This window comes from Bolinopsis microptera, chromosome 4, assembly GCF_026151205.1.
Source record: "Bolinopsis microptera isolate Bmic1 chromosome 4, MBARI_Bmic_1.0, whole genome shotgun sequence".
NCBI lineage: Eukaryota > Metazoa > Ctenophora > Tentaculata > Lobata > Bolinopsidae > Bolinopsis > Bolinopsis microptera.
In genome coordinates this window covers 13,486,035-13,630,213 of record NC_087075.1, presented here as the reverse complement: position 1 = coordinate 13,630,213, position 144,179 = coordinate 13,486,035, and the positions used below count along the sequence as shown (strand labels likewise).

The following is a 144,179-nucleotide window of genomic DNA, read 5'->3' as shown; positions in this document are numbered from 1 at the left end:
ACTCAATATAGTAAATCATTGAGGCTCGCTAGGTAATACTACTACTACTAGGTTACTAGGTTACTAGGTTACTAGGTTACTAGGTTACTAGGTTACTAGCTTAACATGACCTGTAGAAGTTGTTCAACTCAATACAGTAAATCATTGAGGCTCGCCAGGTAATACTACTACTACTAGGTTACTAAGTTACTAGGTTACTAGGTTACTAGGTTACTAGGTTACTAGGTTACTAGGTTACTAGGTTACTAGGTTACTAGGTTACTAGGTTACTAGGCTACTAGGTTACTAGGTTACTAGGTTACTAGGTTACTAGGTTACTAGATTACTAGGTTACTAGGTTACTAGATTACTAGGTTACTAGGTTACTAGGTTACTAGGTTACTAGGTTACTAGGTTACTAGGTTACTAGGTTACTAGGTTACTAGGTTACTAGGTTACTAGGTTACTAGGTTACTAGGTTACTAGGTTACTAGGTTACTAGGTTACTAGGTTACTAGGTTACTAGGTTACTAGGTTACTAGGTTACTAGGTTACTAGCTTTCTAGGTTACTAGGTTACTAGGTTACTAGGTTACTAGGTTACTAGCTTAACATGACCTGTAGAAGTTGTTCAACTCAATATAGTAAATCATTGAGGCTCGCCAGGTAATACTACTACTACTAGGTTACTAGGTTACTAGGTTACTAGGTTACTAGGTTACTAGGTTACTAGGTTACTAGGTTACTAAGTTACTAGGTTACTAGGTTACTAAGTTACTAGGTTACTAGGTTACTAGGTTACTAGGTTACTAGGTTACTAGGTTACTAGGTAACTAGGTTACTAGGTTACTAGGTTACTAGGTTACTAGGTTACTAAGTTACTAGGTTACTAGGTTACTAGGTTACTAAGTTACTAGGTTACTAGGTTACTAGGTTACTAGGTTACTAAGTTACTAGGTTTCTAGGTTACTAGCTTAACATGACCTGTAGAAGTTGTTCAACTCAATATAGTAAATCATTGAGACTCGCCAGGTAATACTACTACTACTAGGTTACTAGGTTACTAGGTTACTAGGTTACTAAGTTACTAGGTTACTAGGTTACTAGGTTACTAGGTTACTAGGTTACTAGGTTACTAGGTTACTAGGTTACTAGGTTACTAGCTTAACATGACCTGTAGAAGTTGTTCAACTCAATATAGTAAATCATTGAGACTCGCCAGGTAATACTACTACTACTAGGTTACTGGGTTACTAGGTTACTAGGTTACTAGGTTACTAAGTTACTAGGTTACTAGGTTACTAGCTTAACATGACCTGTAGAAGTTGTTCAACTCAATATAGTAAATCATTGAGGCTCGCCAGGTAATACTACTACTACTAGGTTACTAGGTTACTAGGTTACTAAGTTACTAGGTTACTAGGTTACTAGGTTACTAGGTTATTAGGTTACTAGGTTACTAGGTTACTAGGTTACTAGGTTACTAGGTTACTAGCTTAACATGACCTGTAGAAGTTGTTCAACTCAATATAGTAAATCATTGAGGCTCGCCAGGTAATACTACTACTACTAGGTTACTAGGTTACTAGGTTACTAGGTTACTAAGTTACTAGGTTACTAGGTTACTAGGTTACTAAGTTACTAGGTTACTAGGTTACTAGCTTACTAGGTTACTAGGTTACTAGGTTACTAGGTTACTAGGTTACTAGGTTACTAGGTTACTAGGTTACTAAGTTACTAGGTTACTAGGTTACTAGGTTACTAGGTTACTAGGTTACTAGGTTACTAGGTTACTAGGTTACTAGGTTACTAGGTTACTAGGTTACTAGGTAACTAAGTTACTAGGTTACTAGGTTACTAGGTTACTAGGTTACTAAGTTACTAGGTTACTAAGTTACTAGGTTACTAGGTTACTAGGTTACTAGGTTATTAGGTTACTAGGTTACTAGGTTACTTGGTAACTAGGTTACTAGGTTACTAGGTTACTAGGTTACTAGGTTACTAGGTTACTAGGTTACTAGGTTACTAGGTTACTAGGTTACTAGGTTACTAAGTTACTAGGTTACTAGGTTACTAGGTTACTAGGTTACTAGGTTACTAGGTTACTAAGTTACTAAGTTACTAGGTTACTAGGTTACTAGGTTACTAGGTTACTAGGTTACTAGGTTACTAGCTTAACATGACCTGTAGAAGTTGTTCAACTCAATATAGTAAATCATTGAGGCTCGCCAGGTAATACTACTACTACTAGGTTACTAGGTTACTAGGTTACTAGGTTACTAGGTTACTAGGTTACTAGGTTACTAGGTTACTAGGTTACTAGCTTAACATGACCTGTAGAAGTTGTTTAACTCAATATAGTAAATCATTGAGGCTCGCCAGGTAATACTACTACTACTAGGTTACTAGGTTACTAGGTTACTAGGTTACTAGGTTACTAGGTTACTAGGTTACTAGGTTACTAAGTTACTAAGTTACTAGGTTACTAGGTTACTAGGTTACTAGGTTACTAGGTTACTAGGTTACTAGCTTAACATGACCTGTAGAAGTTGTTCAACTCAATATAGTAAATCATTGAGACTCGCCAGGTAATACTACTACTACTAGGTTACTAGGTTACTAGGTTACTAGCTTAACATGACCTGTAGAAGTTGTTCAACTCAATATAGTAAATCATTGAGACTCGCCAGGTAATACTACTACTACTAGGTTACTAGGTTACTAAGTTACTAGGTTACTAGGTTACTAGGTTACTAGGTTACTAGGTTACTAGGTTACTAGGTTACTAGGTTACTAGGTTACTAGGTTACTAGGTTACTAGGTTACTAGGTTACTAGGTTACTAGGTTACTAGGTTACTAGGTTACTAGGTTACTAAGTTACTAGGTTACTAGGTTACTAGGTTACTAGGTTACTAGGTTACTAGGTTACTAGCTTAACATGACCTGTAGAAGTTGTTCAACTCAATATAGTAAATCATTGAGACTCGCCAGGTAATACTACTACTACTAGGTTACTAAGTTACTAAGTTACTAGGTTACTAGGTTACTAGGTTACTAGGTTACTGGGTTACTAGGTTACTAGCTTAACATGACCTGCAGAAGTTGTTCAACTCAATATAGTAAATCATTGAGACTCGCCAGGTAATACTACTAGGTTACTAGGTTACTAGGTTACTAAGTTACTAGGTTACTAGGTTACTAGGTTACTAGGTTACTAGGTTACTAGGTTACTAGGTTACTAGCTTAACATGACCTGCAGAAGTTGTTCAACTCAATATAGTAAATCATTGAGGCTCGCTAGGTAATCAAAAATTTGTTTTTTGTAATAGATCGGCACGTTATTAAATAAAGTTTTACAATCAAACTAACTTTTAATTTATATATGTAAACTAATAATTTATATTATTAAATTAAATTATTATTTATTATTTTTCAGCATGTTATTAACGTTTGGACCGCTGTGCAGTAATCTGTCTATTGAGCTGATATCCAGAAAATCAGTTCTTCACTCCTTTGCATGCCCGAACTGTTCCCAGCTGAATGAGGTATTTGTTTGTCTTTTTAATGTTGAAATGTTCATTTGTAGGTTAAAATTGAATAATCAGTTCAAAAAGGCAATATATTTATTTATCATTGTTTAATATAAAGCATATAGAAAAAAACCAAGATGCGCTTACACTTTATGTTATTTCCTTTAATCATAATTGTATATAATTATGTTTATAAACGTCTGTGAAAAGTGTAAGCACCTAGTTTAAATAATTCTCCCACCTTAAGGCTTAAAGTACTCTTGAATTACTAGTAGTTAGTTGCATTGCTGTTGAAACAACGTATACTGTATTTATGTTTCTGACTTATTTCCGTCAAAAGCTTGAGAATTCTAATTTTAATTTATAAATCTGCCATCATGATCTTCTTAAAAATACATTTCGTCATTTTTTTCAAAGTTATGATGTTGTTTGCTGCTATTTCTATAATAGCTTTTAATACGTCTGAAATTGATAGCTCCTCTATCGTGGTATTCATTGGGTATACCATCGGGCATCGACTATACGATCATGATGCTGACTTAACATTTCAAAATAACAAAATAATAATACATGAGTATGTAATCATGATACATTTTACATTGTATCTTGTACATTGTACATTTGTACATTATACATTGTATGTACATTGTATTTCTCCTCTGCAAACTCTTTGTTTCAATGGTCGAGATCGCAACTACGGAGGTCAAATAAAATTTACACCATGATAGTTTAACCAACTGTTACCGTAATATAAGTATCACGAAATAGCATGAAATCTTCTTTTTTCAAATTTTTATTTTTATTAACTTTTAAATTTTAATCCCAGCTGGATCAGATGGAGGTAGGAATGTCGGGAAAGAAGACTGGTAACACATACTGTGACAAGTGTTCAGCTGCTGTGTCATTGGAGCAGAGTACGAAGGGGGTCGACAGGCGTTATCTCTGTAGCTGTTACCTCTGTGGTGACTCAAACGAGGTAAGGGGTGTGGTATATGTGTGGTTAAAATATAAAAAATATGGGGTGCGGTATTGTGTACTGATGTTCAAATTTATTGATATTGTTTGAATACCTTATCGGACGTTCGAAGGCATTCATTTAAGGCCCCTTCCAGCCATTGCCACCTGCCACCTAATTTGGCAGGTTTTACATTAACCCATTAGGGACGACGAGTTTTAAAGTTTGCCGATTTTGATGCCGTTTAACACACTAGGTCACTTTACAGCAAAAATGAGATATCCAAAAAAGCTAATCTGTATCTCGTTTACTTTAAAAGATACAGCTATGGTCGCATACGACCCACTCGTCCGGGTCGCAAACGACCCATCACGGTTTTTCGGCTTTAACTTCTGAAACAAAGACGTTAGGATAAAATAAAATAAAAAGCATAAGTTAAAAACTTATGGTCAATACTGTGTAACTCTAACTTTAAAAAAATAAAGAATTTGGGTCATTAACGACCCACTCGGCTCACTTGCTTATTACTACATATGTCCATGTAACTTCTTGAATTCAGCCTAAAGCATGACATCATAAGTTCAAAATCGCCTCTCAGCAAGTGATAATCATCATAAACTGCGAAAAATCGGTTAAATGGGTCATTAGCGACCCACTAAGACCACAAAATTGATTAATTAAATATAATGTTGTCAAACTTTTACAAATATTAGTATAAAACATGTTATATCTTGGTCATTACTCCTGTACGTTGATTTAAATTTTAAAATCGATCAACTGGGTCAATAACGACCCACTCGGAAGTTGAACCACGACATTAATTATCTGCAGTATCATGTTGTTCTACCATCAAGAAAGACACTCGTAAGTCTTAATTCCACGCAAACCACGGGTGGCTGACTACTAGCCCTTCTGAGATCTGGAGTCTCACGGTAATCTGCAGATCACGTCACCCAATGACTGACGAATAATGGGCAGAATTGGATTGATAGGTAGGTGAGTTTATCAGCTGTTAGTACACGACCGTAATGTCGTGAGACAGCAAACAACATGCCTATCTTTTCCCGATTCCTAGAACGTCCAAGAAGAACTATACAACTGCTGGATTCAGATTTCAGATAGCTGCATCTACTCTCTTCGCAGCTCCCTTTCTTTACTTCTTAGTGGCCGTTCATATATTACGTAATCACTTATTGGACAATTTTTACGCCCCCCCCCCCCCCCCCACCACATAGCTATTATGTCAAAATTACACAAGCTTAATCATTTGGAAACTCCCCTCCCTCTCGGCCGATTACGTAATACTTGTTTTCGTTTTGAAAGCTGCCTCGTTGTTGCGGGGTTTGTTACCCAAAACGAGGTAGTTGTCTGAGAGATTGCAGGTTGCAGCACCGCCAGCCAAATGGGGGGGGGGGGGGCTTTTTCCTTGTCCTTCTTCACAGAGCTGTAGATGTAGCCATCTGAATGCAGCAGTTGTTTAGTTATTCTCGTACTTTCTAGGAATGAAAAAAACATATTGGCATGTTGGATTAGAATATGCAATTTGACCACTCGTCTTTCAGTATTTACGCAAGGTTACATGATATCTCGTATACTTCGTTCAGGGGATTTTTCTTGAGTGACATGATCTGATCACCGTGGGACCCTGGGTCTCAAGCGGTGGGTTGTAGCAGGTCGTTTACCAAGATTCGAAATTGACGAAAAAGGTAACAGAATCTAATAAGCAACAACAACAGCATGGCTATTACCTAGCAAGTTAGGAACGAGGGCCGATTCCTTTTCTTTTGCGGCACGGCCACGGTCCTTTCGGTACAGATTTCCACGCACCATAGTATTATAGTCAGGATGCAACTCCAGGCATATGCAGTAGTGTTATTCTCGCAGCTCTTTGATGAGTGATGACGGCCCTTCAGTTGGCCCTGGATCTCAGAAGGGCTAGTAGTCAGCCACCCGTGGTTTGCGTGGAATTAAGACCTACGAGTGTCTTTCTTGATGGTGGAACAGCATGATACTGATAATAATTGATGAGGTGGTTCAACTTCCGAGTGGGTCGTTATTGACCCAGTTGATCGATTTTAAAAGTTAAATCAACGTACAGGAGTAATGACCAAGATATAACATGTTTTTATACTAATATTTGTAAAAGTTTGACAACATTATATTTAATTAATCAATTTTGTGGTCCTAGTGGGTCGCTAATGATCCATTTAACCGATTTTTCGCAGTTTATGATGATTATCACTTGCTGAGAGGCGATTTTGAACTTATGATGTCATGCTTTAGGCTGAATTCAAGAAGTTACATGGACATATGTAGTAATAAGCAAGTGAGCCGAGTGGGTCGTTAATGACCCACATTCTTTATTTTTAAAAGGTTAGAGTTACACAGTATTGACCATATGTTTTTAACTTATGCTACAGTTTTTATTTTATCCTAACGTCTTTGTTTCAGAAGTTAAAGCCGAAAAACTGTGATGGGTCGTTTGCGACCCGGACGAGTGGGTCGTATGCGACCGCAGTTAGTAAACAGCGTCTAGCTCTGTTTGTGAACATCTGATTATCACGGGCTTTTCATATGTCTCAAGGAAATCGTTGCCCGCAACTATTTTGTCCTCAACAAAATAAGCCTACATAAAGTTTTAATGTCCCAATCAAGGCAAGAAGTAAAGTGAAATATTTTCCAATTATGACGACTAATTAGCCTAATTATTTAGTTGTTAGTAATTAATTGGGTCTCGACTGGAAAGTCAATAATGTAGCCCAATAAATTTTGAGCATATGTGCGAAAGATTCGTTGCGTTTAGTATTATGGTTTGTCCTCTATAGCCTCTAGAAAAGGTGGGTCGTAAACGACCCTATCGTCCCTAATGGGTTAAGACTGATAATCAATTTGAAGTCTTAAAATGATTCCTGCAAAATTAACCGAAAACCTGCCTATTTATCGTATTCGTGCAGAGATTTATCTCACGTAATTATTTAATCGAGTTGTTGATTTATAGAAAAGCCTGCAAAATTAACACAAAACCTGCCTCACCTTTCACCTACTCTCGGCAGGTTTGCTCTATTTTGGCAGGTTTTCCGTTAAATATAAAGTCGACTGCTGCAGATTTAACGCAAATCCTGCGTAAGTTGAGATAATTTGAATCAACTTGTGGCGTGATTAAACCTATATTGGCAGGGGTTTTGGATAATTTGAGTGTACAATGTGGAATACTGTAATGATCGTATAACCTTATTACTAGGTAGGGTGTAGGACTGAGACTTGGTTTGTGCAAAGCTACAGAAGTACAGAATGCTACATGCCTACATGGCTCTATAGTTTATACTTTTATACATGCAGTCACTAGTCAGTGGCGAAACGACCGCCCGACACTCCGGCAACCCCTGCTATGCGGAAGGGGATGGGGGGGGGTGCAGCTGCGGCCTCTTAGGTACGTTTCGCCACTGCATATTATCCACTGTTACCAACACGGGGTCTATGATAAGTTTGAGTATAAAAGTACAGGGTGGGCCAAAAGTCAGTGTGCAAACGTTGGCCTTAATAGCTCAGTCACTGAGTGCCCAATTGAAATACTTCCTTCTGGTATGACTTAGTACCACCACTGGTTCGAGGAATTTGTCAACTCGAAAAATATTCGCGTTCATTTTTTTCAAATGGAGGTTCATTTTCACATTTTTTTGATAGTTTGGATAATCGGATCAAGCTAAATGTTATTGAATTGTGTTTGGCCATTCGAATTACGTTTGCCCTGAAAGAATGAGAGTTCTATAGCTTCTCAGATGACCGAGATATGAAGCATAACAAGCTTGTTCATTACGTGTGATCAGGTGATTGGTTTACCTAATCACGTGATAAGGTGACCCCGTTAACTACCCCGTTAAACATTATGGGAATTGTTAAGGGTGCCCAATTAAGGTGTCGTGTCACGGTGTCACATAATCACCCAGTCAATTTGTTAACGAGATACACAAAATGCTTGTTAACTTCGTCATTTCTAATCCGTTTTGCCTCATTTTTTCAGATCATATGCAACATTTGATAATCTACCGTCTCTAAAAAAATTAGGCGTTCAGGATTTTCAGAGAAAACAATATAGGTGTTTTAATATTGAATGGGCGTGGTCTAAAATATTCGAATTTTCAAATTTTGACGACGGAATCCTCGAACCAGTAAGTACAGTATGCCATCTGCAAAGCAACAGCTCTCAAATATAAAACTCAGCGGAGGTATAAGACCCAACGTTTGCACACTGACTTTTGGCCCACCCTGTATAAAAACCGATTATTGGAAAATAACTGTTTGCTTAACTTCAGTTCTTAGGTTGCCATTTTTAGATTAGATTGCTATGTTCTTAAGTAGTGAGGACAGCACTTTTTCAGTTGCAGTGCCTCTACCTGTTCATTGTTCACATTGTAAGATTTAGTGAATGAAGTGATTCTGAAAGAATCTTCAATTACAATTAATATAATAGTTCTAAATATGCAGTTATTTTCAGATTATGAGATATTTGATCGGAAATTTGTCACACGTTAAAGTGACACTTAATAAGTTGGACCTTAATCGAAATTCGTATTCACGAATTGGAAATAGCTCGTACTATAATTTATAGGTTGACCTCCCACATATGCTCTAAGTGGGAGGTCAACCTATAACTCAAATTATTGCTATTTACCAATATTAATTGATCACTGATGTGGCACTTTCAGCGGAAAATTAGTAATAGAAAGCGGACAAACCAGTTTTGGTGAAGGATGTATATCTTATACTCTTATAGTAGTTGTACACTGTACAGCAATGCTAAGGTAATGAGGTAATGCTGTAATGGGACTACTGCGGACCCTCTACCGGCCAAACATATTATCTCATTATTGAAGGGTGTAGACTGTAATATAGATGTAAGAACTTGCTAAATTGGGAGGTGACTGTTTTAAAATGATCAGATGCTTGCTTACTAACTTATTAAGAATGAGAGGTGATAGTGATTTACTTTATCTTGACAGGACAGTTAAGTATTTAAGCTTAAGAAACCACGTGGAGCTAAACGGTGCAAGTGATATAATACTTGAAAATTGACCCCCCCCCCCCCGACAATTGACCAAACAAATATATTTATTATACTAACCCTAACAGTAACCCGATTGGGCGACATCTGTCCGACAGCGACATCTGTCCGACAGCCGAATTGGGGATTTCGGACAGATTTCGCTGTCGGACAGGAGTCGTTTTTGGCGACATCTGTCCGAATTTCGGATCATATTGTAATTTCGGTTCACATTCGTATTTCACAAACTCACGGGTAATTTCGTGACGTTGCTCCCATTGTTCGAATGCTGATTTGATCCATTGAGATCTGATCCATCGATACGTGATTGACTATTTAAGGACAGGATTGTGCTAGCCGTACACTAACAAGCTGTCGATCACATCACAGGACACAGCCTACATGAGTACATATAGGATAGCAGCCGTATGGAGATCAGTTATCGCAATCCACAATGGCAACCAATCTTCAGTAAACAGACCCAGATCTGCAGCAAACAGACCCGAGAGATCTGGAAACGCTATCCATTCCTGCAAACTAAATCCTCTCTACCGACAACAGTCCAATGATGCTCTGGGACTCTGGATGGGACGAACAGACTCGTCGATCATTCCTTTGGGGGACTCCTAAGAACGCAGATCATATGGTGGACGCGGAGCATTGCGTAGTCAACGCCCAACGGTACCTTCAAATCCGCACCTAATCTCTTCCATCAGCTCTTCACAGTCCACGGACTCTTCCCTGACGGCTGGCACCTCCCCCTCTTCTAAGGACTCATTCCTGGAAAATCGACGACCCTCTACCGCAACATGTTCGAGGAGATAGACACCTGGGCTTCTGAGGCCTTGGGGCTACCAACCACAATACATTCTCATGGACTACGAGCTCGCCATTCACAACGCAGTTGCTTCATGCCTGCCTGCCTAGGTCGAAAATAAACTAGTAGTACACTATGGCTCAGATCATATCTCAAATTGGCAATGTTACGTATTCTTATTAGTGGTTAAGGGGTTTTCCAAAACTAGTGGTTAAGGGGTTTTCCAAAACTCCAGGGGCTCGTGAAGTGTCTTACACAACCTCTCCGAGCCCAAGATCCGTAGTGCGTGGTGAAGAGCCACACCCTTCTCGAGGTGCCACTGTTAAGCTTAGTAGCCTGTTCTGGGTGATTCCAGTTAAAACAGGTGAACGGTAACAGAACACTGCGGCTCTAGACCAGTACAGGTCGAAAAATATAACCGGGACATCTGTCTCGTTAGGACTGCATGCAGTTCATCGGGTGCGAAGGGCCAGCATCCCTTCCACCTCAAATAACAACGCTTCTGAAACAACACACACATCAAATGGACGGAGTGCTACTTCCAATTCAAGGACGGATGGTTCCAGCATGACGGAGGCTGGGCAAAGCCTACGGGACCCCAGTCGCCTGATGAGAAGAGGGGGTACTCGTCATCCGACCAGATTTATTAGTCAACAGATCATCCATGTTGACCCTGCTTCCAACAAATCCAATCCAGTAAATTATTGCAAACAGTTTTTACGTTTTGGAACATGGAACGTTCTATCTCTTGTCAGCTCATCTACACAGCTCTACCAACTTAGTCAAAACATTGATCAGTACAGATTGGATCTTTTGGGGATCACCGAGACTCACATGCCTGGATCTGGCACCACTCTACTGGACAATGGCAGTCTACTCATCCATTCCGGTAGAATCGACGGGATCAAGAGACAGGGAGTCGGTCTCAGTCTTTCAAAACGAATCAGAAACTCCCTGATATCGTTCACTCCCACATCGGAGCGGGTTTTAACTGCTAGGCTGCATAGTAAGCAAATCAACATCTCTGTTGTTGTGGCCTATGCTCCAACTGAGGGTGCAGAGGAGAGTGAGAAAGATAAGTTTTATAGGACACTCACAGATACATTTGATGGGCTACCTCGTCACGATATCAAGTTACTGCTCGGCGATTTTAATGCAAAAGTAACATCAGGCAGATATGGAAGTGAAGCGGTCATCGGTGGGGAATCACTCCATAGCTCATCAAATGACAACGGGACAAGACTTGTGGATTTCTGTGCGACGAACCAGCTTGTCATCGGGGGAACTCTCTTCGAGCACAAGAAAATTCACAAGGGAACATGGCGGTCCCCCAACGGGCTCACCGTCAATCAGATAGATCATATCTGCATTGGAAAGCGGTTTCGTCAGTCACTTTTTGATGTTAGGGTATGTCGCGGGGCAGACATCGGCTCCGATCATTATCTGGTTCTAGGACTGCTGAAAATCAAACTTCAGTCAGTGACAAAGATCAACGCCAACAGGCCCAATGTGCCTGCCATTGAGCGCCTGAGGGATAGTACTACGGTTACAGAGTACAATGTGGCTCTTCAAAACCGATTTGCAAGTCTGGATAGTGAGGTCAACCTCGAGGATATGTGGCGCAATCTCAGTCAGACCGTCACTGATGTCTCACTGGAGGTACTAGGCAAAAGACCCCGGAAGTCAAAGGAGCAACACCTGTCACGGAATACCAAGGATTTATTGATTCAGCGGGCACAGTTTAAGCGCAAAGACCCAAACTCGGACGCTAACAGGTCAGAGTATTCTAAACTTAATAAGTTAGTCAAGAAAAGCAGCAAGCTAGACGACAATAACTGGGCAGTTAGAGTAGCTACTGATCTTGAGGAAGCAGCGAGCAAAGGTCAGCAGCGTGAGGTATGGGCAAAGATCAAGAAGATCTCTGGTAAGAACAAGAAGCCTCAAGCATCTTGTGTCCGGGACAAGGACGGTAGGAAGATCACGGATCCCCAACAGCAGAGGGATAGGTGGAAGGAGCACTTTACTGAACTTCTGAACCCTCCATTATCAAGTGTCGACCTTGCCGACCTTGATACAGTACCACCCCAACCCCACTTTAATTCTCTCTCTTGTTCGGATGGACCACCCACCAGAGACGAGATTAGTTATTCCCTGACAAAGCTTAAGAACAACAAAAGCCCAGGAGTGGACGGGATAACTAACGAGCAACTGAAGTATGGTGCGAGTGCTCTAGTTGATCAACTAGAGTGTCTATTCAAGAAAGTCTGGGAAGAAGAGACTGTTCCTGAAGATTGGTTAAAGGGTGTAATCATTGTTATTGGGAAGAAAGGAGACACTTCAGTCTGCGGGAACAACAGAGGGATCACCTTAAGGTCTACAGCATCTAAGCTTTTTCAGATGATTCTTCTTAAGCGGTTACATGCTGGTATGGAGTGTCTTCTCAGGGAGAATCAGTGCGGATTTAGACAGAACCGCTCATGTATTGATCAGATTTATTCTCTCCGAACTATTATTCATAAATGTCTTGAGTTTAACATTCCTCTTTACATTAATTTTGTCGATTTCAAGGCAGCGTTCGATTCTATCAGAAGGGACTTTATTTGGTGCAGTATGAGACACTATGGGCTGCCTGAAAAATATGTCAGAATATTTCAGTCATTTTTTGGGGGTACCATGAGTGCCGTGAGGGTTAATGGGGAGCTGACAGACTGGTTTGATGTTAACTCAGGCACAGGTCAGGGTGACATTCAAGCACCTCCTGTCTTTAATTTCTGCCTAAACTTTTCTGCATTTCTGGCTGAGACCAACAAGATCATCAGTCAAGGCGCAGTGCTGCAGAAAGAGACGAAGACGGTCGAGGAAAAGGTCATTTTGGACACCGATTATGCTGATGACATGGCTATTATGGACAACTCAGGGGAAGGCCTACAGGAGTCAACTGATCTATTAGTTCATTACAGCTCCTACGCTGGGCTCAGAATAAATGCAAAGAAGACCCAATGCATGGCTGTAAGCAAGTGCGCCTCCCAGCGACCTTTCATCAAGGATGATTGTATTGAGCTGTCGGTTGAGGGTGAACCCGTCGAGCAGGTTAGCAACTTTGTCTACCTGGGTGCAACTATCAGTGGGGATGGGACAATCAACAGAGACCTGGATGTCCGTATCCAGAAGGCTAATGGCGCCTTTCATCAGCTCTGGAACATTTGGAATAGCAGAACTATAAAGACTCCAACCAAGATCAGGATCTATAGGGCTGCTGTCCTCACCATCTTGTTGTATGGAGCTGAAGTCTGGAACACCACCAAAAAGCAGATGAAACGCTTCGAGGTTTTCCATCAAACCTCCTTGAGAAGGATCCTTAGGATTAAATGGTTCTTTCATGTGACCAACGAAGAAGTTCTTAGGAGGGCTGGCATCAAGTCAGTCGAGACTTTCATCAGTGCTGCCAGGCTACGTTGGTATGGACATGTAGTTAGAATGCCAGACTCTAGACTACCGAGGTTTCTGTTGAACTGGAAGCCAAATTATGGAAAGAGGTCAAGGGGCAGACCCCGTAAGAACTGGAAGTCCTGCGTACTCGAAGATGCTGCTAAGTTTACAGGTGTTGAAAACATCGACAACAACACGACAGAAGCTTTGGCTACCAACCGAGTACAGTGGAGACATATGTTACGCCGCCAACGCGATGTGTGTGATGCAGGCCACTCCAACGACTAGGAGGAGACCTTACCATGTAACATGTATGTATGTATGTAACGTATTCAAATTAACAGTTCAGATCACGTCTCTAATTGGAAATGTGTTGTATTGAAATCAGATCACAATTTCGGACAAATGTCGTTTTTCTGGTACCCTGAGTCGGACAGATGTCGCTGTCGGACAGATGTCGCTGACAGGAGTCGTGTTACCCAGTAACCCTAACCCTGACCCTAACCCTGACCCTGACCCTAACCCTAACCCTAACCCTAACCCTAACCCTAACCCTGACCCTGACCCTAACCCTGACCCTAACCCTGACCCTAACCCTGACCCTAACCCTGACCCTAACCCTGACCCTAACCCTGACCCTAACCCTGACCCTAACCCTGACCCTAACCCTGACCCTAACCCTGACCCTAACCCTGACCCTAACCCTGACCCTAACCCTGACCCTAACCCTGACCCTAACCCTGAATTGACCCCAGTGTAATTACATGGGGGGTCAATTGTCGGGGGTAGATTGCATCAGGGGGTCATTTGTCGGAGGGGGGGGGGGGGGGGGAGGGGGTCAATTGTTGCGGTACCGTACTATATAAGTATATAGCGTACTATACCTCTCATTTGGAGATTCAGTGCCATGGTTGTCAGCTTTTTATCAACTCCGGCCAATTTCTTGACTGCGCTAATCAACTCGGTTTTATTGACTTTTAGTTTTGGTGCCAAATAAGCAAAATTCCAAATAACTTAAGAACTTAAAAGAAAGATAAAAGAAACCTGCCAATTTATAAATTTAACGCTGCCATAATAAGATTATAGCATTATAATCTATTTGGCATGGATTGATAATTTTATAACAAATCCTGCAAAGTTAATGGAAAACCTGCCGATTTAACTTTATCACTGCCGTAATCTATCCGGCAAGGATTGATAATTTTATAAAAAATCCTGCCAAGTTAATGGAAAACCTGCCGATTTAACTTTATCACTGCCGTAATCCATCCGGAAAGGATTGATAATTTTATAGCAAATCCTGCCAAGTTAATAGAAAACCTGCCAAATAACAAATACCTGCGCTGTTGATGCAGGATCACTAGTTAATTAGGCAGGTTTTGACATAAAAAATTAAGAGAAAACCTGCGGATTTAGTGTAATATACTGCTGATCTGGACAGGGTAAATTAGATTACTAGGCAGGAGTGGTAATTTCGCAGTCTTCGCTATTAACTGGGCAGGTTTTAGGTTAAATTCGCAGTGGCAATGGCTGGAAGGGGCCTCATTTAATGTATTTAATTTAACTACCTTGATGAATGCTAGGGCCTCCAACGTCCTATCAATGTCCATTCAAATAAAGTCTGATAAAATGAACTGACAAACAGTTTATTAAAACAGAACATTTCCCCAGTTCAGAAGGAGTGAGTTACGAGTTGCCGGACACAAGCACTACTTCGGTACCTGTAAAGAGTGCCATGAACAGTTCAAGTTCTTCAAGTGGAGCGCTACAAACTTGTTGCGTTATTCTCCCAGCTCAGTTCATAGGGGACACAAGGGTGGGTAATGGGTATAGTCATACATACCTCGATTTACTGCAGCTATTTCCTTCCCCCAAATTAAGAATAAACATGTAAATGTTATGTCAATCAAAACCCCGATATACCGCACTTTTACCTTTCCCCTGCAAACTCCGCGGTAAATCGGGGTTTTGCTGTACGTTTCTAATAAACAAGATGTGATATTCCATCCAGATAAGATGTTCGTCACCGAACAAATCAGAATATTGATGCTTAAATATAAGGCTCATGGCAAAAGCCAAAAAGTCGTAAAATTTACTAACTTCTCATCCCGCAAATCTTTTAATTCGTCATTCTGTAACCTAAATGTAAACTCCTAACTGTAAACTAACGTCCCAGCTCCAAAGCTGGAGAAATCAGTCTCTAATGTGGAGGAAGGTGAGACCAGGGTGAAGCTGGTTGAGGTGACGGAGATCTGTGACTGTTCTGATTGTGAAAGTAGCTCTAGTTCTTCTGCTTCAAAGTAAGGGGGTTTAAGTAGCTCTAGTTCTTCTGCTTCAAAGTAAGGGGGTTTAAGTAGCTCTAGTTCTTCTGCTTCAAAGTAAGGGGGTTTAAGTAGCTCTAGTTCTTCTGCTTCAAAGTAAGGGGGTTTAAGTAGCTCTAGTTCTTCTGCTTCAAAGTAAGGGGGTTTAAGTAGCTCTAGTTCTTCTGCTTCAAAGTAAGGGGGTTTAAGTAGCTCTAGTTCTTCTGCTTCAAAGTAAGGGGGTTTAAGTAGCTCTAGTTCTTCTGCTTCAAAGTAAGGGGGTTTAAGTAGCTCTAGTTCTTCTGCTTCAAAGTAAGGGGGTTTAAGTAGCTCTAGTTCTTCTGCTTCAAAGTAAGGGGGTTTAAGTAGCTCTAGTTCTTCTGCTTCAAAGTAAGGGGGTTTAAGTAGCTCTAGTTCTTCTGCTTCAAAGTAGTTACTGTTAATTATATTTCGTTATTTAAGTGCTAGCTCTAGCTGTTTTGCCTCTAAGCAAGGGAATTGTTGCTTTAGTATTATTAAGGCATTGTTAGGAGCTTTATTTAACTTTAAGAGTCATAATACTTTTACTATACTAGGCAATGGCTGGTTATCAGCTTCTTTCGACACAATATTTGGACAAATCAATTGAAATCAATTGTGATTTTCCTTTCAGGGCCTCAGAATTAAAAAGTTCTGAAAAAGAACCGGAACCAAAAACGGCGGAGAAATGGCGGGAAATGTTTGGAAAAAGCGAAATTGAATCAAGTGACATATTTGAGCACTTCAAAGATTCTCCTCCGGTAGGATTGTTTCCTTCCCTTTCCTAAAATAGTTGACTCTAAAAAGTTGTCCCCAAAATAAAAACACTCATTAATTTAATCTTTATAACTAAACCTACTTATCAATAATCAACAACGTCAGGAGAGGCTAGGAGCTCAAAGACCTATAAACAGCGCGATGGATATCGTCAGCATGATGATGTACCATCTGGATTCCATCTACTCCACAGCCGGGTCTGTTACTGATCTACCAGATTAGTTTAGGTTTGGGAAGGATACAAGATGGAAAACAGATCAGAAATTTGCGATTCAACATGCTAAAACCATGGCCCTAGATTACTAGATAACTGAATAATGGCACAAGATTTTATTGACAACTGTTAATTAAAGATGCGATAACAAATGCTGTGAAATATCTAATGACTGGGTTTGACAATTTGACACATATAAACTTCACTTTTTAACGATTTCAGTATATTACTGATTAAATAATTGGCTTTAAATTTTTTCCAATTTGTAGGACGAATTTTAATACAAACAATTTTTAACGCATTTGACAATTATTGTGATTTTGCTAATTAAATCTTATTCTAATCTTAAAATTGTTCCTTCATTTTTGTTTAAATCAAGAAAAAGGTTTCTGGTGTTTCATATAGAAGTTACTTGAGTGAGTTATGTCCAATTTAAGGATAAGACTGGATCTGGATGCCGCTTTTCCCCTGACTAAATTGTTTATCATTTCTCCCTGCACCGGGGCAATTCTAGAACATTCTCTTATCCTAGGCTTTACAAAAGTTCGGCTCTGTAAATTTAATCCTACGTTACATTAAAACGGCCTAGTGCCTAAATTTAAACGCAGATTATTAGTCGGTCACAAAAACGATACAAATGCTCATGGCAGAAAAAATACCAGAGGTCCCCTAAAATTTTGTGCAGAATGTTTTATTCAAAACCCGGTTTCTTATGCGCATTGACCAGGTCTCATTAAGGTAGGCTTTATGACTACTCGCAAATAATGGGAAAAATCGCGATTCCGCGATTTCCTTTTGTCCCTGGTCTGGAGGGGAGGGGATTTTGGTAGAGCGCTAGTGTAATTACTTCTTCACAGTACACAATAACTACCAGTTAGTGGTGTGCTGAGAGTCAGGAGATTATTGTGGTGAGGGAGGGGTCTAAGATGGCGAAATTTTGCTCAAGTAATATGTGAACGATTATACTCGTGGTTCTGACATTTCTGGTAAGGACAAGTAAGTGGCTCTATGAAGCCAGACTTTTAAAATGTGTGCAGATTAAGAACGTCTTGGAAAAGGATCACTTGGCTAACAAGTAAAGAATACGTGTCAATTGTAATATGTGCTAACCCTAGATAAGGCAATTTAGGCGAATATTATTAAAAACGAATAACTCCAACCAGTATCCCGGGGGACACTATTTTTAGGATTGCGATTACAGATTAATTTCCTGTACTACTCTAAGTCTAACTATAGATTCACGATTACAAATATTTTCATATTTGGATAGAATGTAACATATCAGTAAAAGTCGTGAAGATCAGTCATATCTGCAACCTTCTACGACGTTCACAACTAAAGTTATTTGGCAAACCAGAAAGGTGGTAAAACTAAAAAGTGGGGAAAAAGTGGTGTTTCCGTGAGATACAAAATTGGTGAAAAGTATGATTATGTTCGTAGGGGTCCTAACTACCATAAGGGCCATCTACTTAGGACATCCGGCAATTAGGGAGGGGGTGGTTTTGGAATTTCGGACAAATCCGGACAAGGGGAGGGGGGTGGTTTCTGAAAATCCGGACGTCCGGAAATTTTGGTAGAATTAACGAAAAAGTCCCATTTATTTCAACTCTTTGACACTATTTACTCTGCAAGTTTAGATACCTGTATTTTAAACGGGTACTTAAAGTTAAATGTACTTAAATGTATCTGTAGAACTGTGCTAAAAGTAAACTTGTTCGGCACTAAATGTATTATTTTCTATTTTAAGTAACTAAACATTTTATTAACTATGAATTTGACTTGGTTTTATTTGTACTCTTAAAAGTAGCTGGAACTCTGGACGTCCGGGGGAGGGGTGGTTTTAAAAATTCGGACACACCCGGACAGGGGGAGGGGGTGGTCTGTAAATCTGAGATTTTGGCGGACGTCCTAAGTAGATGGCCCCATATTCCGTTGAGAAATCCTTTTGGACATTCAAATCCAACGTAATGCCACTTTTCCCCTGCCTATTTCAGTAATGAAGTTTATTGACATTTTTTTTGTAAAATATATTTGAACCAAGACATTTAGTTTTTACTTTGTTGGCAAGATGCTGTTTCAGTGAACATTTTTATTTTTACACAAGTGATGGCGCTGTGTCCCTCTAATTTGAATCCTGACATGCAGTCAACTGCAATCTCTACACCATAGTCAATTGGGAATGCTGCTACAGTAAAAAGATTCTCTTATATATGTAAGGCAACTTCGTGCAGGTATTTAAAATCGAAATTAATTGATGAATATTGGAAATTAGGTCATAAGTGATTTATAAACACAGTCAAAGGTGGGCAGGTTCACTAAGATACAGGGTGGGCCAAAAGTCAGTACCCATACGTTGGTCTTTATAGCTCAGTCACTGAGTGCCCAATTTAAATACTTCTTTCTAGTATGACTTAGTACCACCACTGGTTCGAGGAATTTGTCAACTCGAAAAATATTCGCGTTCATTTTTTTCAAATAGAGGTTCATTTTCACATTTATTTGATAGTTTGGATAGTCGGATCAAGCTAAATGTTATTGAATTGCGTTTGGCCATTCGAATTACGTTTGTCCTGAAAGAATTAGAACTGTAGCTTTTCAGATGACCGAGATATGAAGCATAACGAGTTTATTCATTACGTGTGATCAGGTGATTGGTTTACCTAATCACGTGATAAGGTGACCCCGTTAACTACCCCGTTAAACATTATGGGAATTGTTGAGGGTGCCCAATTAAGGTGTCGTGTCACGGTGTCACATAATCACCCAGTCAATTCTGTTAACGAGATACAGAAAATGCTTGATAACTTCGTCATTTCTAATTTGTTTTGCCTCATGTCTTTAGATCATATGCAACATTTGATAATCTACCGTCTCTGAAAAAATTAGGCGTTCAGCAAGTTCAGAGAAAACAATATAGGTGTTTTAATATTGAATGGGCGTGGTCTAAAATATTCGAATTTTCAAATTTTGACGACGGAATCCTCGAACCAGTAAGTACAGTGTGCCATTTGCAATGCAACAGCTCTCAAATATAAAACACGGCGGAGCTATTAAGGCCAACGTATGGGTACTGACTTTTGGCCCACCCTGTATTTATTGTGTTACTTATAAGCCCCCTCCCAGATTGCAACATTGCATTGCCATGTTACGAAAAATTTCTAACCTTAACTAATTCTCATTAATTCATTGGAGCTGATATCCTTTATTTTCTTTCCTGTTCATCTCTGTTCACTCTTCTATCAACATTCGTATAGTCTTTATACAGCATCGTCTTCGTTCCTGGGGTTAGTAATTGATAACTTTAGAGTAGGGTAGATAATCATTTGACATTATTAAGATCTTCTCAATTTTGCCATTCAAAATGGAAAGCACCAGATTTCTGGTCAGTTTCTAAAATTTGCTCGACTAGATTTATGATTCTTTGCACATCTGTAAATAATATTAAGTGTACTCACTGTAATTGTAGTTGCTGATAAATGCAGAAAGTAGGATGAAAAACAAACACAAAGAACTAGTTTGCTTTTCTTTAAGGTTGTTAGAATATATTAGGGCTGGGTAAATTTCAACAGTTCAAAACATATAAACTAATTACAACACTACAACTCTATTACATTTATTGAGAATTATGTAATGTAACGTGATGGAAATATCTTAAGGGGGCATATCCTGTCCAAACCCAGGATGTACTACATGAAGAATTCGTTGTAACTTTGTTTGAAAAGCATTAATATAATTATAAGCCTTATACGTTATTATCACACTTTCGAGCCAAATTTGGCAGGAAAGCAGAATTGATATTACATGCCCCGATGGGGAGCACTGGCTCTCACCCGGGGGCATGAAATATCAATCAGTTGCTCAGAGAGAGCCCGATATTCCCATAGGAACAAGGAGCCCACTCTCAACAACTGTTCTAGTACTGTGAGGTACTGCAATTTTAATAAAGATTTAAATCAACAACCTGAAGTAGTCTATGACCGTAAATGCAATGATCAGATAAACTTTCCAGATTCAGGAAAAATATATATTTATACCTTGTTTTAAAAACATTTCCTTGCGTTTGAGATGTGTTAAGCAAAATACAATTTTTTGTTGTAAAACTCTTTCAAGCTGTTGCTTTTTTACTGCACTTCATAGTTCAAAACCTAATTAGGCTTCGGATGATGAAACAAAGTAAAAACTCCCTGGTTTGTACGAGTTTCAAGCGACTTAAGGTTACTGAAAACGAGATCAAAGTTTACAAGCAGACTTGAACGTTGCACAAAGTTTTGGTACTTGTCAGCGATACAATCAATCAGGCTCATTAATTTCCTTAATCGCTTACTTGAAATTAAAAAGGAAGTGTCAGAACAAACTACAGTCACCCTCACAAAAAGTAGTAAACACAGAAACGATGTTTGATCTATTCGAAGGAAGAAAACACACAAAACAAAGCCAGATTTCAGCCATTTCAGACCTGAATTTTAACCCCCTCTGATCCCTTCTTTGAGCCATATTCCATATAGAAATTGTGCAGAAATTATACTTGGCTTTTCCATACCGGTTTCGCCTAGATTAGCTTGCGAAATTCGTTGCTGATCTATAAACAGACTGATAAAGAGACTTATAGATTCTGTACAATAAAGAGCGAAAATTCTATCCCAGGACCAGTTTTAACTGAATTTTAGTTAGTGCAAATAAATGCAATAAAAACATCCTATAAAATATATTATCTATATAAATATATCAAGGGACGAATGACGTAACTTAATCAGCTAATCTGGTTATAAATCAGTCTGGGCACTGTGGCAAACAGGTCCGATGATTAATGTGCTGCCATTCTTTAGACCAATTCAATATTAGTAACAGTACGGGTGAACTGCCTGGCAATGACCAGGGTGGTTATAAAAGGCTGGTGAAGTGCGTTCTAAAATGGTATTACCAGGCCGATTATCGGGCTATTAAGTCAAGAGTTACTTTCATAAACAATACTAAAGAGTACGGATGTCTGCTCTTGATATTAAAACAATCTAGAGTTGTATTGAAGAGATACATTATATTACGGCTGTTCTGATAATTTCTAGTGAAGCAAATAATGGCAAGATGAATATAAGCAGACTATTATAATACTCGATAAAATTCAATAAAAGTCAATGATTACAAGTTCCAGTGATAAATCATTCTGAAATAACAGACAATCAAGACGGACGATAATATTGTTGATATATGAATTAGGGCGTGTAGTACGAGTACAAAATGAACTGTTGAAAATTTGGACTTATGAATAGACAATCATGGCGCCACAGCCCAATTCAAATATAACAACCAGGAAATACTATCACCTTATCGCAGATTAGTATTACATGATAAGGACTAGGATGTAATCAACACTAAAACAGATGTTCTATACATTATACATCTTCAGTTTTAATGACTCAAAATATATCTAATAGAAATAAAGTATAAGAATCACCTCACATCGATTGATATGCAGGAAATAATTTATGATTAAAATACGCGCTCGTGGTGGAATATTCTAGAATGCAATAAGTACAAGACCCATAGGCGTGAATATATTGATATTCGATGCACTACGTACCAATAGAAAGCAAATTGGGCGCGGCGTACAGCATTCACTGTGTCATAAATGTGGGAACGTGAGATCCTAATTTTACGTATTGTATCTTCGATATCTGAAATACTAACTCATCGAGAGCTATATATAGCTTGGACATTATAAACATAAATAAGTTCGACATGTCTAGTTTGCTTTGGTGAGATTTATAACTAACGTTTGATCAAATTCTGCTTTCCCGGCCAAATTTGGCTCCAAAGAAAGTGTGATAAAACATTAATCACATGCCTTCTCATGCGATATCAACATTTTCAAAACTCGGCAAGCCTCGTGATTGAAAATGTCGATATAGCCCTCGGCAAGCCTCGGGAAATATCGAAACTTTCGCTAACTCGGCAAGCCTCGTGGGCGAAAGTTTTGATATCGCATGAGAAGGCATGTGATAAATGTATAATATTCATTAGATATTGATTGAAAATTGTTTTAAAGATTTCACTGAAAAGAATATTCTTCCACTTCTTCTATCTCACCTTATTATTGCTCATAAGCTCACCAAAGGAAGACCAAGGGTTCACATTTTGTCTTGTCCGCTGAAAAGTTCGTTCCCACTTAGCAAGGGTTTGAAATAAAGTGTTTTACTATGTTATGATAACAATGCATTGAAATGTTGTTAAATATTTGAGTTTGAATTGATTTTGAATTTTATTTTTCCTTGTCAAATGAACCTAAAGTAATCATGTTGTGACTGTTCCCTGTGTTGAGATCTCAGGGCAGGTTACCTTGAAAACTCATCCAGGAGTGTCTGGGGACTGCAAGCTTCTGTCGTCACACCTATCCAATCGGCTAAAACTCGAACGAAAATTAACTTATTTATATATCTAAGTTAGGTTGTAGCATAATCTGAGCTACTTGTCATAACCCTTCAGCTCTAAGATTTTATTAAATTAGTGTCCTATAGTAACCAACTCTTCCCCTTATGTTGTTATTTTACCCCTTCCGTCGATTCCAAGGAGATCTTATCTACCCTGGCCTGGTGTTATGAAGAGTTTCGTTATCCTTTTTTGGTGATGCTATTATAGTTGTTTAGCAGTTTCATTGTTTCAATACCTGGATTTATACACTTGGGTTCATTAAATTGTACAATAAATTCTGTTCCTGAGGTGCAGGTCACTTCACTGCTTCCTTTGTTAAGAGCTTCAGAGTCAGAACAAGTAGTTCTCCACTCTTCTTTCAGTCCAGTGCAGATCACTGCAGATATATCATATTAATATTAAATCACTGTAATCATATTAATTTATTTGTATGACGTTATTTTGACACTTTTCGCATTTCTCTCCCACGATTGTGTTTTCCTGTCCCTACCTGAGCTATTTCAAGCAACCAGTAACATAACTATACTACTAAAATAGCTAGACCGTCGTTTGCTCGGGGGTCCGATTCTTAAATACTGTGTACCATTCTAAAGCACAGTTGATTAAAATCTAAAACATTACAATAATATAAGCTTCCAAGTTATCTTACCACAGGCGGTTTTTTTCAGTGTTTGGTGTCCATCCTCTGTCACATGTCTCACAGCTTGTCATAGTATCATCTCGATATGTTCCTTCTCTACACGGCTCTGAAATTATAACGTTAAAACTGGCAAAAGAGTCTGGAAAATCGTTATATAAGTACAGTACAGATGTGTTACAATAACATTATCTAAACTCTTATAGTCATCAAGGTTCTGTGGATTTGAGCTAATAAAATCTCAATACTATGTGAACAAACCTTTTTGACAAGATGAACTTCCGGTGAATTCATTTCCTTGATTGCAGGTGATGACATCGTCTCCCACTAATGTGAATCCCACATTGCACTTAACTGTGACCTCTGTACCTTGGTTTACAGGCAGAGTACCTGATATAATCTCCAGATGAGCTACAGCGGGCAGGGAGAAACAAGGCGGAAACTTTCTGTAATCATCAGAAGCTGTATCGTCTGCACCTTTATCGTCACCATCGTCCCAAAATGCGATCTTAGCGACATCTTTTGACCAAGCTGTAGCACATCCTGCTGTTTGAAAATTGAAATCAATGACTTTGACTCCATTGCAGTCAATGATTAAGTTAGTGGATGTTTTCGTTAAGGTCCAAATCTTTTCCTTCTGGTTTGGTGCCGTTGTTAGATGTTGCCCTTTTTTGCAGGAGGACGCTTTGTATTTTATGGGGTTTGAAAATGTGATATATATGTATCCTAACTCATTGTAATTCTTCACATGACCAGCATTCTTTGTATACACACACAAGTCAACCATATCACCACTTCCTGTTTCAGAATCTGTCTTGATCTGTAGGGGGTATGCCTCCAGATCATAGTCGATAAACTGATGTCGTTTCACATCTGTCCATTCTGGAGAGCAGACATTTAAGATTAAAACAAGTTCACCAAGGCAGTAAATAAGGTTCACTATCTTTATTCAGTAATACGTTAAATTTTTATGTAAGAAAATGTTTATGAGTAATAGGATTTTGATTGTAACATTTATTCTCTTTATAATATTCACTAACCTGCACAGTAGACTATCCCAAACAGAAGAAACCGTAGCAAGCCTGTCCGGAAAAAGTTTGCACCCATTGCAATGCTGTGTTATTTCTTTGGATAAGAAAACTTCCTTTGTTGAGCTGGATATTTTGGATCACATTTCTTTGCACATTTGTTATAAAAGGTTATAAAAAAACTGTAATAGTATAATAAAGAAGATATAAACAATTTTTGAAATGAAATGCAATAAGTTTTCGATGAAACGAAACAACTCCGATGCCTAAATCAGCTACCTAAGAGTGAATAATATCCCAGCTGATACAATCCCAGAGAATTATGTCCCTCTGAGTCAGTGTTAATGTGCAACCTTATTTCAATGACAATATGGCTTCAAAGTTTGGACTACTTTATCAAAAACGTATGTTAAGACCTTTAAGTACTGAATAAAACTGATAATTATTCGAATTAGCTGTGGCTCGCACTTGCCCATGGTTATTTTTATTTATTTATAACCTAAGACACCGGTATAGTAGTAAATAATTAATGAGGAAAAAACTCACAAGTTACTGGGCCGCGCTCAGCCTATCATTCCGCCGAATCTCTATTAGTATTATGTATATGAACATGATAGCCTGAGGTCCCCACTCCCCAGGTCACTCATTAGCTGAGGCAGGGTGCGCTAATAGACCGCGTGGTTAAGATCTGTAATGTACATGATTAAAGGCGCGTGATTACAATGTCTGCCAGTGTCTTCCTTTTCTGTGCCTCCCGCAGACCAAGGAGAACCTTTCCGTCGTTAACTTACAGTTACGGAACAATAAAGTTCTCATAGTTGTCATAGTCTGGACAAAAAGTTCGACGCATGGAAAGATCTTTGAAAAATTCAACGGACTTTAACTTGGACGGACCTTAAATGTTAAATGAACGGACTTTATTTGAACGGACATTAAAATGAACGCTAGGGCCTCCAGCGTTCAATTAATCATAATGTCCGTCCAAATAAGGTCCGATAAGGTATTCAAAAGAAGCTCAGTGCAGAGGTTCTTAGAAGGACGCAGTACAAAAGCAGGGTTTCCCAGGTCTCGTTGTCTTATTGTCATTATAATTTAGACTCTACCCTTACTCAATATTCATGGTACACGATCTGCCTAAGCACCCAACATGGATCACAAAAGCCTTAAAGCGCTTCGGGTCCTTTGACCGACTGTACCAATAAGAGTGGCGGAGGGTTGGCACCAGCTAGTGGCAGCTTCACAGCTTGCTTACACTCTATCGGCTATCCTACACACTCACAGGGTTCTCTCATGGTCAAATCTGGCTTACGTAATATTACATAGACGATCCTTGAGAAATTTTATGATCACGTATCCAATTCTGCAACATATTAGAGTAAAGAATCTACCGGCTCCAACTTTGACTGAGTCAATACGTCCCTTTGAGTCAGTATAACTATAAGGTTACAACACTATTTTAAGGAAGATATGAATTAATTGGTGGTTTACGGTTTCCTCAGAGTGGTAATCTTTAAAAATTCTGGATTTAAACTTTTATTAAACTGAAAGCAAACGATTTAAAGAACAGCGAAGGTTATAAAATGGGAGAGCCATTGTAAGATGTGTGAGGTTATGATCATTAGATACTTGGCAAATCTTACCATAGCGATGGTGACCTCCAGTTTCGAAACAGTTGTATATTCAACAACGGTTGCTAAGCACCGCATATACCTCAGATAACAGTCCAATAAAAGGGATAAGTAAAATATCAGGAAATTTCTTTAATCAATTCATTACAAGTATCAAAACATTTCGAAGGCTTCTATATGAAGTGGAAATCTTAAAAGTAGATTATACATGAAGGAATTGAAACAAAATCAGATGAATCATTTCAAAGAAATAATATAGTTAACAATAAATAATGTATTTTGATTTAATGTTAGACCCCAAAACAAATCCCTAAACTTATTTTGAGGTCTTCCATCAGAGTATATTAAAATAAAAACCGATACAAATTATCTTCTAAAACATTTGTATTCATGTGTACTTACCAAAGATAGCTAGTGTGTTAGAGCAGATCACTACAGATCCTAACTTCTCCATCTCTACAAAGTAACTGAACACTCCTGTAACCGTTAACTTCTCAGTCTGGTACAAGAGCTTCATATCTTCCTTTCTACAGTCATCACTACAGGTCCCCAAAGTCCGGTCTTCTATCTTCCAGCTTACGTCTTCCCAGGATGTTGCTTTGTTGAGGAGCGCTGTAAGTGTGACAGATCTTTTTACTTTTTTGTAAAGCGGTTTGCAACTCAGCGCTATTCCTGAAATTGAAAGTAGTTTTAAATTAGTCTCCCTTTATATGTTGATTTTAACATTAAAATATTTTTGCAAATCATATCATTACGTAAACTGATCTTTCAACTTAAAATATAGTTTTTAGTTACCTAGATCACATCTGGGCTCTGATTGGAATGTGTATTCGTTGTCTCTATCACAAGTGATAGAAGTGTCTCCAATCAGCTGGTACCAATCATGATCACACTCCACTGAAACTGGTGTTCTGTAGTCCACTGGCAACGTTCTTTCTGTTGATAAACGTTCTATTTCCGGTAATTCTGTGCACGTTTCTGAAATTTAGATAATGATCGGTTTTAAAAAGAATCTTTAACATTTCAGTAATGAAGTTTATTGAATGTATGTAAAATTTAGTTGGTCCAAGACATTTAGTTTATTTTTAAGTTGGACCAATACATTTATAGTTCATAACATCAATATTTCTTACTTCGTTGGCAAAATGATGCCCCAATGAAAACATTATCTTTTAAACAAGTGATGGTGTTGTGTCCCTCTAATGTGAATCCTGCCATGCAGTCAACTGAAATCTTTTCACCGTAGTCAACTGGGAATTTTACTTCAGTAAAGAGATTCTCTATGTCAGGTAACTGTGTACAGGTATCTGAAATTAATTTGAATTATGGATAAGATTTACAAAACTTCAGTCTATGACCTAGCTCAAATGTCGGCAGAGTCACTAAAATAGTCATTGCGTTACTTATTCATCAAGGTTCGTTGGCTTTGAACTAATAAAATCTCGATACAACCAAGACATTTAGTTCTTACTTTGTTGGCAAGATGCTGTTTCAGTGAAAACGTTCTCTTTTACACAAGTGATGGTGTTGTGTCCCTTTAATGTAAATCCTGTCATGCACCGAATTGAAATCTCTACACCATAGTCAACTGGAAATTTTACTCCAGTAAAGAGATTCTCTATGTCAGGTAACTGTGTACAGGTATCTGAAATTAATTTTAATTATGGGTAAGATTTACAAAATGTTCCTATTGGAAAAACACGGTCAGAAATCGGAAAGGTCACTAAAATCTTGAAATAGTCATTATGTTACTTAGTCAACAAGCTTCCGTGGCTGTGGTTTAATAACATCTCAATACTATCTGAACAGACCTTTTTGACAAGATGAACTTCCGGTGAAGTCATTTCCTTGGTTGCAGGTGATCACATGGTCTCCCTCTAGTGTGAATCCCACATTGCACTTAACTGTGATTTCTGTACCTTGGTATACAGGCAGAGTACCTGATATAATCTCCAGATGAGCTACATCAGGCAGGGAGAAACAAATCGGAAACTTTCTGTATTCATCAGAAGCGGTATCATCATCATTGCCTTTACCATCGTCCCAAAATGCGATCTTAGCAACATCTTTCGACCAAACTTCAGCACATCCTGCTGTTTGAAAATTGAAATCAATGACTTTGACTCCATTGCACTCAATAATCAAGTTAGTGGTTGTTTTCGTTAAGGTCCAGATCTTTTCTTTCTGGTTTGTTGCCGTTGTTAGATGTTGTCCGGTGGAGCAGGAGGACACTGTGTAACTTATGGTGTTCGAGAATTTGATGTATATGTAACCGAAATAACCTCCAACACCATCAGCATCCTCAGTATACACAATCAGGTCAACCAGATCACCACTTCCTGTTTCAGAATCTGTCTTGATCTTTAGGGGGTATGCCTCCAGATCATAGTCGATAAACTGATGTCGTTTCACATCTGTCCATTCTGGAGAGCAGACGTTTAAGATTAAAATAAGTTCACTAAGGCAGTTAATACGGTTAACTATCTTCATTCAGTAATACGTTAAATGTTCATATTAAAAATGTTTATCGGCAGTCATAGGATTGTGATTCTAACGTTTATTCTCTTTATAATATTCACTAACCTGCACAGTAGACTATCCCAAGCAGAAGAAACCATAGCAAGCCTGTTCGGACAAAGTTTATCCCCATTGCAATGCTGTGTTATTTCTTTGGATAAGAAAACTTCCTTTACTGAGCTAGATTTTCAAAATTTCAAATTTGCACATTTGTTATAAAAGGTTATACAAAAACTATAATAGTATAATAAACGAAGATATAAACAATTTTTGAGGCATGATAGTAAAGATAGAATATTCGATATTTGATTTGTTCGGACTTTGAGAGATACTTAAAATGAAACGATAAGTTTTCAATGAAACGAAAGAACTGCGATGCCCAAATCAGCTATACCTAAGAGTGAAGAATATCCTAGCTGATACAACTCCAGTGTCCCTCCAAGTCGGTGTTAATGTGCAACTTTATTTCAATGACAATATGGCTTCAAGGTTGGACCATCCTTGCTTTTATGATGTGGTAATTGTAAACTGCAGCTACAGCTACAATGATATGCTGGTGACTATTCAAAAGAGGGTCAGTGCAGGGCAAGGATGGTAAATGCGTTTTGGGGAGACTACGCGTAGATACTACGCATACGTATTTCCCGATGATAAATTACGTATTTCAAATTAAGTTGCAGTAACGCGCGAAGATATATATATATAAATATTACATTACAGTATATGGAATCGTGGCCTAATTGGTTAATACGCTAGCTCCATATCATCAGATAGCGAGTTCGAGACTTGGATAGGATCATTTTTTCCCATACTTTTGGCAATTATGAATAACTAATGAATAACTAAAAATACCTCTGTAATATAACTAGCAAGGTGAAATGAAATCGTCTTCCGGCAGAAAAAATTATTATAGCCGTTTTAAAAATTTATTATAGCCGTTTTTTCTTTCCAGGCTGGATTCCTAGTCACTTTTTAAATTTATGCCACTGGGAAGTCCGTGTTAATCCGGTAACCGGTTTCAAAAGTCAAGCAAGAGAGACTTGTGATCTTAGTCTGCGAATATTGTAATAGATAAAAATGCACTGGAACTGGGTCTCGGTTGAAAGTCTATTCCTCGAGGGAGGCATAACTGCTTTATACCCTTAGAAGCTCTGCTTTGCAGCAGACTGACTGATTGGTTGGTTCAGCATAAGAATAGCAAGTCGCTGCAGCGTTTTCATTCGAGCACCGTAAAGTCTCCAAAACGACTGTCAGTATTGCTATATACCACTGAGCCAGCGACGCACGCGCAAATATCACTAATCTGTAATCACGTATTTCCATAGAGATACGCGCGTATTTTGAAAAATTTTACCATCAAAGAATTTAAGCGCCAAATTTTGCCGTATTTCACGTATTTCTTAGAATTTTTGAATACGGCGTATTTACAGGCGATTTTTGACGTATTTACCATCGATGGTGCAGGGGGTCTTAGAAGGACGCAGTACAAAAGCAGGGTTTCCCAGGTCTCGTTGTCTTATTGTCATTACAATTCAGACTCTAACCCTTACTCAATATTCATGGTTCTTACACGATCTGTTTAAACACCCAACATGGATCACAAAAGCCTGGGTCCTTTGACCGACTGTACCAATTAGAGTGGCGGAGGGTTGGCACCAGCTAGTGACAGCTTGCTTACACCCTATCCTACACACTCACAGGGTTCTCTCATGGTCAAATCTGGCTTACGTAATATTATATGGACGATCCTTAAGAAATTATACGATCACGTATCCAATTCAGCAACATAATAGAGTAAAGAATCTACCGGCTCCAACTTTAACTGAGTCAATACGTCCCTTTGAGTCAGTGTAAGTTTACAACACTATTTTAAGGAAGATATCATTTGGAGGTTTACGGTTTCCTCCAAGTGGCAATCGTAAAATAATTCTGGATTTATACCTTTATTAAACTGAACGCGAACGATTTAAAGAACAGCGAAGTATATAAAATGGGAGAGCCATGCTCACTAGATGTGTCGAATTGTTGTGCTATTTCTATATTACTTCCTCGTAGTGCGGTATTGTTTTACCCATTGTTTTATGGATGATTATGTGATTAAATGGAGTAGTTAAGGATGTTCGTGTGTAGCATTATCAAGGCATGGCAGCTAGGGGACTTGCTTCAAGGTGAGTTGGGAATTAACTGATCATTGTTATATTGTAAGATGTGTGAGGTTACGATCATTAGATACTTAGCGAATCTTACCCTTAGATGGCAAGTACGTACGGTACAGGGCTTTAAGTACGTACGGTACAGCTACTTTTAAAGGTACGCACCGTACAGGCACTGTAAGGTAAATTTTTTTTCAAATTTTAGAATCAACTTCAGTGAATTATTTGTAATTTTTTCCGTTCACCCTTTTGTAAAAAGGCATGATAGTGAAAGGTTACGAATGGACGTTTTTGCAGAAAATAAAACGTGGATTTTGGAGATAGCAGTATGTGGGTTTAAATATGGTGTCATTCCTTCCGTCCGTTACCATGACAACTAGCGCGCAGTGCAGCGCGCGAGTATTGCTTGCGGAGATATGATGTATACAGCTAGCCTGTCAATGAATGCGCGGCGCGAGTGTATTTTAATGTATACTATGCTATGTATAGTATCTAACTAATAATCCCAGAATGTGTGTCTGTCTGTCTGTTTGTAATTTCCGAGCGGCTTAATCAAGAAAACGGTAAGAGTTGCGGGACTGATTTTTTCGGTAAAGTGCCGACAAAACTCTGACGAAGTTAAATGATAAAGGTTTTTTAAATCGGTCGTTGGTAGGTGGTTTAATTGATGGTTTTGTACCACAAATGTTACATAAAATGGCTTGAGCAGAACGGTAAGAGTTACGGGGCTCGCATATATATATGTAGCTGCATAATTAGTGTAATTGAGTTACCCGGGTAAGATTCGCTGTCTATACTATAATCTTATTAGGGGAGGGGGAACTGTTTGGACTGCAGAGAGAGAGTTCATACTTTCATACGACAATGTTATGCGTGTTCACAAATATGATAGGCGGGTGTGGTGTTAAGGGTTAATTTCTATTGATTATTGTTTAAGATACTATTACTATTGTTTAAGATACCATTGGATACGTGAGGGCACTCCGAATAGAATTGCTCACCTAATGCGGGTTCTGACTCAACGGGTAAATGCTCCTACCCTTTTTAACTGCGGCAGTGAAATCCCGGCCGAAGGCCGGGTTACACTAGTTAGGTTATAAGCCCAATTTGTACGTGGCATGCGTAGTATAGTGTACTGATGTGTATCATTATTATTACAGGGTGGGCCAAAAGTCAGTACCCATACGTTGGCCTTAATAGCTCCGCCGTGTTGTATATTTGAGAGCTGTTGCTTTGCAGATGGCATACTGTACTATGTACTAACTAGTTCGAGGATTCCGTCGTCAAAATTTGCAAATTCGAATATTTTAGACCACGCCCATTCAATATTAAAACACCTATATCGTTTTCTCTGAACATGCTGAACGCCTAATTTTTTTTCAGAGACGGTAGATTATCAAATGTTGCATATGATCTGAAAACATGAGGCAAAACGGATTAGAAATGACAAAGTTATCAAGCATTTTCTGTATCTCGTTAACAAAATTGACTGGGTGATTATGTGACACCGTGACACGACACCTTAATTGGGCACCCTTAACAATTCCCATAATGTTTAACGGGGTCCGGGTAGTTAACGGGGTCACCTTATCACGTGATTAGGTAAACCAATCACCTGATCACACGTAATGAATAAACTCGTTATGCAATATGCTTCATATCTCGGTCATCTGAGAAGCTACAGTTCTAATTCTTTCAGAACAAACGTAATTCGAATGGCCAAACACAATTCAATAATATTTAGCTTGATCCGACTATCCAAACTATTAAATAAATGTGAAAATGAACTTCCATTTGAAAAAATGAACGCAAATATTTTTCGAGTTGACAAATTCCTCGAAGCAGTGGTGGTACTAAGTCATACCAGAAGGAAGTATTTAAATTGGGCACTCAGTGACTGAGCTATAAAGGCCAACGTATGGGTACTGACTTTTGGCCCACCCTGTATTATGAAGTGAGCTGATTGGAGCTTATATTTATAGTTATAGTGAACGGAAATCTAGCGTCCGCAAAAACGAAACAACGGGCGCAATTCTTGTTGATTAGTATTATCATCATAATTTTTGAGATAGAAGTCAAAAATAAACACAGTGGTTAAAACAATAAAAGATTTAAGAGGAAAATTTGTGTACCGGATCGCTCTTAACCGGTACTACACTACTACTACTTGTAATTATCGTTAAACTCAAAGCTTCATCCTTTTGTTGCAGTATACGAACACCAGCTTTTCAGCTAGCTCAGGTCGCAACCTTAATCTACGCTTGTCCATAATATACTCGTAATCTCTAAAATTGGTCTCACAAATTGACGAAGAACTTAAAACACTGAATACTATTTGGGCCAACTGTTTAAGCAGAAAAAGTTCTCCTCCAAAATATTTCCAGTATATTGACGGATTAATAAGCTTCATAGGTTCTGATTCTGCATCAGTGTAGGGTTTAACCCCTTCTCTGTCGTAGTTAACGCGGTACGTCTCTAACTGGAGAATCGTCTCAGCAAACAGCAACTTTAGAATTTTGAGTACGCTCTTCAGATCTGTACCTTTCAGCCTATTTTATCAAATACGTACCGTACAGCTAATTTAAAGGTACGTACCGTACGAACTTCACATCTTAGATCTTACCATAGCGATAGTGACCTCCAGTTTCGAAACAGTTGTATATTCAACAAAGGTTGCTAAGCACCGCATACACAGTCCATTAACAGGGATAAGTTAATTGTCAGGAAATTTGTTAAACAGATTCATTTCAAGTATCAAAACATTTCAGATGCTTCTATATGCAGTGGACAATTTTTTAAATAGATTATGCATGAAGGAATTGAAACAAAATCAGATGAGTCATTTTCAAGAAATAATATAGCTAACAATAAATAATGTATTCTGATTTAATGTTAGACCCCAAAACAAATCCCTAAACCTATTTTGAGGTCTTCCATCAAAGTATATTAAAATAAAAACCGATACAAATTATCTTCTAAAACATTTGTATTCATGTGTACTTACCAAAGATAGCAAGTGTGTTAGAGCAGATCACTACAGATCCTAACTTCTCCATCTCTACAAAGTAACTGAACACTCCTGTAACCGTTAACTTCTCAGTCTGGTACAAGAGCTTCAAATCTTCCTTTCTACAGTCATCCCTACAGGTCCCTAGAGTCCGGTCTTCTATCTTCCAGCTTACTTCTTCCCAGGTTGTTGCTTTGTTGAGGAGCACTTTAAGTGTGACAGATCTTTTTACTTTTTTGTAAAGAGGTTTGCAACTCAGCGTTACTCCTGAAATTGAGAGTAGTTTTAAATTAGTTTCCCTTTATATGTTGATTTTAACATTAAAATATTTTTGCAAATCATATTGTTACGTAAACTGATCTTTCAACTTAAAGTATAGTTTTTAGTTACCTAGATCACATCTGGGCTCTGATTGGAATGTGTATTCGTTGTCTTTGTCACAAGTGATAGAAGTGTCTCCAATCAGCTGGTACCAATCATGATCACACTGCACTGAAACTGGTGTTCCGTAGTCCACTGGAAACGTTCTTTTTGTTAATAAACGTTCTATGTCTGGTAACTCTGTGCATGTTTCTGAAATTTAGATAATGATCGGTTTTAAAAAGTATCTTTAACATTTCAGTAATGAAGTTTATTGAATGTATGTAAAATTTAGTTGGTCCAAGACATTTAGTTTATTTTTAAGTTGGACCAGTACATTTATAGTTGATAACTGTAATATTTCTTACTTCGTTGGCAAAATGATGTCCCATTGAAAACATTATCTTTTACACAAGTGATGGTGTTGTGTCCCTCTAATGTGAATCCTGACATGCAGTCAACTGAAATCTCTTCACCATAGTCAACTGCAAATACTGCTACAGTAAAGATATTCTCTATGTCAGGTAACTGTGTGCAGGTATCTGAAATTAATTTTAATTATGGGTAAGATTTACAAAACTTCAGTTTATGACCTAGCTCAAAGGTCGGCAGAGTCACTAAAATAGTCATTGCGTTACTTATTCATCAAGGTTCGTTGGCTTTGGGCTAATAAAATCTCGATACAACCAGCACGAACCTTTTTGACAAGATGAACTTCCGGTGAAGTCATTTCCTTGGTTGCAGGTGATCACATGGTCTCCCTCTAGTGTGAATCCCACATTGCACTTAACCGTCATTTCTGTACCTTGGTATACAGGCAAAGTACCTGATATAATCTCCAGATGAGCTACAGCAGGCAGGGAGAAACAAGTCGGAAACTTTCTGTATTCATCAGAAGCTGTATCATCATCATTGCTTTTACCATCGTCCCAAAATGCGATCTTAGCGACATCTTTTGACCATGCTGTAGCACATCCTGCTGTTTGAAAATTGAAATCAATGACTTTGACTCCATTGCAGTCGATGATCAAGTTAGTGGATGTTTTCGTTAAGGTCCAGATCTTCTCCTTCTCGTTTGGCGCAGTTGTTAGATGTTGCCCGTTGGAGCAGGAGGACACTTTGTAAGTTATGGGGCTCGAGAATGTGATGTATATGTAACCTAAGTTATTGTAATCTCCAACACCACCAGCATTCTCAGTATACACGATCAGATCAACCATATCACCACTTCCTGTTTCAGAATCTGTCTTGATCTGTAGGGGGTATGCCTCCAGATCATAGTCGATAAACTGATGCCGTATCACATCTGTCCATTCTGGAGAGCAGACGTATGAGATTGAAATAAGTTCACCAAGGCAGTAAATACGGTTCACTATCTTCATTCAGTAATACGTTAAAAGTTCATGTAAGAAAATGTTTATGATCAGTAATAGGATTGCGATTGTAACATTTATTCTCTTTATAATATTCACTAACCTGCACAGTAGACTATCCCAAACAGAAGAAACCATAGCAAGCCTGTTCGGACAAAGTTTTCCCCCATTGCAATGCTGTTTTTTTTTCTTTGGATAAGAAAACTTCCTTTACTGATTAGTTAGATATTGGGGGTCAATTTCTTATCTTTACAAATAAACCTTCACATGTTACGAAAAATACTTTAAAAGTTAAAAAAAGCGAATGTTCCTTTCCATCCCCATGAATATATAAAAACTACGATTACTCGTACATGACAACTGACAAGGTCCTTATTCTGAGTGATCTTATTAGATCTCTAAACTTATGAAGCTCTTAGCGGCAAGAATCACGACCAACAGAATGAAAACGGGGATTTCAACTTAAATCAAGAAATTGCTTGATAGAAAATGAATTTAGTTTATATTGCAAAAATTGCAAAAAAAAACTTTAATATAAAATATGAGGACAGCTGGACAGCTGGTGGCAAGTATGAGGTCCGGTAAAGATATAGATCCATGTATGATCTCATGATTGTACCATTAAATTATTGCAGTCGAAATGTCTGCCATAAGTGATTAAGATAGGCACTGGATGTCTGATCTGGGATTTTATCTTAGTAGTAGTACTTAGTGCCGTTAAGACTAAGTACCGTTAATTCTACTGTTAACCGTTAATTCTACTGTTAACCGTTAACGATTTAATGTCCTACTGACGTGTGGAACTGTGTGTACTTCCTAATGCTCTGTTATAGCAGTTGCAATAATGAAATGGAACTGAGCTTCGACAATTCGCCTTGCCGTTTTCGATTCCATTAAATGTTAAAACGTTGGCAACTGCCCAAGGAAATATTGAAATAAACACTTAAACATCTCGGTGCCGTGAAAACTCATATTTCCCTGTACTTTAATAATACTAACACGCTAGTGTGAGGCTCGTACTAAACTTAAACGGTGGAGTTCAGTTTATATCCCCTGGCGATACGAGACTCATATAAATGCTAATACAATGATCCGGGCACTCTTCACTCTCTCAATTGCGAGGATAATAAGCAATATATAAGAGAACAAGACTTTGTATTGTGTCAGGTTCTAATCTAAGACCTCCTGACCCTCTTTTGAATAGTAATAAGCACACCATTGTAGCTACAGACCCTTTAATGAGCAATTGACAGAATTTACCATAACAAGTAGGATTATGATAAATCACTCTACTCTGGTGACTATCACGTGACTAAGCTTAGTTAACTCGATCTAGATGGCTCGGACAGATAATTAAAAACACCAACCCTTTACTCTGACCATAACCCAATCCCTGATTCAAGCATCTGCTGTCGCTGAAACCCTAACCTTAACGAGAAATTTGACTTACTTCCTTATATGGACATGACACGCAATAAAATTTTAAAACAGTTTATCTATTCGTTAATATGATGCTTAATTCGTCTTAAGTTCGTCAAGTATGTCTCTATCATCTCTAAAATGCATAATTAGCTCTTCAAGTTCAACATGCATTTCTCCCACATGCATATATTATGCCATTTATGGCAAACATCAAAGCTACGATTTCATCGCGAAAATAAATGGCCCCTGGCCTTGTACAACGAGGTTTTTTACATCGTTTTAAAAATCTTCATCCCAAAATCCAAGGAGGAATACAGCTGCATTTTATTACAACAAGTGCTAGGGCTGAGTGTCTAAAAGTGAATTTAATGAATAACATGAATAATTCACTGTTAATATAATTATGGGGACCAATCACGGAATAAGGAGCAGAGAAAGAAGGAGACCAGCTGCATGACCAGCCGCAGCCGCATGTGACTTACTTATAACCCTCAAGCAAACACAGGACTGAGATGCATTCATAAAATTAAGAATTATAGGACTCATTACACAACTATAACTATATAAATATAACTGGCACGTCACACGTGCCATCTACCATGAGTCCTATAATTATAGTTAATTTCCTGGATGCTATAAATCATATAAAGCACGTTATCTGTTATCGCTAAAACTGAAACAGTCACCAGCCCGAAGGCACGACTTATTATTACAACCGAGGATAATATAATTATAATAATGCACCTATTATTATTATAAAATATCCACACACGGGCTGTAGCCCGCCAGGTGGACATATAATTATAAACACAAAAGGGGAGTTAGCAACGGGTATGCTAGCCACAATAAAGCAGGAACCCTTTGCACTTTGGCCTTTGCTTGCAATGTTCATCAATAAAGCATTGTTTGAGAGCTGTCAGCATGTAGAGCATTGCTGACTGCGCTTTCACAAAGGCATGAGATATTATTTGCAATTGACCAGAGAGCTCCATAGAAGTAAGGAACCTACTCTAATACCAATTGTTCTACTACTATGTACTAGGAGGTACCGATTTAAATAAAGATTTAGATCAATTACCTGAGGTAGTCTCATGGACATGACCAATAGTGCAATGGACGCAAAATCTTGTAGGGCGGAAACAAATTTAAATTTATAGTTTACGACAAAATCTTTTCTTGCGTTTGAGATAAGTCAATCCTTACATTAATGCAACACAGTATAATGAAGCAACGGTAGATTTATCACGCGCGGTGTTGGGGGCTTATCTCAGCTCCTTCTCAGTAACACGGTGAGTACATTCCAGAAATCATAATATCAGTTGCTCAGTGCTCTCAAAACAGTGCAATTATAGTTTATAATCGCACAGTTTAAAAAAACATAGTCGCGTCGGTGCGTTTATATAAACTAATCGCACTAATTATAACGCCAGAAGCATATATTGCTCTAACCAGAGCCCTCTCGCTTGCAGTAGCGCGCTTGCAGTAGCGCGCGACCGCTGCGCCTTGTATCACGTTGTGACACCCAGTCACCAGGCTTGTCCGCCGCCGCCGAACGCCGCCGCCGCCGGGTGATTTTGCCACGCCGAACGCCGCCGATACACCCCGGCGTACATCGGCGTACGGCGTGCATTTCCTGACTTCAAAATAATTCTGTCTTCATTTGAAGATATCAGAGTTACTGATAGCGATTAGCGGCTAGGGGCAACACACACATGATACACACCTTTAGCTAACTTAACAATATTGATTATCAGAAGAACTGAGCAGATACCTACTCATAAGTTTGACTGCGAAGAAGAAATTTTACAATTCGAACTTTTAAGATTTTGGGCCGATAGGCAAAAAACTTTCCCAATACTCTCAAACATAGTAAGAATAGTGCATTGTATACCTGCCAGTAGTGCGGAAATTGAAAGAACCTGGTCGGCTGCAGGTTTAATTCTTTCTAGTCAGCGATCTAGGATGAATGTTAAGAATTTCAAATATACACTGTTTTGTTCTAAAAACTATGATTTTGTTTCCAACAAAAAAGATTGAGAGATCCATATTCAATTGATTTCAGCAATAATTTATTGTTTATGTATTTTACCTTAAATAAAATAATTGTATCAATTTGTCTCAACTTTTATTTGATAGCAGATAATACCATAACAATATACCAACATCATTTGTTGAAGTTAAGTCTAAATTACCCAAATTAAGTACATGATCATATTCATATTTCATAGACCTCAATTTAGTTGGCCTTGATTTCACGGCTCACGCCGGCGTACGCCGCCGCCGCCGGTGTAATTTTAGTGAAACGCCGCCGCCGTTTCACTAGGTGAAATACAGGGGGAGCGCACTTCGTGCGCGGCGGGTCATACAACGTATTACAAGCTGCGCCTCGTGCAATGAATATATAGTGTAATTGCATTATTGATTATATGCAGTAAGATTATGGTATATAATACACTTACAGTATAATAAACACCATTAAAGATGTGAATCACCAAAGATTTCTCGAAATAAAAACGTTTAGCAAAATAACGTCTAAGCTAGCTGTTATGTAATTGTATGTGGGCCTCGATCCTTTGACGGATGTTACTCGTCTAAATTTCTTCGAAGTAGGCAAGTCCTAAGAAGTAGCGCGCGCCTGGCCAGATCATTAACAATGGTCAACTCGATCCTGTGCATTGCAAAAATGTCGCGCTCACTAAATCGCTCGCCCAAACTTTTTTCATTTAACTGTTAATGCGTATTTTCGCATTGGATAAATTGCAAAATTGGTTTTGCTGTCAGATCAGGAGTGCTGCGCTGGTTCTATATCCTCAGTAGTTAGCTTCAAGCTCAGTTAACGTCTAGCCTTAATAACACCTTATTCAGTTATTCTATACTTCATATTTGACTACACTATTTACTCGATTAAAAGTCTGTGATTCATGATCAAAGGTATAGCATGTTAATTTCGAGTGATTAAAACTTAAAGTTCATCGCCAATGGTCAATTAGTGCTTTCGTTAACAATTTCAGGTTTACTGCCGAGTTTTTGTTGGGTTGACCATTTTGTGGAAATCTACCGGATCAGGATGTCTCCATCCATTCGTGTCCCACTAAAGCTTCATCAAAAACAAGGTACATATACGTACACTTAGAACACCTTCACCATTCAACTCTACTCCAGCTTCTATCAATCACGATTTTTCACTATCACTGTTTCATACATCTTTCAGCAGTGCAACTTCATTATAAGCAGCTGTTTCTGGTTTCGATTGTTAATCATATTTTTGAGGTTTGAAGTGTCGTTTTTTCCATGAATTTGCTGGTATATGTAAAATTAGGTGGCTTACGTAATAATATCGATTGACAGCAATGTAAATAATGTAAATGTTAGTGAACACTCAAATTATTTGTTGTCATTCCTTATTTATGGTTGTTCTTGTCTAAGTGATTTTATGTAGTCGCAATTTATTTAAGCTGACTATCAAAACCTTCCCCGCAGCTTGTTTTAACATAATATCATTTGAAATCATAATTGGACAGTGGTCTCCCAAAGAGAGTGCTCCTTAAAATACCCAAACTCAGACGCCTAACATCACTGCACCAGCAATATGAGTTATCATGTAGAAAGGAAACCAATCTCACTGCTCAATTCCCATTAAATTAAAAGATTTTATATTTAGATCTTCTAAAATCTGGAGCACGTCATAGCGCCAAAACTCAAGCTTCTTGACTACTCCTATAAAGATAGCCTCGCTCAAAGATAAAACATCCGATAACTCGCTACAATTACAAATAATATACTACAAACAATGTATATGGACACGTTCATTTGAGTTTGAGGATATTGGTAAACAAAAATGATAGCATTTTCGACGATAGTGGCTTAATTTTGACATATATTAACCTAGCACGTTCAGAAGTTCTGAACATTATAGCCACGTAACCCATACTCCCATATGCACTGCTCAGATAGAAAATCTATTGTTGTTAGGCACTATAATGGTTCAAATGTCACATCTTGTGTGACTTAGTTAACTGCAGTTGTCTAACTATCATTCCTTGGTCTGAAATATAGTAGATTAGGTCAATCTAACAATTATGATACAACATTGGTTAAAGGGCACGGATCAATGAAACAAGAAATTCAATGAAACAAGAAATTTAATTTTAGCACATTTTTACAGAATAAAAAGATGTAAAACAATTCATAAAATATAATGCCCATTTGGTGTATGACTTTTTGTCCTTGACTGCTAGTTTGGTTTTGGAAGGACAGGTAACTAACGGGGCAAGGAATGCGCGTGCCTCACCGTGCCTGGAAGCTTTTGCACACACCGAAACGATAGTTCAGTTAAGTTTATAGAGACAAGGCTCAGATTAGGACTAGAAGAAAAATTGTAAGCAGACATGAGGGGTTCTGTTTATAGTTGTTATTATAGGTTACAGTCTTGTTGTGACAAAAAGTCTACACTAAAACATTCTTTAGTTTATATTGTGTAGTTCAAGGATATAAAATGCAGCTTCAAGCTTTCAAGGTGGATATTGGAGAGCTGGCGAAAGATTATGGCCTTTGTATCAATGGTTATAATAAGCTATAAATATCTTAAACTATACAGTGCTAATTAAGATTTCTTTAAACTTCATTCTCAAATTAGATTTTAAAAATTCAAAAGTAAATATACAATAATTTTATTAAAACTTTCTCACACCTCACACATACTTTACTCACAGGACAAGACTTGGAAAACAGTAGCCTAGGGTAATTTTATTTGAGATGTGTGTGACCAGCCAGTTATAATGTTTGGGAAATAAGATTTGCGCTGTAAAAATCTTTGACAGTCCAATCAAGCCGGGCGTGATTATGTTGATTCGTTAATAGCGCACGTTTTAGCTTACCTCGCAAGCACATTACACTAGTAGTAAAGTCAGTCATTCTGAATTTTGGGGTTAAATGTTAAAAATTTTGGTTGATCTAGTGTTGTGATTGTCAGGTGGGTCTGCCTGACAGATTAGAAGGCAGGGTTTCCTCGAGGAACATGTGTAACCCTCATGTAAGGATATTGGAGCACGGAATTTCATTATCTTGTAGAGCTCGAGGTAACTGTGGTATGTATAGAGATTTTGTATAGCTAGAATATTATTATGCTTAAATATCGGTTTGGTGTGCTCTTTTATGAAAACTTTTTGGTCAAGTTTCTGCTGTCCTATAGGCCTAGTACGTGCACAAGTCTTAAACTTATCAAGGTATGCCAGCCTGTCACCAAATAGTACTCTGAGACAGTACTTCTGAGCAGTAAATAATGAGCTTATACGTTGTTTCGCTGCCCCACCCCATACAGATATACAGTAGGAAAGATGTGATTCGAACAGGGTATAATATAATTGTTGGTGTAGAAATTCTGGAAGGGAGCAGCGAAGTCTACATAAAGTGGATGTGGAATGATTTAGAGTTCGCTTAAGAGCTTTAATGTGATCTTCCCATGATAATTGATAGGTTCTCGTCAATTATAACACCCAGAAATTTTGCGGATGAAACCTTTTTGATTGGAAAGTTGTCTATAGTTAGTACAACTTCAGGGTGTGATAAAGTCTCTAACTTAGAACCTGCCATGGTGGGTTTGAAGTGTATGTAGCAGCACTTGGACATGTTTATATGTAACTTATATGTAAGACTTTAATGATGACAAAAGCTCATTTACATCGAACGGTTACAAGCCAATATTTAGGTAACTTTGTCACACTCAGAATACCATACCTCTATTCTACTGTGAGGTGTCCTCAAAAACCTTTTAACTCATTATTTGATGGTTGATCTACCAATCATAGCCCTAAAATATTTTGTTTCGAATAGTTAGCTAATACAGGCACTTGGTTATTGGGAAATGAGGTTAATTCTGTCACAATATATGGAATTTTAAATTTTGGGCGAATTATTTATATCTGATTTTGGTTTGAAAGGCGGGAAAACTTTATCATATGATGACAATGTAGTTGATGCAAGTTAAGATCAATTGATGTTTACATTGTCACAAAAAATGAAACGAAATCGTAAATAGGTTAAAAACAATGATTATAGAATGAAATAGTCTCTTATAATAACTCTTATAATAACTGATGCGATGTGACAAAGTAAACATGTCTTGCCCCTATTTTGAAGATCTATATATTCTATGACTCTATTAGAATTCAACATTCTTCCAGAAAAAAATCGGTAGAATATTGTCCAGAACATCAGAGCTCAAGTTTAACAATTTTAGGTTAAATTTGTCAAAGTCACTAAAAATGTGACAAAATTAACTTTTCCTGCCCCAACAATTTCAAGATAGTGTGTAAAAATTAGCATAGGCTGCTTTATTGCCTATATAAATCAATCCAAACTACGAAAAAGATCTGTTAATCTGATGACGATTACCTAAGTCTAATAATAACTGATGTGACAAAGTAAACATGTCTTGCGCCTATTTTGAAGATCTATAACTCTATTGGAATTCAGCATTCTTTCAGAAACGATTGGTAGAATATTGTCTAGAACATCAGAGCTCAAGTTTAACAATTTTAGGTTAAATTTGTCAAAGTCACTAAAAATGTGACAAAATTAACTTTTCCTGCCCCAACAATTTCAAGATAGTGTGTAAAAATTAGTATAGGCTGCTTTATTGCCTATATAAATCAATCCAAACTACGAAAAAGATCTGTTAATCTGATGATGATTACCTAAGTCTAATAATAACTGATGTGACAAAGTAAACATGTCTTGCGCCTATTTTGAAGATCTATAACTCTATTGGAATTCAGCATTCTTTCAGAAACGATTGGTAGAATATTGTCTAGAACATCAGAGCTCAAGTTTAACAATTTTAGGTTAAATTTGTCAAAGTCACTAAAAATGTGACAAAATTAACTTTTCCTGCCCCAACAATTTCAAGATAGTGTGTAAAAATTAGTAAAGGCTGCTTTATTGCCTATATAAATCAATCCAAACTACGAAAAAGATCTGTTAATCTGATGATGATTACCTAAGTCTAATAATAACTGATGTGACAAAGTAAACATGTCTTGCGCCTATTTTGAAGATCTATAACTCTATTGGAATTCAGCATTCTTTCAGAAACGATTGGTAGAATATTGTCTAGAACATCAGAGCTCAAGTTTAACAATTTTAGGTTAAATTTTGTCAAAGACACTGAAAATGTAACAAAATTAACTTTCCCTGCCCCAACAATATCAAGATAGTGTGTTAAAATTGACATATGATGCTTTATTGCCTATATTAATCGATACAAACTACGAACAAGATCTGTTAATCTGATAACGATTACCTAAGTCTAATAATAACTGATGTGACAAAGTAAACATGTCTTGCCCCTATTTTGAAGATCTATAACTCTATTAGAATTCAGCATTCTTTCAGAAACGATTGGTAGAATATTGTCTAGAACATCAGAGCTCAAGTTTAACAATTTTAGGTTAAATTTGTCAAAGTCACTAAAATTGTGACAAAATTAACTTTTCCTGCCCCAACAATATCAAGATAGTGTGTTAAAATTGACATATGATGCTTTATTGCCTATATTAATCGATCCAAACTACGAACAAGATCTGTTAATGTGATGACGATTACCTAACTCTTATAATAATTACTGATGTGACAAAGTAAACATGTCTTGCCCCTATTTTGAAGAGCTATACCTCTATTAGAATACTATGTAACTTTATCATCAATGAACTAGTTATTTTGCCAGCAAGGAGCTAACAGAGTTATAATAATTTTTTGTGACGAAATAACCCTATTTTTGACCATGTTGCGGTAGTTTAATTGTGACACTGTTAACATATTACCACCCGATAATGATTTATGTGACTGGTGCGTGCTACTAGCAGTGTTGTTTGATCCATCTATCAATATTAGCTTGCTCACTGTGACCACGGGTTTTCTAATAGTACATAATATAAGGGGTTTAAGCTGGTATATGATTATTTGTTCAATTTCACACATGTTCAGATATCATCAAGATTATGCGACAAAGTAAACTTGTTTGTGCCTTCTGTGTTTTAATTCCTTACGACTATTATGATATAATAACAATTCCTAGCACTTCCAGGCCATCAAATAAACCTACACTACTCAGCATTGCTTATCAGGGCCAGGGTGCCCTAAACATTCTTCACATGTTTTCCGAAACCGTTTCAGTCACCGGCTACACCACCCAGTCTAAGTACCTTCTCTGTTCTAGCCATACCAGGGTCCTAGCCATACCAGCGTTCCTTACGCTCAGTACTAGCACATAACTGGTAGTCCCATAACGAGCACAATCGCCCCTACTTAACAACACTCGTCGACGCTCCCTGTACTTGTATTTTGGACATTTACTTTACTATCAATTAATTGAGTATTAAATAACAATCAGATTAATAAATAACTAATTACCCACATTTCCAGGTCACCGTCAGTCCGAGTGTCCATTGTGATTGCCTGCACTTCAGGTCTTACCCAGAATTACCGTGCAAACATTTTATTGGCGATTATTCGTGAGTCGAACGTTGAATGGACCGATCTTCCGCTTTCATTCAGGTAAGAAACGGATCTTGCTTCATTAAAGTAATTATGAATAACCTATTTCAGCGTAAAACTAGTTGTTTGATCATTGCATCCTCCTGTAAAATAAACTAAATAACAAAAGTAGATAGATAAAGTGAATATTTAACAAGTTAATACTTTAACACAAAGGTTAATTGATAAAATTAACAATCACCATGTAAACATGCGAGGTCATGAAAGCCCTGAACAACCCCCTCCTTCATGAAGAGCTAGCTAAAGTGTTCAACGAGTCTTTCGAGAAAAACATTCACATTGAAGCAATAGGAGCAGGCATCCTTACACCACTGGCTAAGCCTGGTAAAACTCGCGGCCCAGTTAAGTCGATACGACCATTGACCCTGCTGAATGTTTCTAGAAAGATCCTGTCACTGATAGTGCTAAACAGAATAGAGAGAGCTGTGGACAACTTCACCGGACCGTTCCAAGCTGCCTACAAAGCTGGCAGGAGCTGTGCCGACCTAGTTTGGGCACAGAGCATGCTCATATCTGTAGTAATGAAGAAGGAGTTTGAATGGAACAAAGTGAGTATTGACATGTCAGCTGCCTTCAATGCCATCCGCAGAGGTACAGCAATCAGACTACTAGAAGCTGCAGGATGCTCCAGAGACGACCTGAGGCTTGTACAATACCTCATGGCTAACACCACTCTAGTAGTCAGAGTGTGTTCTACTGACTCAGAGATGTTCTCTTTCAACATAGGAGCCTCCCAAGGAGACAGCACAGCTGGTAAATTGTTTACCCTCAATCTAGCTGGAGCTGTAGTGCACATAAGAGCAGTCCTCCCCTCAAGACCCAACCCTCCGATAGCCGATAACCACATGCTTCTTGAGTCCGGCTATTCAGACGATGTAAAGAAGATTGGTGAAGATATGGAGGAGTTACAGGATATCTTTCAGATCTCCAAGAATATTCTCAGTGAATGGAGTCTCTTTGTCAATGACACAAAGACAAAGTTTACCAGAGTGTATTTAGAAGAAGTTGGTGCCTGCGACGAGTGGGATAATGAGCTAAGAGGAAAAGAGGAGTGGAGAAACGAGACGCTTCTTGGTACTAAGCTTAGATCAGAGCAGGATGTTACTAATAGAATAAATAAAGCTAACACCGCCTTCTGGTCATTTGACAAGCTGTGGTGCCAGGGATCAGAGAGGAGTCAGATAACTGAAAAGAGAAAGATCAAACTCTACGACTCACTAGTAGTATCAGTGCTCCTGTACAACTGCTGCTGCTGGGCCGTACCTCAGCATGTTCTAGAGTCTGTAGATGTTTTTCAGAGGAAGCACCTCAAGCGCATCCTACACATCTATTGGCCTAGCTCAATATCTAACAAGGCCCTCTACGCTCGTACCCAGACCAGGCCCCTTTCCGAGAGAGTGGAAAAGGCACGGTGGACAATACTAGGTCATGTTCTACGCAGTGACAACGACACGCCTGCCTACCAGTCTCTGTTATTTGCTACACTAGGATGTCAAACGCTAAAGGGACAAGTGGGTAGACATAGGACTAATTTGTATGATATTATTGTGAAAAAGGACCTATTTAAGAGACAAATTTATTTGAAAAACGAAGATGATTTTACCAACTTAGTGAACTTAGCAAGAGATAGAGTAGGATGGAGGAGTTTATTTACTTTGAGACATATTGAACGAATGAGTCTTCGTAAGCGTAAATAGGCCAGCACTTTGCTGAGCCTCTTTAGGTGCTCTTTTGTTTATAGATGTTATTATATATGTAAACATGTAAACGAACAATTTATGAATTTGTGAAAAGGTGAAATTGTGAAAATCAGTTCTTTACGTGTCAACTGTCATGTGATACAGTTTCTATGTGAAGCTGAAAAATATTATTTGTATTTTATAGCTGGACAATGACCGTTGCTAATGACCACTGCTAATGTTATGTATATGTTACTATCTTGCTGTTCAAATATGTGTATTGCAATGAACATATATTTTTTCGACGATGTATCAAAACATTTAACATTCAGGCTTTCGGAGATGACAAAGATTGACATGACGGTAACAGCAACTCGGGACGATTTGTCACTGTTGTCAACGACTTCTCGGGCAGAAAAGCGGACGGACTTCGCAGATTCGCTCCCAAAGCGAGCAAAAAAAAGCGAAAAAGTTTCCCGAAAGGAAACTAAATTATGGTTTCGGATCTGACTCTGATTTCGAGAATGATGTATGATTTGGTCGAATTTTATGAATTTAAATCTGATTTTTGTTTTATTTTATTGCATCATTTATTGCTTTATTAATTTTTTCTTTTTTACAAAACAAGTTGTTCTCATTTTAATACAGTATAATGAATGAAACCATCTCCTCTTGATTCCCTGTTCTACGTAACACTTATTATGAGTCTCCGATCGCTTAAAAGAGGAAAAATGTATCTGTTCATTGTTCAAGTAGGTCATTAAAATGGATTAGTTGCTTACCCAAATATTATATTCAGAAAAACAGCAAGCGAGCATTATTGGGATTGTTGTTAAAGCAACCTCAAACAAATTGATAGATTATTAATACACAAATGCTGTATGCTATTGAGAGTACACTTACAGCGAACCACGCTGATAGTATGCTATAATTTCAAATAATACTGGAGATAAGTGTACTGTATTTTCCATTAATACTGGAGATTAGCGTACTGTATTTTCCAATAATACCGGAGATAAGTGTACTGTATTTTCCAATAATACTGGAGATAAGTGTACTGTATTTTCCAGTATTACTGGGGATAAGTGTACTGTATTTTCCAATAATACTAGAGATAAGTGTACTGTATTTTCCAATAATACTGTATTTTTCAATAGTACTGGAGATAATTAGTGAACTGTATTTTCCAATAATACTAGAGATAAGTGTACAGTATTTTCCAATAATACTGGAGATAAGTGTACTGTATTTTCCAATAATACTGGAGATAAGTGTACTGTATTTCCAATAATACTGGAGATAAGTGTACTGTATTTTCCATTAATACTGGGGATAAGTGTACTGTATTTTCCATTAATACTGGAGATAAGTGTATTGTATTTTCCAATAATACTAGAGATAAGTGTACTGTATTTTCCAATAATACTAGAGATAAGTGTACTGTATTTTCCAATAATACTAGAGATAGGTGTACTGTATTTTCCAATAATAATGGAGATTAGCGTACTGTATTTTCCAATAATAGGTACCGGAGATAAGTGTACTGTATTTTCCAATAATACTGGAGATAAGTGTACTGTATTTTCCAATATTACTGGAGATAAGTGTACTGTATTTTCCAATAATACTGGAGATAAGTAAACTGTATTTTCCAATAATATTAGAGATAAGTGTACTGTATTTTCCAATAATACTGGGGATAAGTGTACTGTATTTTCCAATAATACTGGAGATAAATGTACTGTATTTTCCAATAATACTAGAGATAAGTGTACTGTATTTTCCAATAATACTGGAGATAAGTGTACTGTTTTTCCAATAATACTGGGGATAAGTGTACTGTATTTTCCATTAATACTGGAGATAAGTGTACTGTATTTCCAATAATACTGGAGATAAGTGTACTGTATTTTCCAATAATACTGGAGATAAGTGTACTGTATTTTCCAATAATACTAGAGATAAGTGTACTGTATTTTCCAATGATACTGGGGATAAGTGTACTGTATTTTCCAATAATACTGGAGATAAATGTACTGTATTTTCCAATAATACTAGAGATAAGTGTACTGTATTTTCCAATAATACTGGAGATAAGTGTACTGTATTTCCAATAATACTGGAGATAAGTGTACTGTATTTTCCAATAATATTGGGGATAAGTGTACTGTATTTTCCATTAATACTGGAGATAAGTGTACTGTATTTTCCAATAATACTAGAGATAAGTGTACTGTATTTTCCAATAATACTGGAGATAAGTAAACTGTATTTTCCAATAATATTAGAGATAAGTGTACTGCATTTTCCAATAATACTGGGGATAAGTGTACTGTATTTTCCAATAATACTGGAGATAAATGTACTGTATTTTCCAATAATACTAGAGATAAGTGTACTGTATTTTCCAATAATACTGGAGATAAGTGTACTGTTTTTCCAATAATACTGGAGATAAGTGTACTGTATTTCCAATAATACTGGAGATAAGTGTACTGTATTTGTCAATAATACTGGAGATAAGTGTACTGTATTTCCCAATAATACTGGAGATAAGTGTACTGTTTTTCCAATAATACTGGAGATAAGTGTACTGTATTTCCAATAATACTGGAGATAAGTGTACTGTATTTTTCAATAATACTGGAGATAAGTGTACTGTATTTCCCAATAATACTGGAGATAAGTGTACTGTATTTTCCTATAATACTGGGGATAAGTGTACTGTATTTTCCAATAATACTAGAGATAAGTGTACTGTATTTTCCAATAATACTAGAGATAAGTGTACTGTATTTTCCAATAATACTGGAGATAAGTTTACTGTATTTTCCATTAATACTGGAGATAAGTGTACTGTATTTTCCATTAATACTGGAGATAAGTGTACAGTATTTTCCAATAATACTGGAGATAAGTGTACTGTATTTTCCAATAATACTAGAGATAAGTGTACTGTATTTTCCAATGATACTGTGGATAAGTGTACTGTATTTTCCAATAATACTGGAGATAAATGTACTGTATTTTCAAATAATACTGGAGATAAGTGTACTGTATTTCCAATAATACTGGAGATAAGTGTACTGTATTTCCCAATTCCCAATAATACTGGAGATAAGTGTACTGTATTTTCCATTAATACTGGGGATAAGTGTACTGTATTTTCCATTAATACTGGAGATAAGTGTACTGTATTTTCTAATAATATTGGAGATATAAAGTGAATTGTATTTTCCGATGTGGAAAGCATATTTGAAGTCTATTATTTTGCTTTCCCAATTATATATTAGCAATAAGGAAGTGCTACTACTTAAATGACAACGAACCACTCTGACTACTGACAAAAAGAGTTTTGATGTCTGTATAGACTTATCAGGTGGCCTTTTTAATGATCCAGATATGGCAATATCTGGTCTCTGAAAACCACAAATATTGACTTATCCGCGGGCGCGGAACGTTTTGAGTGAACTTTGCTAGTAGGCAGAACATGTGGTTCGCCGGTGCTAAATTATCACAGATAACTAACGCGCATTTAGGAGACGCGCAAAAGTTGAAATTGTTATTACGGTTTGGGCGAGCGATTTAGAAAGAGCCCAAAAATGTACAACTACAAGTACAGTACAAAGGACTAAAAATGAATAATTTATTGCTTAAAATGCCGGTAACTCCTAAAAATCTAAAATATTGAATATTTTAAAGCAATTCTTAAAGGATCGTAATAACCTTAATCAAACGCAATTTTAAGTACCGATTCCAAAATTAAACATTTTTTTTAAATTTTCAAAATTTCACACAAATCACAATGTTGGCAAGCATTACCGTTGCCGTTATATTCACAATACTATTTACCCGGTACCCCGTATACTATTACATCCCCTTTATTGTTTTCCAGGCATTAAGACTCATCGAAAGTATTTGCTCTAAACCAGAGCCCTCTCGCTTGCAGTAGCGCGCGACCGCCGTAGTATATATTCTACTTGTGAAACAAGCGCGTCTGAATAGATTTTGTATTACGTTGTGACGCCCACGGTCCTGACGATACAGGGGGAGCCGCGCATAGGGAAAAACCTTTTCACAATATGCAGTATAGTACTCAATTTGATATATATCTTTTTGGAATGATTATTGAGTTTCGCCTTCATGGTGCCATATTTAATTACGCGCGGCTTTTTTAGCGTAAACGTCGCGTCCTTTAATAACGACGAAATTTATCGATTTTCATTTTATTAATATAATTCCGTCATATCTTTGCGTCCTGAATCGGAATAGGATCATTAAAAAATAAATTATATCTCCACCGAAAGCACACTTTCTGAATTGCGCGCATTGCAGTAACTTCTTTCAAACTTCATGAACATGATCAATCGGGATTCAATATTTATTAATGTGGAATATACTTTCGATGAACAATAACATGCTAAAAACGTGAACGCTACTGTTTAATTTCTTCCCAGCAGACCTTACCGCATGGCGAGATTACTACAGGGTGATTTGTCATACGTTGTATGACCCGCCGCGCACGAAGTGCGCAGCTCCCCCTGTATAGTGAAGCGACAGTGGGGGTCACCACGTGATACAAAGGGTGATCGCCTTTTCACAGCTTGTTGAACTCCGCGCGCGCTCGTTAGTTGCTCTAACCAGAGCCCTCTCGCTTGCAGTAACAAGCGCGTCACGCAGTACGCGTAGACACATGGCTATGCAGTGAAGCTTGTTAGTTCATTGCATTTGCACGTTTCAATTATTCCAAGAATGCAATTGTACCACTTACCACGTGATACGATTCAGCCAATCAGAGAACAAGAATCCGCAAAGTTAAAGCTGCGCAGTTTTATAAGGCCTAAAATATGACTTTTCGCGATAATTCAAAATCTAAGTTGTCCCAAATTTGGCTCCTGGGGAGCTAACTTTAGTTTTACGAGACGGAAATTTTGTTGAAAACCTGAAAATCTCTTTTACTTCCGAAGTTAGGCCCCTAACGGTAAGGTTTCCTGGGTTTGTATGTAAAAAGCAAAATAGTACAATATGAAAAGATTTTTATTTGTGCATTTTAAACGATTCCCCGTTCAATGTTGGTATGAACGCATCAAAATTTAACTTATTAGTGCAATAGCCACGAGAGACAGAAAAAGAATTTATACAATAAAAGGATTGTAGAAGTGGAACAACACAGTGGGACGTTTACACCGATAGTCCTATCAACCACTGGGGGTATGGGAAGGGAAGCTAATAAGTTCTTCAAGAAATTAGCGGATAAACTTTCTAGGAAATCAGGCCAACGATATAGTGAGGCAATGACATTTATTAGGAAGAGAGTAAGATTTGACCTTTTGAGAACAACAGTCATAGCTCTTAGAGGAGAGAGAGGGTTAAAAAGTAGTAGTGCAGTAAAAATAGCAGAATTAGATATAAATTTGGAGCCAGTTCTTTAAACTGGCTTACTTATACTACTTAAAGGGTGTTTATTTAGTTTTCTATTGAATTTATATTGAATTTTTATATAGGGTAATTGTTATATTATGTGTATATTACTGTCCTGAATGTCCAAGCTAACTTATTAGTGCAATTAAATCAAGCAAGTTATGAAACTATTTCATACGAATCAAATTGGATGGGCTAAGAAAACAATTTTTTGTTCAGAAAATTGCAGACAATAACTTTGAGGAGGAAGAAACTTCGGGTAACTTATAAACACATGGCTGACGTCACGCACAGCATAACTAACTCTTCCTATATGTCTGGTTCGAAGGAGCAGACTTTTGCCATCAACATAGCGCACTTGGACTCCAAACAATTTCAAATTGCAGTAATCAAATCTAATTGCAGCGGCACACACTTACTATTTGTAAGCAGTGATTTGTAGAGTTACGTTAATATATTGTAGTATAAACTTTTATTCGGAGAATTTTGTAGAGTTATGTTAATATATTGTAGTATGAACTTTTATTCGGAGAATTTTATATTATAGTATGAATTTGTGGTCAGAGAGTTAGATAGGGAGGATAATAAAGTTAGCAAGTAGCCTAATTGATAAATGAAGTCAGGGACCGGGAGGACAATAGGATATTAGGCGTGATTTATGACGACCTTGGAATCCTTAGAATTGTAGCTTCATCTGATTTGTTCATTTGATTAAAACCAAACTTCGTCGGGACACCGTGACTTGGAACAATGAATCTTTTGTTGGAAGATAAGACCAGCTGCTCAAGGTGGGAAGGGCGCACGTGTGGAGATAGGGTGAAAAAGCACGCACTGAGCACTATAAATAGTAAAAAGCTTGGAGAAGCAAAGATAGCTAGTTTGCCCCTTTCTGAGGGGGGTCATTGATGCCGGACACCTTGGATCCAGGAACCGTTACGGTAGGGTCCTGGAGAGAAGGTTGTCACGGTCCATTATATATAGTGGAGCTGTGCTCCGGTACCTGCCTGGCTTAGATGTAGACGAGGGGGTGGTAGTGTAACCACAACTGGGCTCTGGACGAGCGGGCTAATATACCATGCGTTGAGCTTCGAGTGCTGTAGAGGTCTTGTAAGAGTAGATTAAGGGCGGAATCCCGTTAGGCACGGTCAACAGGGGTTGACCGTGAGGGGGAAGTAGGCAGAATAGGGCGTGATAGAGCCAGACGATGGGGTGGTCTTGTAACCACAGCGGGGCTCTGGAAGAGCGGGCTGATATACTAAGATACTAGGCGTTGTGCTGCAAGGGCTGTAGAAGTTATTTAAGGGTAGCGTAATTTAGAGGTGTATTCCAGTATAGTCGATTTGTAATCCTTTGTTATTATCCGAGTTGTTTCCTATTAGTTATCTTGTTTTCATTGGTCTGCAAACTTAATTAAATACAAATAACTACGAACTCAAAAGCAAGTGTCCACTGCTTACAATGGCGCGAACGGTAGGATCTTATTTTATTATAAGTTAGTGTATTTGTATTTTAATTATGGGGGAATAGGGGGGAGAGGGTATCATTATTAAAGAGGTCGTGATCTAAAAAGATTCTGCAATAAGCAAGGACATGGAAACAGAATTGAGAGAGGAATTAGAAGAAGTAAAGAAGGTAAATGAGAAAATAAGGAAAGAACGCGAGGAACTAAGGACAGAATGCGTGGAGACTGAAGCAGCGAACGCGGAGTTACGGACGCAATATGAGGAGTTGAGACAGCACGGGGCACAGCTAAGGAGGGATGGATTTACAGAAGGTAAATTAGAAGCCATGGAAGAAAATGAGAGAAAGATGAGAGTAAGAGAAGAGAATAGAGCCGCGGCGGGTAAGAATTACCCCTTGATGAAACCACGAATGTTTGAGCTGGGGAGAGACAGTTTTAGAACCTTCCTGAGCGGGTTTAGAATATTTGCTCATGCGGCCAACATTAAGGAGGAGGACTTGGTAGATATGATCATGACTTACTTGGATCCAAAGGCCCAAAGGAGGGTGGAGACTCTAAGGTTGTCCCTAGAAGAAAAGAGGGATGTTGAAGCGAGTTTTGAGAGGATAACCGAGGTGCTGAGCGAGGTTCATTCGAAGGCGGAGTGCAGGAGGAGACTTTATGAAATGAAGCAAAAGGAGGAGGAAACCATTTCGGACTTTGCAGCTAGGGTCACTGAGATGGCAGAGGCTGCCTATGCACCGGAGGAAGAGGCAATTAAGAAGACCATCAGGCTGGATGTATTTACCGCAGGAGTATTGAAGGATGAAATCGGGATAGAATTAATTAAGTCTGAAGTGCAGGATTTTGAGGCAGCGTTAAAGAGGGCGGTTAAATTGGACGGGATTCTAGCAAGTCGTAATCCTAAACCAGTAAGGAATGATGAGGAGCTGTTGTTCCATATTGGGGAGAATGTAGAAGTAGATGAGGGGGTCGTGAACCGTCTGATGGATGAAAGCAGGATGAGAGGGGAAGTAGGCGCGTGTTACACCTGTGGACAGCACGGACATATGGCTAGGGAATGTAGAAAGCCCATCCTTTGTTATGCATGTGGGAGAACGGGACATATTGGAAGAGATTGCCCACAAAGACAGGGCGGCCGAGGAGGTTTTCAAAGAGGGAGAGGGAATATCCGCAGAGGAGGGGGGCAGTCGGGAAGACCAATGGGAATGAAATGCTTCAAGTGTAATCAGAGTGGTCACCTGGCTAATCAGTGTGTGACGTGTTTCAAGTGTGGTCGGGCTGGGCATATAAGTACCCAGTGTAATAATGGGCAAAGTAGACAGGAGGAAGGGCAGGACAGAATCAGAGAAAGGCTGCAGTCATTGAGGGGACGAGGGAACCAGAATACCAGCTCTTACAATAACAGCGCTTTAAACTAATACACGCTTCTGAATATAGTGGACCCTCTCCAAGGAAGGAGACTGTAGCGAGAATCCTTCCTGAATCCTGGGGGGATATGATGGAAAGAGAGGAGTCCAATTCAGAAGCGGTGCAGGAGGAACATAAGAAAAAGGGGGTAGATAAGGAAAAGAGGGGTTCTGATGCAGTAAAACAGCGTGAGGAGAGCCTGAAGAATGAAAAGAGGGAACCCAGCATGACAGAGGGGTTAGCAGAGGGCGATAAGGCGGAGGGGCGCTCGAGTGTAGAATGGGCACTAGTAAATGCAAGTGCTGGGTATCTATATTTACCAATCAAGATAGCGAACCGGGAGGTATTTGCACTGGTGGATAGTGGATCTATGCACAGCATCATATCTAAGAATTTGATGGATAAGTTACAGGGTAATCTGACTGTAAAAGAGACCGGGGTGAAGCTAAAGGCCGCCGGGGGTACGCCTATATACGTGCAAGGAGAGGTGCATGATAAGGTCGGCGTAGGAGGTAGAGAAATGGGGGTAACATTGGTTGTAGCCCATATCCTAGAGGACATAAAAATTGGAAGCGATTTTTTGACGGAGAACGGGGCCACATTAGATTTTCAGAATCTAGTGTTAACCATGAGGGGGAATGAAGTGCCGGTAGTACGTATAAAAAGGGAGAGAGTGCACGCAAGGGAGCAGTTAAATTGATACAGACTAAGGATGTAGAGGGTAAAGGTGTCATTAAGTGCCAGCTTACCGGGGATAATCTTAATTTACCAGGTACATATTGGTACAAACCGAGTGTAGAGGGGAAAGCTAGTAAAGGTGCCTGTCTGGTAAATTTGTGCAAGCCTGAGATTGAAGTAGAAGTAGGAAGTGAGGTGCCTGAATTATCTATAAGATTCCAGGAGGGGGATATACTGGGAGAAATAGTAGAGGTTAATGAAGAATATTGGAGAACTCATGAGGACACTTGGAATTGGCCTAAAGAACTTAGAGTTAAGGAGATCTATGAGAAATTGAAGGTAGAGGAGAATGAGCACGTGACGAAGGAGGAGAAGGAGCAATGTAGAAGATTAATCGAAGAGTATCATGATATCTTTTCTTTATCCACCAAGGAATTGGGGTTAACAGATCTCTATGTGCATAAAATAAAGGTGAAGGATGATAAGGTTATAATCAACAAGAACCGGCCAATTCCCTTGCACATGTTTGACGAAGCTAAGAGGATGGTGACAGAGTTATTGGATCTAGGGGTGTTGGAGCCATCAAACGCAGTACATAGAAGTCCATTAGTGTTAGTAAACAAGCCTAATTCCAATCAGAAACGTTTTTGTCTGGATTATAGAGTGCTCAACTCCTATACAGAGAATAACTTACACCCTATGCCAACTGTAATGGAGACGAGAAATATTTGGGCGGGGTGTAAGTGGTGGAGTGTGTTGGATCTATCGATGGCGTATTTCCAAATACCGTTGCATGAGGACTCCAGAGACTGGACCACTATATGGGTGAACGGGTTAGGAAGTTATAGGTTTACTAGAGTACCAATGGGAGGGAAGACCAGTGGAGCTGCTTTACAGGCTCTGACAGATTTTCTGTTTGGGGATGTAAAGAAATCGGTCGTTAATAACTTTTTGGATGATTTCGTAACGGGAGCTAAGAGTGTGGCAGAAATGTTAGAGAACCTGGAAATGATCTTCGAGCGATTGAGACAAGGCAAGCTCAAAATAAAGTGCGAAAAGTGTAGTGTCCTAAAAAAGGAGGTAATGTTTCTAGGTTGCAGGTTGAATGAACAGGGTTTATGGGCGAATGAGGCTAAAATTCAGTGTTTATTGGACATGGCACCTCCGAAAGATAGAAAAGATGTGCAGAGATTTTGTGGGTTAATGAATTTCTTCAGAGAATTTGTACCTAACATGGCCGAGTCTAGCCCGGGGAGTAACAGATCTATTAAAGAAGGAGGGCGAGTTTAACTTTGATGAGAGGGCGGAGAAGAGTTTTAAGGAGATTAAAGAGGCGTTGACCAAGCCGCCGTGTTTAGTGTGGGCCGACCCAGAGAAGGAGTTTCATTTGTTCACAGACAGTTCGAATAGCTGTTTAGGGTACTGTTTAATGCAATATGATGAGCAGAATAGGTTACATCCAGTATTTTTCGGGTCCAAATGTTTAGGTCAGTCCCAGCTTCTATGGCCTTCATTTTGCAAGGAGTTTTATGCAGCATATGTGGCGATCACTAGGTTGAGATACTATCTGTACGGCAAAAAGTTTACGTTATATACAGATTGTCAGGGAATCACCTTCAGTAAGACAATGAAGAAGTGCACCACAAATGCGGTATTAAGGTGGGCGATAGAGTTAAGTGCATTCACGTTTGACATTGAATTTGTGCCCGGGAGTAAGAATGTGGTTGCCGATACGTTATCCAGATTACCGGCAACTGAGCAGTTAGAGGCCTTACCAAGACGATCCAGGGAGTTGTATGATTACTTCAAAAAAGGGGCAAAAAGGATGCATAAGAAGAAAACAGAGGACAAGGAGGAAACTGGGAGAGGGCCAGGAGAGGTGGACCACCCTAACGAGGGGGAGGATGAGAGCCATGATCTAGTCAACAGGGTAGAAAAGGTGATAAACAATCCGATGTCATCAGTTCATATAGGAGATGAGAAGTTTGTGGAGGCAGCGAAAAATGACAGGGTATTTAGCAAAGTGAAAGAGTGGGTGAGAGGGGAGAACAAGGCAGAAGATCCTATGAAATTGGAACCTGCTCTGAGGAGGTATCATAACAAGCTAGAAAGATTGACCATTAATGAGCAAGGGTTACTGTGTATGACGTATTATAATAACCAGATGAGAGTAACGAAGAAGTTAGTGTGTGTACCAGAAGCGCTCATTGAGTCCATTATGTGTGTATATCATGAGCTAGCAAGTGGGCATTTAGCAGCAGATAAGACGGAGAGTAAGATACGTCAGAAGTTCTATTTCCCGAATATGCAAGAGCAGGTGAGATTGTTCTGCAAAACCTGTGGTCAGTGTTTTAAAACCAATGTGTATTATAAGAAGGGGGAGAAGACGATGTTGAAGCCAGTAGTTTATAAGTACCCGGGACTGTGTGTGGCTATGGATGTAGTGATGGTGAAAAAGGGAGGTAATGAGAGTAAGGTACTGACTATCACAGACAAGTTCACAAAATGGGTAGGGTTTTTTCCTATAAGGGATGAAAAGGCAAAAACTATAGCTAGGATATTTGTAGATAAGTGGGTATGTTATTGGTCGGTCCCAGAAATGCTCATAACAGACAATGCGGTGAGTTTTAAGACAAGTGAAGTAATGAATAATGTATATAGACTACTGGGGATAGAGAAGAAATATTGTTCAAGTTATCATCCCGAGGGGAATGGGGAAGCGGAGAGGAAGAATAAGGTGCTGATTCACATGTTGCAGAAGTTAGTGGACGATTTTCCGTCAAGGTGGAAGAATTTCTTACCTCAGTTGCAGTTGGCCGTAAATTCAGCACAAAATAGGAGCACGGGGTTTTCGGCGTTTAAGTTAATGACAGGGAGAGAGATGAGGGGTTTGGAGAATGTGGTGTTTGATGTGAGGAATACAGAGTATTATCAGAGTGAGGCTCATTTAGCGAATCAAACGTATAAGGAGTTGAGGAGGGTGTTTCAGATTGCCAGTGATAATTTAGATTTGTCACATGCCTTGCAAAAGAAGATGTATGACCGTAATAAGACGCATGTTAATTTGGTAGAGGGAGACAGGGTGCTGCTGCACAGGCCGAAGGACACGTCGAATCCGTATTATAAGTTGAAGTCGCATTGGCAGGGTCCGCACGTTATAATTAAGGTGTTTGATGAGCATAATTACTTAATTAAAGAAGAAAAGGGGGGAAAAGAGCAGGTAGTACACAGAAATCATTTGCGGAAATTGCCAGAAGGAATGAGGGGTAGGTTAGCGGCTGGAGAGGTAGGGACAGAGAGCTTCAAGAGGAGTAAGGAGGATAACATAGTGGAGAAAGAGGGAAGTGATAATGAGGGAGAGGAATGTAGGTCTGAGGAAGAGCCAGAGACGGATGAAGAGTATTTTTATCCATGTAAGAAAAATAGTGGAGACAGAAGAATGGAATGTGGAAGAAGAGAGTGTAAGCAAGCAAGAGGAAGAGGAAGTTGAGAGAACTGTAGATCCAAACATCTTCAGGAAATATGTAGGGGAGGACCGTGGAACAACATACAAACAAAATGTTAATTTCTGGGAGGTTTCGGAACAGGAGGGGGTTAACAGGGGCTGTTCTTCAACATCATCAAGTATGCCAGATTTGGAGCAAGTGCTGAGAGAGCTGTCAAAGGAGGCAAAAGGCAAGTTCAAGAGACCTCGGTACACGGAATTCCGAGAGGTTGGGGAGGAAAACCAAGAGAAGGAGGAGAATAGTAGTGATAAAGAAATAGAAATGAGGGGAGAGGGAAGTGAGAGGAGGGATAATAAGGGAAGTAGATCGGATTCTGGGGATAGATCCGGATCGAAAACTCCTACAGGAAGAGATGGAAGTGAAACACCACCACTATCAGGATTTAGAGAGTTGGAAACCCCTCCGAGAGATCGAGGCGATGTAACGCCGATAGAATTAAGGGGGGAAGGGATAAAGACCCCTCCAGTGAAACCCAATTTTGAGAGGCCTATAGGGGCGAGCACCCCCAAACCATCGGCCCTGGTAGCAGATATGAGGAGGGACGAAGAAGAAAGGAGGGGTAAATGTGAAAATCTGATGGATAGGATGGAAGACATGGACAAGGATTTAGAAAATTTAGGGAAACGGTTGGTCCAGGGGATGGAACAGGGGGAGGTTAGAAGGTCGGAACGAAATAAAAATAAGATAATAAATTACAAGGCCGAAAAAAATCCAGATGGACCATAGGTAAGGTGTGAAAGAATGAAGTTTACTGTTAAGGATTAATAAAATATTACCTTTAGAAAGGATGATGTGGGAAGAGAAGTTATGTTGGGTACTAATAGGGGTGATAGTAATGATGATAACAAACTGGTTGCAGAAGACCGTGCAGGGGAAGGAGAACAGAAGTAAAATAGAGGGGTACACAAAGGAAGAAGGACTGGAGGTGACAGAAGAGAAAGTGGTGACTGAAGAGGTATCAGAAGGGGTGACAGAGGTGGGAGAGAAGGTGGTGACAGAAAGGGGGACGAGAGTGGAGTCGGAAGTGGTGACAGAGGAAAGGGAGCTAATGTGGGGAGAAATTGAGGAAAAGACAGAAAAAGAAAAGGAAGAAGAGGCGCGGACAGTAAAACAGAAGGAGGTAGATAACGCGGCGAAGGAGTGGGACGAATTAGACAGATTAGAAAAGGAGCGGGTGGCTAAGATGGAAGAGGAAGAAAGAAAGAAGAAACAGGAAGATAGAAGGAAGGACTCTTGGAAAACAGAGGAGGCGAGACTACGGGAAACACGGTGCTTTAGATGCAATAGAAAAGGTCACAGGGCGGCTAGTTGTACGGGAGAGAGGCGCTGTCACAATTGTGACAGCGTGGGACACGAGATAAGAGACTGTTTTAGAAGAAGGGAGAGAAGATGGTAGAGATGGAGAGAAGATGACAGAGATGAAGGGGGTAAAAAGAGGAAGTACATTTAAATTATTTAATTAGGTTTTTAACTAAAGAGGGGGAGAATAGAATAAAGGGAGAGGGGAAAGGTTGACAGGGTTTAATATTTTTAAAGGGAAGAGGGGTAAGTTTTATTTTTGAAAAGGAAGAGAGGGGAAAGGTTGACAGGGTATTTGATTAATTTATATATAATTTAGATTAAAGTAGCGTTTAAATTAACCGTTCAAGTCATTTCAGGTGTAGTTATTGCTTCAAGAATATCAAGGGAGGGTAAGAGAAACTTAAAGAATTGGGAGAGGGGGAGATAAGACATGAAGTAAGTTAAGGTTGGAGTAGAAAACAAATGATTGAAATTATTTCTAGATAATGTTATGGTGGATAATGGTTCAGATAATGTCAACAGGAGGGGGAGGTACCCCTCCCCAAGTATGTCAGATAGGACGGGCGGAAATAATATACAAATTACCCTCAAGGTTGAACTGTACGGGAAGTGAGTATGAAGAGTGGAGAGTAAGGTTGGAAAAGAAGAACATCCGAGAATATGAGAGCAAAGCAGAGGGTTTGGTGGTGGTAGAACGAAAGTGTGTCACAGAAGAAAGCTTTTTTGGAGTAAAAACGAACGATAAAACGATGAGTTATGCGAGATTGACGAAGGAGACAGCTGATAAGGTGATAAGTCTACAAGGATGCATTGATGATAAAGGAGAAGTGGTCAAAAATGAGGGTAAGAGATTTTACAATTGTAAATGGGGATGGATGGAAAAGATAACCACGGTGGAAGTTAGTTGTAAACATGTTAAAGGGTCAGTGTATGTGAAGCACGGCCATGAAGCGAGAACAGATTTAACGAGTTTTAGAGGGTGTAAATATAATCAGGGGTATTGCAAGACTGGGGATGAAATGTACTTAAGATGGGAAGTGAGACCGGAAGTGAGAGAAAGTTTCGAGGAAGTGGGAAGTTATGATGCAGTTCAAATTAATGGGCATTTATTAATCGAGGAGTTGGGGTTGGTAATTGAGGTGAAGGGAGGAGTGAATGTCACAAAATGGGTAGATCGAGAATTTAGGGTAACTAAGGAAAGTAGGAAGGATCACGTAGTTAAGGCAGTGAATTCAAATGAAGAATCAATAAACGCACTAAGAGATGAATTAAATAGCAGATTTGAATACCTGGTGGAACTGATCAAATCACCTAAAGCACAGGCAATATATTTATGCAAAGTCTGGAATAGGTTAAGAATGATTGAAACAAGAAATGCGGCCGCTTTTCTTTTGTGGATGGCCGCTCAATTTCCCGATCCGTGATGGAGTATTTGATCATATTCCATACCACCTGTGGACCCCAGTCTTTACTGTTTATAAGCATGCAGATATGGCGGAGTGACAGGCCGAGCGCCGCCCAGTTGATATAATTCCATATTTAATTTGAAAATCGTGTATATTTCTATGTAACCATATGTTTATTGTTTATGCAACCTGACACGGATCTGTGCAAAATAGTAATACTAACTCAAAATAATAATAATATCCTATCAATTAGTCCCTAGCGGGATGCGTACATGATGAAATTAACAATGTACTTGAACATTTCAGCACCGCGCGCCAACAATTGTTTAATTCAGATTTTCGCGCAAAATAACTTTGCGCAGGCAGACACGTGGGCGAAACGTACGCAGACACGCACGCTCGCACGCAGGTACGGTCGCAAAGCTACCATATCCCAAAAAAAACCTCGATCGCTAACCCTTGTCCTTGACTCTTTTGTGCCTTCGGCACTTGAGTCATGGATCGGGAAAAAATGACGGCTATGATAGATCCTACGACGTATATTAGAGAAAAGACGGGCAATAATTTGTTGGTAGGACGAAGAGCAGGGGACTATGTGGTAGCTTACCCATGCGTAGAGGTAACTAAGTTAAAATGGATTAAACAGACGGGAGGGAAATGCTATGACGGTTTACCAGTAAAATTCGAGGTTAATGGATCGGAAACGGAACATAAGGGATTCCTTTTACCAAGGCATAATAAAGTTGAAGTCAGGGGAATAGAGGTAAACTGTCACAAAAAGCAGCCAATAATAACGGAAGTAAAAGGAAAGTTAGAATGGCACTCAGCACAATCTGAGGATACACACAAGGTTAATGTGAGTAACGTGATAGACCTGACTAGTCAAATGGAAGAAGGAGTAGGGGTGATAGATTTTATGCAAGCAGATTGGGTGTATAATGCGGAAGACTTAAGAGATACTGAGATTGACAGGCTAGTAATGGAGGAGAATTCGTTAAATCATGACAGCAAAATAGAGGGATCAGAAGGTGGGGAGGTTAGTTCACTTTGGGAGTTCCTGGGAATATTCAATGGGAAGATATCAACAATGATTAATGCGGTAATAATGTGGATCGAGAGAGTGGCAATAGTGATATTATTATGGAAGGTTTTTAAGAGCTCTTGTAGTTGTTTGAGGAGGAGGAGAGTAAGACGAGGAGGGGCCCCGAGTTACGCTAGCGTGAGAAATAAGGAGAGGGTGAGAGAGAGAGAAGTGTGATTTGAAGGAGAACAATTGAAATAAGGCACTAGTGCAAGAGCAGAGAGAGAGAGAAAGAGAGAGAGAGAGAGAGAGAGAGAGAGAGAGAGAGAGAGAGAGAGAGAGAGAGAGAGAGAAAGAGAGGAGAGAAAGATAAGATAATCAGGGAGGAAGTAATGTGAAGAAGGTAAATTAGTATGCGCATACTATAAGAATTAAAGAGGGAAAGGGAAAAGTGACAAGTTGATATTTGAATTTTCAATAAATGAATTGCTGTGAATGAATAACGAATGTAAAATGGTTAAACATAATAACGACTTTTATCAGGATGATTAAGTGGTATTTTGTGATAATGTTAGCCAGAGTGGCAGGAGCGAATGAGGAGATTTATGTGAATGAGGAACTAGGAATCATACTGATTTCGAAGGGACTATTACTAGCAGATCAGAGGTCAGCGTACATATCGAGTTTTATTCGAGTACCGAACCCATTAGCAGACGTGAATTTATGCAATTTAGGGTGTGGACAAGGGTCCGTTACTTTAGATAAGTATCTAATGGCTGCGGGATGCAAAGTAGGAGCTGGTAAGACGGGATTAGATAAGGTAGCAGATACGGTCATACAGGGAATTGAATATGAGCCAAGAGAAGAGGGAGTATCGGGAGGCAGAGCCTTGGAAAGTTGGTGTCTGCTGGAATGTCTAAGATCGAACAAGTGTAAGGCTTTTGGAGTAAAAGAGGGCAGCTTGTGTTGGTTAAGAAGTCGAGCGCTAACACATTATGAACTGAAGGATCAAGTAGGAAGTGCAGAGGTGGACTTAGCGTGTGTGGTGAAGAACAATAGGACGAAAGTGTGTGAGGAACTGTTGAAAGAGGACAGCATGAATTACTTGATGACCCAAGATAATGAGAGATTTGTGCGAGAGCATTGGGAATCAATCAATCAGTTGATCAAAAATTCAGAAGGAACGATGAGGAGGAAGCGGTCCATAATAGGCACTTTGGCGGGGGCATCTATTGGATTCTTGGCAACAGGATTTTCATTTTTTGAGATGAACAAACTTGGGGATCATGTAGATAAGTTGAGAGCTGAATATAATGATTTCAGGGAAAGACAAGTGAAGTTTGATAAGGATCAAATAGAATTTAATAAGGAGGTGTTGAAGATCTACAAGGGCCTAGAGAGAGAGAGACTCAGAAGGAGATAAGACGATTACATTGTGGGGTAAGTAGTTTGGGGTTCCATATTTTGAATATGAGGAGATTGATGGAGTGGAAGGATTTCTTGTACCAGCTTGTTATATATCCTAGTAATTTATTGTATTATTAACCGATATACTATTCAGGATGACTACCTGGGTTTTGGTTTTGGTTTTGGTTTAGCTTTTAGCTTTTAGTCTTGCGTTTACCTTGTCACAACGATTCATAACAATGGCGACGAGTCTGGTTTCGAACTTACGCTTATCCAAGGAAACTGATTGTGTCAGAGAGTGGCTGGAAATCTTTGAAAACGCTGCTTCTGTGTTCATTTTCGCACACGCAGATAAGTTACCAGATGACGCAAACGAGAAAACTGCTAAAAAAGCAGAACTCATGAGAACACTGTTAACAGTCAATCTGGGGCATGACGCGTTGAAGAAGTTGCGTGCATTTACATTTCCAGCTGAAATTAAAGACACTGACTACGCTACCCTGAGAAAAACTCTTGTTGATCGGTTATCACCCAAAACGAACATTGTAGCTCAACAGCAGAAGTTTATGACTTTAAATCAGATTGCTGGTGAATCCTTATGTACTTTTATGTCACGATTGAAGGAAGCTGCTAATGTTTGTCAGTTCGGTGATTTGTTTGATTTAATGGTGCGTACACGTTTTGTGGCTGGACTATCCTCTGATAGGATACGTGCTGAACTCATATCAGAATCTGCTACCAACGACACGTCTGCCAGCTTGTTCGATAAAGCTCAGACGAAGGAGAACGCTCTGCAAAGTTCAATGTCAGTCACAACACACTATGTTCAAAAACCCGGGAAGTTTCAAAAACCTCAAAACTCTAAGTTCCATCAGAAGGCCGACCTTAGCATTGTTTGTTCACGTTGTACTGTTCGTGGTCATGTTGCGAAAAACTGCAAAGTTCGTTGCAGAAACTGTCGCAAACCCGGACATATCGCGAAGAACTGTCGTTCCGCTAAGAAGCAATCCCATTGTGTTGAAGGGATTGGTGATCATGATGATGGCAACGCTCGCGCTGCTGATTATGGGTACACACATCAAGAGTCGGAGAACACGTTGTACTGCGTGGAGACGGCTGATCCTGTCCAGATTCCAGTACAGACTCCTGTTCCCGATGGTACTCTTCCTGCATCAGTTGTTAGTAATTTATCCAGTTGTATTGATTGTAATCAGAAACCATTTCTTAAAGTTAAGATTAATGATAAGATTTTGAAAATGGAGTTAGATACTGGTTCATCTTTAAGCTGTATAAGTAAGTCTGATTTTGCTAGACTAGGACTAACTGATTGCCAGATTGTTCCATGTTCCCAGAAATTGCGAGTAGCTAATTTTAATTGTGAAAGCATTGACTGCAAGGCCCTTGTAAACGTTGAATTTAGAGGCAAGAAATGGATTTTACCACTATATGTTGTCGATTGTCGGTTTCCCACACTCCTAGGTCGAGAGTGGATCATCCAGATGTTTGGTAAAGACTGGTTGGATCATATGATAGGACTTGTTGATGTTGAGCAATCTTACGCTGTCTCCAAGCTTCAGAGAGATGAATTTGTTAGTGAGATACTCCGCAGTCCTGTGTTCGATCCTGGTGTTGGAACTGTTAAGGGATTCGAAGCTTGTCTACAATTTAAGCCTGATGCAAGAGCAAAGTTTTGCAAGGCAAGGCAGGTCCCATTTGCCATCGTAGACAAGGTTGGGAAAGCCATAGACGAGTTAGTGAAAAATGGACAGCTGATTCCAACAGAGCACTCAGACTGGGCTTCACCCATAGTTCCTGTCATGAAAGCGGATGGTACGATTCGCATATGTGGTGACTACAAGACTACTGTAAATCCTAATCTCGACACAGCTATTTACCCACTTCCTATGATAGAAGATTGCTTGAGTAAGATTGTCGGAGGTAAACTGTTTACTAAGCTGGATATCAGAGCCGCTTATAATAGTTTGAAGTTGAGAGAATGTGACCAAAAGATTGTGACTTTGAACACACACAAAGGATTGTTCAGTCCTACTTCTCTACCATTCGGTATTTCATCTGCCGGACCGATATTTGAACGCAAGATGGATGATACCTTGAGAAAGACGGAGAACACAGCATGGCGTGTTGACGACATCCTAGTAACAGGACCTGATGATGAGAGTCACATGAAGAACGTGAGAACGGTGATTACAGCACTAGAGAATGAAGGCTACAAATGCCGGCTAGACAAGTGTGTTTTCATGGAGCCTAAGGTGACATTTCTAGGCCATGAAATATCTGCTGACGGGATAAGACCGCTGAGTTCGAAAGTTGAAACCATAGTGAGAGCACCGTATCCTACTACTAGAGCGGAGATGATATCATTTCTTGGTGGTGCACAGTACTATTCACGTTTTATTCCCAACATGTCAACAGTTGTTGAACCACTTAACCGTTTAAGACCCGCTGACAGTATTTTCCACTTTGGAGATAAAGAAAAGAGAGCTTTTGATGAGTTAAAAGCGCTGTTATCGTCTGACTTGGTTCTAACAGTCTACAACCCTGAGCTGGAGTTAAAGCTTGACACGGACGCTTCATCCGTTGGTTTAGGAGCTGTTATGTCACATATTGATGAAAATGGGACAGAGCGACCGATCGAGTATATATCTCGAACTCTGACGAAATCTGAGAGAAACTATTCCATGATAGAAAAAGAAGCATTGGCAATAGTTTGGGCGACTAAGAGACTGCACCGTTATCTTTTTGGACGACCGTTTACCCTAGTTACAGACCACAAGCCGCTGGAATCTTTCACCCTAGTCGTGGAATTCCTAGCATGGTGGCAGGTCGTTTACAACGATGGTCATTGTTCCTAAGCGGTTACACTTACAAGATCCAGTTTCGACCCACTGGTAAACATTGTAATGCTGATCTATGTTCCCGTTTTCCACTGCCTTTAGACACATCGGCAGAGACGAGAGAGTTTGATGACGAGTTAACAGAGGAGTTTGAAATGAAACCTCTAGATACTGTTTTCAGCGTGCACTACTTCGGTGATGACAAACCTTTGATTGACGCTGAGTTAATAGCTAGTCACACAAGAAGAGACAAAACACTTGGTCGAGTGTTACAGTTTGTTAAAGACGGCTGGAACGAGAAACCCCCTGTTGATGTCGAGCTGAAACCGTTTTACACACGTCGAAACGAGTTGTCAGTAGACCAGAACTGTATTGTCTGGGGATCTCGAGTTGTTATTCCAGAGAGTATGAGAAAGAGCGTGCTTTCAATGCTTCATGCAACACACATGGGCATTTCACAGACCAAAGCACTAGCGAGAGGCTATGTTTATTGGCCAAACATGGATGCTGAGATCGAGAAAATGGTTAAACTATGTGAACCATGTCAACTAAACCAGAAGAAACCCGCTAGATCTACACCACACCCATGGGCTAAAACTATGGAGGCTTGGGAGCGGATTCATCTAGATTTCTGTGGACCCTTTCTTGGATCTATGTGGCTGATAGTTATCTGTTCGTATTCAAAATGGTTAGAAGTTGTTAGAATGACGAACATTACAAGTAAGAGAGTGATTCAAGAGTTACGAGACATCTTTAGCCGTTGGGGACTACCCAAGATACTAGTATCAGACAATGGATCGAGTTTAACTTCAGAAGAGTTTAAAGTATTCACGAACAATAACCAGATTCGACACGTGCTTATTCCTGCTTACTCACCTGCAAGTAATGGACAAGCAGAAGTTGCAGTCGGACTGTTTAAAAGAGCTATGAAACGGATGATCTTGAAAAACCCTGACGTTATGTGTAACCTGGCTGATTGGCTGCTAAACTACCGCAACACACCACACACCACTACCGGAGTAGAGCCTGCAGTTGCGATGATGAAACGACGGACGAGAAACGCCTTGAGTTTTCTACACCCGAGTTCGAGTAGTAAGTTTTCCAAAGTTGCTTTAAACGATCAGAACACGATTGCTGAATCGAGACTTCGTGATCTGAAGATTGATGACACTATATCGTTCTTTGATGAGAACAAGAAGTGCTGGAGAAACGGTGTTATCGAGGGTAAGGAAGGTACCAAAGTGCTACTGATCAAGACACCTGATGGAGTCTACCGCAAGCATTTGGACCAGGTCATCAAGAGATCTGTTGTGTCAGAACCGTTGCAACAAACACATCCGGATACACCGAGAGTTGAGCTGGAGATAAGAGATGAGCAGAGTTCTACAGCTACTGATGGTGATTTCGAGAAGACAGCTAGCTTACCTGAGAGTACAGAGCCGGAAACTTCGATTATAGTTGGTAATAATCCAAATCTACCCGCTGAGCCTGACCATAAGGCAGCCGTTGAACCTATAATCACTGCACAACCTGTACTTAAACCACGTGAGCTTGCCATAGAAATTAACCGTAGCACTATAAAACCTAATATTGTTAGAGAGCATGAATTGCAACAACCTAATTTGCTTCTGCCAGCAAACTTTGCACGTGATAGTAAACCACCAGACAGGCTAAGTTACCGCAAACTGGGAGGAACATAAAACACGTTTCATTATCACATTTTATGACAGTTGTTTTATTTTGAATGTGTAAATCTAACCACACATTAATCCAGTTAAATTATCCAGATCAAACATAAAGTTATAAATATTCCCTGTCACGTTTAAGTTTTGAAGAATAACACGTTATTTTTTGTTTTAAACGGAATGCGCTAAGTTTTAAATCGTGTAGCGAGCGCAACACGTTTCAACATTTTCACGTGAGTTCACTTCACACTTTTGTAGATTTCATTTTGACCACGTTTTCAAACATTTTAAATTTTGTACGATTGATTTATATCACATTTTTTTACGAATTCAGTTAAATTATTAAATCTATATTGGTTTTAACACTTTTTAGTTGAACGGGATGTTATATATCCTAGTAATTTATTGTATTATTAACCGATATACTATTCAGGATGACTACCTGGGTTTTGGTTTTGGTTTTGGTTTAGCTTTTAGCTTTTAGTCTTGCGTTTACCTTGTCACAACGATTCATAACACAGCTATACAAGGACGTTTTAGGAGGGGCAATGGTAGGTTCGATTTCTACCGTGATCTTCACTAAGGAAAACATGAGGACCGTAATAAAAGAGACAGAGTTGTTGAAGGGGACAATATATGAAGAAAACCCGACACTGGCGTATAGGCTGGGGACCATGTCCATAGTGGAGAAATCGATAAGAGAGGATAGATTTGTGATCCATGTAGTTTTAAAATTGCCCTCCAGCCGTTAACCGTAAGCGACTCAAAGCAGGCCCAAGTAGTCCTAAGATTAGATACGGAAATAAAGTTGTTTGTATATAAGTAAGTGTAAGGGTAACATATATACAGCATGAGAGTAAGCCCTGCCATCTTGAACGGACTAGAACTAAGGTAGTGCAGAATACGTTGGAAACAATCGAATACGAGGTGCCATTGTAAAAGCACTCTAAACGGTGTGTCTAATGTAATACTTTAATTAGAACACCTGGGGGTTAAGATGAGAAACAGAATTATCTCGGAATGGCTATTGTTGAATGTTCAGTTGACATCGGCGAGTTTTATTATGTATTCCGTTCTTGTAGTAGATAAAGTAGCGAGGATTTGCAGAAAAGGTAGATAAGATAGGGTAAAATCGAAGATAGATTGGAGGACACATGGATTGGAGGTCGTATGGAAGCATGGATTGGAGACAGATTGGAGGACACATGGATTAGAGGTCGCATGGAAGTATGGATCGAAAACAGATTGGATGACAGATGGATTGGAAGTCGCATGGAAGCATGGATCGGAGACAGATTGGAGAACACATGGATTGGAGGTCGCATGGAAGTATGGATCGAAGACAGATCGGATGACAGATGAATTGGAATTTGGAGGTCACATATAAGCATGGATCGGAGACAGATTGGAGGACACATGAATTGGAGGTCACATAGAAACATGGATCGGAGACTGATTGGATGACAGATGAATTGGAGGTCACATAGAAGCATGGATCGGAGACAGATTGGAAGAAGGCACATGGCATTGGGAAGAGACATATGAAAACATTGGGAGGAGACACGTGGAGACCTGTGAAGGAGACACGTGAACACATTGGAAGAAGACACATGGAGACATTGGAAAAAGACACATGGAGACATTGGAAGGAGACACGTGAACTCATTGGAAAAAGACACATGGAGAAATAGGAAGAAGACACATGGCATTGGGAAGAGACATATGAAAACATTGGGAGGAGACACGTGGAGACCTGTGAAGGAGACATGTGAACACATTGGAAAAAGACACATGTAGACATTGGAAGAAGACACATGGAGACATTGGGAAGAGACACGTGACACATTAGAAGGAGACACGTGAAACATTAGAAGAAGACACAGATATGGAAAGCTGGAGGGAAGGACAGTACGATAATACAGGGGACTGTACAAAATGTTGGAAAACGAGTGGAAGACGGAGACATGGTGTGAGAAGAAGAGAGAGACGCAGAGAGGTTCATAATTGAGAGGAACACCAGTGAAACAAGAGAGATACACAGTAAAAGAAACAATGGAACGATGTTGAGAGGAGACCCGGAGACTTGGAGACTTACCAGGTTGTAAATACATTCTAGTAGGAGCAGTTGATCCAAAAGGTTTTACGCTATTCTTCCAACCTAAAAACGAAAAAATTTGATAGATGTAGAAGAGTAATGAATTTATAAAGTAAACTTAGACTGGATTGATTAACTATGGGGGATTATCATCCCCCAGGGGCGGTGGAGAAAAGCTGAGCAATACATACCTTGAAATGAAGATAGGGAGCGAATCTAATCATCCGGAGAGGAGCTGCTCACCATATCATTTTGGATAGGAAGACTTGGAGTCGGAGGCCACAAGTGGAGTGGGGAGAAGTACCCGACGCAAAGTACTCCTCAAAAGTGACAGAAGGAGGAGGAGCAGAGGGATCGTCAGAAGAACTGATTTCGTCATGATGTACAGAGTAAGACATAATTAAGACGGATTGAAGGGCGGTAAAAAGATACGAAACATACCTGAAGCGGATGTCAATCACGAGGAGCTGGGGAGCAGGTCACTTCATCAGATTGGAGGAGGGGAGCTGGAGACGGGGAAGGGCGAAGGAGGACTCGGCGAGAGTTAACGGAAACACTCCGTAAAATCAGAGCTAAACGTAAAGGAGGAGGAGAAGAAGAGGTAACTAAAGATACTCTAATGACATCTATGTGCACATCCGACAGGAGAGGAGAAAGTCAAGTGAGCGGGACATTTTATAGAGGATAGAGGGACAATTTGTAGAGGGAGAATTGATTTAATTTAAATCAGGATGGACTTCAAAAATGTTTAATATTTAGTAGGGTTGGGGACACGGCATTAAAATATGATAAACGGAATGATCCGGGCTAGCGTAGTTTAATGTAACGAGCCGTGATTTTGAGTGTTATGTTAAAGTTTAAGGCAAGGTATAATAGGGTTCTAAAAAATATTTATTTTGAAAGAGTTGTGTAAGCAGTGATTTGTAGAGTTACGTTAATATATTGTAGTATAAACTTTTATTCGGAGAATTTTGTAGAGTTACGTTAATATATTGTAGTATGAACTTTTATTCGGAGAATTTTATATTATAGTATGAATTTGTGGTCAGAGAGTTAGATAGGGAGGATAATAAAGTTAGCAAGTAGCCTAATTGATAAATGAAGTCAGGGACCGGGAGGACAATAGGATATTAGGCGTGATTTATGACGACCTTGGAATCCTTAGAATTGTAGCTTCATCTGATTTGTTCATTTGATTAAAACCAAACTTCGTCGGGACACCGTGACTTGGAACAATGAATCTTTTGTTGGAAGATAAGACCAGCTGCTCAAGGTGGGAAGGGCGCACGTGTGGAGATAGGGTGAAAAAGCACGCACTGAGCACTATAAATAGTAAAAAGCTTGGAGAAGCAAAGATAGCTAGTTTGCCCCTTTCTGAGGGGGGTCATTGATGCCGGACACCTTGGATCCAGGAACCGTTACGGTAGGGTCCTGGAGAGAAGGTTGTCACGGTCCATTATATATAGTGGAGCTGTGCTCCGGTACCTGCCTGGCTTAGATGTAGACGAGGGGGTGGTAGTGTAACCACAACTGGGCTCTGGACGAGCGGGCTAATATACCATGCGTTGAGCTTCGAGTGCTGTAGAGGTCTTGTAAGAGTAGATTAAGGGCGGAATCCCGTTAGGCACGGTCAACAGGGGTTGACCGTGAGGGGGAAGTAGGCAGAATAGGGCGTGATAGAGCCAGACGATGGGGTGGTCTTGTAACCACAGCGGGGCTCTGGAAGAGCGGGCTGATATACTAAGATACTAGGCGTTGTGCTGCAAGGGCTGTAGAAGTTATTTAAGGGTAGCGTAATTTAGAGGTGTATTCCAGTATAGTCGATTTGTAATCCTTTGTTATTATCCGAGTTGTTTCCTATTAGTTATCTTGTTTTCATTGGTCTGCAAACTTAATTAAATACAAATAACTACGAACTCAAAAGCAAGTGTCCACTGCTTACATATTACTATCATGATTGTACTATAGACAGAAAATCTTTCAAATCGATTTTGGGCGCTTTTTAACCATTTGTTGTAATGTTTTTAGATAAGTTAAACATCTAAATTTATAAAAATTTTTATCGGAATGAATTAATTGATATTTAATAATTTATTCGGTAGGTTTATCTGATATTGATATTGATTATATTGACATTGTTATTATTGAACGAAGCTAACTCTAGACATAGTTAATACTACTTCTTTTAAGAAAGGGACTTGGAGTATAAACGACCAAGTTTGCATAAATTTCTATCCAACCAAGAACTCAGGAGGCAAAGGTGGGTGCGTAAACTTTTGGTCTGCACTCTCCGATCCTGTATCACCCTGGATTCTTCTCGACGTATCTTTGTAAAAGTTATATACCTTCTAGTCAATCTCTTGCTACTCCAAGTCCCCTAAGATATCTGATCTAAAGTTCGTGCTAGTTATATATATATGAAATATATTTTTGTGTGCTTTAATTGATACTAAATAAAATTGTTGTTTTCTTGAAATTGTTGTTTTCTTGTTGGGCCACCTCATATATCCAAATCCAATTTGCAATTACTTATTTCTTAGTTCATACGACCTTTTTCCTACGGCAATAGTAGGCCAGGGGGAATTTTTTTAAACGTAGATTATGCATTAAGGAGTTGAAATAGATACAAACATATTATTTTCCATTGAATGGACAAAAAATATGAAACCCTTTTATCAGAAGTCTCTTACAACTTCATCCCTGCCCCCATGTGTGCGCGTTGAATTATCTCTTCATTCTGTATGTGCACAAAAATTTATTTCAATCTCTTTGGCTTTGTAGATTTGTATACATTGTTTACATACATTTTCTGTACAACGTGTACAATGCCTCTTCCGCTACAGAATGAACATATGGATATGTTAGAAGATGATATGGTCGTGAATGGCCAGTTCCTTACAGAATATGTGAATCGGATACACATGGCGACTGACAGTATTTTCAAGGTAAGGAGATTAGATGTAAAATCGGAGTTGAACACAACGATGATGTGCGGTTTGATAAGCTGAACCAGAGAAGTGTGCTTAGAGAAAGGTTATCAGAATGGTTAGAGACAGTGTGCTGTATGCTGGACAATTATTGTGGTTCATTGTTACAATCCGCCACAGAAACAGCTGACGACAACAGAATGTTCAGGAAAGAAAAAATAGCGGATGCGACTAAAATCATAGAACTACATTCAAGAGAAGTTGCTCTCTAAGCAAGAAGAAGATATGGCTAAAATCAGTGATTTTTTTGTTGTTTTTGTTGGTTACAATTCTGTCCGTCCAATTTCCTATCCGCTTGTCCTTCTTTTTTCTTCTATCAGTTGTGACGGAATTGTAATGAACAAAATCCATATAATTATTTATGATATGTTTGATTTCTTGTTATTGTACGTCATTCAAGTTTGGTAGACTGCCCCAAACGTTAATGTGGCTCTTGCTATGTGTTGGTTCAGCCGAATTAATTATTATGTAAAAATGTAATCAAGTTTATTTTTCTCTTTTAGTTAGTTGTCATCCGGCCAAACATTAAGCAACTTATATTGCAGTACCATTTATCATTTAGTATATCAAAATATGTCATTGTAATTTTGCATGGCTGAAATGTAACGCTTGATTTATATATATGATAATTAATTGAATTTTCAAAGAAAAAAAAAAGAAAAAAAGTAAGCAATAAATAGTAACACGACCATTTCAGGTAGCTCAATGTCCAGTGCACTTCCTTTAAACCCAAAGCCTTTTTTGAGTGGTCTGACTGGTAAGCCAGTTATGGTCAAATTGAAATGGGGTATGGAATACAAAGTAAGTACTATCGTTTTAAATCTAATTTTTCAGTATTATCTATTTAACAGGATCAGAGAACGACTGTGATTCCGGTACCGGGCCCCAGTTGCAGCCGGAATTGAACTTTTTACCGTGATCAACGTCTGAACTTTCTAGAGAGTAGTTTTTACTTGGTTTTACTAGGTGTTACTTGTTGTTACTAGGTATTACTAGGTGTTACTTGTTGTTACTAGGTGTTACTTAAATACTAGGTGTTACTTGTTGCCACTAGGTGGTACTAGATGTTACTTGTTGTTACTAGGTGTTACTAGGTGTTACTAGGTGGTACTAGGTGTTACTTGTTGTTACTAGGTGTTACTTGTTGTTACTAAGTGTTACTTGTTGTTACTATGTGTTACTTGTTGTTACTAGGTGTTACTAGGTGTCACTTGTTGTTACTAGGTGGTACTAGGTGTTACTTATACTTGTTGTTACTTGTTGTTACTAAGTGTAACTTGTTGTTACTAGGTGTTACTAGATGTTACCAGGTGTTACCAGGTGTTACCAGGTGTTACCAGGTGTTACCAGGTGTTGATAGTCCTCTCCACAGGGTTACTTGATATCAGTTGATAGTTACATGAACCTTAACTTGGCAAACACAGAGGAGTATATTGACGGGGTACTGGCTGGCAACCTAGGGGAAGTCCTTATTAGGTAAACTACTACACATTACTCTACTGCTTACTTCATTACCCCATATCCACAAAGTTGGCAAACTTTTAATTATGTGGATATGGGCACATTACTCTACTGCTTACTTCATTGCTTGCAAATACCTAAATCAATAAGATTTTTAACTAAAATAGGCATAAAATGCAGAATTATAGTGCATTTGAGAACACTTTCCTTTTGTCACATTGTAATAATGCAATATACCACTAACCAGATAATGCCCTATTATTAAGAATAACTGTATCAGGTGTAACAACGTGTTGTACGTGAGAGGTGTAGAAGAGGAAGGAGCAAGCCAGGAGATCATGGCTTGAGAAGTACACTTCATTATATAGTGACATGTAACTACTAGAGGAGTACATCTTGTAACTAAGTGCAATTGTGGTAACTAGGTGGTAACTACTAACTAGTTGGACAATAGACTTGGTTTTGTCAGGCCACGCTTGAGCGAAGAATTTCAGATATGAACATTATCTCTACTTGATAATTCTACCAAGAAAACATTCTTCAGAAAATGACCTTTTTATTTTGCTCGATAGCTTGTATTTTATTTTTATGTTCTTATTTGTCAACTTGATTATTATTATCTATTTAAAAACAAGTTCTTCTTGAGAAATGAGTATCTTGTGTTAAAACTAACAGTAAAAAAAACTAACAAGTAAAAATGTGATTGAAATTACTACAAACTGCAATATTATCTAAGATTAGACATAATTACAAGTTAACTAATATGTACTCTCTGGAAAGGTGAATATAAACAGCATATTATTAACTGCCATGCAGTATTTTAGGATGGTTACTAGGTGTTACTAGGTGTTACTAGGTGTTACTAGGTGTTACTAGCATATTATTAACTGCAGTATTTTAGGATGGTTACTAGGTGTTACTAGGTGTTACTAGCATATTATTAACTGCACTATTTTAGGATGGTTACTAGGTGTTACTAGGTGTTACTAGCATATTATTAACTGCACTATTTTAGGATGGTTTTTATAGTCCACCAACGCTGCGTGAGACACCTTGCCAGTCAAGTTCATCTCCAAATAGAGCGGAATTCCCGACTTCTGCTTCACACCTCCTGTGTCAGATACAATTCCTCACAGCAGGTAATATTCAAATCTAAATCACTAACAATTATTACAATTAAACCCTGATTTACCACAAACCCCAATTTCCCGCATACATTTCATTTCCCCAAATGGGAGTTTAACATAAAATGTAGGGAATGTAAGTGAACAATCAAAACCCCGATTTACTGCCACTTTTTCCCTTCCAGATAGATATTTTTGAATTTTGGAGCTATGTCCTTCCAGAGAGTGAGAGATAAGCACATGACCATCGCACTTTTATTTGATACATACATTGCATCGTAGCAACGTTTGGCCACCTAATATATCAGAACCCGACTAATAATTCCCTACGATATGTTTTGCCTTCGGCAAGGTAGAATCTGAAAGATCTACTATAACTCATTTAGGGTGAGAGGAAAATAGCAGAGAAGAAGCAGAGTTCATCAGATCACAGTGTTTCAGTGTTTGAGCGCCTGAACAAGGAAGATACTAAGGCAGTTACTGTCACCCAGAAAGTGGTAGGTGTTTCAAAATATTAATTCAAAAAGGTAGAATTAAATTATATATTTATAAAGAACAATAAGGTCAGAAACTCTTATCAGTTCTGTTGTATTATTTCAAAACTTTTCACACCAAATTACCTGGTGTTACCCGGTATTTTATATGTGTTACCAGAGGTAACAGAGTTTACTAGGTGTTACTAGGTGTTACTAGGTGTTACTAGGTGTTACCCGGCGTTAATCTGCAGGTAGAAAACGCTAAGACTTCAGTGAACTTGTTCGTGATTATAGGAGGTTGCGGTATAGTGCTTTATCTTGCTTACATGGTCCTGTCTGAATTCTTCTCTAACGTGTCACCTTCATCTGTATTCAAGGTACAGGATAACAGCACTGTATTATTGTTATTACCTACATTACATGTTTAATATAATGGTTATATGTATTATTATTTAAATAATGAGAATGTTTAATTTAGCTAGAAATTATTATAATATTATATTGGGGGGGGGGGGTGTCACGTCCGTCTATGTCCGCTTGTCTCATAGAATCCAAAAAGGACAGGACACAGGCGGACACAGGCGGACATAGGCGGACATAGGCGGACATAGACGGACATAGACGGACATAGACGGACATATACGGACATTAGCGGACATTAATGGACACCTAAATTGCTAAATAAAATGTTCAATTTTTGCTGTTATATAATGGGGATCATGTTTTTTGTCCGGTACCCTATATTTTCAAAACGGACAAAAAATAGAGCGGACAAAAACGGACAAAAATGGAAATAAAATTTAGATGCTTCCTCCTCCTACTCTTCCTCCTCCTCCTCCTGGGTCTTTCTGATCTTCCTCAGTCCTCTTCCTCCTCCCCTCCTCAGTCCTCCTCCTACTCCTCCTCCTCGTCCTCAGTCCTCCTCATCAGTCCTCAACAGTCCTCCTCCTCCTGAGTCCTCCTCCTCCTCCTCAGTCCTCCTCCTAGGTCCTCCTCCTGGGTCCTCCTCCTCCTCTTCATCCTCCTCCTCTTCATCCTCCTCCTCTTCCTCCTCAGTCCTCAGTCCTCCTCCTCATCCTTCTCCTCAGTCCTCCATCCTCCTCCTCAGTCCTCCCCCAGTCCCCCTCCTCCTCCTTCTATTCAGTCCTCCTCCTCCTCCTCAGTCCTCCTCCTTCTCAGTCTTCCTCAGTCCTCCTCCTCCTCTTCCCTCTCAGTCATCCTCCTCAGCCATCCTCCTCAGTCCTCCTCCTCAGTCCTCCTCCTCCTGGGTCCTCCTCCTCCTCTTCATCCTCCCCCTCTTCCTCCTCGGTCCTCAGTCCTCCTCCTCAGTCCTCCTCCTCAGTCCTCCTCCTCATCCTTCTCATCAGTCCTCCTCCTCCTCAGTCCTCTCCCAGTCCCCCTCCTTCTCCTCCTCCTATTCAGTCCTCCTCCTCCTCCTCATCCTCAGTTCTCCTCAGTCCTCCTTCTCATTTCTCCTAAGTCCTCCTCCTGAGTCCTCCTCTTCCTCCTGAGTCCTCCTCCTGAGTCCTCCTCCTCCTCCCTCTCAGTCATCCTCCTCAGTCATCCTCCTCAGCCACTCCTCCTTTGGTGCACAAAACACTGCAGTACGGTTATGTTGAATAATTGTGGTTAATGGGTCATCTATGTGGCCACTATGGTGGTTAAAATACCAGTTTTAGGGTTAACCACCATTTTGAGATATGATATTATGAACTGAGTAGTCATTATATTGAGATCATATCATGGTGCAACTATCACAAAAGTTTTCAAACCTCATGGGGGGCATTTTGTGGTCCTGATGGTGGTTTTAAATTGAAGATGAACGGTGAGCTATAAATATTGCTCTGATTATAGATGTATAGTGGTGGTTGTTCATTTGTGCATGGATGATAATTTTTTATCACAAATGTGCAATTTAATAGTATGGTTGATTTGAGGTGGTTAATATTCGTAAAAAGTGCTAAAAAGATGGTTAAAATGTCAAAATTTGTTGTTAACCACCAATCAAAACATTATTAATGATTTTAGTCAACATTTTATGGTCAACAAAGGACATTTGAAGGGTCTTGATAAAAGTTATCAAGAAATGTTGTCATAAAAGTGGTTAAAAGGGCTATATTACTTGCTAGGCTGTTGAAAAAGGCATCTATTAAAGTGAAAATTAACCACAATATGAACTTCAGATAATGGTTTGCTATCCAAATGAGTGTATATTTGTTTTCAAATGCATAATTGACACCAAGTTCATGCATTCCGATCAATGTGCAGCTAAGGTGGTTAAAATGTCTCGAAAATACCCTATATTTGCACTAATTAACCATTGTTAGAGCACATATTAGCTTTGTAAAGCTATAGCTGGCCATGCTACATTATCTAGATATAACTACCTGCTCATTTATATGACCAGAAACATTGCTGAGTCCTATGTTGCGTCCATCATGGTTAATAAAGGTCTAAAATTGACCAAAATCAGTGTTTTTGGTCGTTTTAACCGCCATACGGACACACATTTTGTTGCATTATCTTTAAAATCACTTATTATCCTTCAGCTATCTCTCATAATCAAATATCAAAACAAAATAAGGCACCAAAAGGTCAGATTGTGCTGAATAATGGTTAATTTGTGATGGCTTCTGTTGACCGAAGGTCCAAAATCAACATGTTTTAACCACATTATGGCCACATCTAAGGTTTTATTGTATTGGGACCATAGCCAAAAGTTTTGGGCACCTGGATGGTGTACTCTGCTTTTGGAATTATGGTGATATCTCAATGCTGTGCCATTCCAGGTGCGCACGCACACACTTTTGGGGTTTTTTTGATATACCACAGTTGGTGGTTAACCGTTTTACATTACACCTTCAATAAAAGTATTGGGCACTCTAGTGGTGACATAATATATAAAGAAATTAAGCATAAACTAAATATGTTGGCCTACAGATGGTTAAGTACTACAGTGGTGTATTTCAAAGTTTCCCCAGATTTGCTGCTATTGCTGCTCCTACTTCTCAGTCCTCCTCAGTCCTCCTCCTGAGTCCTCCTCCTCCTGAGTCATCCTCCTCAGTTCTCCTCCTCCTCCTCCTAGGTCCTACTTCTGGGTCCTCCTCCTCCTCCTCCTGGGTCTTCCTGATCCTCCTCTTCCCTCTCAGTCATCCTCCTCAGTCATCCTCCTCAGCCATCCTCCTCAGCCATCCTCCTCAGCCATCCTCCTCAGCCATCCTCCTCAGTACTCTTCAGTACTCTTCAGTCTTCCTCCTTCTCAGTCCTCCTCAGTCCTCCTCCTGAGTCCTCCTCCTCCTCAGTCATCCTCCTCAGTCCTCCTCCTCCTCCTCCTGGGTCTTCCTGATCCTCCTCAGTCCTCTTCCTCCTCCCCTCCTCAGTCCTCCTCCTACTCCTCCTCCTCGTCCTCAGTCCTCCTCCCCAGTCCTCAACAGTCCTCCTCCTCCCTAGTCCTCCTCCTCCTCCTCCTCCTCCTGGGGCCTTTTCCTGGGTCCCTATATAACTTGATATAATAAGTTAAAGCTATTAATAGCTTTAGTGTGATTAATAAGTCGTTTGTTTTGTACAAAATTATAATACATAGAAGTTGCGAAAAATTCTAAAAAATGTTTGTCCACTAATGTCCACCAATGTCCGCTAATGTCCACCAATGTCCGTCCGAGTCCGCCAATGTCCGTCCGGGTCCGCAAATGTCCGTCTGAGTCCGCCAATGTCCGTCCAAGTCCGCCAATGTCCGTCCGTGTCCGCCAATGTCCGTCCGAGTCCGCCAATGTCCGTCCAAGTCCGCCAATGTCCGTCCGTGTCCGCCAATGTCCGTCCGAGTCCGCCAATGTCCGTCCGTGTCCGCCAATGTCCCAAAAAACACGTCCGTTGTCTCATAGAATCCAAAAAGGACAGGACATAGGCGGACATAGACGGACGTGACACCCCCCCCCCTATATTGTATCAGAAGCATTGTTCATAAAATCTGAACTGATTAAAAAGTCCATAATCTTGGTTGAATGACTTAAATGTACATCTTTGTTGGGTATATTTTAATGTCGAAGCGTGTAATAAATGTTAGAATTTATTTATTTATTTATAATCGTAGACTACCTTTAACATGGTATATACAGATGGCAATGAAGAAGATAATGAAGGACGAGAGAACGTCATTGATATTGGGAGACAAGATAAAGGGGTACGGAGATCCAAATAGCAGAACTAGGAAACGTCTCGAGCATCAGCCGTACATGGTAAGTATAATAAATAATGCTCCCTTCGTCGCTAAATAATGCCCTGTTCAATTCATCAAACAGATCTCCGCTCTATTGTATTCTAAAATCATTTTCTAATTTGGAGAGGGTTTATTAAAAACATACAACGGCTAACATACTTGAAATTTGGTATAATGCATAAATTCGACACCTAGTGAGTGTAGTGACACAATGTGATGAAGAGTTTTTAGCAACTGCTCCTTCATAATATTTTGTGTCATTTCTCAAAAAAGTCACACTTTCTATGGTACACCCTGTATATGTCAAAATACATGTGTAAATCGTCTTCATCTTCTAATTACACTAATTACATCTTCTAATTACACTCTACTTCTTTCAGGTGGCAGATGTTGACTATCTGAGGGTTATATTCCACGTAGAGGGAACCAAGAGATCTGGAGTGGTTTCCTGCGATCTTAAGAAGTCTAAAAACGGATGGAAGACTAGGTAGGCACAATATGAAGCAATATTACATTGTTTATTATCATTTTATCTAATTCTATGGTAATTGTTGGAGTATTGCAATTAAATGTTTAGACGTGAGATTTTGTCGAACGTTCAAAAAGTTTAAGTTTAACTTTTTAAGTGCTCTTTGTTTCCTGGATATATTTTTAAGTGCGGTGAACTCTGGGCTGGATCTTTGCTCTTATTCTATAATCCTTCAGGTACATAATAATAAAACTGGACGGGTTTCCCCCCGGTAAGATAACGATAGAAGATAACAGACACGAGACAGACGCGGAGGATTTACCTGACATTGATTACAGCGATGTAGCCTTCTCCGAGGAGAATGAGTAAATAAGCCTTGGGAGGGGGGCCGGGGATTTGTGATCCTCTAAGACCTCTATTATTAAGTTATTAGAGTTCTGAGAATTTTAGTATTGGAGTTTGTTGCAGTAAATTTCTTTCCTATTTGAACTTAGTGTTAAAATAAGATTTTATGGAAGTTGATTATAACAGAATGATAGAGGTTTATTCTTTATTTTGTAAATATGCATCAATGGGTTAAATTAGTGAAACAATATTATCATACCAAGTCAAATACTTTGTCAAGCTGGAATAAGTATAAAGTTATCTCCTTAAATATTTATTCTTTGTATTCGAAAATAACGATGAGAAACAATGTTTATTTAAAATTTCAATAACTTTAAAGCACAGAAAATCGGATAGCCAACATTTTATTTATGTCCACTGTCCAGTCTGTAAGTTTGTTTTTAAAAGAAGAAATTGGTAAAGTTTTTGTCGCTGAGCTTCTCCTTTTTTTCGGATAAATTTTGATTTTTATAGATGTTCGTTTTGATAACAAGTGTTAGTTTCAATTTGTTTTTATTAAGTTATCGTGATATTCATAAAGAGAGTTGGAAGTATCCAGATGATCGCACAGTAAATCAGATTGACCATGTCTGCATCTCTACCAAGTGGAGTCACTCTGTACTCAAGTAAGAGCCTGCACTGTAGGCTGTAGGGGTGCAGACATTGGCTCCGATAATTATCTGGTTCGGGGTCAATTTAAAATCAAACTTATGGAAGTTCAAAAATGAACGCAACACGTAAGATCTCTCTGGCGATTGAGAATCAGTCAAAGGTTGAAGAATACTGCATCGCTCTTCAAAATTGTTTCAGCTGCTAACCAATGTAGTGGAGGAGAATCTTGATGGAGAGTTGACATTAGTTAGTGATACCATCAAATAAGTATCTATGGAGGTACTGGGTGAGAGCATCTGTCTCAGGTAAATCCTTATTGCCGAACTCAGTATAAGATCGAATAGAAGGCTCCGAGGGACAGCAACAATAGGAGCGAATACTCTCGGGCCAACAAACAGAAGAGCTATAGAAAATATGGCGAGAATTAGGCTCTTAGGGTTGCAGCAAATTTTGGAACTGCTCCTGTCCACGGCCAGCAGAGGGAAGTCTGGCAACGGACAAAGATTTTGTCAGGTAAGAAGAACCGGAAATCAACTGTTGTCAGAGATTAAACTGTGAAGATGATTGCTGATCCCTCTGCTCATCTGCCAAAATCATTATGGCCTGCCTTGTACTATACATGCATTCTTTAATGGAACTGTCAGTTCTGTCAGACACAACGGTCAGAATGTTTGAAGTTCGATTATTTAGACACGATCTATTGTAGAGCTGGCAAGACAAAACTTGCTGAACTTGACACTCTGTACAAAAAGGTAGCCAAAATAGCTCTCAACGTTCCAAAAACAGAGAGCAGCCTTAATGTTTATAGAGACATGAAATGGTTACCACTCCATCTTAGACGACAACTCCATCTGTCAAATTATATGTTTAGAATCATCCATGACAATTGTCCTACAAACTTTATGAACAAATTTAGTTACATATCAGGAGGTAGTAGGAGCGGCGAAAGCTGCAACCTTTATGTCAATAGATCAACATCACATAAAAACTTTCAATACTTGGGGGCAAAATGTTGGAATAATGTTCCAACAGATCTACGAAATCTGCCCGATGTTAAAAGCTTTAGTGATTCGTATAAGAAACAGCTACTATCATCTATAACAGCAGACCCTAATTATACCGTCGACAATTCATATGACAAATTTTACACTGCAATCATAGTCGCCGATAACTAAGTAACTTCTAATTCTTTTAAATCTGAGGCATATATAATTGATGTATCGAAAAGATATTCCCTTTTTTACCACCTTACCATTCTGATTGATTTTGCACATGACTGACATGTTTTAACTGGAGAAGGGGTTCCCACAGTGGTAGTTTTATAAACCACTTTTAATTTATTGACCTATTATACTTAGTGGTAGTTTTATAGACCACATTTAATTTATTAACTTATCATACTTAGTATTTTTTTTTGGTGACTGTATCACCCAGTTTTAACATTTGATAATTGTACAGTTTATTGACGACACATTGACTGAATGTTATTTTATATTCTAATTTATATTCTAGATATTTTATTTATTTTACAACAGACGACAACTTCCTGTTTTTTCTTCTATATTAGTTACTCATATCTCTTGTACAGACTTTTTTACAAGGACATTGACAAATGATACTCACATTAGGCATTCATTATTGCATCTAAATTATTTCACTTGCATTAGGCTTAGAAATTTATTCTCTGGTCAACAGATTTCAAATGTTTGATTAATTTGTAGTATGACAGTAAGGTATATAAGAAGTTATTTAATTTTGCTTGGGCTATTATATTGACTAGGTATTGAGGACTTGAGGTTTAATGATGATATGGAATTTGAATTCTATATAAATTTACGCTATGTGGTTGGGGCATTTTGCATAGTAAATATGGTTACTACTCATATATATCATATTATTTGATTGGTATTCGATTTCTGATTATTTCTCTAGGAATATGATTATTATATCTCAATTTGGCTTTAGGTAGGGTGCCCCGCTAAAAGAACTGGATTCTTCCAGGAAGCATCCCGTGCACAGAGCTTGGTCTACATATATATTAAATTATTAACCATTCATTCTGTATGTGCACGAAAATTCATTTCAATCAGTAAGAATGTTAGAAGTAAGCTCTGGCACGGGTCAAGGAGACATTCAGGGCCCTCGGCCCTCCCATTTTTAATGTCTGCATCAATGTAGCTGCTGAGCAAACAGAAAGAAGCAAAATGGTTTCTCACGGAGCGGTTATTCACAGATCTTTGAGTGCGCTTGGTGACAATATCACTGTGTGTTAGACACAAATTATGACATGACTGTACTAGATAACATGGAGGAAGGTCTTCAAGAAACAACTGACCTTTTGTGTATGTTTGCTGCCCAGGGAGGTCTCATAATTAATGGTAAAAACACTTGAGGCTATGGTAATAAGTAAAGAACCTTTTTAAGTCCCAACGGCCATGCCCAAATTAAGCCACTGTGAACATCACTGTTAGCTGTTGAAGACACAACAATGCAGCATGTTATAGTGACGGTACTATTGACCGTGAGCTGTCTGCTAGGATTCGGAAAACTTCTGAAACATGGGAAAAGAGGGCGTCCAATAAAGAACTGAATTGATTGTTGGAAGATGCTGTAACGTTTTCAGGAAACGCTGATATAGATCTAGAAGGAGCGAGCGAGCTGGCAAGCACTGCAACTGGAGAGAAATGATACGACACAAACGGGAGTTTATTGGTGCAGGCCACTCGAACGATTGAGGAGACCCAATAAAGTACACGTAAGTACAAACCTTGTTAATAAAGTGGTGGTCCCTCCAATTTGTTCAATTGATGGTAAATATTTCCTTATTTATAAGAAATGTTTGTTACAACGACCGATCTTTAAACAGAATGCATGGCTAAACAGTAGGCGGGCGGTTTGTTTTTATCATTTACTTGGCATTAATGGTCATTAGTAGTCACATGATATGAATTATTATTTATTTATTTGGGTCATCAGCTTAAAAAATTTTTAATTTTCGGATCGGAGGTGATTCAAGAGCCCAAACAGCCCTTTCGCCGCACGTGTGCTTCATTTTGGCGCCATTTCCTCCAAAACATCTATTTTACTAGTGAGAGCACGTTTCCTTGATTTTTGTAGTGGATTTGTAGTGCTTTTCACCCCTGTAGTGCTTTTATGTTCCGGGGTAGGTGGGACATGTTTTAGTTTAAAAATGGGTTCTACCTGTCCCAAACCATCATAAAAATCAAGTTTTGACCTCTCAACCCACTCGGGCCACTCCCAGGGGCCACGCCCATCCCAAAATGACCGAAATCCAGCTAAAATCCAGACTTTAAAATCTTTACCCCTGTAGTGCTTTTATGTTCCGGGGTAGGTGGGACATGTTTTAGTTTAAAAATGGGTTCTACCTGTCCCAAACCATCATAAAAATCAAGTTTCGACCTCTCAACCCACTCGGGCCACTCCCAGGGGCCACACCCATCCCAAAATGACCGAAATCGAGCTAAAATCCAGACTTTAAAATCTTTACCCCTGTAGTGCTTTTATGTTCCGGGGTAGGTGGGACATGTTTTAGTTTAAAAATGGGTTCTACCTGTCCCAAACCATCATAAAAATCAAGTTTCGACCTCTCAACCCACTCGGGCCACTCCCAGGGGCCACGCCCATCCCAAAATGACCGAAATCGAGCTAAAATCCAGACTTTAAAATCTTTACCCCTGTAGTGCTTTTATGTTCCGGGGTAGGTGGGACATGTTTTAGTTTAAAAATGGGTTCTACCTGTCCCAAACCATCATAAAAATCAAGTTTCGACCTCTCAACCCACTCGGGCCACTCCCAGGGGCCACGCCCATCCCAAAATGACCGAAATCGAGCTAAAATCCAGACTTTAAAATCTTTACCCCTGTAGTGCTTTTATGTTCCGGGGTAGGTGGGACATGTTTTAGTTTAAAAATGGGTTCTACCTGTCCCAAACCATCATAAAAATCAAGTTTCGACCTCTCAACCCACTCGGGCCACTCCCAGCGGCCACGCCCATCCCAAAATGACCGAAATCCAGCTAAAATCCAGACTTTAAAATCTTTACCCCTGTAGTGCTTTTATGTTCCGGGGTAGGTGGGACATGTATTAGTTTAAAAATGGGTTCTACCTGTCCCAAACCATCATAAAAATCAAGTTTCGACCTCTCAACCCACTCGGGCCACTCCCAGGGGCCACACCCATCCCAAAATGACCGAAATCCAGCTAAAATCCAGACTTTAAAATCTTTACCCCTGTAGTGCTTTTATGTTCCGGGGTAGGTGGGACATGTTTTAGTTTAAAAATGGGTTCTACCTGTCCCAAACCATCATAAAAATCAAGTTTCGACCTCTCAACCCACTCGGGCCACTCCCAGCGGCCACGCCCATCCCAAAATGACCGAAATCCAGCTAAAATCCAGACTTTAAAATCTTTACCCCTGTAGTGCTTTTATGTTCCGGGGTAGGTGGGACATGTATTAGTTTAAAAATGGGTTCTACCTGTCCCAAACCATCATAAAAATCAAGTTTCGACCTCTCAACCCACTCGGGCCACTCCCAGGGGCCACACCCATCCCAAAATGACCGAAATCCAGCTAAAATTCAGACTTTAAAATCTTTACCCCTGTAGTGCTTTTATGTTCCGGGGTAGGTGGGACATGTTTTAGTTTAAAAATGGGTTCTACCTGTCCCAAACCATCATAAAAATCAAGTTTCGACCTCTCAACCCACTCGGGCCACTCCCAGGGGCCACGCCCATCCCAAAATGACCGAAATCCAGCTAAAATCCAGACTTTAAAATCTTTACCCCTGTAGTGCTTTTACGTTTCGGGGTAGGTGGGACATGTTTTTGTTTAAAAATGGGTTCTACCTGTCCCAAACCATCATAAAAATCAAGTTTTGACCTCTCAACCCACTGAGGCCACTCCCAGGGGCCACGCCTTACCCAGAAAAGCTACAGGTAGTGGGGTGGGGCAAAACTAACGTTACATACGTTGAGTCTTATACCACCACTGTGTTTCATATTATGTACCTGCAACTTTGCAGATGGCATGCTGTAACTACTCATTCGAGGATTCCGTCGCCAATGTTCAAAAATTTGAATATTTAGACTACGCCCATATAATATTAAATCACCTATATTTTTCTTTCCGGACATGCTAGACGCCCATTTATTGCAGATTACTGCAGATTATTAATTGTTGCATCTGATCTGAAAAATTAAGGCCAAACGTATTTGAAATGACGAAGTTATCAAGCATTCAATGTATCTCGTTAACAAAATTGATTGGGTGATTATGTGATAGGTCACATTAATTGGGTTCCCTTGCAATTTGACGGGGCCATCTAATCACCTCATCAGGTAATCGAATCACCTGATCACACGTAATGGACAAACTCGTCATGCCTCGTATCTTGGTCATCTGAGAGGCTACAACTCTCATTTTTTCAGATCGAACGTAATTTGAATGGCCAAATACGATCCTATACAACTTGGCTCGATCTGATTATCAAAAGTATCAAATAAATGCATTCATAAACCTTCATTAAATAAAATAGTAAAATGAAAATGAATATTCTTTGATTTAATATATTCCTCGAATGAGTGGTGATAGTAAGTCATACCAAAAAGAATACCCCGGAACAGGGGTGTAGGAAGCGGGGGGGGGGGGCAGGGAAGCCATCCCCCCTCGCCCCTCCCCATGAAATCTGGGCAAGGGGCCAAAAAGGGCCAACAATTTTTGGAAAAAATTGTTTTCCCGAAAATTTTAGTCAAAAATTTTGTAAGACGTATAAGATTTTGGACTCGAGGGTCCCCCTTTGTAATGCGATCTCGGAAGGCAGGCCCCCCTTTGCAATACGAGCTCGGAAGCGGGAGCTCAGCTTTCAGAGGTACGTATCGAGAATGACTCGGACCGAACATTTTCTAAGTCAAAAATTTTCAAAGTTTTCTTGGAAACTACTTTTGTTCATGTTTCCTGCTACCCTGATCATTATGAGATTATGAGCCAAAAATGTTTTTTTCGGTTTTCGAAGTTCGATATAAGATTTTGGACTCGAGGGTCCCCCTTTGTAATGCGATCTCGGAAGGCAGGCCCCCCCCCCCCCCCCCTTTGCAATACGAGCTCGGAAGCGGGAGCTCAGCTTTCAGAGGTACGTATCGAGAATGACTCGGACCGAACATTTTCTAAGTCAAAAATTTTCAAAGTTTTCTTGGAAACTACTTTTGTTCATGTTTCCTGCTACCCTGATCATTATGAGCCAAAAATGTTTTTTTCGGTTTTCGAAGTTCGATATAAGATTTTGGACTCGAGGGTCCCCCTTTGTAATGCGATCTCGGAAGGCAGGCCCCCCCTTTGCAATACGAGCTCGGAAGCAGGAGCTCAGCTTTCAGAGGTACGTATCGAGAATGACTCGGACCGAAAATTTTCTAAGTCAAAAATTTTCAAAGTTTTCTTGGAAACTACTTTTGTTCATGTTTCCTGCTACCCTGATCATTATGAGCCAAAAATAGTTGAGAGGTCGAAACTTGATTTTTATGATGGTTTGGGACAGGTAGAACCCATTTTTAAACTAAAACATGTCCCACCTACCCCGGAACATAAAAGCACTACAGGGGTAAAGATTTTAAAGTCTGGATTTTAGTTGGATTTCGGTCATTTTGGGATGGGCGTGGCCCCTGGGAGTGGCCCGAGTGGGTTGAGAGGTCGAAACTTGATTTTTATGATGGTTTGGGACAGGCAGCACCCATTTTTAATCTAAAACATGTCCCACCTACCCTGGAACATAAAAGCACTACAGGGGTAAAGATTTTAAAGTCTGGATTTTAGATGGATTTCGATCATTTTGGGATGGGCGTGGCCCCTGGGAGTGCCCGAGTGGGTTGAGAGGTCGAAACTTGATTTTTATGATGGTTTGGGACAGGCAGAACCCATTTTTAATCTAAAACATGTTCCACCTACCCCGGAACATAAAAGCACTACAGGGGTAAAGATTTTAAAGTCTGGATTTAGCTGGATTTCGGTCATTTTGGGATGGGCGTGGCCCCTGGGAGTGGCCCGAGTGGGTTGAGAGGTCGAAACTTGATTTTTATGATGGTTTGGGACAGGCAGAACCCATTTTTAGTCTAAAACATGTCCCACCTACCCCGGAACATAAAAGCACTACAGGGGTAAAGATTTTAAAGTCTGGATTTTAGCTGGATTTCGGTCATTTTGGGATGGGCGTGGCCCCTGGGAGTGGCCCGAGTGGGTTGAGAGGTCGAAACTTGATTTTTATGATGGTTTGGGACAGGTAGAACCCATTTTTAAACTAAAACATGTCCCACCTACCCCGGAACATAAAAGCACTACAGGGGTAAAGATTTTAAAGTCTGGATTTTAGCTGGATTTCGGTCATTTTGGGATGGGCGTGGCCCGAGTGGGTTGAGAGGTCGAAACTTGATTTTTATGATGGTTTGGGACAGGCAGAACCCATTTTTAATCTAAAACATATCCCACCTACCCCGGAACATAAAAGCACTACAGGGGTAAAGATTTTAAAGTCTGGATTTTAGCTGGATTTCGGTCATTTTGGGATGGGCGTGGCCCCTGGGAGTGGCCCGAGTGGGTTGAGAGGTCGAAACTTGATTTTTATGATGGTTTGGGACAGGCAGAACCCATTTTTAATCTAAAAAATGTCCCACCTACCTTGGAACATAAAAGCACTACAGGGGTAAAGATTTTAAAGTCTGGATTTAGCTGGATTTCGGTCATATTGGGATGGGTGTGGCCCCTGGGAGTGGCCCGAGTGGGTTGAGAGGTCGAAACTTGATTTTTATGATGGTTTGGGACAAGCAGAACCCATTTTTAATTTAAAACATGTCCCACCTACCCCGGAACATAAAAGCACTACAGGGGTAAAGATTTTAAAGTCTGGATTTTAGCTGGATTTCGGTCATTTTGGGATGGGCGTGGCCCCTGGGAGTGGCCCGAGTGGGTTGAGAGGTCGAAACTTGATTTTTATGATGGTTTGGGACAGGCAGAACCCATTTTTAAACTAAAACATGTCCCACCTACCCCGGAACATAAAAGCACTACAGGGGTAAAGATTTTAAAGTCTGGATTTTAGCTGGATTTCGGTCATTTTGGGATGGGCGTGGCCCCTGGGAATGGCCCGAGTGGGTTGAGAGGTCGAAACTTGATTTTTATGATGGTTTGGGACAGGCAGAACCCATTTTTAATCTAAAACATGTCCCACCTACCCCGGAACATAAAAGCACTACAGGGGTAAAGATTTTAAAGTCTGGATTTTAGCTGGATTTCGGTAATTTTTGGATGAGCGTGGCCCCTGGGAGTGGCCTGAGTGGTTCAAGAGCTTAAAACTTGGGGTTTGTGATGGTTTGGGATATGTACTACCTATTTAAACACCAAAACATGTTTCAATTACTCAGCAACACAAATCACCTTCAGGGCCCAGGGGTAAGATTCTCATTCTGGATTTTTAGGGATTTGTCACAGATTTCAAGCTATTTGGGATGGGCGGCCTGAGTGGGGTGGATGTGTTACTTAGATTTCCATATCTTATAAGTGTCTATAAAAGTTTAAGTACGAGCAGTTTATTGGGACTTCTGACTTCTACGGTAGAAGTAACCGTCGTAGATTCTACAATGATAAATATTGTAAAGTACGTGCGGCGCGCAAAATCCACTACAAAACCTACTACAAATTTCAAGGAAACGTCTTCTGTTACTAGTTTACTTGGTTCTTAAGAATATAGAAAGATGTCACAATGCGCGCACGTACCAACTTATTCTCTGAATTTTGCCATGCAAATTTTGGAATTTGGCCGCCAAATTTTTTTGGAGGCCTAAATCAAAAATCGGCTTCCTAGAATAAGGTGGAAATGCGATTTAGAGTCGATTCCGAAAATTTAATGCAAAAATTTTGAAAACTGATTGAGTTATTTCCCAATTAATGAAATCAATTCCGCGAATGAAGTCTGAAGATACGGGCAATTTTGTTCATTTTTTGGGGTATTTTCGCCTTAGTATCCACATTTAAACAGATATAGTGGGCTAAAGTAGTGGATGTCCTTGCTGTACGGCAAGTTGAACAAGGAACTGAAACTACTAGGTTCCGTACAGGCTCAACTCTACACCCATGTCAATATGTTCATATGCAAGCATCTTGATTATATAAAGCTATAACTTACAGAGAATATGTAGTTTAGGCCTACCTTTTATGTTAAGTTAGTCTTATTCAAAAATATTGATATTTGACCAATTTATGGGACGAAATCTACCAAACTTGGTGCGTATGCCTAAATATGGGCATATGGTTTTTGGCTCATAACTCAGTCATTTTTTGTCCAATCTTGATGAAATTTCATATACGAGTTCAGGAGACCACTAGCTACAAGTAGAGCACCATAAACCTGGGGTTTGGGCATGTTCAGGGTATTTGGCTAAATTGGGCCTAATTTGGACCAAATATGGGCGTGGCTGCCGCCTGCCCCGCGGGCACTGTTTGGCGGTTTGGGTCGACCCCCTCAAAAGTTCGGTCACTGGACACTGGTCCTAGTTTGTTGGTCAACCGCTATCTCGAAATCAAGTTTCACAAAAAAATACCCATTGGTGCACCTTTCCCGAAGTTGCACCGCCGCCTTCGACCGAACTTGGCTACAGTAAAACTCGTCTATCAAATTATAGCTATATCACCTCACTATTCTTCGGGCCGTAAAGGCTCTGACTAGATGTTTACTTTCAGTCGGTTAACAATAATTGTGTTGTGGTGCGTGCAAACCAGGTAAACTTAAATTATTGACGCTTACTCGATTTTTCATGCAACATAAGTATAACAAACTAACTCGTCGATCCTTTGAGCATGAATCTAAAAGTGTATTTTTGTTTATCTGACTGCGGTAAATCGGAGTTTTAATGTACTTTTGCTCGGACTTTGGAGCCGACCTACGTCAGTAAGTAAAGTGTACTTCTTGTTGAGAAAAATTGAAATCCCCAACTGCTCAGAGTACAGTGCTAATGTCCGCGCTGCTGTGCGACACTTTATATTTTACAACAATCAACGGAGACTTTAGAAATAAAAACAGGTTTTTCTACTTGGTTATTCAATAGCAATATAATGGAATACAAAACAAAAACAACAACAAAATCAACTATAAAAAGCAAATAAAATCCGCTGTTGAATGTTCACATGGCTTCTCCCGCTTATTTTGTAAAACTAAAGAATTGTTTTCACGCTAAACCTTATCGGTGATGGCTTAAACTGTTTTGATATTAATGAAACGCCAAAAGGTTGAACCCATGTAAAACTATGAATGCTCTTGGCGTCCCAAGCACTATGATAAACATAATTTGAAAACAAAATCTGAGCTGCTGTAAGTATGAACGCTTCTTCTATTTGCATTCACATTAATTAAATCATCACCAATAAGGTTGTTCCTCAGCTGTACAGTTATTTTTGTTATTCTGGGTATATTTCATTGATCTGATGAAATACTACGTTCTGTTAGGATAAGAGTCTTATTGTCATAACTCATAGCAACCAACCGAGCTTTGATTTATTATTCAGTGCAGCACTTTCGCTCGCTTGTGAAAAATCTGCAGTTTTAGTTCTCACCGGCCTGCTATCACAGTGATTTAACAAATAACTGTCTTAGCAAATATATATGATACTGCCCCCAAAGCTGTGTACCTCAAAATATTAACATCATCCCCGTTTACAAACTGGACATACAAGTAATCTTGGCTGAATCGATCTAAATGCTTGAAATTCCACATACCTGCAGAATTTCGCTGGATTGTACAACTTTCGTCTTGGTAGATTCCAAACACAAGGAAATTTTCCTTCTGGTTGGTAATATACTCAATGATGGAAGTATAGTGTATTGGCTATGCCCCGCTTACTAGTTTAGCTCTTTCTAGTCCCCTGATACACGGCATGTAAACAGGGATTGGCTAGTTAGAGGCGGTCCGTGTAGGCCTTACACTGTGCTTTCCGCAATACTCATAATACAAATTTGGGCCACCTACCCTACTTAAACTACAACTAATGCTTTATGGTATCTAGTGACATTCTATATAGTGAAGTCAATCAGTAATCACTAAACAAAATATTCAATTCGGGAATCCCGACCAAAAAAATCCCGGGATTCCCGAAAATCGGCAAAATTATCGAGATTCCCGAAAATCGGGATTCCCGAAAGCAAATGGTGCTCATCTTTAGGTCCCATTTCGTGTAAAACTTTTAATTTCATGTATATGCCACGACCCAACTAAAACTTTTAATTCAATTTTTTAATTATATTGCAGTCAACGAACATTCTAAAATTTGCAAATATAACACAAATATTTAAAATTCCCGAAAATCGGGAATTGAGAAAATATTCCGGTCGGGAATTCCCGACTGAAAATCGTCGGGAAATCCGGGATTCATGAATCCCGACGTCGGGATTGACTTCACTAATTCAATGTACTTACCATAGTAGCCCCAGCTCTTGCTTGAAGTTGAATTGCTACTTTGGTTTAACTTGTTACTATAATAAATAACCTAGCCCTTGCTTGAATAGCTACTATGGTTACTAGTTACTACAGCTATGGTAACCCATGTTACAGAAAATCTTTACATCTCCAGCTGTTGTAAGTAATACTAAATGATATAGCAACCATTAACCAACCATATCAACGTTGAAACTGTAGCAACATGATAACTATAGCAACATGATAACTATAGCAACATGATAACTATAACAACATGATAACTATATCAACATGATAACTATAGCAACAGGATAACTATAGCAACATGATAACTATAGCAACATGATAACTATAGCAACATGATAACTATAGCAACATGGTGACTATAGCAACATGGTATCTATAGCAACATGGTATCTACAGCAACGTGGTAACTATAGCAACGTGGTAACTAGATATTGTTTTCACCCTGTTTCACATACTCTGGTATTTTAGTTAAGTCCTCATCCTTTTCATCATCAGGCTCCTTCTTACACATCCTCATAATGTGACACACAATGTAAATCACCACCATGGACAACCCCAGGAAGATGTAGATAAAGGGGTATACCCTCCAGAAGAGGTACCTGTCACACTGGCACACTGGCCGGCCGCGGTCATCCTGGGAACAGTAACACGTCTCGTAGATTTCAGACAGGCACTTTACTCTATCCCGCTCTGTCCACTCAACACACTGGGGAAAGCCTGTCTTGTTTCTTGTACACCAGGATAGTGTCTTGGGTTCCGTGTTGTCATCTGCAGGGAGAGATAGCGTTACCTTATATGGTAGTGTTACTGTAGTAACATTACCTTATATGGTAGTGTTACTATAGTAACATAACCTTATTATATGTGGTAGTGTTACTATAGTAACATTACCTTATTATATATGGTAGTGTTACTATAGTAACATTACCTTATTATATATGGTAGTGTTACTATGGACTGTGGTTAATGGTAACACTACCTCACAAGGCAATAATGATACTTGGGAGTTGGGGTTTGCATCGTTATCTAGGGATGTATTTTAATAATACTGGATTTGATCTAAAAACCTTCTGCTGCTCCACAACTATCCTGTAAATATTAGTTATTAGACTGTCACAGTAATTGTAATTGTAAACAGACCGATACTATCAGTCTGTTTACTGCGGAGTCTAAGTGATATGGTTTAAACATGTAAAACAGTAAGAGACATCACAATCTGTTTAAGTTTTGAAGCCAGTAATGGAGGGCGCGTCTCTAGCATTAACCATGGTAACTAGGCGCGATAACGACGGTTACTACGAGGATGTGTCTAGAAAACCATGGTAACTTATATTGTGGGTGTGTCTTACCTGCGCAGTCTATGGTTATATTGAGGTGAGACAGTGTCCCCCAGCACTTGCCCATGCTGTACGTCATGTTATCGCTGCAATATCCTGCCAATAAAACAGGTATTAGCATATTTTATGATTCATAATTGTTTAATGGCCGATTTGCACAGCACATCGGCTAGCGCAACTAGTCTGAACCAGTCTGATAAACAGCATATATGTATGATAACCTGTTCTAGAATCAAGGTAGAATACACCTAGTCGTATTACTACTAATTGGCTTATTTATCATTCAGTCAGCACATTTGAAAATGGATCCTGGATCTTTAAAAGAGAACAGAATATAGAATTGCCGATATGATCTGAAGAATAGGATTATATGATAATATAAATGATTTTTATCTTTAGCCTGCAATTGGAAGCTTTCATCAATCATGTAGAAATAGAATATTGGAACTCATGTTGTGCATTTATGCATGCATGAAAAATGCCGCATAAACATTTACAAGATATCTGATATGGAGAAACTGCAAAACGCTTTTCCCAGCAGCTCACACGTCGATAATGATCAGACCTCACTTCACAACAGTGCCCACATACCACAAGTATTACTGCCTTACAAAACTGGAATAAAAAACCTTTGTAAATTGTCGAAATAATATACATAGATTCAGGTATAATTCGACTCTAGTAGTAGTAATGCAAAAGTTTATTGTCGATTGTAAATAAAAAGGACAATGGCGAGCACTTACCATTACGTAATACTTAGGTGACTTACTTACTAGGTTTAATTTTAATCTTATTATGCTTCCTTGATGATATAAAGCAGAGCAAGTTTATTGTAATAATTGAAAATATATTCACAAGATGTGTAACAGCGTCGGTGGTTGAGTGGTACAATTCTCGCCTGCCACGCGGGAGGCCCGGGTTCGATTCCCGGCCGACGCAGTACTTTTTACTGCAAATTAATAGAACTATTTGTTATCACTATAATTGTTATGACAAAATGTGTTACCAGATGGTTACGATCTGTACCCCTGCATTCTCAACCCTAACATTTGCCTTGATTAATGAGTTTAAGAGTAGAAGAGGTCGATATCAGAATAATTTATTCAACTTATTAATATCCGACAGCGACCTTACTTCTAGTTCTACTTCTATAGATTTAAGCCTAAGAAATGTCGAGGACCTCTTTAAACTTAGATATTTTGCTTTAAAAAGAAACAATTGCCAAGTGGTGAGCACTTACAGTTACTTTGTCGACTTATCTGTTTTGTTTATAAAACTGTGCATGTAAACAACTCATTTATTTATAATATATTTTTGGCAGCTATAAATGGAATAAATACTTAAACTCTTGCACGTGAAACAGTCTTTAACTTTCGTTTTAAAATAACCTCCAACTAAAAGTAATAGAGGTAAGGTAAAACATACTTCTATAGTTTTAATCGGATCAGCACAATTCGGAATATGATTATTAGTATGACGTAGAAATGTCGATTCATCTATTTACCTTTCACATTAAACATTTTCATCGCGGAATTTATTCAGAAAAAAACCGGAAATTTTCTTGAAAGTCACAAACCTGCGTCAGTGAAGTTAAAACCGTGTGCCTCGTTTGAGCATCCTTCTCCGAACATGCTACCAGTCACGGTGAACAGTAACAAAACTCTGAGCTGCTTCTCCATGGCATCCAACCTGCTGTTTTTACTTTTAGGAGTGGGTTACTTAGTTAGCTATCACTTTCGGTATTACATTCGCTTTCGTTTTTCACTTTTACTCTAACATATTTGATATGATGGAATAATTTAAGGCTTCTTAGAAAATATGCTTTTCGAATTAAATTTGGCTGGATAGATCGATCATATAAAAAGTAAAAATGGAGCCGGGAATATCTTTAAAAATACCCCTCTGCACAAAAATTAAAAAGATGAAATACACGCTTTAACTCCTGAAAAAGTAATATTATCTCATTTCTGCAGGTATAAAGGCACAGCTCTATTATAGAGCCACTAACTCACTAGGGTATAAGTTATAACCTCACTAATTATATTGACTTGTTTGAGCTCCCCTAAACCTCTTTACCCATCCTACTATAATTAGGCAACGAAGTCGTCCATTTAACACGATCCTTACTGGGCGGCGCTCATTCTGCCGAATCTTTATTATGTTTATGAACATTATAAGGTGAACACGGTCTCTAGGTAAACACGATCCCCCATACCCTCCCCCTGTTTGCTTCTAGTCAAGGAACAGGGTCCCCCATACCCTCCCCCTGTTAATTTCTAGTCAAGGAACAGGGTCCCGCCATACTGCTGCATATCCAGTCCAAAGGGCAAAAGTCCATTGGGCTAATTGGGCACTCTTAGCGAGATCCAGGACCCTGATTAGTTCCACCCAGTTCTCATAGACCTTTTCCATATCCCTTACCTTACTCTACAGGCACATTACTCACCATTTACCTTACAGGACAATTGAGTTAGCCCCACCCTTATCTTAAGTTACAGAAACGCAAAAGTGAAGAATTAAGTGACCGGAAGATAAAAGACCATCGAACGAAGACATCTACAGAAACTTACACAGGCTTACAGAAGGAACAACCCGGTATGATTTTTTTTTGTAGTATTGGTATCTATTTTTACCTAATGTTACCTTTTTATCCTTTCTAGTTAGTTAGAATTTTGTGAACTTGGCCATCCCGATTACCCTGGTCCCTGCTAAGGGCCGTTCCCCTGTCTCATGCAGGTCTAGTTTATCCATACGGCATATATATATACTAAACTTGTCCCCAGGCTACATCATAGCAAAAATATTAAAGTGTTTTACACTTAACTTGTTTTCCAGGCTAGATCATAGTGTTTTACACTAAACTTTTTTGTAATTCCCTGATCATTTGGCAAGACACTGATCTTTAGTAACGCGTCAGGGTAAAACCGCTAAGGTTCTTTCTCACGAATCTCTTAAAAAAACTTCCTTCTGCAGTTCACACCCTCTGACTGGCTTGCATTTAACTAGTTTGCTTGTTTTCTTGGGTAAATTTGTATTGATCCCGTTTGACGCCACAAGGAAAAGGCCCTTATCAGAAAAGGAATTATTAAACTATACGACTTATAAATAATATTACAATCCGGATGTTATAGTCATAACTAGTTTGCATCACTTTACTTGTTGCAATGTTATTATTACCAATCATATTTCTGTAGCTAAATATAGAATTAGAATATTGGTCAAACGACGGCGTAACAATTACATCTTAACAAATGATTATACAGAATAAAAACAAGACATATGAGAAAAGTAAATTAATGATCGCAGGAAAGCTGCTTTTCTTCCATATCAGACGCACTAAGAAGGAGAGGTTTTTATTTGTGGTAACCATAGTAACACTACCATATAAGGAGAGGTTTGTGGTAACCATAGTAACACTACCATATAAGGAGAGGTTTGTGGTAAACATAGTAACACTACAATATAAGGAGAGGTTTGTGGTAACCATAGTAACACTACAATATAAGGAGAGGTTTGTGGTAACCATAGTAACACTACCATATAAGGAGGTTCGTGGTAACCATAGTAACACTACCATATAAGGAGAGGTTTGTGGTAACCATAGTAACACTACCATATAAGGAGAGGTTTGTGGTAACCATAGTAAGGAGAGGTTTGTGGTAACCATAGTAACACTACAATATAAGGAGAGGTTTGTGGTAACCATAGTAACACTACCATATAAGGAGAGGTTTGTGGTAACCATAGTAACACTACCATTTAAGGAGAGGTTTGTGGTAACCATAGTAACACTACCATATAAGGAGGTTCGTGGTAACCATAGTAACACTACCATATAAGGACACGTGACGTCTGCTGAGGTAGGTCGTGTTAACTTGCAAGGTTATTCCAGGATTTTCAACTGTGAGCTTGAATAGCAAGATGTGAAAAGAAAGAAAGAAAAGTTTCACTCTCGCAACCATCCTAACAGGATACGTACAAAGATAATTGCGAAGATTAATTCTAGCGGATTTCATCACATAGGCTTATTGGGGTATGCAGCAATGAACAGAGAATAAGCAAAGTCATTACTGCTGGCTCTTTGTAAAACTACACACGGTTTACACGGAGATAATGAACAAGAGAGATAATTAGCTGGACAAATAGAAGTGCATTTGAGATCCAATTATTGAAGAATATGCGAAATGCTTGTAAACGACTGTGTGGTAAAAAAATGGCGTACACCAAAGTTTAAATGATTGCACAAAAAGTGTAATGGAAGAGAGATAATGAAAGTGTATGATCATCGATATATCGCTGGTAATTGGTCGGTAAATAATAGAAAACGCAAACAAGCGAACTAAAACGCGCTTTTATGACAACAAATGTGGTTAATCAGCCCGATTGTAAGTTTTGTTTTTGCGAGCACAAAGATGGTCACCATAGAAACACAAAGGATTTCCTGCTCTCCATTACAGCGAACATGGGACTTCCTGAAACCACAAAGAAATTTCCCATAGTTTAGCCAAAAGTAAAGCGTTACAAGGCAACATTAGAGCTCAAGAGAAAGTTGACGATACCAAACAAAACTGGGCGGTTCCGTGGAGAAATATTTTCTGTTCTAAATCAATCCGTTTAAATCCTATATAGAATATTATCTAGACCAGAAATCCCACTTTCCAGACAAAAGTGGTGGTGAGAAGAAATGGTCGGAGAGAGCACAATATCTGCCGTTCTGTTTATGTCTGCTGATCTTCTGACGGACATGAGGAGACATTCTGTTGCTCTGGCAACACAGCACTAAACATCGAGTTAGCATCGCACGAAGAGGTGGTGTACGAGGCAAGCAGCTAAAAAACTAAAGACAAGGCTCAAAATAATAACGATTAAGTTTGATACACTTGTAAATGAGTATGAAGCAACATATCCACTCACAAAATGAAGCTTTCAGGAAACCAAATATAATTGAAATTTCGATCCACGTTGTCAGATAAAAACACGTGATAATATTACACGTGTTATTGGAAGTCACGTGAACAACAAGTCAGCTGTGATTGGTGGAATCGACTAAAAAGTACACGTGCCGCTCTGAACAACTACAAAAGGGCGGGGGAACTAGAGATCTACCTGAAACAGATAGTTTTATGAAGGAGTAGGACTAGAGATTATCTACCTGATCTTCTGTCATTAAAAATGAAACTAAAACCGTGCAAAACGGCGGTGAAATTTCCTATTCTCCTTTGGAATAATCACCCTCCCATGAATCAGACCTAAAAATCCCCCGTCACGTGATGCGTCTCCTTGCTGGAACCAATCGGAAGCGAGCTGAATATCACGTGACGTTAGTAAGCGGGTATTTCCGGTGGCGGGGTGGAATAGCACTTGAAATTACTCTGATGACTACGAGTAGCGCTGAGTAGCTGGTACCGTTTACCTAATCCGGTGGATCCGGTCAATTATTGACAATTTATAATGAGGAGAGGTTCATTCAGCAGCTGCGCAATAAATCTCACATCTTATTGGAAGTGTACAAATTAGATAGTGTAAAATCATGTCCCTCGTGTCAACGTTCTCGGCCCAGGCTTCCCCAAATACTCTTAACTAAACCACTCATTTAATGAGTCTGAACTGAGAAAAAATCCGTAATAATTGTATAGTTTATGAGGACCATGACATAAACTTAGACAAATCGCAAATTACACTCGTGTAGTTGATAAAGTTACCTTAAATGGTATTGTTACTATGGTAACTACGTGCCTACTTAGTAACCTGCTGAGTGTTGATAAAGTTACCTTAAATATTATTGTTACTATGGTAACTGCGAGCCTACTTAGTAACATGCTGAGTGCTGATAACGTTACCTTACATGGTATTGTTACTATGGTAACTACGTGCCTACTTAGTATGCTGCTGAGTGCTGATAACGTTACCTTATATGGTATTGTTACTATGGTAACTACGTGTCTACTTAGTAACCTGCTGAGTGTTGATAACGTTACCTTATATGGTATTGGTACTATGGTAACTACGTGCCTACTTAGTAACCTGCTGAGTGCTGATAACGTTACCTTACATGGTATTGTTACTATGGTAACTACGTGCCTACTTAGTATGCTGCTGAGTGCTGATAACGTTACCTTATATGGTATTGTTACTATGGTAACTACGTGCCTACTTAGTAACCTGCTGAGTGCTGATAACGTTACCTTATATGGTATTGTTACTATGGTAACTACGTGCCTACTTAGTAACCTGCTGAGTGCTGATAACGTTACCTTATATGGTATTGGAACTATGGTAACTACGTGCCTACTTAGTAACCTGCTGAGTGTTGATAACGTTACCTTATATGGTATTGTTACTATGGTAACTGCGTGCCTACTTAGTAACCTGCTGAGTGTTGATAACGTTACCTTATATGGTATTGTTACTATGGTAACTGCGTGCCTACTTAGTAACATGCTGAGTGTTGATAACGTTACCTTATATGGTATTGTTACTATGGTAACTGCGTGCCTACTTAGTAACCTGCTGAGTGCTGATAACGTTACCTTATATGGTATTGTTACTATGGTAACTACGTGCCTACTTAGTAACCTGCTGAGTGCTGATAACGTTACCTTATATGGTATTGTTACTATGGTAACTACGTGCCTACTTAGTAACCTGCTGAGTGTTGATAACGTTACCTTATATGGTATTGTTACTATGGTAACTACGTGCCTACTTAGTAACCTGCTGCGTGCTGATAACGTTACCTTATATGGTATTGTTACTATGGTAACTACGTGCCTACTTAGTAACCTGCTGAGTGTTGATAACGTTACCTTATATGGTATTGTTACTATGGTAACTACGTGCCTACTTAGTAACCTGCTGAGTGTTGATAACGTTACCTTATATGGTATTGTTACTATGGTAACTACGTGCCTACTTAGTAACCTGCTGAGTGTTGATAACGTTACCTTATATGGTATTGTAACTATGGTAACTACGTGCCTACTTAGTAACCTGCTGATCGCCAGAGACAGTTATAATAAGTAGTATTCACTTTCTCCGCCCAAGGGTTCACTGATATGTACTTGGGGGTCATATGGGTTGCATAGTCCCCAGCTTCATGGGCGTGCACTGGGGGACTCCCCCTTTTTGAAATTTGAATCTTTTTGAAAATTGCTTTGTACAATGTAAAGCAAATTATCTTTTAAAAGATGCTCATAAAAAGATTGAATGACACATCAAACACAAAAAATGATTAGTTTCGAACTAATTTATTAAAGCATTAATTAGCATCAGGAAAGCGAGAGGTGTCATCATTATATCAGAATCATGGACACCACGAACTAGTACTAAATAGTTTACATTTGTCGCAACAAACGGGAACATAACAAATTTTCAAAATTTTGCCCCAGATTCATTACAACAATGCGACTAATAAATAATGTTATAAATATAGTACGGGCATTACATATAACCGAGTGTTTATCAACTGTCTTGACTCCCCCTGTCCAGCTCGCCCCTGGAATTGAAAGTTGGTGATGAGACTCCAACCTTAGCAAGTTGTGTGAGCTAATCCCTTACCAAACAAGTGGTTAAGAAACAAATCTTTAAATTGCTGTTACTTTTCAAGCATAGAGCTATGGTGGGTAAATATTGCATGGAACGAATGCTTTTGTGGTATAAACACCCCTGTAAAACGACCAACAGGCCTTCAAGTGAGTACATCGAATCAGTATAAACAAGCTTTGACAGCCATATATTTATACAATATGATACGACTATGAAAGTTAGTACAATTAATGTCTCTCATTATGCATTATGATTCTTTGCCAGACTTTTAATTACGCACATTACAATTTTGTAGGATCCAAGAAAATTATCCCAACTCGGAGAAATAAACTATGTTGTACGGCGCTTAAACAACTTTTACTACAAGAACGGGACGATATGTACTCTAAAACAATGTTATACTTATATATACATGCATCGAGGATCATGTAATATCAGAATAACATTTGGAATATCACATGTTAAATATCACATGTTATCACACGTCATGTACATATTAAAGCAGCACGTACGCGCTTCTTTACAAACTACTGGTGAATAGAATTCCAAAACTAAGAACTAAATTAACTTCATACTCCTTTATATAGTACGGAATAACTGTCCTAAAATGCAACATAATTTGCCCCACGAACCTCCACGCGGTGTGGGGTGGGTGGCTCGAACGGGAGGTGCATGGGTGTTTCTAAGGAAGGGACTAGCCAGCTCTACAACAAAAGATGGGCTCTAATAGCCTCTACTAACCTTAGAACCGCAGCATAAATGCTCTTCCTACAGTCAAATAACACCTTCCGCAGGAAACTAACACGCTCACAGGCTCCCACGTCTCGTGTAACCCCAGGTTTTGGTTTTGGATCGGACACTCAAAACAACGATAGAGGAGCGGCCTACACGCTCACAGGCTACCACGTCTCGTATAACCTAAGATTTGGTTTTGGATCGGACACTCGACAACAACGATAGAGGAGCGGTCTACACGCTCACAGGCTACCACGTCTCGTGTAACCCCAGGATTTACCACGCTCACAGGCTACCACGTCTCGTGTAACCCCAGGACTCTAACACGCTCACAGGCTACCACGTCTGTTTCTAGCCTATGCAAAGGAATGGACTAGCCATCTCTACAACACATGAAACAAATGAAATGCTATAGTAGCCTCTACTAACCTTAGAACTGCAGCATAACCGCTCTTAGTCTTCCCACAGGCAAATAACACCTTTCGCAGGAAACTAACACGCTCACAGGCTCCCACGTCTCGTTTAACCCCAGGTTTTGGTTTTTGGATCGGACACTCAAAACAATGATAGAGGAGCGGTCTACACGCCCACAGGCTCCCACGTCTCGTGTAACCCAGGAATTGGTTTTGGATCGGACACTCAACAACAACGATAGAGGAGCGGTCTACACGCTCACAGGCTCCCACGTCTCGTGTAACCCAGGAATTGGTTTTGGATCGGACACTCAACAACAACGATAGAGGAGCGGCTCCCACGTCTCGTGTAACCCAGGAATTGGTTTTGGATCGGACACTCAACAACAACGATAGAGGCTCCCACGTCTCGTGTAACCCCAGGTTTTGGTTTTTGGATCGGACACTCAAAACAATGATAGAGGAGCGGTCTACACGCCCACAGGCTCCCACGTCTCGTGTAACCCAGGAATTGGTTTTGGATCGGACACTCAACAACAACGATAGAGGAGAGGTCTACACGCCCACAGGCTCCCACGTCTCGTGTAACCCCAGGATTTAACACGCTCACAGGCTACCACGTCTCGTTTAACCCCAGGTTTTGGTTTTTGGATCGGACACTCAAAACAATGATAGAGGAGCGGTCTACACGCCCACAGGCTCCCACGTCTCGTTTAACCCCAGGTTTTGGTTTTTGGATCGGACACTCAAAACAATGATAGAGGAGCGGTCTACACGCCCACAGGCTCCCACGTCTCGTTTAACCCCAGGTTTTGGTTTTTGGATCGGACACTCAAAATAATGATAGAGGAGCGGTCTACACGTCCACAGGCTCCCACGTCTCGTTTAACCCCAGGTTTTGGTTTTTGGATCGGACACTCAAAACAATGATAGAGGAGCGGTCTACACGCCCACAGGCTCCCACGTCTCGTATAACCCCAGGATTAAACACACTCACACTTCACAGGCTACCACGTCTCGTGTAACCCCAGGATTTACCACGCTCACAGGCTATCACGTCTCGTGTAACCCCAGGATTTAACACGCTCACAGGCTACCACGTCTCTTGTAACCCAGGTTTTGGTTCTAGATCGGAAACTCAAAACAAGGATAGAGGAGTGGTCTACAGTGACGTTACAGGAACATTGCATACTCCTACGAGTTGCACGTAGAAGGCCATGACATCCCCTGAAATTCCCTTTCTCTCCGTCCTTAACCCTTCGGGGTTGCACCAGGGGCGGTGGTAACAGATCTTCAAGACTCTCGGAGTCTGTTGTCGATATCTAATTTATCTATGTATAATATATTTATGGTGAATAAATTGGGAGTCTCTCTCTCCAGCAGCAGGAGTTGGAGACATAGGGACGCGTTGTGAAAGCCACCGTAAGGAAGGCTTACAGTCGACGCCGACCAATGAGAAGAAGCAACATTATAACACGTACAAATACTGCATTAATTACAAAGCACAGCTAGTTTTGTGGCACTGACCACCACGAGATCACTGCAGTAAGCCACACATTTCTAACAACTACAAAGAGTTTACTAGGAGTAGCGTTACGGGGCTGGCAGGGAGAAAGGGAAAGGGAGAGGGAGGGAGAGGGAAAGGGAGAGGGAGAGGGAGAGAGGGACACTGCGCTAATAACATGAGCTAATGAGAGAGTTGTTGTAGAGCGAGCGAAATGTGCAAGTGAGTTGTTCATGTTGTAGAGAAAGAGATATAGAGAGAGAGAGAGAGAGAGAGAGAGAGAGAGAGAGAGAGAGAGAGAGAGAGAGAGAGAGAGAGAGAGAGAGAGAGAGAGAGAGAGAGAGAGAGAGAGAGAGAGAGAGAGAGAGAGAGAGAGAGAGAGAGAGAGAGAGAGAGAGAGAGAGAGAGAGAGAGAGAGAGAGAGAGAGAGAGAGAGGGGAGAGTTAAATAGAGAGGGAACTAGTAGGAAATGTATAGTTTACTGATGTCTATGAGAGTGAGAGAAGTGTGGAGTTTATACAGCTAAGTGACATTACATTTATGTATTAGGAGATCAGAGCCTGAGTTTTTTTGAACAATGGTAGGCAAAACTATACAGTTATAAGTATACAGGTGAATACTTTATCGGACCTTATTTGGGCGGACATCAAGAGGACGGACCTTATTTGGGCGGACATCAAGAGGACGGACCTTATTTGGGCGGACATCAAGAAGACGGACCTTATTTGGGCGGACATCAAGAGGACGGACCTTATTTGGGCGGACATCAAGAGGACGGACCTTATTTGGGTGGACACCAAGAGGACGGACCTTATTTGGGCGGACATCAAGAGGACGGACCTTATTTGGGCGGACACCAAGAGGACGGACCTTATTTGGGCGGACATCAAGAGGACGGACCTTATTTGGGCGGACATCAAGAGGACAGACCTTATTTGGGCGGACATCAAGAGGACGGACCTTATTTGGGCGGACATCAAGAGGACGGACCTTATTTGGGCGGACATAATTATGAACAAAACAAGAAATTCCGCCGCATTTTCTTTGTGGGCGGCCGATAAATTTCCCGATCCACAGCGTTTCATATATTTAATACTTGATATAGCTTGTTGCAATTCATTTTTATTTCTCAGACTTAAAATTAATACTATGATCACTCATCCTTCTATGCTTAGTTCAAGATTAATTCCGCAGCCATACTAACTGGCATACCCTCAGGCTTCAGAAGCTGGATAATATAAGGGCCTGCACAGAAGAAGCAGGCCAATATAAGGGTCAGCATAGAAGAAGCAGGCCAATATAAGGGTCAGCACAGAAGAAGCAGGCCAATATAAGGGTCAGCACAGAAGAAGCAGGCCAATATAAGGGCCAGCACAGAAGAAGCAGGCCAATATAAGGGTCAGCACAGAAGAAGCAGGCCAATATAAGGGTCAGCACAGAAGAAGCAGGCCAATATAAGGGTCAGCACAGAAGAAGCAGGCCAATATAAGGGCCAGCACAGAAGAAGCAGGCCAATATAAGGGTCAGCACAGAAGAAGCAGGCCAATATAAGGGTCAGCACAGAAGAAGCAGGCCAATATAAGGGTCAGCACAGAAGAAGCAGGCCAATATAAGGGTCAGCACAGAAGAAGCAGGCCAATATAAGGGTCAGCACAGAAGAAGCAGGCCAATATAAGGGTCAGCACAGAAGAAGCAGGCCAATATAAGGGCCAGCACAGAAGAAGCAGGCCAATATAAGGGCCTGCACAGAAGAAGCAGGCCAATATAAGGGCCAGCACAGAAGAAGCATGCCAATATAAGGGTCAGCACAGAAGAAGCAGACCAATATAAGGGTCAGCACAGAAGAAGCAGGCCAATATAAGGGCCTGCACAGAAGAAGCAGGCCAATATAAGGGTCAGCACAGAAGAAGCAGGCCAATATAAGGGCCAGCACAGAAGAAGCAGGCCAATATAAGGGCCAGCACAGAAGAAGCAGGCCAATATAAGGGCCATCACAGAAGAAGCAGGCCAATATAAGGGCCAGCACAGAAGAAGCAGACCAATATAAGGGCCAGCACAGAAGGAGCAGGCCAATATAAGGGCCAGCACAGAAGAAGCAGGCCAATATAAGGGTCATCACAGAAGAAGCAGGCCAATATAAGGGTCAGCACAGAAGAAGCAGACCAATATAAGGGTCAGCACAGAAGAAGCAGGCCAATATAAGGGTCAGCACAGAAGAAGCAGGCCAATATAAGGGCCAGCACAGAAGAAGCAGGCCAATATAAGGGTCAGCACAGAAGAAGCAGGCCAATATAAGGGCCAGCACAGAAGAAGCAGGCCAATATAAGGGCCAGCACAGAAGAAGCAGGCCAATATAAGGGCCAGCACAGAAGAAGCAGGCCAATATAAGGGCCAGCACAGAAGAAGCAGACCAATATAAGGGCCAGCACAGAAGAAGCAGGCCAATATAAGGGCCAGCACAGAAGAAGCAGGCCAATATAAGGGCCAGCACAGAAGAAGCAGACCAATATAAGGGTCAGCACAGAAGAAGCAGCCCAATATAAGGGTCAGCACAGAAGAAGCAGGCCAATATAAGGGCCAGCACAGAAGAAGCAGGCCAATATAAGGGCCTGCACAGAAGAAGCAGGCCAATATAAGGGCCAGCACAGAAGAAGCATGCCAATATAAGGGTCAGCACAGAAGAAGCAGACCAATATAAGGGTCAGCACAGAAGAAGCAGGCCAATATAAGGGCCTGCACAGAAGAAGCAGGCCAATATAAGGGTCAGCACAGAAGAAGCAGGCCAATATAAGGGCCAGCACAGAAGAAGCAGGCCAATATAAGGGCCAGCACAGAAGAAGCAGGCCAATATAAGGGCCAGCACAGAAGAAGCAGGCCAATATAAGGGCCAGCACAGAAGAAGCAGGCCAATATAAGGGCCAGCACAGAAGAAGCAGGCCAATATAAGGGCCAGCACAGAAGAAGCAGGCCAATATAAGGGCCAGCACAGAAGAAGCAGGCCAATATAAGGGCCAGCACAGAAGAAGCAGGCCAATATAAGGGCCAGCACAGAAGAAGCAGGCCAATATAAGGGCCAGCACAGAAGAAGCAGGCCAATATAAGGGCCAGCACAGAAGAAGCAGGCCAATATAAGGGCCAGCACAGAAGAAGCAGGCCAATATAAGGGCCAGCACAGAAGAAGCAGGCCAATATAAGGGCCAGCACAGAAGAAGCAGGCCAATATAAGGGCCAGCACAGAAGAAGCAGGCCAATATAAGGGCCAGCACAGAAGAAGCAGGCCAATATAAGGGCCAGCACAGAAGAAGCAGGCCAATATAAGGGCCAGCACAGAAGAAGCAGGCCAATATAAGGGCCAGCACAGAAGAAGCAGGCCAATATAAGGGCCAGCACAGAAGAAGCAGGCCAATATAAGGGCCAGCACAGAAGAAGCAGGCCAATATAAGGGCCAGCACAGAAGAAGCAGGCCAATATAAGGGCCAGCACAGAAGAAGCAGGCCAATATAAGGGTCAGCACAGAAGAAGCAGGCCAATATAAGGGTCAGCACAGAAGAAGCAGGCCAATATAAGGGCCAGCACAGAAGAAGCAGGCCAATATAAGGGTCAGCACAGAAGAAGCAGACCAATATAAGGGTCAGCACAGAAGAAGCAGGCCAATATAAGGGTCAGCACAGAAGAAGCAGGCCAATATAAGGGTCAGCACAGAAGAAGCAGACCAATATAAGGGTCAGCACAGAAGAAGCAGGCCAATATAAGGGCCAGCACAGAAGAAGCAGGCCAATATAAGGGCCAGCACAGAAGAAGCAGGCCAATATAAGGGCCAGCACAGAAGAAGCAGGCCAATATAAGGGCCAGCACAGAAGAAGCAGGTCAATATAAGGGCCAGCACAGAAGAAGCAGGCCAATATAAGGGCCAGCACAGAAGAAGCAGGCCAATATAAGGGTCATCACAGAAGAAGCAGGCCAATATAAGGGCCAGCACAGAAGAAGCAGGCCAATATAAGGGTCAGCACAGAAGAAGCAGGCCAATATAAGGGTCAGCACAGAAGAAGCAGGCCAATATAAGGGTCAGCACAGAAGAAGCAGGCCAATATAAGGGCCAGCACAGAAGAAGCAGGTCAATATAAGGGTCAGCACAGAAGAAGCAGGCCAATATAAGGGTCAGCACAGAAGAAGCAGGCCAATATAAGGGCCAGCACAGAAGAAGCAGGCTAATATAAGGGTCAGCACAGAAGAAGCAGGCCAATATAAGGGCCAGCACAGAAGAAGCAGGCCAATATAAGGGCCAGCACAGAAGAAGCAGGCCAATATAAGGGCCAGCACAGAAGAAGCAGGCCAATATAAGGGTCAGCACAGAAGAAGCAGGCCAATATAAGGGTCAGCACAGAAGAAGCAGGCCAATATAAGGGTCAGCACAGAAGAAGCAGGCCAATATAAGGGCCAGCACAGAAGAAGCAGGTCAATATAAGGGTCAGCACAGAAGAAGCAGGCCAATATAAGGGTCAGCACAGAAGAAGCAGGCCAATATAAGGGTCAGCACAGAAGAAGCAGGCCAATATAAGGGTCAGCACAGAAGAAGCAGGCCAATATAAGGGTCAGCACAGAAGAAGCAGGCCAATATAAGGGTCAGCACAGAAGAAGCAGGCCAATATAAGGGTCAGCACAGAAGAAGCAGGCCAATATAAGGGTCAGCACAGAAGAAGCAGGCCAATATAAGGGCCTGCACAGAAGAAGCAGGCCAATATAAGGGCCAGCACAAAAGAAGCAGGCCAATATAAGGGCCAGCATAGAAGAAGCAGGCCAATATAAGGGTCATCACAGAAGAAGCAGGCCAATATAAGGGTCAGCACAGAAGAAGCAGGCCAATATAAGGGCCTGCACAGAAGAAGCAGGCCAATATAAGGGCCAGCACAAAAGAAGCAGGCCAATATAAGGGCCAGCATAGAAGAAGCAGGCCAATATAAGGGTCATCACAGAAGAAGCAGGCCAATATAAGGGTCAGCACAGAAGAAGCAGGCCAATATAAGGGTCAGCACAGAAGAAGCAGGCCAATATAAGGGTCAGCACAGAAGAAGCAGGCCAATATAAGGGCCAGCACAGAAGAAGCAGGTCAATATAAGGGTCAGCACAGAAGAAGCAGGCCAATATAAGGGTCAGCACAGAAGAAGCAGGCCAATATAAGGGTCAGCACAGAAGAAGCAGGCCAATATAAGGGTCAGCACAGAAGAAGCAGGCCAATATAAGGGTCAGCACAGAAGAAGCAGGCCAATATAAGGGTCAGCACAGAAGAAGCAGGCCAATATAAGGGTCAGCACAGAAGAAGCAGGCCAATATAAGGGTCAGCACAGAAGAAGCAGGCCAATATAAGGGTCAGCACAGAAGAAGCAGACCAATATAAGGGTCAGCACAGAAGAAGCAGGCCAATATAAGGGCCAGCACAGAAAAAGCAGACCAATATAAGGGTCAGCACAGAAGAAGCAGGCCAATATAAGGGTCAGCACAGAAGAAGCAGACCAATATAAGGGCCTGCACAGAAGAAGCAGGCTAATATAAGGGTCAGCACAGAAGAAGCAGGCCAATATAAGGGTCAGCACAGAAGAAGCAGGCCAATATAAGGGCCAGCACAGAAGAAGCAGGCTAATATAAGGGTCAGCACAGAAGAAGCAGGCCAATATAAGGGCCAGCACAGAAGAAGCAGGCTAATATAAGGGTCAGCACAGAAGAAGCAGGCCAATATAAGGGCCAGCACAGAAGAAGCAGGCCAATATAAGGGCCAGCACAGAACTACAGAAGAAGCAGGCCAATATAAGGGTCAGCACAGAACTAACGAAGAAGCAGGCCAATATAAGGGTCAGCACAGAAGAAGCAGGCCAATATAAGGGTCAGCACAGAAGAAGCAGGCCAATATAAGGGTCAGCACAGAAGAAGCAGGCCAATATAAGGGTCAGCACAGAAGAAGCAGGCCAATATAAGGGTCAGCACAGAAGAAGCAGGCCAATATAAGGGTCAGCACAGAAAAAGCAGGCCAATATAAGGGTCAGCACAGAAGAAGTAGGCCAATACAAGGGTCAGCACAGAAGTAGCAGGCCAATATAAGGGTCAGCACAGAAAAAGCAGACCAATATAAGGGTCAGCACAGAAGAAGCAGGCCAATATAAGGGTCAGCACAGAAGAAGCAGGCCAATATAAGGGCCTGCACAGAAGAAGCAGGCCAATATAAGGGCCTGCACAGAAGAAGCAGGCCAATATAAGGGCCAGCACAAAAGAAGCAGGCCAATATAAGGGCCAGCACAGAAGAAGCAGGCCAATATAAGGGTCATCACAGAAGAAGCAGGCCAATATAAGGGTCAGCACAGAAGAAGCAGGCCAATATAAGGGTCAGCACAGAAGAAGCAGGCCAATATAAGGGTCAGCACAGAAGAAGCAGGTCAATATAAGGGTCAGCAGAGAAGAAGCAGGCCAATATAAGGGTCAGCACAGAAGAAGCAGGCCAATATAAGGGTCAGCACAGAAGAAGCAGGCCAATATAAGGGTCAGCACAGAAGAAGCAGGCCAATATAAGGGTCAGCACAGAAGAAGCAGGCCAATATAAGGGTCAGCACAGAAGAAGCAGGCCAATATAAGGGTCAGCACAGAAGAAGTAGGCCAATACAAGGGTCAGCACAGAAGTAGCAGGCCAATATAAGTGTCAGCACAGAAAAAGCAGACCAATATAAGGGTCAGCACAGAAGAAGCAGGCCAATATAAGGGTCAGCACAGAAGAAGCAGACCAATATAAGGGCCTGCACAGAAGAAGCAGGCTAATATAAGGGTCAGCACAGAAGAAGCAGGCCAATATAAGGGCCAGCACAGAAGAAGCAGGCCAATATAAGGGCCAGCACAGAAGAAGCAGGCCAATATAAGGGCCAGCACAGAAGAAGCAGGTCAATATAAGGGCCTGCACAAAAGAAGCAGGCCAATATAAGGGCCAGCACAGAAGAAGCAGGCCAATATAAGGGTCATCACAGAAGAAGCAGACCAATATAAGGGTCAGCACAGAAGAAGCAGACCAATATAAGGGTCAGCACAGAAGAAGCAGGCCAATATAAGGGTCAGCACAGAAGAAGCAGACCAATATAAGGGTCAGCACAGAAGAAGCAGGCCAATATAAGGGCCAGCACAGAAGAAGCAGGCCAATATAAGGACCAGCACAGAAGAAGCAGGCCAATATAAGGGCCAGCACAGAAGAAGCAGGCCAATATAAGGGCCAGCACAGAAGAAGCAGGTCAATATAAGGGCCAGCACAAAAGAAGCAGGCCAATATAAGGGCCAGCACAGAAGAAGCAGGCCAATATAAGGGTCATCACAGAAGAAGCAGGCCAATATAAGGGTCAGCACAGAAGAAGCAGGCCAATATAAGGGTTAGCACAGAAGAAGCAGACCAATATAAGGGTCAGCACAGAAGAAGCAGGCCAATATATAGGTCAGCACAGAAGAAGCAGGCCAATATAAGGGTCAGCACAGAAGAAGCAGACCAATATAAGGGTCAGCACAGAAGAAGCAGGCCAATATAAGGGTCAGCACAGAAGAAGCAGGCCAATATAAGGGTCAGCACAGACAAGCAGGCCAATATAAGGGCCTGCACAGAAGAAGCAGGCCAATATAAGGGCCTGCACAGAAGAAGCAGGCCAATATAAGGGTCAGCACAGAAGAAGCAGGCCAATATAAGGGTCAGCACAGAAGAAGCAGGCCAATATAAGGTCCTGCACAGAAGAAGCAGGCCAATATAAGGGTCAGCACAGAAGAAGCAGGCCAATATAAGGGCCAGCACAGAAGAAGCAGGTCAATATAAGGGTCAGCACAGAAGAAGCAGGCCAATATAAGGGTCAGCACAGAAGAAGCAGGCCAATATAAGGGTCAGCACAGAAGAAGCAGGCCAATATAAGGGTCAGCACAGAAGAAGCAGGCCAATATAAGGGTCAGCACAGAAGAAGCAGGCCAATATAAGGGTCAGCACAGAAGAAGCAGGCCAATATAAGGGTCAGCACAGAAGAAGTAGGCCAATACAAGGGTCAGCACAGAAGTAGCAGGCCAATATAAGGGTCAGCACAGAAGAAACAGGCCAATATAAGGGTCATCACAGAAGAAGCAGGCCAATATAAGGGTCAGCACAGAGAAGCAGACCAATATAAGGGTCAGCACAGAATAAGCAGACCAATATAAGGGTCAGCACAGAAGAAGCAGGCCAATATAAGGGTAAGCACAGAAGAAGCAGACCAATATAAGGGTCAGCACAGAAGAAGCAGGCCAATATAAGGGCCAGCACAGAAGAAGCAGGCCAATATAAGGGCCAGCACAGAAGAAGCAGGCCAATATAAGGGCCAGCACAGAAGAAGCAGGCCAATATAAGGGTCAGCACAGAAGAAGCAGGCCAATATAAGGGTCAGCACAGAAGAAGCAGGCCAATATAAGGGTCAGCACAGAAGAAGCAGGCCAATATAAGGGCCAGCACAGAAGAAGCAGGTCAATATAAGGGTCAGCACAGAAGAAGCAGGCCAATATAAGGGCCTGCACAGAAGAAGCAGGCCAATATAAGGGTCAGCACAGAAGAAGTAGGCCAATACAAGGGTCAGCACAGAAGTAGCAGGCCAATATAAGGGTCAGCACAGAAGAAGCAGACCAATATAAGGGTCAGCACAGAAGAAGCAGGCCAATATAAGGGTCAGCATAGAAGAAGCAGGCCAATATAAGGGTCAGCACAGAAGAAGCAGGCCAATATAAGGGTCAGCACAGAAGAAGCAGGCCAATATAAGGGCAAGCACAGAACTACAGAAGAAGCAGGCCAATATAAGGGTCAGCACAGAAGAAGCAGGCCAATATAAGGGCCTGCACAGAAGAAGCAGGCCAATATAAGGGCCAGCACAAAAGAAGCAGGCCAATATAAGGGCCAGCATAGAAGAAGCAGGCCAATATAAGGGTCATCACAGAAGAAGCAGGCCAATATAAGGGTCAGCACAGAAGAAGCAGGCCAATATAAGGGTCAGCACAGAAGAAGCAGGCCAATATAAGGGTCAGCACAGAAGAAGCAGGCCAATATAAGGGCCAGCACAGAAGAAGCAGGTCAATATAAGGGTCAGCACAGAAGAAGCAGGCCAATATAAGGGTCAGCACAGAAGAAGCAGGCCAATATAAGGGTCAGCACAGAAGAAGCAGGCCAATATAAGGGTCAGCACAGAAGAAGCAGGCCAATATAAGGGTCAGCACAGAAGAAGCAGGCCAATATAAGGGCCAGCACAGAAGAAGCAGGTCAATATAAGGGTCAGCACAGAAGAAGCAGGCCAATATAAGGGCCTGCACAGAAGAAGCAGGCCAATATAAGGGTCAGCACAGAAGAAGAAGGCCAATACAAGGGTCAGCATAGAAGAAGCAGGCCAATATAAGGGTCAGCACAGAAGAAGCAGGCCAATATAAGGGTCAGCACAGAAGAAGCAGGCCAATATAAGGGCAAGCACAGAACTACAGAAGAAGCAGGCCAATATAAGGGTCAGCACAGAAGAAGCAGGCCAATATAAGGGCCTGCACAGAAGAAGCAGGCCAATATAAGGGCCAGCACAAAAGAAGCAGGCCAATATAAGGGCCAGCATAGAAGAAGCAGGCCAATATAAGGGTCATCACAGAAGAAGCAGGCCAATATAAGGGTCAGCACAGAAGAAGCAGGCCAATATAAGGGTCAGCACAGAAGAAGCAGGCCAATATAAGGGTCAGCACAGAAGAAGCAGGCCAATATAAGGGCCAGCACAGAAGAAGCAGGTCAATATAAGGGTCAGCACAGAAGAAGCAGGCCAATATAAGGGTCAGCACAGAAGAAGCAGGCCAATATAAGGGTCAGCACAGAAGAAGCAGGCCAATATAAGGGTCAGCACAGAAGAAGCAGGCCAATATAAGGGTCAGCACAGAAGAAGCAGGCCAATATAAGGGTCAGCACAGAAGAAGCAGGCCAATATAAGGGTCAGCACAGAAGAAGCAGGCCAATATAAGGGTCAGCACAGAAGAAGCAGGCCAATATAAGGGTCAGCACAGAAGAAGCAGGCCAATATAAGGGTCAGCACAGAAGAAGCAGGCCAATATAAGGGTCAGCACAGAAGAAGCAGGCCAATATAAGGGTCAGCACAGAAGAAGCAGACCAATATAAGGGTCAGCACAGAAGAAGCAGGCCAATATAAGGGCCAGCACAGAAAAAGCAGACCAATATAAGGGTCAGCACAGAAGAAGCAGGCCAATATAAGGGTCAGCACAGAAGAAGCAGACCAATATAAGGGCCTGCACAGAAGAAGCAGGCTAATATAAGGGTCAGCACAGAAGAAGCAGGCCAATATAAGGGTCAGCACAGAAGAAGCAGGCCAATATAAGGGCCAGCACAGAAGAAGCAGGCTAATATAAGGGTCAGCACAGAAGAAGCAGGCCAATATAAGGGCCAGCACAGAAGAAGCAGGCTAATATAAGGGTCAGCACAGAAGAAGCAGGCCAATATAAGGGCCAGCACAGAAGAAGCAGGCCAATATAAGGGCCAGCACAGAACTACAGAAGAAGCAGGCCAATATAAGGGTCAGCACAGAACTAACGAAGAAGCAGGCCAATATAAGGGTCAGCACAGAAGAAGCAGGCCAATATAAGGGTCAGCACAGAAGAAGCAGGCCAATATAAGGGTCAGCACAGAAGAAGCAGGCCAATATAAGGGTCAGCACAGAAGAAGCAGGCCAATATAAGGGTCAGCACAGAAGAAGCAGGCCAATATAAGGGTCAGCACAGAAGAAGCAGGCCAATATAAGGGTCAGCACAGAAGAAGTAGGCCAATACAAGGGTCAGCACAGAAGTAGCAGGCCAATATAAGGGTCAGCACAGAAAAAGCAGACCAATATAAGGGTCAGCACAGAAGAAGCAGGCCAATATAAGGGTCAGCACAGAAGAAGCAGGCCAATATAAGGGCCTGCACAGAAGAAGCAGGCCAATATAAGGGCCAGCACAAAAGAAGCAGGCCAATATAAGGGCCAGCACAGAAGAAGCAGGCCAATATAAGGGTCATCACAGAAGAAGCAGGCCAATATAAGGGTCAGCACAGAAGAAGCAGGCCAATATAAGGGTCAGCACAGAAGAAGCAGGCCAATATAAGGGTCAGCACAGAAGAAGCAGGTCAATATAAGGGTCAGCAGAGAAGAAGCAGGCCAATATAAGGGTCAGCACAGAAGAAGCAGGCCAATATAAGGGTCAGCACAGAAGAAGCAGGCCAATATAAGGGTCAGCACAGAAGAAGCAGGCCAATATAAGGGTCAGCACAGAAGAAGCAGGCCAATATAAGGGTCAGCACAGAAGAAGCAGGCCAATATAAGGGTCAGCACAGAAGAAGTAGGCCAATATAAGGGTCAGCACAGAAGAAGCAGGCCAATATAAGGGTCAGCACAGAAGAAGCAGACCAATATAAGGGCCTGCACAGAAGAAGCAGGCTAATATAAGGGTCAGCACAGAAGAAGCAGGCCAATATAAGGGCCAGCACAGAAGAAGCAGGCCAATATAAGGGCCAGCACAGAACTACAGAAGAAGCAGGCCAATATAAGGGTCAGCACAGAACTAACGAAGAAGCAGGCCAATATAAGGGTCAGCACAGAAGAAGCAGGCCAATATAAGGGTCAGCACAGAAGAAGCAGGCCAATATAAGGGTCAGCACAGAAGAAGCAGACCAATATAAGGGTCAGCACAGAAGAAGCAGGCCAATATATAGGTCAGCACAGAAGAAGCAGGCCAATATATAGGTCAGCACAGAAGAAGCAGGCCAATATAAGGGTCAGCACAGAAGAAGCAGGCCAATATAAGGGCCAGCACAGAAGAAGCAGGCCAATATAAGGGTCAGCACAGAAGAAGCAGGCCAATATAAGGGCCTGCACAGAAGAAGCAGGCCAATATAAGGGCCTGCACAGAAGAAGCAGGCCAATATAAGGGCCAGCACAGAACTAAAGAAGAAGCAGGCCAATATAAGGGTCAGCACAGAAGAAGCAGGCCAATATATAGGTCAGCACAGAAGAAGCAGGCCAATATAAGGGTCAGCACAGAAGAAGCAGGCCAATATAAGGGCGAGCACAGAAGAAGCAGGCCAATATAAGGGTCAGCACAGAAGAAGCAGACCAATATAAGGGTCAGCACAGAAGAAGCAGACCAATATAAGGGTCAGCACAGAAGAAGCAGGCCAATATAAGGGTCAGCACAGAAGAAGCAGGCCAATATAAGGGTCAGGACAGAAGAAGCAGGCCAATATAAGGGTCAGCACAGAAGAAGCAGACCAATATAAGGGTCAGCACAGAAGAAGCAGACCAATATAAGGGCCAGCACAGAAGAAGCAGGCCAATATAAGGGTCAGCACAGAAGAAGCAGGCCAATATAAGGGTCAGCACAGAAGAAGCAGGCCAATATAAGGGTCAGCACAGAAGAAGCAGGCCAATATAAGGGTCAGCACAGAAGAAGCAGGCCAATATAAGGGTCAGCACAGAAGAAGCAGGCCAATATAAGGGTCAGCACAGAAGAAGCAGGCCAATATAAGGGTCAGCACAGAAGAAGCAGGCCAATATAAGGGTCAGCACAGAATAAGCAGGCCAATATAAGGGTCAGCACAGAAGAAGCAGGCCAATATAAGGGTCAGCACAGAAGAAGCAGGCCAATATAAGGGTCAGCACAGAAGAAGCAGGCCAATATAAGGGTCAGCACAGAAGAAGCAGGCCAATATAAGGGTCAGCACAGAAGAAGCAGGCCAATATAAGGGCCAGCACAAAAGAAGCAGGCCAATATAAGGGTCAGCACAGAAGAAGCAGACCAATATAAGGGTCAGCACAGAAGAAGCAGGCCAATATATAGGTCAGCACAGAAGAAGCAGGCCAATATATAGGTCAGCACAGAAGAAGCAGGCCAATATAAGGGTCAGCACAGAAGAAGCAGGCCAATATAAGGGCCAGCACAGAAGAAGCAGGCCAATATAAGGGTCAGCACAGAAGAAGCAGGCCAATATAAGGGCCTGCACAGAAGAAGCAGGCCAATATAAGGGCCTGCACAGAAGAAGCAGGCCAATATAAGGGCCAGCACAGAACTAAAGAAGAAGCAGGCCAATATAAGGGTCAGCACAGAAGAAGCAGGCCAATATATAGGTCAGCACAGAAGAAGCAGGCCAATATAAGGGTCAGCACAGAAGAAGCAGGCCAATATAAGGGCGAGCACAGAAGAAGCAGGCCAATATAAGGGTCAGCACAGAAGAAGCAGACCAATATAAGGGTCAGCACAGAAGAAGCAGACCAATATAAGGGTCAGCACAGAAGAAGCAGGCCAATATAAGGGTCAGCACAGAAGAAGCAGGCCAATATAAGGGTCAGGACAGAAGAAGCAGGCCAATATAAGGGTCAGCACAGAAGAAGCAGACCAATATAAGGGTCAGCACAGAAGAAGCAGACCAATATAAGGGCCAGCACAGAAGAAGCAGGCCAATATAAGGGTCAGCACAGAAGAAGCAGGCCAATATAAGGGTCAGCACAGAAGAAGCAGGCCAATATAAGGGTCAGCACAGAAGAAGCAGGCCAATATAAGGGTCAGCACAGAAGAAGCAGGCCAATATAAGGGTCAGCACAGAAGAAGCAGGCCAATATAAGGGTCAGCACAGAAGAAGCAGGCCAATATAAGGGTCAGCACAGAAGAAGCAGGCCAATATAAGGGTCAGCACAGAATAAGCAGGCCAATATAAGGGTCAGCACAGAAGAAGCAGGCCAATATAAGGGTCAGCACAGAAGAAGCAGGCCAATATAAGGGTCAGCACAGAAGAAGCAGGCCAATATAAGGGTCAGCACAGAAGAAGCAGGCCAATATAAGGGTCAGCACAGAAGAAGCAGGCCAATATAAGGGCCAGCACAAAAGAAGCAGGCCAATATAAGGGTCAGCACAGAAGAAGCAGACCAATATAAGGGTCAGCACAGAAGAAGCAGGCCAATATAAGGGTCAGCACAGAAGGTGCAGACCAATATAAGGGTCAGCACAGAAGAAGCAGGCCAATATAAGGGTCAGCACAGAAGAAGCAGACCAATATAAGGGCCTGCACAGAAGAAGCAGGCCAATATAAGGGTCAGCACAGAAGAAGCAGGCCAATATAAGGGCCAGCACAGAAGAAGCAGGCCAATATAAGGGCCAGCACAGAACTACAGAAGAAGCAGGCCAATATAAGGGTCAGCACAGAACTAACGAAGAAGCAGGCCAATATAAGGGTCAGCACAGAAGAAGCAGGCCAATATAAGGGTCAGCACAGAAGAAGCAGGCCAATATAAGGGTCAGCACAGAAGAAGCAGACCAATATAAGGGTCAGCACAGAAGAAGCAGACCAATATAAGGGTCAGCACAGAAGAAGCAGGCCAATATATTGGTCAGCACAGAAGAAGCAGGCCAATATAAGGGTCAGCACAGAAGAAGCAGGCCAATATAAGGGCCAGCACAGAAGAAGCAGGCCAATATAAGGGACAGCACAGAAGAAGCAGACCAATATAAGGGCCTGCACAGAAGAAGCAGGCCAATATAAGGGCCTGCACAGAAGAAGCAGGCCAATATAAGGGCCAGCACAGAACTAAAGAAGAAGCAGGCCAATATATAGGTCAGCACAGAAGAAGCAGGCCGATATAAGGGTCAGCACAGAAGAAGCAGGCCAATATAAGGGTCAGCACAGAAGAAGCAGGCCAATATAAGGGTCAGCACAGAAGAAGCAGACCAATATAAGGGTCAGCACAGAAGAAGCAGGCCAATATAAGGGTCAGCACAGAAGAAGCAGGCCAATATAAGGGTCAGCACAGAAGAAGCAGGCCAATATAAGGGTCAGCACAGAAGAAGCAGGCCAATATAAGGGTCAGCACAGAAGAAGCAGACCAATATAAGGGTCAGCACAGAAGAAGCAGGCCAATATAAGGGTCAGCACAGAAGAAGCAGGCCAATATAAGGGTCAGCACTGAAGAAGCAGGCCAATATAAGGGTCAGCACAGAAGAAGCAGGCCAATATAAGGGTCAGCACAGAAGAAGCAGACCAATATAAGGGTCAGCACAGAAGAAGCAGGCCAATATAAGGGTCAGCACAGAAGAAGCAGGCCAATATAAGGGCCAGCACAGAAGAAGCAGGCCAATATAAGGGTCAGCACAGAAGAAGCAGGCCAATATAAGGGTCAGCACAGAAGAAGCAGACCAATATAAGGGCCTGCACAGAAGAAGCAGGCCAATATAAGGGTCAGCACAGAAGAAGCAGGCCAATATAAGGGTCAGCACAGAAGAAGCAGGCCAATATAAGGGTCAGCACAGAAGAAGCAGGCCAATATAAGGGTCAGTACAGAAGAAGCAGGCCAATATAAGGGTCAGCACGCTTGTATTTGTAACCTGATACGTAGAGAACAAGATATTCAGGTGTGTTTGCAGGGTAGCCAGGAATAACCATGATAACAAGCAGTCTCTGATAAGAGACAAGGTGTGACTGCTTTCTTTACCTTATCACTTCTTTGGAGCAGCCTGACGCTTTCTTTTATTCTTACTGTTGTTATTATCTGTGTTGTGTTCTTGTGTAAGATCAGGTATGTTACTAAATAATGTAGCGACACTTGTGGTATTACACGTAGCGACACTTGTGATGTTACACTTACATGTAGCGACACTTGTGGTATTACATGTAGCGACACTTGTGATATTACATGTAGCGACACTTGTGATGTTACATGTAGCGACACTTGTGATGTTACACTTACATGTAGCGACACTTGTGATATTACATGTAGCGACACTTGTGATGTTACATGTAGCGACACTTGTGATATTACGTGTAGCGACACTTGTGATATTACATGTAGCGACACTTGTGATATTACATGTAGCGACACTTGTGATGTTACATGTAGCGACACTTGTGATGTTACATGTAGCGACACTTGTGATGTTACATGTAGCGACACTTGTGATGTTACATGTAGCGACACTTATGATGTTACATACTACACTGTCAATGTTTATCTCTAATCCTTACTTTTATACGTTGTCCGCAATATAATTGTAGTCCATCACTATCATTGAGAGTCCCGCTCCGAATCTTCGTATCTGCAATCTGTTAAGTGAACAGAAGTTGTTTAGTGCGAGGGTTTGACTAAAGTTATAGTTATTTCTACTTCACAATCTCCTAATATGAGAGGGAATAACTAGCAATTGAAATTTGTCGGACACTTTCTTTCACTTGTAACTTTTTTAGTTTTACTGTCCAATTAGCTCAAAACTGAATACTATATACTTAATAGACGTCACTTTTAGTAATTCTTTACGTTTATGTCGAGTTATGCCAGTTAAAACGCAGGTACTTAATACTACTTGATGTAGTTCTACTAGTTTGGACAGTTTATTGCTCTTTATCTTATACTTGTTCGATCCAGTGCCGGTCGATTCTATTGAATAATGTCGTTGCTTTCAACTTAATTGTTTACCATCAATCTTCACTTATGATATGTATATTGAAAGCTGCCATATGTCGGTATTACTTTCTATAACGATACTTTTTTAGCCCCAGTGAGGGAGATTGTTGGTGAGAAATGGACAAGTTCGTAGCGCTGAGAGAAAACAACGTCACCTCCCGTAACAGAGAGGTTCTTTAAATATTTTATTGAATTTAATTCAACTTATAGGTCTTAATTATAAGATAGGTCTATTTTTATATTAATATAGGTCTTAATTATTATTCCTGACAAGTTATATCCAGCTTAGTAGTTTTTCGAAATCCGAATGTACGCTTCGGACAAACGAATGACCACGAAAGATATTTAATTAAGTATATTAAGTATATTAAGTATATTAAGTATATTAAGTATATTAAGTATATTAAGTATATTAAGTATATTAAGTATATTAAGTATATTAAGTATATTAAGTATATTAAGTATATTAAGTGCATTAAGTATATTAAGTGTATTAAGTATTAGTGCTTTTCATTCAAAGAAGTAAAACCGAATCTTTTATGTCATGTTTCCAGGGTTTGGACTGGAATTGCCAGCTTAAAGAACTTCCATCGCATTACATTACATAATTTTCTCAATAAATGTAATAGATTTGTAGTGTTGTAATTAGTTTAAAACTTAAGTGTATTAAGTGTATTAAGTGTATTAAGTGTATTAAGTGTATTAAGTATATTAAGTATATTAAGTATATTAAGTATATTAAGTATATTAGTATATTAAGTCAATAATCTAATGGAGGGTTTAACAGGTCTACAACGATGAAGTGTATGAAAATATGGAGAACATAAGTGAAAGATTTACTAACGCGTGGGCTGCAGACTCGGAAATTCCTAGTGACTACGGAACGTGAGTAAAGCTGATTTTACATAACCGATAAATATTAAACAGTTTCCGAGTTATTAACTGATGCAAGATTACTAAAAATAAGTAAAAAGTTATTGATTATTATAGATCAAACGGGAAGCAAAAGATACGGTTGCACAATCCTTACATGAATACATTTGTCTTGTATCAATATTAGAACTCTCCGCAGTCTGGACATGGAACTGGATGCTGATGAGATGATGTTTGAGGCTAGTGAGCCTGAACCTAGTGTTTACGAGCAAATGACATTTGACCCTGATCCTCAACTCTTAGCTAAAGGTAGAGACATATTAATATATTATTTATAATTAGCTTTTGTAAAACCATTCAGCTCGGTTCTTCATGTCTCATAGAGCCAGCACTCATGCTCTCCTCTTGTGGTTCTTCATTTAGTTTGTTCATTTACTTCAAAATAAGTCGTGTTCAGATATTTGTATTTTGTAATGTTCTTCATGAAAAAAAAGCAACCTCATATCTTAACTGAAGGTAGTACAGAAATTGATAAGCAATCGAAAAGTTCCATGAAATCACCGGACGAGTTTGCACTTCCCAGGCACAGACCAAACTCTAAACTGTCATAAGAATTAGTAGAAGAACATCTGCTTACCAGTATATAGGCCCTTATATTCCTATAGCATCAAGCATGTACTTTCTTTCAATCGATCAAATTACGCACACTTCATAATGTGAAGGTTATTCGGAATGGAGTTCTGTCACTTGATTCTTAGCTCTGTTAAATAGATTTCTGAATGTTTTGCTAGTAGTTCTGTCAAGATTATGTTTTCTGTTTGATATGTAAAGTTTTATGATCACGTGATATCTTTACCACAAATAGATTTATATTTTACTTGAAACTAAAATGTTGATATTCAATATTATTTACAATATTGCCGTTTAAAAATTCATCTTTAGTCTTTATCACACAATTGTTCGTAGAATCACCCAGTGGGAAGGTAAAGAGTCGCGAGATGAACACTGGGCGACCCCTCTCTCTAGATCTGTCCGGGAGTCCACCTCCTCTTTATCGTAGTCTTATGAACAGGTAACTGTCCGGGAGCCCACCTCCTCTTTATCGTAGTTTTATGAACAAGTAACTGTCCGGGAGTCCACCTCCTCTTTATCGTAGTCTTATGAACAGGTAACTGTCCGGGAGCCCCCCTCCTCTTTATCGTAGTCTTATGAACAGGTAACTGTCCGGGAGCCCCCCTCCTCTTTATCGTAGTCTTATGAACAGGTAACTGTCCGGGAGCCCACCTCCTCTTTATCGTAGTCTTGTGAACAGGTAACTGTCCGGGAGCCCACCTCCTCTTTATCGTAGTCTTATGAACAGGTAACTGTCCGGGAGCCCCCCTCCTCTTTATCGTAGTCTTATGAACAGGTAACTGTCCGGGAGCCCCCCTCCTCTTTATCGTAGTCTTATGAACAGGTAACTGTCCGGGAGCCCACCTCCTCTTTATCGTAGTCTTATGAACAGGTAACTGTCCGGGAGCCCCCCTCCTCTTTATCTTAGTCTTGTGAACAGGTAACTGTCCGGGAGCCCACCTCCTGTTTATCGTAGTCTTATGAACAGGTAACTAATTGCTCGGTAACTAATTGTTCAGTTTTGTTTATACATTTTCAAGAACGTTATATAGTTATTTAGTCAATCAGAATTTCGTTATTTTTGAGGAGAGTTTTAACCTTGTCCGGAAGCCCAGTAAGGGCAGTTTCTTAACTCTATTTCTTGACCCTTTGACACATTTTATCAGTCCACTTTAGGTTTATCTTTCCTTATCTTTCATTTTAACGGGGGTGTAGAAATTTGTCCATGTTTCAGTATTCATTACCGGCCTTCAGGCCCTGACTTTCCTGCTGTCTTACTGCAGTGCTGGTCGCGTGACCTCGGACACGCTACACGTGATCCCACGTGACCAGTAGCGCGGTGAGCGGGCAGCGGGGATGCGGCAGTTGTGTTTCGAAGAGTTTTAGTTTGGAAGTGATTTTCGGGTGATTTTATTTTTAAGGACTTAAAGTTTTGTGCGACTAATTTAAGTTCGATTATACTTGGTTAATGGTTATTTAAGTCGTTTTCTTTTGTTCCTTTGTTCATCCTGCTCCTAGTAGTAACATTTGCTAAACAAGTGTTGCTATCAGTTGATTTAGCCTATAGCAAGTCAACCGCAGGGCCATTAGAACGTAGCGTAAAGCTAGTTGGGTGGTTAGCCTATCGCTCCCACTCCCAGATATCATTTCACGTTTCTACTAGCCGCTTTCCTCTTTTGACCTCTACTCCTCGGCTGATAGGATAGCTTAGATCGTCTAAACTTTACGTTAGCCTCGTTTTATCAGAGAGCTAACAGGGTAACTGTTATAACTAACTAGGATAATTGTTAGGCAGATTAAGTTATTGGAGGATTAACTCCCCAGAGCAGTTAATGTACATTACAGGTTATCACTATCTGGAGAAAGAAAGTCCCGCAATTCGCCCAGATCTTCTTCTCCCGCTCTTCCAGCCTCCCCTTCTGGTTCAGGTTTGTTCTTGTTACAAGGCCCCATTGTTTTAACTTCCATTGTAAATTTGTATATTTAATATCATATCGACTATCGATCTGAGATTACACAAACACTAACAACATCTTATCATCTTAATCAGAGATAATTATACCAGAGACAGATCAAAACGTCCGGAATCCCCTTTATACTCCCTCTCCTAGTGGAACCCCTTGTGGGTATGTTACCTAGACGCCCCATGCTGTTCCATTAACGTAGAGAGGAACTTTTGGTAGTATTACCATGACACTGTTACCATGGTTACAGTACCATGAGGCTTTTAACTTTAAGGCATAGTTATTAGTTATTGCTCAGTCCGGTAACACGACATCTGTCCGACAGCACTATTTTTTCTCATGTTTTTTGTTTGTTTCAGGAGTCCAGCAGTGTCAAGTTACTTGACAGAGAGACTTCAAGAAGAGGACATATACGATTCTCCCGCTAGTTTCAAAGATAGGGTAACTGCTTTACAGAATCTATTATTTGCTACATGTACCGTTAGATTACTCTAGTGTCACCATTACATGGTAATGTTAGATCATTCCAGTTTTATAATGGTAGTATGGTACTGTTAGATCACTCTAGTGATCACTCTCTTTAATATTTCAGCCCCCAGTGCTACCTCCAAAAAAGAAGAAATCGTTGAGTTTAAAGCTCAGACATAGTGTGAATTTGGAGAGATCTGGTTCCGACAGTTCACTGACTAATACAAGATCTAGGTTTTCTAGCCAGGGTATCGCATCTCCTTCAAGACATCCTAGTGAAAGTATCGCATCTCCTTCTAGACATCCTAGTGAAAGTATCGCATCTCCTTCTAGACATCCTAGTGAAAGTATCGCATCTCCTTCTAGACATCCTAGTGAAAGTATCGCATCTCCTTCAAGACATGACTCCTCTCAAAGCTTTGGGTCAAGAAACTCGAGCCAAGCTGCTGGGTCAAGAAATTCAAGTACTAATGCTGATTCAAGACATTCCAGTCAAAACATGGTAAAAACTTAAAATATTCCAACACTGAAAATCTTATCGGCCCTAATATGGCAAATTGCAAATTTTTTGGGCCGCTCTCAATTTGGGCTGCTCACTATGAGACGCTTACCTTGTTCGATCCTAAATCTATGTACAAATTCTCAGTTTTAATAATACTTAGGTCGAAAGGTCTTTCTTATGTCCGATTGTTTAGTTCCAAGAGCGTTTATTTTTTGTTTAATTCAGCTTAAGAGGACGGTTTATCACCCTTTGATTAAGCCAAATTGAAATTTGTGAACAGCCCTTATTTGAGCAATTTTCCCTTCTCATCATAATTTCGGTACAGTTTAGTGGACTCATATTGGGGCAGAAGATATTGAACATTATTATGATTAAAAGGCACCAGCTCGTTACAATAACTAAAACTTTGTACAACAGGTAATAGGAACTACAGGGGAAGAGTTTGTGGGCTCTCTCATTGAGAAGAGTAAGAAAAGCAACAAACTAGAAAAACGGCTCAGCAGAAAAGGTAACCATTATACTTAACAATATAAATTTAGCTATATCGCTAGTTGTCGCCATCCAGCGCTAGTTGTCGCTGGCTAGCGCCATTTAATGCTGGCCAGCATTAAACTAGCGCAAGCCAGCGCTAGTTGTCGCCATCCAGCGCTAGTTGTCGCGTTTACACTATCGCAAAAGAACCGATGATAGTTCGTCCTTCTCATCATAATATCATGATGACAACTTAAAAATCAATTCAGAAAGTTTTGTGACCGTACTACTGTGATGTTAACAGGTAAAAAGAAAGTGCAGGAGGTGGAAGAAGTTGCAAAGAAAAGGAAAGAGGAGGAGGAGGAAGCAGCCGGCCAGAGATCCTCCACACTATCTATAAAGGTAAGATCACTAAATAGTAAAACTGTACCACATATATTATATAGAACAAATACTGCGGCTGTTTCTGCGCCCTGCTTGGTCAATGATACTGATAGCCTAGCTATCTTTTTTCTATATGATTTCAGAACAATCCTTTGATGGTCATCAGAATAATGATCCGGAATCTCAAAATACATTTAATATAGTACCATGTGATGAAAAATCATGCGTTACATGCTTAAACCGCCTTTCCTTCGACAACTTCTACACCAATTGTACTACAAACTCTACTTTCCTCATCGACTTTAATGCATCATGTCAAACGAAAAATTGCATATATACTTGATAAAATGCTTGCACAAAGATTGTTTATATTCATTTATTGCTTGTTTAATTTGTTGTTGTGCTTAATTTATGATTACTTAGTTACTTGTAGTTGTATCTGAGATTCTGTGATTAAATTTATTTTGTTGATTATAATGTTGCGATTGCATAATTTATTGTTAATATATTATATTTCAGTATTTTATAACGCGATGGAAATATTTTAAGCGGGTAATATCCTGTCCAAACTCAGGATACATAACATGAAGACTTTGTTGTAACTTTGTATGAAAAGCTTTAATTAATACCACATAATATGCTATTTCTTCATTGACAAGAAACACAGAAAGGGTATTCTAAAAGAAGGTTTATCAATATGCTGTAATGACTGTAATGTGTCCTAACAATATGTTTTAATATGTTGCAACATGTTGTAATATGTTGTAATATGTTGTAATATCTTAATATGTTGTAATAACTCGCAGGACGACTGGGACGAGATAGACACCATGATGATGGCACTGCAGTGCGACATTGACCTCACCCAGCAAACCATTAGACGCCCCGCTAAATTAAAATATAACTCTACACGAGGTAAGATGTTACCATAGTTACCACTATCAACTGAGAGGTAAGATGTTGCTATCAACTGAGAGGTAAGATGTTACCATAGTTACCACTATCAACTGAGAGGTAAGATGTTGCTATCAACTGAGAGGTAAGATGTTGCTACCAACTGAGAGGTAAGATGTTGCTATCAACTGAGAGGTAAGATGTTGCTATCAACTGAGAGGTAAGATGTTGCTATCAACTGAGAGGTAAGATGTTGCTACCAACTGAGAGGTTAGATGTTGCTATCAACTGAGAGGTAAGATATTGCTACCAACTGAGAGGTAAGATGTTGCTATCAACTGAGAGGTAATATGTTGCTACCAACTGAGAGGTAAGATGTTGCTATCAACTGAGAGGTAAGATGTTATCAACTGAGAGGTAAGATATTGCTATCAACTGAGAGGTAAGATGTTGCTATCAACTGAGAGGTAAGATGTTGCTATCAACTGAGAGGTAAGATGTTATCAACTGAGAGGTAAGATATTGCTATCAACTGAGAGGTAAGATATTGCTATCAACTGAGAGGTAAGATGTTGCTATCAACTGAGAGATAAGATGTTGCTATCAACTGAGAGGTAAGATATTGCTATTAACTGAGAGGTAAGATGTTGCTTTCAACTGAGAGGTAAGATGTTGCTACCAACTGAGAGGTTAGATGTTGCTATCAACTGAGAGGTAAGATATTGCTACCAACTGAGAGGTAAGATGTTGCTATCAACTGAGAGGTAATATGTTGCTACCAACTGAGAGGTAAGATGTTGCTATCAACTGAGAGGTAAGATGTTGCTATCAACTGAGAGGTAAGATATTGCTATCAACTGAGAGGTAAGATGTTGCTATCAACTGAGAGGTAAGATGTTGCTATCAACTGAGAGGTAATATGTTGCTACCAACTGAGAGGTAAGATGTTGCTATCAACTGAGAGGTAAGATGTTGCTATCAACTGAGAGGTAAGATATTGCTATCAACTGAGAGGTAAGATGTTGCTATCAACTGAGAGGTAAGATGTTGCTATCAACTGAGAGGTAAGATGTTGCTACCAACTGAGAGGTAAGATGTTGCTATCAACTGAGAGGTAAGATGTTGCTATCAACTGAGAGGTAAGATGTTGCTATCAACTGAGAGGTAAGATGTTGCTACCAACTGAGAGGTAAGATGTTGCTATCAACTGAGAGGTAAGATGTTGCTATCAACTGAGAGGTAAGATGTTGCTTTCAACTGAGAGGTAAGATGTTGCTATCAACTGAGAGGTAAGATGTTGCTATCAACTGAGAGGTAAGATGTTGCTACCAACTGAGAGGTAAGATGTTGCTACCAACTGAGAGGTAAGATGTTGCTACCAACTGAGAGGTAAGATATTGCTACCAACTGAGAGGTAAGATGTTGCTATCAACTGAGAGGTAAGATGTTGCTACCAACTGAGAGGTAAGATGTTGCTACCAACTGAGAGGTAAGATGTTGCTACCAACTGAGAGGTAAGATGTTGCTATCAACTGAGAGGTAAGATGTTGCTATCAACTGAGAGGTAAGATGTTGCTATCAACTGAGAGGTAAGATGTTGCTATCAACTGAGAGGTAAGATGTTGCTATCAACTGAGAGGTAAGATTTTGCTATCAACTGAGAGGTAAGATGTTGCTACCAACTGAGAGGTAAGATGTTGCTATCAACTGAGAGGTAATATGTTGCTACCAACTGAGAGGTAAGATGTTGCTATCAACTGAGAGGTAATATGTTGCTACCAACTGAGAGGTAAGATGTGCGGTAGACTCCACGGTTATTACTATTAGAATCCTACCCTTCTGGCTTGCCAAGAGGGATTTTTAGATTCAATTCAATGGATTTAAGCAATTAAAGGATCAGCAACTTCTGACGTAATTTCAATAGTTTCTATTTTTGGTGTTTAACGTAATCCAACAATTCTGCAGTGCAATCACGTATAATAAGAGTTATTCATTCCTGAATACCGCTCAGAATTACATGTTACCATAGTTACCACGATCATGAACACCATATTTAGTCGTGGTTGTCACATGTGAATTTCCAAACTTAGTCGTTATGTTTTATTTTTTGCCTCTCCCACAGTATTGGACGCCAGGAACGAATAACGTAATTTACCATTTCAATAGTAAAACTAAAAGAGCTATACGACAACGCCGTGTGTCAATAGTTAAGCTATAATAGGAGTACAGGATAGCGCCCTGTTTCTTAGGTTTTTAATTGTGGAGACTTATCTCGATCTAGGTTGATCGGCTAAACGTCCAGTGATGTTAAGTTCACCAGGGCTTCTCGGAACTACAAGTTTCCTTTCTTATTTATATCTGACTTTGCTGTGTGGTTGATTTTATCAGCATATTCGGATATGCATACTATCAGGTCCCCACTAAAAGAGCGTGTGAAGCCTTTCTGTCACACTCCGTGTTAGGTCACGCTTCAGCGGGGGTAGTGTTGTATTGGCTAGCAGTGTGGCTTGTAGGTATAATACTCCTGAAGTGTGCAGTAGGATCATAATATTACTATATTTACTATATCACAACTTAATACTTTAATAATTAACCTTCATATATTATGCTCATATTATCCTATGTGGTGTGATGATCCAGTTTTCTTTTGTGTCATTTGTGCTGTTGTAAACCGTCTCTCCGTGCCTTGAATATATATTATGGCAAATATTTCCTTTTACTCAGTGCACATTTTTCCTTTTACTCAGTGCACATTTTCCAAGTTTGGTTTGTTTTAGTTGTACCCGGCATCGGTGAGTGGTCATGTTTAGACCTAATTTCGAATTTAACTTCCTGTGTAATAGTTTACCTTGCTCAGCGTATAATGTGTGCTAAATATGGTGATTGGTGAACGTGATGCCCATAAAAGGTTATGATCTCATTCACTCTATTTTTTAAAAGATTTCAAACTCATGTTACATGTAAGGAGGTTGTTTGCTTAAAACTTAGATATTGTTAGCGAGCTAGGATCATTACTAAGTTAATTCTTACTTTTTATTTTCGTTTTTATCCCATCCCTTTTCTTTGTTCTTGTGCAATTCATCTACTTTATTAGCCCTAATTTAGTAATTTGTCCGGCCCTAATTTTTCTGGCTAAGACTTTTTTCCGCCCTTAAGAATTATTTACTTAAGAAGTATTTTATTGGTAATGGTGGTATAAACATATAAATGCTTATATAAATGATCGTACCGTTAACATCGTAAGTTTTAATACCAGGGAACAATATGATAACGCTGTAACAATGTAATTACACTATAAGTATAATAACACCGTTATCGTTTAGTTATTACTTTATTAGTGGAGAAGTTATCTCTATAATTGTGTTGTATATTCCAGTGTTGATCAGCAGGGTTCAATACGAAAGACAGCCCTAATTGATCAGTAACCGTTACAACGTTGCGACCATGTGAAACAACGTAACAAGTGTGTAGACTCAGAACGAGTATCAAATTTAATGAGGCCAAGACAAAACCTTGATGAGTTCGCGCAGTCAAATAGATTTACAATGCTTTTAGAGTTTTAGTTACGTAATGGAATAGTTTCTGAAAACAGTGCCATATTTCCCGCTCCTTGATATCCATACTACTTATTTGTGTTAAATAGATAGCCATATACTCCTTTATAGTAAGTGGTACTAGTAATCAGTAAGTGGTTTGCTGAGAGTCTATAAGTGCAACATTTCATTCTATTTCTTGGATTGCACTAAAGTACTCACGGTTTCCTCCGCATTACTGGAAGTTGTTATTATTTATATTATTTTTCTTTGTAGCTGGTTTTAAATGTAGTGCAACAAATCTTTATTTGGACCATATTTGTTAGAAATTATATATCTGGTTCAACATATATTTTGCAAAACTTTGCAGAAACAGTTTTACAAAGCCTAACGCTATAAATGTTACAGAAGAGTTCCCTTGCATTCCATGAAGTATTAGGTAACAGTACACACTATAGATTATACATACTTGTCCAGGATACACACTATAATGGAAACACACCTTATTGTTAGTACGGGCCTCTATATATAAAGTCCTCGCTTTGTTTACGTAAAAAATGGAAACTTCACATAGTATACCACTATCCACTAGCCACTATTCACTAGCCACTATTCACTAGCCAGTATACACTATACCACTATAGCTACTGTGAACTAGCGTCTAGCCACTGAATATTCAGGAGGTTTTATTCTCCGTTTTCATTTCCCGGTCGTTTTTTGCTGTTATGGGCAGGTCTTCCTTTAAGATTGACGGCGTCGTTTTTACCCTAGCTACACAAAATGCAGCCACCCTAGCAACGCCGAATGTTGTCACTCTAACAACAGGAACAGTTGTTCAATGTGATCTCTATAAAGGTAGGTTATAACACTGCTTACATTTTCTAAAGCCTTATTTCTACGTAATGTTACAGTGTGTTACAGGCTACGTGTAAATCTAACCTGGCTTTGTTAGTGACACTCGTAAAACTGGTAAATTATTTTATTTAGCAAAAATCACGTAGTTTATCTGCTGGATCTTTTTATAATTATTGTCAATATTAGATTATTAGAACATTCTGTCCAGTCAACTAATTTCAAGTTTATTTTATTTCCATTATTTAGTTATTATTTTCCAATATTTGGTGGCTAAATAACAAGTAGTTCTCTCCTCGGAAAATAATGTGTCGTTTCATCCAATCATCTAGGTATGTGTTATCAGACAGTAGCTAGTAATTTACCGTGCTCAATCAGACTATGTAACGTATTCTAGTTGTAACTACGAAGTAAATTGAATGCCACCCGTGCTAAATAAGTTTATTGAAGTGAAACTAATTGGTGTCTTGTGTCCCTTTAGGGGGGTTGGCAGGTCAATTTAGTAGCGTTCTCTTCACTAGTGTAGATCAAGCTGCTCTACTTAGTCATCATTCTCTTCACTAGTGTAGATCAAGCTGCTCTACTTAGTCATCATTCTCTTCACTAGTGTAGATCAAGCTGCTCTACTTAGTCATCATTCTCTTCACTAGTGTAGATCAAGCTGCTCTACTTAGTCATTCTCTTCACTAGTGTAGATCAAGCTGCTCTACTTAGTCATTCTCTTCACTAGTGTAGATCAAGCTGCTCTACTTAGTCATTCTCTTCACTAGTGTAGATCAAGCTGCTCTACTTAGTCATTCTCTTCACTAGATCAAGCAGCTATACTAAGTCATTCTCTTCACTAGATCAAGCTGCTCTACTTAGTCATTCTCTTCACTAGATCAAGCTGCTCTACTTAGTCATTCTCTTCACTAGTGTAGATCAAGCTGCTCTATTTAGTAGTGTTCTCTTCACTAGTGTAGATCAAGCAGCTCTACTTATTCATTCTCTTCACTAGTGTAGATCAAGCTGCTCTACTTAGTCATTCTCTTCACTAGATCAAGCTGCTCTACTTAATCATTCTCTTCACTAGTGTAGATCAAGCTGCTCTACTTAGTCATTCTCTTCACTAGATCAAGCTGTTCTACTTAGTCATTCTCTTCACTAGATCAAGCTGCTCTACTTAGTCATTCTCTTCACTAGATCAAGCTGCTCTACTTAGTCATTCTCTTCACTAGATCAAGCTGCTCTACTTAGTCATTCTCTTCACTAGTGTAGATCAAGCTGCTCTACTTAGTCATTCTCTTCACTAGATCAAGCTGCTCTACTTAGTCATTCTCTTCACTAGATCAAGCTGCTCTACTTAGTCATTCTCTTCCCTAGTGTAGATCAAGCTGCTCTACTTAGTCATTCTCTTCACTAGATCAAGCTGCTCTACTTAGTCATTCTCTTCACTAGTGTAGATCAAGCTGCTCTACTTAGTCATTCTCTTCACTAGATCAAGCTGCTCTACTTAATCATTCTCTTCACTAGTGTAGATCAAGCTGCTCTACTTAGTCATTCTCTTCACTAGATCAAGCTGCTCTACTTAATCATTCTCTTCACTAGATCAAGCTGCTCTACTTAGTCATTCTCTTCCCTAGTGTAGATCAAGCTGCTCTACTTAGTCATTCTCTTCACTAGATCAAGCTGCTCTACTTAATCATTCTCTTCACTAGTGTAGATCAAGCTGCTCTACTTAGTCATTCTTAACTGCACGTTTACTTATAGAAAATTAGGTTTATTAATGTTTTGAAAAGCTCCACCTTCAGTGTTGTAAAATTCTTATGCCATTCCTTTGGAGCATTTTTACCGCTAACAGTGCTGCACTCCGCTGCCGATGATTTTCCGGCCACGCCGCCGCCGCCGTTTTCAAACGCTAAAATGATGCTGCAATGGGACAGCAAACTGCATAGTACTGGACTACATTAGCTGGCAGCTTTTCTTGATCTGTCGTTTAAAAAATTGAGGTCGTTGGGAGGACTATTTAAAGACACAGCCCGTTAATTTTACAGTTTGTCCTAGCAATTTCGCACGATATGCGGATAGATGTTTGTAAACTTCTTCCTCAAGCGATACAGACAGTTGTAATCGACCAGAGCTCTGATACAGAGAGAGTGTGGTCATCCTCTGGACTCATTATATCTTCCCGACGTTCAAGTATTGGAAGTAATAATTTTAAGCATCAGTTATATGTGCACGAGAATTGGGATTTGGTAAAGTTGTGCATCGAACGTTAGCTTCAGATATGTTTCTGAGTGTTTTTACCAGTAGTTAATTACCATGGTAATTGGTAGTTTATCAGTATTGTTTATCAGTAGATAGATTGTTTATCAGTTATTCTGATAGTTGATATTATTATGTTTATTTATTTATAAAATTTTTAAAAGCTCCGAACGCTTCTACTGTTATATGGCTATTTCAGTTGTCTCAATCGTTTGAATATGCAACAGATACATTTTAGTGTTTGAGTATATTTAAAGTCACTATTGTGACGGTACATTAGAACTATAAGCCATTTTCTTCTGTGAAAATGAACTCACAGATATTACGAGCCTCGTGTCCAAATTCAAAACTGTTAAAAATTGCTCTCCACATGGCATTATTCTAGAGGAAAATTTAATCTGCGAAATCACGTGACCTCACGCCGATTACACTACCACCGCCGACGATTTTAACCACGCCGCTGCCGTTTTGAAAATAAACTGCGGCGTGCAGCACTGACCGCTAAATATATTTTCTCGTCGACCGAACGTTCAACTGGACGTGAAATTGTATAAATCGGACTTTTCTTTCTTTCAACATACAGTTTATTATAATAAATATTATCGTTTGGACTTTGGAAGACATGTTATATCTAGTAGATAACATGTGTATATCTAGTAACCATGGCTACGTTACTGGACATCCTAGCGGATATTTCCATGACAGATGAACATCTTTTTGAAGGTAGTAATGAGGGGGGGGCAAAGTCAGTTTACATACGTTGGCCTTTGTAGTTTGTAGCTCAGTCACTGAGAGCCCGATCGAGATAATTCTTTTTAGCATGACTTACTATCACCACTCATTCGAGGAATATATCAAATCAAAGAATACTAATGTTGATTTTTTTTCGAATGCTACTAAAGTAAGTAGTATAAATAGCTCTATTTCAGACAAGTCGTTGGAGGAGTGGCTAGTGAAACTAGAGCTACCGGAGATTCAGACTATGTTAGAGTTGAACGGGTGGGACCACATTGACTTTATACGACAGGTTATCTCTAAAGAAGACCTCGCTGCCATGGGGATAAACAACGATAAAGTTAAGAGGTGCGATTTTAATCCTGTAGTAACTAGTAACTAGTAACTAGTAACTAGTAACTAATAACTAATAACTAGTAACTAGTAACTACAGTGTAGTTTCGGTATGATTGTTCCTTTACATCGTCTAGTCCAACTTCTGTTCGGTCCATCGTCTTAGATCATGAATATTATCGATACTAAAAGTTATCTTTAACTTCTTCAGATCATGATAATTAATAATATCGATACTTAAACTTATTTGCAATAACTTTTTCAGAAAGTTATTTAAGTCGGTAGAGGAAGATTTAGAAAACTTTCAGCACGGCTCAGTCCCTGAAACGGTGGAGGAGTGGTTAACCTCAATCCACCTCAGCAAATACCTCAACAAGTTTATCAGCTGTAGAATGGGTTAGTTATCTTTTTTAGATTTTTGTTTTCTTTCCACTACACTTTTTTAATTAATTAATTAGACGATATTCCCTGGCAGTTCAGTAAATACACTTTTCAATACGTTGTTGCTCGCTTATCAGTTACTTATCATTACGTTGATAAAACTTGCTTGTTTAACCGGTGCCGTGGTTGTGTGATGTATAAATCTGAGAAATACGTGGCTTATAAGCTTGATGAAGTGAGAGATGATGGAGCTGAATGGATCCGGAAAACTCTCCAGCTTGTTAAATCAAATCATGTTAACGCGTGTGTAGCTCAGGCTTTCACTGGTAGAAGAGAAATCACTAGGGAAGTCATGGCTCAGAAACTCAATTCTGCGTTACAAATTATGTATAGGCAATCATTGTACATTGATCAGATGGAGAATTATAACCAGAAATTGCACTCCGATGTAATTGACAGCCAGGGGACACTAATTGTATTGCAGAAAGAGCTGCTAGCTGCCAAAGACGAGCAGCTTGATTACCTGAAAACTGAGGTTGTAGCATCAGTTGAGAATACTGTGAAATCCGAGTTAAAGACATACAGCGCCGCGGTAAAGGAATCAAAAACCTCAACAGCAGGTCCTTTGTTGGATTCGGATAGAAACATCTTGAAGAATGTCATTAAGGATGTTGTAGCAGAAGGAGACCGAAGTCGGAATCTGATGTTGTTTGGTCTTAAAGAAGAGAAAGGTGAGCTGTTATGTGACAAGGTCGGTCAAGTGTTGTTGGAACTTGGTGAAAAGCCAAAAATAGAAGCTAGCAGAATTGGTTTGATCAAATCCAAGGATAAGAAACAGGTGGCTGATAGACCTGTTAAGGTGACTTTGACGAGCTCTACAATTGTGCAGCAGATTTTGACTAGAGCAAGGCATCTCCGTAGCTCGGAGCATTTCGGTAAAGTCTTCATCAGTCCGGATAGGTCTCCAGAGGAACGTGCCGAACAGCAAAAGCTTGTTTTAGAACTCAAGAAGAGATCGAACGACGAGCCAGATAAGAGACACTTCATTAAAGGAGGCAAAGTGTGTAGTGTGGACAAAACTGTTGTTTGAAATGTGTTAAGACAGAGTTTGTTGGATTATGGATTCGTGGCTCGCTAAGATTTTAATTTTTTGATAAGCTTCTAAATCATATTCGTCTTTCAACACAAGACTATCAGTCTTCTAGAATTTTGTTTTGATTTGTGTATTAAGCTCTGAAGTATTTAGTCTTACTTCCAGGTCCATAATTTTGTGCAGTGTATATTTTTAGAGTTATTATGGTTTTATATTAGCAGATTTAGGTATATAACTATTCTATATAATTGTATGTATAAATACTTGAGTAAACATTAACCAGTAAACAAAGCTGGTTCCCAATCAATCAAATCATCTTATTAAGGCCCTTTTCCGTCCAACTAAGAACAGAGGTTCTGGAGTGATACCCCCTCTTAACCTGACTATTCAGTAACTAACCCTAAATGTAACTCTCATTTACTGTTTCCAGGTTCAGTGAGCAGGGTTCTGGAGATTTGGGAGGTAGAGTTGACGAGTATCCTTACTATTGAGCCTATTGGGCACAGGAAGAGAATAATGAGGTCTATCAGAGACCTAAGGACACTGCAGAGTTCTTTTGACGAGGCCGAGAAACGGGTTTACTATTACTACAATCATACCATTACTACTATAATATTACTATAATACTACTAAGTTATAATAATATTCAGTATCATGAAATATCTTTCTCCGAATGTTCAAACAACAAAAATAGTTCAACTACTGTGGGACTTTGTTTAAATTGGAACCGACAGTTTGCTCCTTCATAATACAGTTTGCTAAGCTTGTAACCTGATCCCAGAAGAAGGATAGGAAGCCTAAGACAGCAGCTGAAGAGAAGTGGTTACACTCCAAAGAGGAGATGTTACGAGGGGTGGACTATCCTGTGAGATACTTTGGTTCTGCTATAGTAACGGGCCCTGAGAGCACCAAACAGTCAGGACTTATCTGTGAACAACAACAGGTACTTAACTTAATTACAGCAGCAATATTTAGTATGTGAACAACAACAGGTACTTAACTTAATTACAGCAGTAATATTTAGTATGTGAACAACAACAGGTACTTAACTTAATTACAGCAGCAATATTTAGTATGTGAACAACAACAGGTACTTAACTTAATTACAGCAGCAATATTTAGTATGTGAACAACAACAGGTACTTAACTTAATTACAGCAGCAATATTTAGTATGTGAACAACAACAGGTACTTAACTTAATTACAGCAGCAATATTTAGTATGTGAACAACAACAGGTACTTAACTTAATTACAGCAGCAATATTTAGTATGTGAACAACAACAGGTACTTAACTTAATTACAGCAGCAATATTTAGTATGTGAACAACAACAGGTACTTAACTTAATGACAGCAGCAATATTTAGTAAGTGAACAACAACAGGTACTTAACTTAATTACAGCAGCAATATTTAGTATGTGAACAACAACAAGTACTTAACTTAATTACAGCAGCAATATTTAGTATGTGAACAACAACAGGTACTTAACTTAATTACAGCAGCAATATTTAGTATGTGAACAACAACAAGTACTTAACTTAATTACAGCAGCAATATTTAGTATGTGAACAACAACAGGTACTTAACTTAATTACAGCAGCAATATTTAGTATGTGAACAACAACAGGTACTTAACTTAATTACAGCAGCAATATTTAGTATGTGAACAACAACAGGTACTTAACTTAATTACAGCAGCAATATTTAGTATGTGAACAACAACAGGTACTTAACTTAATTACAGCAGCAATATTTAGTATATGAACAACAACAGGTACTTAACTTAATTACAGCAGCAATATTTAGTATGTGAACAACAACAGGTACTTAACTTAATTACAGCAGCAATATTTAGTGTGTGAACAACAACAGGTACTTAACTTAATTACAGCAGCAATATTTAGTATGTGAACAACAACAGGTACTTAACTTAATTACAGCAGCAATATTTAGTATGTGAACAACAACAGGTACTTAACTTAATTACAGCAGCAATATTTAGTATGTGAACAACAACAGGTACTTAACTTAATTACAGCAGCAATATTTAGTATGTGAACAACAACAGGTACTTAACTTAATTACAGCAGCAATATTTAGTATGTGAACAACAACAGGTACTTAACCTAATTACAGCAGCAATATTTAGTATGTGAACAACAACAGGTACTTAACTTAGTTACAGCAGCAATATTTAGTATGTGAACAACAACAGGTACTTAACTTAATTACAGCAGCAATATTTAGTATGTGAACAACAACAGGTACTTAACTTAATTACAGCAGCAATATTTAGTATGTGAACAACAACAGGTACTTAACTTAATTACAGCAGCAATATTTAGTATGTGAACAACAACAGGTACTTAACTTAATTACAGCAGCAATATTTAGTATGTGAACAACAACAGGTACTTAACTTAATTACAGCAGCAATATTTAGTATGTGAACAACAACAGGTACTTAACTTAATTACAGCAGCAATATTTAGTATGTGAACAACAACAGGTACTTAACTTAATTACAGCAGCAATATTTAGTATGTGAACAACAACAGGTACTTAACTTAATTACAGCAGCAATATTTAGTATGTGAACAACAACAGGTACTTAACTTAATTACAGCAGCAATATTTAGTATGTGAACAACAACAGGTACTTAACTTAATTACAGCAGCAATATTTAGTATGTGAACAACAACAGGTACTTAACTTAATTATAGCAGCAATATTTAGTATGTGAACAACAACAGGTACTTAACTTAATTACAGCAGCAATATTTAGTATGTGAACAACAACAGGTACTTAACTTAATTACAGCAGCAATATTTAGTATGTGAACAACAACAGGTACTTAACTTAATTACAGCAGCAATATTTAGTATGTGAACAACAACAGGTACTTAACTTAATTACAGCAGCAATATTTAGTATGTGAACAACAACAGGTACTTAACTTAATTACAGCAGCAATATTTAGTATGTGAACAACAACAGGTACTTAACTTAATTACAGCAGCAATATTTAGTATGTGAACAACAACAGGTACTTAACTTAATTACAGCAGCAATATTTAGTATGTGAACAACAACAGGTACTTAACTTAATTACAGCAGCAATATTTAGTATGTGAACAACAACAGGTACTTAACTTAATTATAGCAGCAATATTTAGTATGTGAACAACAACAGGTACTTAACTTAATTACAGCAGCAATATTTAGTATGTGAACAACAACAGGTACTTAACTTAATTACAGCAGCAATATTTAGTATGTGAACAACAACAGTTCGGAAAAGCAAACCACGATCAATATTAATATGTCTTTCAAATAAGCGAAAGGTTGTAATATGACATATGTTATGATTAATTATGTCTACTAAAACTAATAAAGAGCACAGTGACTATCATGGCGCTTATCACACTGACTAGTGACTATGTCTCATTCAGAGCAAAATAAAGAGCAACCAGAAAGTTCCAGAGTTCAGACTTCGCATTTCCGCCAGTGGAGTGGAACTAATCGACAAACAGACCCACACATCCACTTGCAGCTACCACATCGAGGGTGCGTTAGTATTCCCAATTCTTAGTTTAAAGTGTCCTAGCGTATTAGTTTCTTAGTTCATTAAAGAACTGATGGTGGTGTTCCCCCTGTTTCCACAATTTTAAGAAAAATCCACCAAGATTCCCATAGCAATAATAGTAACCATAGCAACCAAGTAACTGTTCCACTCGCAGATATATCTTTCGTATCCCGGGATAAATCAAATCTGCTGGTGTTCAGTTTCATCAGCAGTGATAGAAAGCTGAGTATAAAGATGTGTCACGTCTTCAAAGCGCACACCAGGGTGAGATACTCAAATAGCCAGCCAGTCTTAATTGTAGTAGGATTATTTATACTAATCTTTACTACTACTACTACTATTACTATTGTAGGTTACAACCTACCAGGACGCGCGCCGAGTTGGACTCGTCGACGGTCCAATATATGGAACAGATATTTTACGAGTATCACCCGTTAACTATTACTATTACAAATAACTAACCTGTGTAACAACTTCTACCCTCAGAACCAAGCGTACGAGGCTTGTTCGACAATTGCACAATCGTTCGAAGTAGCTTTTCAGCTGAAACATGAAGGTAATGGGGTGCACTATGAGGAGAAGTCCTGATCATGAATTCAGTGTGTTTACCAACCAATCGGGGAGCTGTTTTCTAGTCACGTGACTCAGACTAACCAATCAGAGAGCTGTATTCTAACCCATCAGAAAAAATCAGCAAAGGTGGGCTCAATGTTGTGATTAACACGATCACCCCGCGGACCCATCAGAGGGAGGTCCCTACGATGGGGTAAATTAAATACAATAACAAAGGTTTTAGTTAAACGTTTTGTCGAAGTGTAAAATTCTCGAAAAGATTGTTCATTGCTTGATTTGAGAAACTGCAGGAAAAGTTCGCCATTTTTTAGTTTTTGTATGATGCCAGAATTTTATGTGTAAAAACTATTTTCACTGCTTAACAAGGTGCTTAAAACTTTTTTATGACATTTCTATTGATACTAAATGCTAAAAGACCCGTAGAACTAGAACGCAGAACGGGCTTCGGGGGTTTTGGAGATTAATTGATACACGTTGTATACCACTTTTCCAAGAAAAAGTGAATAGAGTTACATATTTGGTAAACTTCCCTCAGTCCATGGTCCAATCCTAACGAAAATTTTACAAAACCTTTGAACACTTAAAAGAAAACTTTTCGAAAAAGTTTGAGCATATTCAACAATCAAACATTATATTTATGTTATTGTATGATGGCCGAGGAGGGTCATTTTTAATTTTTTTAAACAATATGACGGAAATGGCTCTCCTCGGCCATGGCCGAGCAGTGCCAAAACAATATGACGGAAATGGCTCAATATGTTATTGCTCAAATTAGCTGCTTTTTTTGGCTCCAAAAGTCTCGCATCATTAATTATGGCACTGAGATCACGAAACTCACTAATCATTCCAAAAAAAAGTATGACAAATTTGGTATCGTGAAAAGCTCACATTCTCAATAAAAATTTAAAATCCGAGCACGTTTGATTTTTATCGTGCACATCCTACATTCCTACCGGAACGGACATTAACATTAATGACTAAAACGAACGTTAGAGCCTCTAGTTCACCTAACCATGTGCTTTCGCGCCACTGCCATGCTGGAAGCGGGCGCGCGCCACTGCAAGCGCAAGGGCTCTGGATATATAATAATAGAGCAAGGCCTCTAGCGTTATTCAAGGAACATAACGATTGCCCAGCATGATTAGCAATTAGCAAACCTCACTGGCTGGGCATGCACTAGAACTAGAAGTATTATCGCGTTTTCACAGCGAGTTAATGCGCGCCGCTTAAGTTTATTGCACGCGTGACACATTCAACTTCACGTGACACAATAAGGGCTTTTACTAATTCGCTCGCCCAAAAATTACCAATTCATGGTTTTTATTGTTTTGCAGCCGAAC

General features: G+C 39.9%; 5 protein-coding genes and 1 non-coding gene across 7 annotated transcripts; 5 read left to right on the top strand and 1 right to left on the bottom strand.

The window, feature by feature from the left end:
- The first annotated feature begins 10,073 nt into the window (after nucleotides 1-10,073).
- Nucleotides 10,074-16,055, top strand: LOC134813829 (uncharacterized). Its single transcript, XM_063821708.1, has 4 exons — nucleotides 10,074-10,186; nucleotides 11,078-13,271; nucleotides 15,423-15,567; nucleotides 15,928-16,055. Exons 1-4 carry the CDS (start codon nucleotides 10,074-10,076, stop codon nucleotides 16,053-16,055), a joined length of 2,580 nt encoding a protein of 859 aa, XP_063677778.1.
- A 30,309-nt stretch (nucleotides 16,056-46,364) lies between these two features.
- On the top strand, nucleotides 46,365-48,199 carry LOC134813828 (uncharacterized). The gene is made up of 2 exons (XM_063821707.1): nucleotides 46,365-47,675; nucleotides 48,176-48,199. The coding sequence occupies exons 1-2, from the start codon at nucleotides 46,365-46,367 to the stop codon at nucleotides 48,197-48,199; spliced, it is 1,335 nt and encodes a 444-aa protein (XP_063677777.1).
- Nucleotides 48,200-77,552: 29,353 nt separating this feature from the next.
- On the top strand, nucleotides 77,553-83,701 carry LOC134814076 (uncharacterized). Its single transcript, XM_063822080.1, has 6 exons — nucleotides 77,553-77,678; nucleotides 78,050-78,164; nucleotides 78,395-78,516; nucleotides 82,255-82,374; nucleotides 82,736-82,842; nucleotides 83,061-83,701. The coding sequence occupies exons 1-6, from the start codon at nucleotides 77,556-77,558 to the stop codon at nucleotides 83,191-83,193; spliced, it is 720 nt and encodes a 239-aa protein (XP_063678150.1). The 5' UTR covers nucleotides 77,553-77,555; the 3' UTR covers nucleotides 83,194-83,701.
- Nucleotides 83,702-94,849: 11,148 nt separating this feature from the next.
- LOC134814439 (uncharacterized) lies at nucleotides 94,850-98,344 on the bottom strand. The gene is made up of 3 exons (XM_063822555.1): nucleotides 98,233-98,344; nucleotides 96,669-96,752; nucleotides 94,850-96,087 (listed from the first exon to the last, which is right to left on the bottom strand). The coding sequence occupies exons 1-3, from the start codon at nucleotides 98,333-98,335 to the stop codon at nucleotides 95,744-95,746; spliced, it is 531 nt and encodes a 176-aa protein (XP_063678625.1). The 5' UTR covers nucleotides 98,336-98,344; the 3' UTR covers nucleotides 94,850-95,743.
- Nucleotides 97,525-97,595, top strand: Trnag-gcc (transfer RNA glycine (anticodon GCC)). Its single transcript has one exon. It is a non-coding gene; the product is annotated as a tRNA-Gly (tRNA).
- A 398-nt stretch (nucleotides 98,345-98,742) lies between the features above and the next one.
- On the top strand, nucleotides 98,743-143,219 carry LOC134813912 (ankyrin repeat and SAM domain-containing protein 1A-like). Of its 2 annotated transcripts, XM_063821844.1 has the most exons (20): nucleotides 98,743-98,851; nucleotides 99,155-99,251; nucleotides 123,427-123,508; nucleotides 124,125-124,222; nucleotides 124,410-124,519; nucleotides 125,177-125,282; nucleotides 126,668-126,750; nucleotides 126,873-126,948; nucleotides 127,146-127,227; nucleotides 127,379-127,756; nucleotides 128,174-128,264; nucleotides 128,532-128,629; nucleotides 129,418-129,526; nucleotides 137,064-137,217; nucleotides 137,468-137,598; nucleotides 139,107-139,252; nucleotides 139,458-139,619; nucleotides 142,133-142,247; nucleotides 142,421-142,530; nucleotides 142,753-143,219. In XM_063821844.1, exons 3-20 carry the CDS (start codon nucleotides 123,455-123,457, stop codon nucleotides 142,852-142,854), a joined length of 2,205 nt encoding a protein of 734 aa, XP_063677914.1. In that variant the 5' UTR covers nucleotides 98,743-98,851; nucleotides 99,155-99,251; nucleotides 123,427-123,454; the 3' UTR covers nucleotides 142,855-143,219. The 2 variants fall into 2 exon arrangements, with proteins under 2 accessions (XP_063677914.1, XP_063677915.1); XM_063821845.1 differs by lacking the exons at nucleotides 98,743-98,851; nucleotides 99,155-99,251; nucleotides 123,427-123,508; ... (1 more) ...; nucleotides 124,410-124,519; nucleotides 125,177-125,282 and adding an exon at nucleotides 125,795-125,810.
- Nucleotides 143,220-144,179: the final 960 nt, after the last annotated feature.

What these genes read in the sequence shown, in the direction of transcription:
- LOC134814439 (XM_063822555.1), bottom strand. Translation starts at nt 98,335, where the DNA reads ATGGAGAAGCAGCTCAGAGTTTTGTTACTGTTCACCGTGACTGGTAGC. An exon ending in TTTTAACTTCACTGACGCAG is followed by an intron (nt 96,753 to 98,232) that starts GTTTGTGACTTT and finishes TTTTATTGGCAG; the next exon opens with GATATTGCAGCGATAACATG. An exon ending in TATAACCATAGACTGCGCAG is followed by an intron (nt 96,088 to 96,668) that starts GTAAGACACACC and finishes CTCTCCCTGCAG; the next exon opens with ATGACAACACGGAACCCAAG.
- LOC134813828 (XM_063821707.1), top strand. Translation starts at nt 46,365, where the DNA reads ATGAAAGCCCTGAACAACCCCCTCCTTCATGAAGAGCTAGCTAAAGTG. An exon ending in GTCAAACGCTAAAGGGACAA is followed by an intron (nt 47,676 to 48,175) that starts GTGGGTAGACAT and finishes TTTAACATTCAG; the next exon opens with GCTTTCGGAGATGACAAAGA.
- LOC134814076 (XM_063822080.1), top strand. Translation starts at nt 77,556, where the DNA reads ATGGTTTTTATAGTCCACCAACGCTGCGTGAGACACCTTGCCAGTCAA. An exon ending in TGTCACCCAGAAAGTGGTAG is followed by an intron (nt 78,165 to 78,394) that starts GTGTTTCAAAAT and finishes ATCTGCAGGTAG; the next exon opens with AAAACGCTAAGACTTCAGTG. An exon ending in CACCTTCATCTGTATTCAAG is followed by an intron (nt 78,517 to 82,254) that starts GTACAGGATAAC and finishes TGGTATATACAG; the next exon opens with ATGGCAATGAAGAAGATAAT.
- LOC134813829 (XM_063821708.1), top strand. Translation starts at nt 10,074, where the DNA reads ATGCTCTGGGACTCTGGATGGGACGAACAGACTCGTCGATCATTCCTT. An exon ending in TGCGTAGTCAACGCCCAACG is followed by an intron (nt 10,187 to 11,077) that starts GTACCTTCAAAT and finishes ATCTCTTGTCAG; the next exon opens with CTCATCTACACAGCTCTACC. An exon ending in AGGAGTCAACTGATCTATTA is followed by an intron (nt 13,272 to 15,422) that starts GTTCATTACAGC and finishes ACATTTCCCCAG; the next exon opens with TTCAGAAGGAGTGAGTTACG.
- LOC134813912 (XM_063821844.1), top strand. Translation starts at nt 123,455, where the DNA reads ATGGACAAGTTCGTAGCGCTGAGAGAAAACAACGTCACCTCCCGTAAC. An exon ending in CCTAGTGGAACCCCTTGTGG is followed by an intron (nt 126,949 to 127,145) that starts GTATGTTACCTA and finishes TGTTTGTTTCAG; the next exon opens with GAGTCCAGCAGTGTCAAGTT. An exon ending in GTTTATCAGCTGTAGAATGG is followed by an intron (nt 137,599 to 139,106) that starts GTTAGTTATCTT and finishes TACTGTTTCCAG; the next exon opens with GTTCAGTGAGCAGGGTTCTG.